This window comes from Salvelinus alpinus, chromosome 5 (assembly GCF_045679555.1).
Source record: "Salvelinus alpinus chromosome 5, SLU_Salpinus.1, whole genome shotgun sequence".
Taxonomy (NCBI): Eukaryota; Metazoa; Chordata; class Actinopteri; order Salmoniformes; family Salmonidae; genus Salvelinus; species Salvelinus alpinus.
In genome coordinates this window covers 21,079,141-21,222,128 of record NC_092090.1, presented here as the reverse complement: position 1 = coordinate 21,222,128, position 142,988 = coordinate 21,079,141, and the positions used below count along the sequence as shown (strand labels likewise).

The 142,988-nt window shown below is 41.8% G+C and overlaps 10 protein-coding genes across 13 annotated transcripts; 4 read left to right on the top strand and 6 right to left on the bottom strand.

Moving 5' to 3' along the window:
- Positions 1 to 1,788: 1,788 nt before the first annotated feature.
- Positions 1,789 to 16,055, top strand: LOC139575693 (uncharacterized). Its single transcript, XM_071400899.1, has 12 exons — positions 1,789 to 2,053; positions 2,201 to 2,289; positions 2,498 to 2,616; positions 3,056 to 3,155; positions 3,411 to 3,508; positions 3,800 to 3,949; positions 11,887 to 12,054; positions 12,381 to 12,450; positions 12,747 to 12,825; positions 13,097 to 13,250; positions 13,517 to 13,621; positions 13,970 to 16,055. The coding sequence occupies exons 1-12, from the start codon at positions 1,947 to 1,949 to the stop codon at positions 14,000 to 14,002; spliced, it is 1,272 nt and encodes a 423-aa protein (XP_071257000.1). The 5' UTR covers positions 1,789 to 1,946; the 3' UTR covers positions 14,003 to 16,055.
- mtfmt (mitochondrial methionyl-tRNA formyltransferase) lies at positions 14,387 to 18,572 on the bottom strand. Of its 2 annotated transcripts, XM_071400900.1 has the most exons (9): positions 18,074 to 18,572; positions 17,680 to 17,877; positions 17,180 to 17,302; positions 16,362 to 16,464; positions 16,048 to 16,123; positions 15,794 to 15,885; positions 15,498 to 15,576; positions 15,214 to 15,287; positions 14,387 to 15,011 (listed from the first exon to the last, which is right to left on the bottom strand). In XM_071400900.1, exons 1-9 carry the CDS (start codon positions 18,331 to 18,333, stop codon positions 14,808 to 14,810), a joined length of 1,209 nt encoding a protein of 402 aa, XP_071257001.1. In that variant the 5' UTR covers positions 18,334 to 18,572; the 3' UTR covers positions 14,387 to 14,807. The 2 variants fall into 2 exon arrangements, with proteins under 2 accessions (XP_071257001.1, XP_071257002.1); XM_071400901.1 differs by lacking the exon at positions 17,180 to 17,302 and having other exon boundaries at positions 18,074 to 18,508.
- A 1,130-nt stretch (positions 18,573 to 19,702) lies between these two features.
- LOC139575695 (uncharacterized) lies at positions 19,703 to 24,853 on the top strand. Of its 2 annotated transcripts, none has more exons than XM_071400903.1 (6): positions 19,703 to 19,849; positions 20,680 to 20,746; positions 20,903 to 21,298; positions 21,723 to 21,851; positions 23,023 to 23,113; positions 23,513 to 24,853. In XM_071400903.1, exons 2-6 carry the CDS (start codon positions 20,707 to 20,709, stop codon positions 23,913 to 23,915), a joined length of 1,059 nt encoding a protein of 352 aa, XP_071257004.1. In that variant the 5' UTR covers positions 19,703 to 19,849; positions 20,680 to 20,706; the 3' UTR covers positions 23,916 to 24,853. The 2 variants fall into 2 exon arrangements, with proteins under 2 accessions (XP_071257004.1, XP_071257005.1); XM_071400904.1 differs by having other exon boundaries at positions 19,725 to 19,853.
- Positions 24,854 to 25,989: 1,136 nt separating this feature from the next.
- On the bottom strand, positions 25,990 to 30,508 carry rasl12 (RAS-like, family 12). Its single transcript, XM_071400905.1, has 6 exons — positions 30,384 to 30,508; positions 30,023 to 30,141; positions 29,566 to 29,622; positions 29,172 to 29,245; positions 28,720 to 28,910; positions 25,990 to 26,466 (listed from the first exon to the last, which is right to left on the bottom strand). Exons 2-6 carry the CDS (start codon positions 30,132 to 30,134, stop codon positions 26,118 to 26,120), a joined length of 783 nt encoding a protein of 260 aa, XP_071257006.1. The 5' UTR covers positions 30,135 to 30,141; positions 30,384 to 30,508; the 3' UTR covers positions 25,990 to 26,117.
- Positions 30,509 to 31,399: 891 nt separating this feature from the next.
- kbtbd13a (kelch repeat and BTB domain containing 13a) lies at positions 31,400 to 34,218 on the top strand. The gene has a single exon (XM_071400896.1). The coding sequence runs from the start codon at positions 31,868 to 31,870 to the stop codon at positions 33,764 to 33,766; it is 1,899 nt and encodes a 632-aa protein (XP_071256997.1). The 5' UTR covers positions 31,400 to 31,867; the 3' UTR covers positions 33,767 to 34,218.
- A 1,270-nt stretch (positions 34,219 to 35,488) lies between these two features.
- Positions 35,489 to 51,124, bottom strand: ubap1lb (ubiquitin associated protein 1-like b). Its single transcript, XM_071400898.1, has 7 exons — positions 50,233 to 51,124; positions 50,024 to 50,127; positions 47,198 to 47,351; positions 44,090 to 44,698; positions 41,246 to 41,461; positions 36,831 to 36,932; positions 35,489 to 36,485 (listed from the first exon to the last, which is right to left on the bottom strand). The coding sequence occupies exons 3-7, from the start codon at positions 47,327 to 47,329 to the stop codon at positions 36,351 to 36,353; spliced, it is 1,194 nt and encodes a 397-aa protein (XP_071256999.1). The 5' UTR covers positions 47,330 to 47,351; positions 50,024 to 50,127; positions 50,233 to 51,124; the 3' UTR covers positions 35,489 to 36,350.
- Positions 51,125 to 51,175: 51 nt separating this feature from the next.
- pdcd7 (programmed cell death 7) lies at positions 51,176 to 54,932 on the bottom strand. The gene is made up of 5 exons (XM_071400895.1): positions 53,490 to 54,932; positions 52,810 to 52,948; positions 52,377 to 52,607; positions 52,007 to 52,094; positions 51,176 to 51,717 (listed from the first exon to the last, which is right to left on the bottom strand). Exons 1-5 carry the CDS (start codon positions 54,792 to 54,794, stop codon positions 51,579 to 51,581), a joined length of 1,902 nt encoding a protein of 633 aa, XP_071256996.1. The 5' UTR covers positions 54,795 to 54,932; the 3' UTR covers positions 51,176 to 51,578.
- Positions 54,933 to 57,213: 2,281 nt separating this feature from the next.
- Positions 57,214 to 78,168, bottom strand: clpxa (caseinolytic mitochondrial matrix peptidase chaperone subunit Xa). Its single transcript, XM_071400897.1, has 14 exons — positions 77,884 to 78,168; positions 77,441 to 77,699; positions 76,762 to 76,916; positions 76,169 to 76,289; positions 75,320 to 75,474; positions 74,100 to 74,262; positions 72,242 to 72,415; positions 70,918 to 71,082; positions 70,003 to 70,091; positions 69,179 to 69,343; positions 65,283 to 65,585; positions 63,095 to 63,187; positions 62,813 to 62,919; positions 57,214 to 59,396 (listed from the first exon to the last, which is right to left on the bottom strand). Exons 2-14 carry the CDS (start codon positions 77,490 to 77,492, stop codon positions 59,309 to 59,311), a joined length of 1,830 nt encoding a protein of 609 aa, XP_071256998.1. The 5' UTR covers positions 77,493 to 77,699; positions 77,884 to 78,168; the 3' UTR covers positions 57,214 to 59,308.
- Positions 78,169 to 81,526: 3,358 nt separating this feature from the next.
- spg21 (SPG21 abhydrolase domain containing, maspardin) lies at positions 81,527 to 88,735 on the top strand. Its single transcript, XM_071400894.1, has 9 exons — positions 81,527 to 81,699; positions 82,105 to 82,169; positions 82,483 to 82,644; positions 83,646 to 83,726; positions 84,215 to 84,360; positions 84,879 to 84,987; positions 85,197 to 85,304; positions 85,527 to 85,667; positions 87,951 to 88,735. The coding sequence occupies exons 2-9, from the start codon at positions 82,107 to 82,109 to the stop codon at positions 88,065 to 88,067; spliced, it is 927 nt and encodes a 308-aa protein (XP_071256995.1). The 5' UTR covers positions 81,527 to 81,699; positions 82,105 to 82,106; the 3' UTR covers positions 88,068 to 88,735.
- Positions 88,736 to 90,450: 1,715 nt separating this feature from the next.
- ankdd1a (ankyrin repeat and death domain containing 1A) lies at positions 90,451 to 141,777 on the bottom strand. 2 transcript variants are annotated; one of them, XM_071400892.1, is made up of 15 exons: positions 141,568 to 141,776; positions 138,033 to 138,136; positions 110,290 to 110,388; positions 104,027 to 104,125; positions 102,855 to 102,962; positions 102,192 to 102,290; positions 101,819 to 101,917; positions 101,401 to 101,499; positions 100,845 to 100,943; positions 98,850 to 98,948; positions 98,367 to 98,465; positions 96,136 to 96,231; positions 95,697 to 95,898; positions 95,149 to 95,280; positions 90,451 to 94,165 (listed from the first exon to the last, which is right to left on the bottom strand). In XM_071400892.1, the coding sequence occupies exons 1-15, from the start codon at positions 141,599 to 141,601 to the stop codon at positions 94,104 to 94,106; spliced, it is 1,530 nt and encodes a 509-aa protein (XP_071256993.1). In that variant the 5' UTR covers positions 141,602 to 141,776; the 3' UTR covers positions 90,451 to 94,103. The 2 variants fall into 2 exon arrangements, with proteins under 2 accessions (XP_071256993.1, XP_071256994.1); XM_071400893.1 differs by lacking the exon at positions 110,290 to 110,388 and having other exon boundaries at positions 141,568 to 141,777.
- Positions 141,778 to 142,988: the final 1,211 nt, after the last annotated feature.

Genomic DNA, 142,988 nt, shown 5'->3' with positions numbered 1-142,988 from the left:
AGCTGTTCTTGCCATAATATGGACTTGGTCTTTTACCAAATAGGGCTATTTTCTGTATACCAACCCTACCTTGCCACAACACACCTGATTGGCTCAAACGCATTAAGAAGGAAAGAAATTCCACAAACTTTTAACAAGGCACACCTGTTAATTGAAATGAAATTAAGCTGTTGTTATGTTGTGTTGCTACCATGCTGTGTTTTCATGTGTTGCTGCCATGCTATGTTGTCGTCTTTGGTCTCGCTTCATGTAGTGTTGTGTTGTCTCTCTTGTCGTGATGTGTGTTTTGTCCAATATTTAATTATATTTTTAATCCCATCCCCACAGGAGGCCTTTTTCCTTTAACAGGCCGTCATTGTAAATAAGATTTTTTTCTTAACTGACTTGCCTAATTAAATAAAGTTTTAAAAGAAGAAGAAAAAAAGCTGAATGAGAGAATGCCAATATTGTGCAAAGCAGTCATAAAGGCAAAGGGTGGCTACTTTGAAAAATCTAAAATATATTTTGATTTGTTTAACACCTTTTTGGTTACTACATGATTCTATAGAAAACCCCTTGAATGAGTAGGTGTGTCCAAACTTTTTACTGGTACTGTAGGTCACTATGTAGATGTACTTACAATTCACTTCAGTTTCAAACATTCACTGACTTGAATGCCTGCAGTCTGTATGTTCCTCCTGGCAATTTTGAGATACAATGTCGTACAGTAGATCATATCAATCATATTGTTTTCTAGCCCAATGGCCGGCAGATGGCGATATTGAGTTGTTTCATGTTAAAAAAAAAAGTTTTCTTCTTTAATGTCCAAAGGCATTGTTTGCAGCTGGCTATAAACCTGTGGCCGGTTCGTACATAAAACATTCTACATTCAGGCTGAAAGGGCGTCGAGTTCCTCCTTAATTTGATTTAATGGTGAGAAAGTTAGAGTTTTTAAATATTGTAATGAAACAGCAAGGAGCAGGTCTCGAACCCTCGACCTTCTAGCCCGAGATCCGGCGCGCTATCGACTGTGCCACAAAAACTCAGGGTCATTACAATATATATATATATAATGCTACTTCCTGACACTGCATCCCCTTTTTCAGCCAGCGGTTAAACAACAGACTGCTGCAGCCTAAATGGCTAAAGGCGATATGCACATCTGGGACTAACGTTCCTAGGTATTATGCTGCGTTCATGTCATGTCGGAAACTCGGGACCTGTGACTTAAAATGAACTAAAGTTATTTGCGTAAAGCTTCCTATTGGTTGATTCTGGTACAAACTGAAGTGGGAAACTCAGTATCCGATTCTTCCGCCTAGGTTAGCAAGTAAAACATTTCAGAGTTTCCAACATGAGTGAACACGCATTAGCCACCCTAGCACGGTGTTTTAAAATTGGGTTTCATAAAGTACACATACTTTCAGTTTTTTTCCCTGCGGCATTATCGCCAATAAATCAAGTTAACGAGGAAATTGACACCCTTGCAGCGTGAATGGAGAATGTTTTATGTACAAACCTGACCATGGGGGATACAAGTGTATAGCTGGCTGCATCGTCATCTGCTGGCCTTGAGGTTAATTGTTCTCATTGTAATTTCGTTAAAATATATATATATATATATTTAATGTAATCAACCATATCAAAATGAGAAAATGACTGTTAATTGTAATTCTAAATCTCGTCTAATCAACAAATACATTTCTATGCATTCATTCTTTGTCTCAAGTGTTATCTTTTTGCATAGCCTGTCAAAGGTTTGTCTCGGTTATGTTTTAGGTTCTTGTTCTACCTTAGTGGTTTTATGTCGGGCAGAATTCGTGGAGTACCAACATCCGGTTGAAACAATTTGATTTTGTAGTTCAGAAGAAAACAATTGTGCCACACATCGGCAGGGACGGCAGCAGTAGCAAGCTAGTTATGCACAACATTACTCTTACTACTAATTTCTGCATCGTATATTTTAAATGGATCACTTCGAGGAAGATTTAGTCGCTGCATTAAGAGAAATTGTCAGAGACGGAAACTGGCAATGTGTAGGAAAGAAGTGTGATTTTGATTCACCATGCACAAAGTAAGCAGTCCAATTAGCTAGAATAGCAGCAGCTAGCTAGCTAACTGTTGATCCCCCCAATGTATATGATTTATACACATTAGCTGCCCTTGCCTATTCTGAAAAGATGGTCTAACTTGGTGCATGACTTCTCTACGTTTCCCCAAGGCTGTACTCTGAGGATGGTGAACACATTGTCCTGGTTCACACAGAAGATGACAGATTCTGGGCTATGGATTCATCCTGTCCCCATGAAGGTATAAGTTAGCCTAATTGATGGCATGCAATTAATCACTCAGCACTATGCTATGGTAGCTTGCTGTTATGATGATTAATTCATAAACAACTATGTGCCAATGTGGCTATAGGATAAACCAGAAGGATGAGAGTATGCTATAAGAAAGAAATGATCATGTTCACCATACTATGATGTCTTTCATCATTACAACCACCATCTTGGCGCAGGAGGCCCTCTTGACCTCGGTGACATTGAGGACCTGGGAGATGGGAAGAGGGTGCTGGTCTGTCCCTGGCATCACTTTGACTTCTGCCTGGAGACAGGTGCCTCTTCCATGGGACTACAGGTAGAGAGAGATTGTCTCCAACAGAGCCTATTTATTCGAAGTATTCTAAATATAGGTTTCCTGAAACAGTGTGATAAAGGGAAGGTTGATATGTATTACCACCATCGGCTTCATACGCGTGTGCTTGGGGGCGAGAGACAGGCATTTGGAGTTGCTTAGAGAAAGTACTCACACCCCTGAGACAATCAAGACGTCTTGAATTCTTCTTTCACTTTGAGAATGTGTAGTCGGCTGTGTAGATCACAAGCGGATAAAACAATCTAATTGAATCCCTTTTTATATTTACATAAGGCATCTACATGTGACAACTTTGCAAGAGGTGTGAAGACATTCACTAGGCAATGTACTGTATGTGTTATTAGAATTTGGTCATTGAATAACAGCTTATTAATCAATAATACCATGAGACTAAAATGAAAGTTTGTTTTTCTGTCTACAGAACCAGGTGTATGAGGTCAGAGTTGTCCAAGACATGATTTATATCAACACACAGAATGAGCTATGTCTAAGTCCCATCCCAGAGACAGACACATCTAATGGTAAGGCGATAGTATACCTAATGAACAATGTACACCAATCAAAGTTTTGTTTGACAACTACATAAAGGAAAGTAGTGTAGCCTGGGTGACAGTCTGTTTCTGCACTCTTTGCCATCTCCTTATGGAATGTTCATGCCAAACTTGTTGGCTTGATGATGAGCAGGCAAGAACACAGGCTAGTAGCTAAGATATTTTGTTCTGGCAAAGCTTTGAATGATGTTAAGTACATTAATAAGAGATCTCTTTTTGTCTCAGGCAAGTTGTCAGTAGATGATGTTGAGCCATCACCCTCTGAGGACACACTGTGCTTCTGGGCTACAAAGATCCTCTGCACACCGGACCCCAAAGAGAAGGCAAGCCCCATTCACACTAACCACCACATGAAGTGTTAAACTGGGAGGGAATGGAGTGTTGGTTTGTGTTCATTAGGCACCAAATGAAGGAAAAACATGTCTGAAACAGGCAGAGACTCCCTGGACTTTCCATGGCAAAACATACAAAAATAGTTTTTGGTGGCATACACAGATTTGCAGATGTTATTTCGCTGCACCTGCGATGCTTGTATTTGACTATAGTGTAACGTTGATGATTTGTTCAACCCTGCATATCTCACTGGCTCACTGACTTTGATCCAATCACTGTAGGTAGCCATGACGCTGGAGGTCCAGGAGAGGTGGAACAGTGGGGAGATAACAGAGGTGGGTCAGGCTACACCACCTGTCCAGCCAAGCAGGAAGGAGAACCTGACCGTACTGCAGCCGGGCAAAATCAAGCGTGGCAAAGGTGGCACACAGGTCAGTGTTAAGAACACCCTCTAATCACTCAGACCAGACAGGTTGACAGCATGAACTAACAAGTTTGGAATCTCTGAAATCCCCAAAACCGAGCCTAAAATCCCATTGAACTATAGAGGGATTATTCTCATTAGCACTGTATGTAAATTGTAGTCCTGCATCCTAAATAACAGGCTCTCTCTTCTCACTATCTAGAACTGTCTGGTCAGCTTGCTGATGAACAGAATGGCTTTAGGAAAGCCAGAGCATGTATAGACCAGATCTATACTGTCTCTACAGTGGTCCGGGCTAGAATTCAAGAACCAACTTTTGCCTGTTTTATTGATTTTATGAAGGCTTTCGATTAGGTAAATAGAGACCTAATTGCTTTTAGACTGGGGTAAATCCATTTCAATTCAATCACTTTTTGACAACACCCTTTATTCAGGAGCATGTTGTGTCTCAACCGCGGACACAACACAAATTCCCTCAGATGATGTAAAGTAGGGTATAAGCTACAACATATGCGAATATGAAAAAAATCGGAGTTTATGCGTTTTTACATAATTGACATTAAAGGTAATTGTTTTTATATATTTTTTTTAACATTTAGTTTGACAACCCTATTTGTTGTAAGCTTTTGAATTATATCAAACTCAACCGTTTATCTTTTCCAGTGATGATGACATGGATGTCTCATGGTATGGTGGGGTTTGCAAAATGGGTCAACTTTGAGCACATCTTATCTCCTGAATGTTTTGCATTCAGGTCCAAAAAGTAACTTTCTGACCACTTCTTCCATGAGCAAACATGTATGGAAAGTTGTGTTTAAATCAAAAGGGAAGCTGTCAAAAAGTGAACGAATTCATATGGATTTAACCACTAATTAAAATGGGAATTGATGGAAGATTCTCTGATGTTATCAAACCTCTTTATCTGGCTCCAGTTGCCTGTGTTCAGGTTAATGACCTGGTTCCCAACCCCTTACTGTGTATAGCAGGGAGACGTACTCTCACCCACTTTATTTACTCTATATGTTAATGATTTAGACGAAATGAAAAGGACCTTGGTTACTGTGCTTATTCTCAACTGTATCAATCCTGTGTGTGTCCAGTGATGACTATGCTGCTGGGGTATGGGGATCCAAAGTACATACTAATTGTAACAATGTTCAAAACAGAGCAATCCGCTGCTTTCTTGGTGTGCATAAACTGACTCGAAACCTGGCCATCGGTGGAGATATGGGTTGCGAAGTTAGTTAAAAAGGTGACATGGTACGTCTATGGATCAGACTGATGAATATGCCAGAACACAGAATCACAAAAAAAAGGTTTGACTGGGACCTAGATAATTACCTATTTTTTGTGAAACTGATTTGCAGTATATATTCAGGAACAAATTACCATGTGGTGTTAACCAAATCAAGGACAAGCTTTTTCTGATCCACAAGGAAAAATGGGCAGCTGATATATGGTTTAAACCTAAAAACTTAGAACATACTGTCATCAAAGAGAACTATATGCCTGAACCATAAGTCCTCCTGAACCTAACAAAAAGCATAAGGTCAGTGTGTGCTCAACTCCCATCCGGCCCTCTCCCTCTGGCTTAGAGAAGGGGAGATTTAACACAGTGCCTGAAGAGGAGATCATTTGCCTACTGTGTTGGGAAATCAAAAACGAAATCCATTTAGTGTTTTATAGCCCTTTGTATGACGATCTGAGACATGTTATTTTCTGTGAAAATGTTTGGTGCTAACCCTGAAATATTCTGGTTACGGGACAAGCAGGGACTTGAATTTTGTTTCAGGCAGAGTGTTTGAGATTGCTCAGTTTGTTTACACTGCCTGGAGAAGGAGAAATGTACTCTTTGTGTAGCTGTACTGTTTGTGTAGTGTTTGTGTAGTGGGGCTAGATGGTAGCTGTACTGTTTGTGTAGTGTGGCTAGATGGTAGCTGTACTATTTGTGTAGTGTGGCTAGATGGTAGTTGTACTGTTTGTGTAGTGGGGCTAGATGGTAGCTGTACTGTTTGTGTAGTGGGGCTAGATGGTAGCTGTACTGTTTGTGTAGTGGGGCTAGATGGTAGTTGTACTGTTTGTGTAGTGGGGCTAGATGGTAGCTGTACTGTTTGTGTAGTGGGGCTAGATGGTAGCTGTACTGTTTGTGTAGTGGGGCTAGATGGTAGCTGTACTGTTTGTGTAGTGGGGCTAGATGGTAGCTGTACTGTTTGTGTAGTGGGGCTAGATGGTAGCTGTACTGTTTGTGTAGTGGGGCTAGATGGTAGTTGTACTGTTTGTGTAGTGGGGCTAGATGGTAGCTGTACTGTTTGTGTAGTGGGGCTAGATGGTAGCTGTACTGTTTGTGTAGTGGGGCTAGATGGTAGCTGTACTGTTTGTGTAGTGGGGCTAGATGGTAGCTGTACTGTTTGTGTGGTGGGGCTAGATGGTAGCTGTACTGTTTGTGTAGTGGGGCTAGATGGTAGCTGTACTGTTTGTGTAGTGGGGCTAGATGGTAGCAGTACTGTTTGTGTAGTGGGGCTAGATGGTAGCTGTACTGTTTGTGTGGTGGGGCTAGATGGTAGCTGTACTGTTTGTGTGGTGGGGCTAGATGGTAGCTGTACTGTTTGTGTGGTGGGGCTAGATGGTAGCTGTACTGTTTGTGTAGTGGGGCTAGATGGTAGCAGTACTGTTTGTGTAGTGTGGCTAGATGGTAGCTGTACTGTTTGTGTAGTGGGGCTAGATGGTAGTTGTACTGTTTGTGTAGTGGGGCTAGATGGTAGCAGTACTGTTTGTGTACTGTTTGTGTAGTGGGGCTAGATGGTAGCTGTACTGTTTGTGTAGTGGGGCTAGATGGTAGCTGTACTGTTTGTGTAGTGGGGCTAGATGGTAGCTGTACTGTTTGTGTAGTGGGGCTAGATGGTAGCTGTACTGTTTGTGTAGTGGGGCTAGATGGTAGCTGTACTGTTTGTGTAGTGGGGCTAGATGGTAGTTGTACTGTTTGTGTAGTGGGGCTAGATGGTAGCAGTACTGTTTGTGTACTGTTTGTGTGGTGGGGCTAGATGGTAGCTGTACTGTTTTTGTAGTGGGGCTAGATGGTAGCTGTACTGTTTGTGTAGTGGGGCTAGATGGTAGCTGTACTGTTTGTGTAGTGGGGCTAGATGGTAGCTGTACTGTTTGTGTAATGGGGCTAGATGGTAGCTGTACTGTTTGTGTAGTGTACTGTTTGTGTAGTGGGGCTAGATGGTAGCTGTACTGTTTGTGTAGTGGGGCTAGATGGTAGCTGTACTGTTTGTGTGGTGGGGCTAGATGGTAGCTGTACTGTTTGTGTAGTGGGGCTAGATGGTAGCTGTACTGTTTGTGTAGTGGGGCTAGATGGTAGCTGTACTGTTTGTGTAGTGTGGCTAGATGGTAGCTGTACTGTTTGTGTAGTGGGGCTAGATGGTAGCTGTACTGTTTGTGTAATGGGGCTAGATGGTAGCTGTACTGTTTGTGTAGTGTACTGTTTGTGTAGTGGGGCTAGATGGTAGCTGTACTGTTTGTGTAGTGGGGCTAGATGGTAGCTGTACTGTTTGTGTGGTGGGGCTAGATGGTAGCTGTACTGTTTGTGTAGTGGGGCTAGATGGTAGCTGTACTGTTTGTGTAGTGGGGCTAGATGGTAGCTGTACTGTTTGTGTAGTGGGGCTAGATGGTAGCTGTACTGTTTGTGTAGTGGGGCTAGATGGTAGCTGTACTGTTTGTGTAGTGGGGCTAGATGGTAGCTGTACTGTTTGTGTAGTGGGGCTAGATGGTAGTTGTACTGTTTGTGTAGTGGGGCTAGATGGTAGCAGTACTGTTTGTGTACTGTTTGTGTAGTGGGGCTAGATGGTAGCTGTACTGTTTGTGTAGTGGGGCTAGATGGTAGCTGTACTGTTTGTGTAGTGGGGCTAGATGGTAGCTGTACTGTTTGTGTAGTGGGGCTAGATGGTAGCTGTACTGTTTGTGTAATGGGGCTAGATGGTAGCTGTACTGTTTGTGTAGTGTACTGTTTGTGTAGTGGGGCTAGATGGTAGCTGTACTGTTTGTGTAGTGGGGCTAGATGGTAGCTGTACTGTTTGTGTGGTGGGGCTAGATGGTAGCTGTACTGTTTGTGTAGTGGGGCTAGATGGTAGTTGTACTGTTTGTGTAGTGGGGCTAGATGGTAGCTGTACTGTTTGTGTAGTGGGGCTAGATGGTAGCTGTACTGTTTGTGTAGTGGGGCTAGATGGTAGCTGTACTGTTTGTGTAGTGGGGCTAGATGGTAGCTGTACTGTTTGTGTAGTGGGGCTAGATGGTAGTTGTACTGTTTGTGTAGTGGGGCTAGATGGTAGCAGTACTGTTTGTGTACTGTTTGTGTAGTGGGGCTAGATGGTAGCTGTACTGTTTGTGTAGTGGGGCTAGATGGTAGCTGTACTGTTTGTGTAGTGGGGCTAGATGGTAGCTGTACTGTTTGTGTAGTGGGGCTAGATGGTAGCTGTACTGTTTGTGTAATGGGGCTAGATGGTAGCTGTACTGTTTGTGTAGTGTACTGTTTGTGTAGTGGGGCTAGATGGTAGCTGTACTGTTTGTGTAGTGGGGCTAGATGGTAGCTGTACTGTTTGTGTGGTGGGGCTAGATGGTAGCTGTACTGTTTGTGTAGTGGGGCTAGATGGTAGTTGTACTGTTTGTGTAGTGGGGCTAGATGGTAGCTGTACTGTTTGTGTAGTGGGGCTAGATGGTAGCTGTACTGTTTGTGTGGTGGGGCTAGATGGTAGCTGTACTGTTTGTGTAGTGGGGCTAGATGGTAGCTGTACTATTTGTGTAGTGTACTGTTTGTGTAGTGGGGCTAGATGGTAGCTGTACTGTTTGTGTAGTGTGGCTAGATGGTAGCAGTACTGTTTGTGTAGTGGGGCTAGATGGTAGCTGTACTGTTTGTGTGGTGGGGCTAGATGGTAGTTGTACTGTTTGTGTAGTGGGGCTAGATGGTAGCTGTACTGTTTGTGTAGTGGGGCTAGATGGTAGCTGTACTGTTTGTGTAGTGTACTGTGTGTAGTGGGGCTAGATGGTAGCTGTACTGTTTGTGTAGTGGGGCTAGATGGTAGCTGTACTGTTTGTGTGGTGGGGCTAGATGGTAGCTGTACTGTTTGTGTAGTGGGGCTAGATGGTAGCTGTACTGTTTGTGTAGTGTGGCTAGATGGTAGCTGTACTCTTTGTGTAGTGGGGCTAGATGGTAGCTGTACTGTTTGTGTAGTGGGGCTAGATGGTAGCTGTACTGTTTGTGTAGTGGGGCTAGATGGTAGTTGTACTGTTTGTGTAGTGGGGCTAGATGGTAGCTGTACTGTTTGTAATTTACTGTTTGTGTAGTGGGGCTAGATGGTAGCTGTACTGTTTGTGTAGTGGGGCTAGATGGTAGTTGTACTGTTTGTGTAGTGGGGCTAGATGGTAGCTGTACTGTTTGTGTAGTGGGGCTAGATGGTAGCTGTACTGTTTGTGTAGTGGGGCTAGATGGTAGTTGTACTGTTTGTGTAGTGGGGCTAGATGGTAGCTGTACTGTTTGTAATTTACTGTTTGTGTAGTGGGGCTAGATGGTAGCTGTACTGTTTGTGTAGTGGGGCTAGATGGTAGCTGTACTGTTTGTAATTTACTGTTTGTGTAGTGGGGCTAGATGGTAGCTGTACTGTTTGTGTAGTGGGGCTAGATGGTAGCTGTACTGTTTGTAATTTACTGTTTGTGTAGTGGGGCTAGATGGTAGCTGTACTGTTTGTGTAGTGGGGCTAGATGGTAGCTGTACTGTTTGTAATTTACTGTTTGTGTAGTGGGGCTAGATGGTAGCTGTACTGTTTGTGTAGTGGGGCTAGATGGTAGTTGTACTGTTTGTGTAGTGGGGCTAGATGGTAGCTGTACTGTTTGTGTAGTGGGGCTAGATGGTAGCTGTACTGTTTGTGTGGTGGGGCTAGATGGTAGCTGTACTGTTTGTGTAGTGGGGCTAGATGGTAGCTGTACTGTTTGTGTAGTGGGGCTAGATGGTAGTTGTACTGTTTGTGTAGTGGGGCTAGATGGTAGCTGTACTGTTTGTGTAGTGGGGCTAGATGGTAGTTGTACTGTTTGTGTAGTGGGGCTAGATGGTAGCTGTACTGTTTGTAATTTACTGTTTGTGTAGTGGGGCTAGATGGTAGCTGTACTGTTTGTGTAGTGGGGCTAGATGGTAGCTGTACTATTTGTGTAGTGGGGCTAGATGGTAGCTGTACTGTTTGTGTAGTGGGGCTAGATGGTAGCTGTACTGTTTGTGTAGTGGGGCTAGATGGTAGCTGTACTGTTTGTGTGGTGGGGCTAGATGGTAGCTGTACTGTTTGTGTAGTGGGGCTAGATGGTAGCTGTACTGTTTGTGTAGTGGGGCTAGATGGTAGCTGTACTGTTTGTGTGGTGGGGCTAGATGGTAGCTGTACTGTTTGTGTAGTGGGGCTAGATGGTAGCTGTACTGTTTGTGTAGTGGGGCTAGATGGTAGCTGTACTGTTTGTGTAGTGGGGCTAGATGGTAGCTGTACTGTTTGTGTAGTGGGGCTAGATGGTAGCTGTACTGTTTGTGTGGTGGGGCTAGATGGTAGCTGTACTGTTTGTGTAGTGGGGCTAGATGGTAGCTGTACTGTTTGTGTAGTGGGGCTAGATGGTAGCTGTAATGTTTGTAATTTACTGTTTGTGTAGCGGGGCTAGATGGTAGCTGTACTGTTTGTGTAGTGGGGCTAGATGGTAGCTGTACTGTTTGTGTAGTGGGGCTAGATGGTAGCTGTACTGTTTGTGTAGTGGGGCTAGATGGTAGTTGTACTGTTTGTGTGGTGGGGCTAGATGGTAGCTGTACTGTTTGTGTAGTGGGGCTAGATGGTAGCTGTACTGTTTGTGTAGTGGGGCTAGATGGTAGCTGTACTGTTTGTGTAGTGGGGCTAGATGGTAGCTGTACTGTTTGTGTAGTGGGGCTAGATGGTAGCTGTACTGTTTGTGTAGTGGGGCTAGATGGTAGCTGTACTGTTTGTGTAGTGGGGCTAGATGGTAGCTGTACTGTTTGTGTAGTGGGGCTAGATGGTAGCTGTACTGTTTGTGTGGTGGGGCTAGATGGTAGTTGTACTGTTTGTGTAGTGGGGCTAGATGGTAGCTGTACTGTTTGTGTAGTGGGGCTAGATGGTAGCTGTACTTGCCATGATTATTGTACAGTATATACATATAATTTGTACAATCATATTTTGTTTCGAGTACAAGGAAAATGGTACTGTGTTTAGTAGTGTCTTGTAAGCCCATGTGGGCTGGGCGCCAGTAAATACTTAAATAAATCACAATCAATCATGTAGCCTAACAAATAGAAGACCAAACATGACTGAATGACAATAGACACAGGTAATGGTACTGTTGAGAAAAAGGAGGGAACATATGCCATGCCAGTATTGAACTCCACAACCCCTAGATTACCAAAATGGGCATGCTAACTACCCACTGTCGCAATAAAATCATCTTTTCGGAAGTCAAATCAAAGTTTATTTGTCACTTGCACAGGATACAACAGGTGTGAAACAGTACAGTGACATACTTACTTGCAAGCTCTTTCCCAACAATGCAGTATTCAATATAAAAGGTAAGAGAAATAATACGAAGGAAAAACAGAAGGAAAATAACTAGATTGTAAGCTCTATAGAGGATCAGTACCATCATTTCAATGTGCAGGGATACTGGAGGAGTTGAGCTAGATGTGTAAGCAGGGGTAAAAGTGACTGTCAGCAGTATAAATAATATAATACAGCAGCGTAAATGGTGTGTGTGCATGTGTGATGTGTGTGGCATTAGCATTCGTTGTCATGGTATTAGCATTCGTTGTCATGCCATTAGTATATACAGTACGGACGAGGCTATAGAACTGCAACATTCCATGCTTCATCAATGATGATTGATATGAGCGTGTGTGTTTACTATGTGTCTGACCAGGCTAGCAGGATAGCCCTCCTCCACTCCCTGGCTAACATAGAGCAGTGGGCTATAGACCTGTCCTGGGACGTCATCGCTCGCTTCTCATCGGTCAGACTGGACACTGGAGAGCCCATGCCCCGCCAGTTCTTCAGCGACTTTGTCAAAGTGGCCGGAGACGAGGCCAAGGTCAGTGTCCTAACATATATTTAATTAATGTGGTCTGTTACGTGTTGTTTTAAGTATAGTTCACTTTCTGAAGTTTCAGATTCTTTTTTTTTAAACAAGCTGAAACAAAAAAGTGGAATAATCCACATTATTGTTATGTATGTCTGTTGTTCAAACGTCTGTACTTCAGATATTGGTAGTCCAAGTATATTTAGTATGTTTATATTTGTATAATACTGCCAGACAGTGTTCCTCAAGGAGGATAAAAAGTGGTAGTACTGTATCAGTTGTGAGTAGTGGATGGACTGTTACCCTGGGAATACAATGAATTTCTACTGTTCCAACAGCATTACCACTTACTAGAGACGAGGATCACAGAACTCGACAGCTTCTTTGGCGCGTTACCTGTTCATAATGGTGGGTGGTTCGCTGGCTTCTCCAGACTAAGGCCGGGGTTCAATCCGATCTCTTCTGTAGACAATGCGTCTTTGGAAAGGCAATGTTCCCCGTGTTCGTGGAGATCGAATTCACAGTAAACACTGCATATGTCGGCTCAATCGGAAATTATCTTTTAAGTATCAAGCGTGCTATAATGCAGATTGTATTGAATCCTGGCCTAACTATTAATATCATCACAGTTGGTTTTCTGAAAAAATACGTGACATTTTCAGTGCAGCCAGCGTAAGTGTAGCTTCCTCCGCTCATCTCCACAGGACTGTGGCAGTCAGCAACGGATACGTCCCACGACCTTCTGGCGAGGCTAGCCATTGTGCATATGGTACATGAAGCCAGGTACAGCATTCACCTGAATTACAGCACCAACAGAATGTGTTATCAGTGCAGTGGAAACATTATGGTCCCTATTACCTTGACACATCTTCTAATAGACCCACGGGGTTTACATTATCTGAAAGGTTTGGATATTAGTGAGAAATGTCACTCCTCCTTGGCCACAAATAACCACAGGGTGGCTAAAACAAAAACTTGGTGAAATTCTTTGCTTTTCTATCCGACTGGGCTCGTGGAAAGTACATCTACCTAACTCCCTCTCTCCTCCTGCAAGGGGCCTGGATGTGCACCCCCAGACCCTCTCCCGCTTCGCTGCCCAGGGGGACTGCAGCTCTGTGGAGGTGCTGGAGGTTATCTACCGGGATGAGATCACTCACGTGGCCGCCGGGCTCCGCTGGTTCACCTACATCTGTTCACAGGAAGAACGGGTATGGCTATAAGGAGGCCATTATTTAACTTCAGTTTAGTAGACTGAACAGTATATAAATAGTTGCCTCTTTATAATGCACATTGTTGAAGAAATGTTTCAAATAAAATCACTGCCACATTACAATTGGGTTTAAGGTAAATGTAGTAAATCACTGGCCTGGTAACATCCACCATAGTTGCTGCAGCTGTGCCTCGTCTAAAATTACATCCAAAAGTATAATACATTTTGGTAGCTAATATTCAGCTTTCCTGATGCTCTTTTTAGGATTGCTTATCTACTTTCCATGACATGGTGAAGCAGCACTTCAAAGGTTACCTGAAGCCTCCTTTTAACACAGAGGGTAGGAAGACAGCAGGGATGACAGAGGAGGTATGATGACACCCTAAACACATTCACACTCGCTAACGGCAGCTTTATGACTAAAAGGAAACATGCAGTGTCAGTGTCTCCCAACCCTCTCCTGACCACCAGACATGTTGTTCTACCACTTCACTGATACATCCTTATCACTCACTAACTAGCCTGCCAAGCACTTAACTAGTTGAATCAACAGGGCCAAAATAAACATGTAGTCCTCCTCGAGGGGGTTGAACAACACTGGTCTAATTCACACCCGCTTTATCAAGTTAAGTGAATAAATACATTTCCTTCAACGTTTTGTTTAAAACTTAGTCAGTGAAATGCTACAATTCTGAACTTTCTTTCTCTCTTCCATAGTGGTACGTGCCTCTTGTAAAGCCTCCCAGTTAACAGACAATGTCCCCCGAGACCAGCATGCTGTGACAAACACAATTGCTGCATCCCAGCGGATGAGGGAAGCAGTTTCACACCAAATCTCATAACACCTGGATAAAGGTCAAACTGTTACTATTATAAAGGTTTAAACTCAAACATGTCAGTAGCCGTATCAATGTGGTATTGCAATCTAATATCTGAGCCCAATGTAGATGACGTGGCATTCGATCATTGGTTAATTTGTGCAGCGCGACTGCAATGTAGTCGGCCTGGAACGGCACCATTTAGTCCCCTGGGAAGAGTACATCTCTAAAACAGACCCCACCATCTCTACATTACTACAAAGTCCAATGCATAATATGGTAATATATAATGTCAGAGCAAATTACAAAGGCAACAGAAACTTGTAAATGTTTATTTATGTAAATACAAGTTATTTTGGTAGTCTAACGGGTTTGAGGGTTTTGCATTCGACAACAAACTACTCACACAACAGCCTCTCCATGATTTTACTATTATTACATTCATGTGTTCCATAGGCTATCAGGAAATAGTTTCCAGTAGGCGTTAAACAAGAGAAAATGTTTTTGAAACAGAGGGTACTACCTGGACTTGAACAATAAGAAATGCTCATTTTTAGTTTGTTTCAAAATATTTTGCCACGGTGTTCCCTGCTGAACACTACTCTTGTCTGTACTCTTAAATATGTTGTCTTAAAACAGACATAGTATAGATCCTTCATGTTTTACAGGAAATGTATCTAATCAAATAACATTAAAGTAGGTTGTTGTTTTGTGTTTAATTACCACATCATGGTGTTTTAGTGCACAGCGTGTAGCTGTGTCAATGAGTTCTTCTCTCCAGCTGAATGCAATTCAGATCTGTCTCTGTTACTGTGGAACAGACACTCCTGCTTGGGAGGGCCAGATCTGTTCTGGAAGCTCTGATGGAGATATCCGTTGTAGAAGTCTGCTGCCGACAGTCTCTTCTTCAGCATCACCGCCTTGAATCCCACCCAGCCATCCTTGACCACCGAACACACAAAAATGCTTGTCATCATTTTTCTATGGGATCCATCAAGTTATTTGTATTATGCCATGATACATCAGGAAGTGAATTATTTATTATAAAATATTAGACATATTTCAATAAGACAAAAATGGAAGTGTTTTGATATAATAGTAAACCATGGAAAGTGTCAAGGATGAAAAGCCTGGCTCACGCACCTTACAACAGACAGCCAAGGTGTTGGATTCTTTCTGATAACTCATAGATCCTGGCACAGGTCTCCTCCCTCGACCTGTCATTAAAACAATCACAACCTTTCTCAACCTAAACGGATGTTACCAGACATTGATTGTCTTCGCAGCGTGTGGACTCAAGCACTACTGCTGCCGATCCACACAGCTACTTACCGCATGCTGATTGAACTAGCTGACTGAGTCAACCACCATCTACCACCAAGCAGTGTTGGAAACAATGAAGAGTCCTGATTAAAAGAGGAAATTACCTGATAGTGAAATGTTGCATTTGCCAGAAAACTCCAGCAGCTTTATGGTCTTGCCCATCCAAATTGTTCTCAATGGGATCTAATGAGAGAGAAGAGGGCATTATTTGAACACTCCTGGACAATGTGTGTTTAAAGACCGGTCACAGTAAATCAAGGTCATGTTCAGTATGCACAAAATTAGAAAATCATCTTGAAACAGGTGAGGAACGGCCTGAAATCGCCCAATAAGACTGCTCATTTTAGTTTTACGTTTTCTAGTTTCGTGCCAACTGAACATGACTGGTCTGTCTTATTACCCGGGATGCGATGGCACGAAACAGGCGGTCGATCTGGACACAGGTCTGCTCCTCCCATACGATCCAGCTCATCGATGTGCTGATTTTAGGGGCTGTTGAGAAGAGTCAACTCTAAGCTGAGGCATGAATGGGTGCTTAGAAAGTACACGCATCTTTCACCCTCCTGTAAGTTGCAATTCTTGCTGATTGTTTATCATTCAAATTGTAATTACTACTAACATCAAATGTCTGGTTGAGTAAATAAATGTTCTTACCTAAAGTGGCACCGTCTTGAGCTTGCTCCCTTCGGTTTGTGATTCTCTCTGGAAGGGTCCTTAATGTGTCAATCAACTGTTCAAGCAAAATAATAAAGGTCCCATATAAGAGGGCTTACATTAACCATGACTGGTTTCTGACAAGCCTCTTCAAATGGATTGAGCTCTGTGGATGTACGTCCCAAATGAGTGAGCTCAAATCACACCAAATTCCCCATGTAGTGCGCTACATTTGACCAACAGAGTCACATAATACTCGAGCCACGTAGTGCACTGGATGGGAATAGGGTGCTATAACTATACAGTGCACTCACCAGCTGGGCTCCCTTGGTGGCCAGAGTAGCTCCTAGCTGGTCAGCTGTGAAGTTGTCTGGGACCTGGTAGATCTCCTGGTGAAGAATGGGACCCACATCAAACCTGTAACAGGGACACACCGAGGTTTACTGTAACACAGACACACACCGAGGTTTACTGTAACACAGAGACACACCGAGGTTTACTGTAACACAGAGACACACCGAGGTTTACTGTAACACAGAGACACACCGAGGTTTACTGTAACACAGAGACACACCGAGGTTTACTGTAACACAGAGACACACCGAGGTTTACTGTAACACAGAGACACAGGTTTACTGTAACAGACACACTGAGGTTTACTGTAACACAGACACAATGAGGTTTACTGTAACACAGATCAGAGACACTGAGGTGCAAAGGTTTAATGATCTTTGACTTGAGGAATAGCAGTATGCGCTTTGACTGAATACAGTAGTAGAGTACACTATTATATATAGGCCTATTGCAATCTGGTGGCCTCTGGAGACTATGGTCCAGTTTCCTGGACCCAGATAAAGCTGTCCTGTACAGGACTATAACACATGCTCAATGGGGAAAATCACCATTAAAAGGGCTTTTCAGTCCAGGATTAGGTTGGGAAACCATCCCTAAATATGCACTTGAACAAACAACCATCTGCTAATGTCATCCCTCTCTTTTGCTTGTCAATAGTAGGTCCATGTTACTGGCAGATGTCTGGTCCCTTTCATGACTTACCCTTCCTCCCTCAGCACCATGAGGAAAGGGAGAGAGGAAAGGGGACAGAAAGTAGATCTGGGTCACGTTAGACTACCTCTTTGGTCGTATCTGCATGACGCTGACCCCGGTGATAGTGTCTCCGTGTAGGATGGTGTGGAACACTGGGGCGGGGCCGCGCCATCTGGGGAGAAGGCTGGGGTGGACATTCAGGATCCCACTGGAATAGAGGCAACAGACACACATGCTGCAACTCTCACAATCAAACAGATTGGACACAGTCAGGGTTGGACACAGTCAGGATTGGACAGTCAGGGTTTGACTCCTGGGAGGTGTTCATAAGATTGACACTTCTTGGTGAGTCTGCTGCTTGTGTAGCTGATATGGAACATAGTAGCTACCATGGAGCAAGTGATGTCGCCCGCCCTGAGATCTACAAGTACATTCTGGGTCAGTGGTAATGACAATGCTTGTTTTGGGGGCGAGTCAGAGTGTTGTGTGATGGTCCCTGGTTTGCACCAAGCTCGGGGCACACAGGGACGGAAGCTATAATGTTACACTTGTATTGCATGAGTCACTTTCAGAGAAGTTACTCACCATGGAAACTGGTTGATAAGTCCTTCCCGAAGCAAGCAGCCAAACGACACCACCACCCCGACATCGAACCGCCCTTGAAGATCCCCGAGAGGCCAGATATGAACGGGCAGTTTGCTTTGATCAGCAAACTTCTTCACAGGGACGTCATTGGATAGTGTGACAACCTCAAGTGATTCCACAACTCGGTCATTGGAGTCCCTGCGACAAATAATGACAGCAAACAACTGCCATTAGGCGACGAGAAGTTACTCTAGCCTGGTACCAGATCTGTTCGGACTGTTGCTCCAACTCTTATGAGACAGCACAAACAGATATTGGACCAGGTTAAAGTTACTCACTGCAAAGACTCTCTCCTCTTTGCTCACTGGCATGTAAATTGTTGTGGGTGTCATACCTAGACGCAGAGAGCAGCTTGAGGGATTCTACAGCAAAATCATCTGTCCCAAAGAAAAGGACCCTCCAAGGTGGTTCTGTTGATAAGTAGTTCCTAGTGGCAAATAGGCGGGTCTTGCCAGGGACTTGTCCACAACGTCTATGTTTCTCCGGCGTTCTTTTGACCCACACGCCAACAGATGCATGCCTCTGGGTGCAATAATTGCAAAAGCCATGGAGTATTTTCAGACCCATTACTTTTGCCTTGACATTGTTCCACATTGTTCCACAGCTAGCAATGCTCGACTCCAATATGGCTAGTTTATTCGTCAAGACAAGCTCAACAAATTACACGAGGGCCCCTCTAGAATTAAGATTTATTCGTGTGACACGCTTACCTTTAGCGTTAATGAATATTGTCCAATATTTAGCTTGATTAATGTCAGCTATAACGTTAAGGTATTTATACATACGGGCGCCGCCATGTTATTTATTGACATACACCATGTTTCCGGTTCTATCGAAAATAGTTCTCCCTTCGTTTGATCAGACACTTTTAGTTCCGACTAGACAGTGACGCCTTGATCACACCGATAGTACACCTGCGCAAAATATAATATATATTAGGATATTATAGGATATTATAAATGTAAATAATTGACTTTATTCCAACCACAACCAATGGGACTCCCAAAAAACACACCACTTTGAAACAACTATGACCAGAAGTTACTTTTCGTTGCAGGTTATGATATGAGAGCATTTTCGCTAACCCTTTTCCTAACCTTAATCTAATTATCCTAACCTGCTATGTTGATTCTAATTACCTGCTGCGTAAATTCTCCTAACCTGCTACAAAAAAAGTCACTTCTGGTCGTAGCTGTATCGAAGTAGTGTGTTTTTAGGGTATCTTCACAACCAACCAACAAAATGATTTGTTATTTGAGTATCCTCATCCTGTTGATTTTTAAAGTGTTGGCAAATAATGTCTTTGTGTACACAAAACAGTTTAACTCACTCACTTAAAAGGCCAGCCTACTTCTTTCTCCTCTGCTAAGGTATGGTAGATGACCTGGAGGTCATTTACCTTTAACTGTACAACATACTTGCCATAAAGAAATAAAAATCATTTTAAGTCTCTTGTTTAACAGACATATATCACGACAGTTCCACATGTGCCAGATGTTTGACCAAACACAGACTGTTTTCCTCCCATGTCTACAAACTGCAATGGCAAGGTCCCAGCAAGGCTAACTAAACAGTAACCAAGCAACCCTGGCCACTGACCTTGTCGATGCAAGGATAATGCCCCCCCCCCAATGTAGAGTTTAAAAGCTTGAGCACAGGATCGATTCCATTCCATTGAGTTAGGAGAAGATTGTAATGAAGTAGGCCCAGTTATGGTGCAGCGCACTAGGCAGTAGTTTACAGTAGCCTAATGAAGCATTCACAACTTCTTATCATTGAGAAAGAAAAGACTGCCACCACTATAAGGAGGCTGTTTCACCTGTCTCAAAATGTCTCTCTAGCAATAACATTCCCAACTACTTCCAGACTATGCATTCTTTAATAAATGAAGAACACGTTGCACCACATAAAAAGTCCCCATATCCCCAGCTATAAAGGGAACATTTACAGACCCATATAACCATAATCAAGAGACTCAATGAACCAATCTCCTCCCACATGCACTTTGGAAAGCCTCTCCTCTGCGTTGTGTATGTTCAACAGGTAGAATCATGTTCCCTACTGCACTACCTCCCTTCTCCGAGTCAGGCTGTGAGAGAAACAGCCCCTGGTAAGTGAGTAAATTGTTTTCATTACTTTAAAGCTACTGTCTGCAATTGGTACATTAATTGTTTTACTTTTAAATGAATGATATATAGCCATTGGTTAGGAGGACTTGTAGTGTGTACTTTTTTATTTGGATTGTTAACGCTTATAGCAACTTTTATTGATAGGATGTTTGGATCATAATTAATAGGATAATTGGGGTAATAAGATTGATAACCATCAGCTTTTGATGTGTACTGTACACACAGAGAGTCAACCATTAGATTATCTACATTTACATTTGAATTTGTTTATGGGATAGGAGTATGTTTCGATTTAACCTCTAACATTTTATTGGCGCCTCGCTATCAGCCATAAAAGTGCAATGATGGACAACTTTTCTAAATAGTTTACTTGATGATGAGTATTTCTCTTCAGGACCAAATATTGTAGCTTAATACATACTAGTACAGTACATAATGGAATATACATGTACGTAATGGAATTAGCAAGGTGCAATGCCTCTACATACTTTCAACGTTGTTTTGAGTGTAGAGATGGAATTGCGGCACAAAGAAGGCAGTGCTTTGGATAAACTCTCCGTTTATAAGGTGGATGTGTATGTTTCCCTTTGGTCCACTAATTCAACGCAGACTAATGCTTTGTTTTTGACGGTTGAGAAGCCCAGGAAAAATGTGTGCTGGATACTACCATCCCAGGAATACTACCATACAACTTTCTAATGTGAACCAAGCCATAATAAAAGTTACATAACTATGATTATTATTATGTGTAAGTGTTGATCTTGTATTCTTGACTAAGGGAATACATTGTCATTCTGATTTATGTCAACAGTCATTGCAGATTTCATACACTTCAGACATGCTTCGTGTGTGGATCAAACTCTGTCTCCTCTTGCCAGGTAATGCTATCCCTTCACACGTACACCTTTCTCTGAAACATCAAAAATCCCCTGATTCATTTTGCCATAAAACCACAACAACAAGTGGAAGCATGTTTTTGATTTGTCATAACACTACGCTCACTACAATGCCTGTCCACTATACTGCACTTCCAGGGGTAAGTAGCTTCATGATCCACAACACCCTCCACAGCCTGTGCTTGGAGGACTTCCCCAAGACGGGCCTGGTTCAGCTGAAGAAATGCAACCTGGACTCAGTTCTCCAGCAGTGGATCTGGAGGGACCAGAGTCTCCTGGAGTGTGTGGGGACCTCCAGGTGCCTGTCGGCCCACCACTCTCACCCCGTCCAGACTGTACCCTGTGAGGGGGTAGAGGATGGGGGACACAGGGGTGATGGGGGGCTGCGGTGGGGGTGTGAGTTGAACAGGCTGATCAGTCAGAACAGTTCTCTGGAGCTCTCCACAGACGGGAAACGACTGATGCTGTCCCACAGGAGCAAGCAGACCAAGTGGAGGTCTCTGGATGAAGGGGATATATGCCAGGGGAGGCTCAGTAAGTGATTGTTGTTGCTTCAATAGTTTTTTAATCGCTTAATTTACATTTAAATTCACTGACTGTAACAAATCCTCATGGCATGAAATTGGATCTTTGTGTACATTGACTTACATGAGTGAAGCTCTAGAATGAGCCAAATAAGCACTCAAGATGTTGAAAATAATGTAACATTTTCATCTCCTTTTGAATGATTAACTTCATCACAATTTAGCAGTTGTTAGATTGGGGCTTTGCGTGAATTGATACAGTATGGGCCTCTCAAACCTAGGCTAGAAGATATTAACTCAATGTCCTTCCACAATAGTCCCTCAGTCCACCTTGGCCACATGGTGCCATTGTGGCCACCATTTTGTCCGCATAAAAACTAACACAGGGGATGGTGATGCAACATGTGTTTCTATATTTGTATTGGCACCTGCAGGATCCAAAAGGGCATCGCGCGATCCCGATGAGTTTGAGGTGAAACCTGCGGAAGAGCAGAAAGCGGGGCCTCCTGGTATGACCGATGAACAGAAAGAATTCCTCAGATGGTTCTATCGCACTGAGGACCGTAAGTGCTGCTCCTTATTGTACCTTTTTCCCACTACCGAGCTGAGCCAAACTGAGCTAAGCTGTTCTGTGCCTTGCTGGAAAGGACAATGAGGAAGGAAAATAGCCAAGCCAGCACAGTACAGATAAGGTTGGCATGATAGTGTGAAAAGGGTATTATTAGTGTTGTATTAGGTTAATGTTGTTTCAGGGTAGCGAACTGATCCATGGCCATTGTTTGGGAAATTACAAGTAAAATAGATATGATTGGATTGTTCTTAAGTAGGCTATTTGTTATGACAGCTCCATTATGTTATTCAGCTCCATTACGTTATTCAGCTCCATTAGGTTATCCAGCTCCATTATGTTATTCAGCTCCATTACGTTATCCAGCTCCGTTATGTTATTCAGCTCCATTATGTTATTCAGCTCCATTACTGTCACGATCATCGTAATAACATTCGGACCAAAGCGCAGCGTGATATGGGTTCCACATGTTTATTGGATGAAACGCACAAAAACAATAAAGAACGAACGAAACGTGAAGTAAACAAAGTGCTCACAGGCAACTACACATAAACAAGATCACATTAAACACAGTGGGGAAATGGCTGCCTAAATATGATCCCCAATCAGAGACAACGATAAACAGCTGCCTCTGATTGGGAACCATACCAGGCCAACATAGAAATAAACACCCTAGATTACCCACCCTTGTCACACCCAGACCTAACCAAAATAGAGAATAAAAAGGCTCTCTATGGTCAGGGCGTGACAATTACGTTATCCAGCTCCATTACGTTATCCAGCTCCATTATGTTATTCAGCTCCATTGCGTTATCTAGCTCCATTACGTTATCCTACTGAGCAGTTTGTTCTTACAATATATACTCAGTTAATCAGTTTTCTCTTTTCATGGCACTGTAGTGCTGGTGGTATCATTTATGTGATCTGATCCCAAAGCCTCCATAAAAGGATTGGTTATAGTGAAGTACTTTTTCTCTTAGTCAGATTTACATGGTAGTAAACTTTTATTCCCGCCAAGGCTCCAAGTCTGTAAAAAAAAAAGCTGTTAAGTGCACACTTGGTCCAAGTTCCAATGTTTTGTCTTTGATCACCTCTGAAATTTCCTGTGGGGTTATAACGGTGGGAAGATTTTCCGCAGTTACAACTGTGTGTTCTTGTCGTCACAGCAACTCCCTGGAAGTTTGCGATGCTGTCTCTGTCCTTCGCTGCCCTTCTGCTGGGCTGTCTGCTTCTGGGAATGGGCTCCATGGCGAACAAGTAAGCCCCTATCTGACACTTACTCAACTTAAGTAGACTAATGTCTACCTACTCAACTCAAAAATACTAATGTGACACACTGTAATTCTAAACAAGAAATATCCCATGTGTCTTCAATTATGAAACATGGTGTGGTGAAGATACTTCTGGTCAACAACAATAAATGATCCAAACAAAGTGTTCATCCCAAATAACACCCTAGCATTATGGCCCCTGGTCAAAAGTAGTGCACTATGTAGGGAATACGGTTCCATTTGGGATGCAACCAAAGGCTCTGTGGAACCTAAATACAGGACCTGTTATGGAAGAAAACAAAAGCAATCGCCATATTTGTGCATGCTGGTCTGGCCATCTTTATTTACACCACAGTGACTACATTTCCCATCATCCTCCACACAGAAACAGGAATAAGATAGCCAAGTACAAGGCGGCGGCTCTGGCCATGAAGCCGGAGGCGGAAGAACTACTGGTCATCGTCCCGGAAGTCAGAGGTCAAAGAACTAACTCAGAGGTCAAACCCGTCAACAGCGCCTCTGTCCAGGTCAGTATGAGCCAATCTGAGATCCCAGTGAGCCAGGCCAAGCCCCTCCAGGACAACGGGGAGGTAGAGGGTCTCAAACCAGGGGACATTGTGGTGACCTGGAATGACGGGAACGTGTCCAGCCTGTACCCCGAGCCTGAGGGGGAAGTGAAGGTGTTGGCGGAGGTAGAGAAAGAGGAGGTGGTTGAGGTAGAGAAAGAAGAGGTGGTGGAGGAGGTAGAGAAAGAGGAGACAGCGGAGGGAGTGGTGGTAGAGGGATGAATGAGAGAGATACAACAGCCACGTTTCTCAGTACTGCTCCTCTGCAGAGGCAGAACAGAAACTCCTATTTACTTAGGCATAACTGTCATTTTAAGTTGTTTTATTTTAACCTGTAACTTAAACAACCACTGTCTGTTTAATTACTGTAATGCCCTTTTTACACTACTTTGCTGAGCCAGACCGTACTGTGCTGGCTCAGATATTTTATTGGTGGATGCGTAACCATGCCAGCGCAGTACAGCTTGACTTGGCTCAGTAGTGTGAAAAGGGTATACAACTACTACAAATAATGCTGTGTACAAGATGTGCAGTATCACAGTCATCATTCACAAGTACTTTGGAATATACATCTACTGTAAACATTGCTGGCCGTCGAAACATCGCAACCAACTATTTGAGATACCAAATAGTTTGTAAATGTTGTTTTTTGGTCATGAAGAAGTGCAACGTGTTGTTTATAGTGCAGTGAAAAGTTTTCCTATGTCACTTGACAGTATGTAGGAACACGTATAAACCATGTGTCATAAGCTATTCAAATGTAGTCTACTTGGGAAACACTAAAAGGCAACTAAACATGGTCTGAGATAACATTAAGATTGGAAGATCAAACTTCTCTTTATACATCTCTTTTGTAATTCTATTTGTAAAGTCTTTTTAGTTATAATGCTGGACACCAGGAAGATTAGCCGACGTCATGGCATCAGCTAATGGGGATCCTAATATAATCCAAACTCGAATTATCTTGCTGTGAGTATAGTGGAAAGCTCTTGTGAGAGAGTATTCACATATAGATGTTTTGGACAGAAAACAGAATTCAGTGGGTTAACTTTTGTCATCATACCACCTCTCCATATGTAAGATAGATTTTCATTGTGTTATAAAAGCATTCCACCAATTGTAGTATTTACAATAAGGAAATAAAACTGTTCATATCAAAATAGTTGTGTTTTGTAATTTTGGTTGGGATGGCATTAGCATACAATAGTATAAAAATGTGTTTTAAGTTACAAAAAATGCAACAGTTGTTACACTGATGAGCCTGAGGAGGGCGCCCACAACTCGTGAAAACGATGTATATATGAAGTTAAAGCCCCAATGCAGTTGTTTTGATATCAATATCAAATCATTACTGGGGAGCAATTAAGTACCTTACTGTAATAGATTTCCATTAAAATTGGTGCATGTCACCATGGAAAGTCAAAACTCCCGGCCATGCAAACCTGCTGATTAGAAACCAGCAACTATCAGGAAATAACACTGATCACATTTTTTCACACTTTTAGAGTGTTAGTTCCATCAACTGTTATACAATATAATATAAAACACAGAAAAACTGAATTTTGACTGCACTGGGCCTTTAACTCAAAGATTGAATTGCTACTTTGTGTTACAACATCAAATAACTTAAAACATGTCTCTACATTAACAAAATATGTCTTCATTCGATCAAATTAGTTTTCCTTTAAAGCTTATTAAAATGTATATAAAAATACATGTGCATAGTGTTATCAATCTACACTACAGTGAACATACCATCACAAGCACTCCAATCACCACAATACATTTGGCAACTAACATAACTTTGTCCCAGTAACTGACTTCAAGACAAACTTTGAAAACTTTGGCAATATAAATTCAACATTCACAATGACAGTTTAAACACCAGTCCATTACTGTCCATCTCTCAAGGAGCTCTGATAATTACTGTTCCTTCTCTTCACTTGAAGGTGCAGTAAGTCATCATGACGTTTTGGTACACGCTCCAACTTAGTGATGGTGATATCCACCATGACAGCTTCTGCTGCATACAGTATGTTGATGGCTTGGTTGTATGTTATTCTGTCTCCATTTTGTTCTGCTTTTCACATTTGACACAGTCCATTGTCTCTCATAACCTATTTCACAGTTCTCTCACTTGTCCAAGTTGTAAGCCACTATGGCAGACTTGTCAATAAGTCACTTTAGGAAAGTCCAGGTTGAGTCTCAAGTCTTCGAGCATGAGACACTCAGAGTCAAGTCTCAAATCTCTGAGCACAAGTCCAAGTTAAGTCTGAGCACAAGTCCAAGTTAAGTCTCAAGTCTCTGGCACAAGTCCAAGTTAAGTCTCAAGGTTTGAGCATAAGTCTCAAGTCTTTGAGCACAAGTTTGAGACAAGTCTCAAATTTCCAGTCTTTAAGTCTGGTCTCATTCTCCATCGACTCATCAGAAGATCTTGAAGCCCTTGAGCAGCGTCAGCGTGGGTGCCCGCCGTTTGCTCTGTGCCCGCGACGACTTGACCGTCACCAGCTTGGCGGTGGTGGGCACTGGGAGCTCCTTGTAGCAGGGGGTGGTGAACGGGGGCACGGTGGCGAGGCTGAACAATGGCTTGTTATCCTCACTGATGTAAAGGGGGCGTAACGGGGGGCTCCTTTTGCCGCCCGCCTGCCTGGCCTCCCTCACGGCTTCATGGAAGACCCGCTGGACAGACAGGAAGTCCAGGCAAGCAGACACCTCGAAGAACAGGCAGCCGAAACGGGAGGCGAGGGCCGAGCCTTCCAACTTACTCACCTGCCTGAAAGACAGAGTGGGAGAGACAGGGTGATGGGGAGTGAGGAGAGAGAGAGAGAGATAAGGAGTGAGTGAGAGAGGTGATAACAGAGAGAATGAGAGAGAGGGGGAGAGAGAGAAAGACAAAACAGGAGAGAGAGAGGGAGAGAGAAAACAGAAGCCCTTTAGTTTAAACAGCTCCAAAACACACTGACCACTATAATCAGTACTATAATGTGCCAACTTTGCACATATCATTAGTCAATCACACACCCTACATCCTTAGCTAACAACAAACTTTCCCACAACTTTAGAGAGCGTTCCCTTAAAAGTCTCATTAGGTCATAAACTAACGTTTTCATAGGAATGTTCCAAGAGATTATTCCATTCAAATATAACTTACCCAAAACTCGGTGACCATGTTCTCACAACTTAAGATATACATTTTCTAGACATGTTTCATGGGAACGTTGCAAGAACATTTACATGTATGTGTCCAGTTTTCTGTGGGTTTGGAGAAAATTCCATCGATGTCCCACCAAACATACACAGAACATGGTTGCCATATTCTCCGAACATAATATATTGATGTTCTAGACACGTTTCATGGGAACATTGCAAGAACATTCATGTGTCCAGTTTTCTGAGCGTTAAGAGAATATTCCATCAACGTCCCATCAAACATACACAGAACATGGTTGTCATATTCTCCAAACATAATATATTGATGTTTTCGCCTCCCAAGTGGTGCAGTGGTCTAAGGCATCACTACAGATCCGGGTTCGTTCCCGGGCTGTGTCACAACAGGCCGTGATCGGGAGTCCCATAGGGCGGTGCACAATTGGCACGGCGTCGTCCGGGTTAGGGGAGGGTTTGGCCGGGGGGGCTTTATTTGGCTCATTGTGCTCTAGCGACTCCTTGTGGCAGGCCGGGTGCCTGTAAGCTGACAATGGTTGTCAGTTGAACAGTGTTTCCTCCGACACATTGGTGCAGCTGGCTTCCAGGTTAAGTGGGCGGGTGTTAAGAAGCGCGGTTTGGCGAGTCATGTTTCGGAGGACACATGACTCGACCTTCGCCCCCTTAGCCGGTTGGGGACAAGTTTCATGGGCAACGTTGCAAGAACATTTCTGTCTATCTGTTGTCAGGACATCACCTGATGGAACCAAAGAAATGTTGTTCCACAAAAAAGGTTAATTACACATCATGCCTTGTTACTAGCAACATGACAACGTCTTACACCTAGAAGAAAAGAAGGTGTGTTGGAGTGGCTATAAGTCTGCTGGACATTATTGCTTCATACATTTATGTACGTTATATGTTTTGGTTAAATATAGCAAGATGAAGACTTCTTACACTGGGAGACAAATATAAGTGGTTGGAGTCTTGCCATGAATCAACTTTACTGGAAGTGCTTCAATAAACATGAGTCTTTCCATAAACACCAGCTAAGAGGGCTTGGGTTGCCACACATGCAGCCAAATAAAGCCCCTCCGGCCAAACCCTCCCCTAACCCGGACAACCCTGGGCCAATTGTGCACCGCCCTATGGGACTCCCGATCACGGCCAGTTGTGACACAGCCCGGGAACGAACCCGGATCTGTAGTGATGCCTCTAGCACTGCGATGCAGTGCTTTAGACCACTGCACCACTTGGGAGGCCCAAACGCATTAACATTGAGGAGGACTGACATGATGTTTCATTTCAGGCTTTCAGATGATTACCAGAAGTAGGCCTAGAGCTGCAAAACACTTTGCTGTTACTTGAGAGGTTATGGGCCAAAACAGAACTTTGCGAATGGCATCACTCCTCCTGGAAGCACTGTCGGCCCGGACCAAGACATGCCTTGGCTTTTGGAGTATGTTATGTCGTTGTGGTGTGGGTTTGAATCGCAGGTCCACCTTGGTGGGGATGAACCGGGTTATATTGAGAAGTGTGCATGTACAGAAAGCCTATTTCTAATTAAATGCACCTGTCTCTTAAATGTCCACCAGCTGTGTCTCTAACAGTCTTAAACAGACATCTTGGCATGCAAGACTTCTGCACCGGTATCTCTCCATGTGTAACTACTGTGGTATGTATTGCTGCTACTGGCTATGCTGATATGAGCCAGTAGTGAGCTCTGAGCGCCTGCAGCAATACTTGGTAGCTATAACACCGGAATCTCATCAAGACGTTTGGACCTCTTGGTATAATGTCTCAGGCATTACACTAACAGAAGAGTAGTTGCAGGTTTGAGTCCCACTCGGACTTCCATCCACCCCACCAATTCGCTACACACCTGTATCTCTCCATGTCCAGCTTGTTGCCCAGCAGTATAATGGGGGTCTTGGGCTGCAGGGCCTTGGTGTGGACGGTGACGGCCTCCAGGTACTGTTGGCAGCCCTCAAAGCTCCGTCTATTGTCTATGCTGTAGACCACAAGGAAGGCACTGGCCCACGAGAGGTAGCGCTCACAGTTCACTGGGCCATCCTGACGGTAGAGACAGACAAGGGGAAAAGGTCATCACTTCAAAACAATTTGTGGCAAAGGCTTTAGAAGAAGTATCAATTTATTTCGAATAGATCTTCAAATGGTATCCATTTGCACAGAGAATCTGTCATTGTGGCCCGGCTCTTGTAATGGTAATGCCCCACACGTCTTCAGGTTTGAATCCGACCTACTGCCCTTTGACACAAACTCTATCTTTCCTCACTATCATCCTCTGTCTCTTTCAAAAAAGACTATTCCCACCTGGTCAGCTGTGTCCATAACTTTCACAACGACAGGCTGTTGGTCCACCATGTCCTCAGAAGAGTAAGTATCCTCTAGATGGCAGTGAACACAACATGGAGGTCACAACATGGACCCAACATCACAATACAGTCATTCATGTGTCAATATGAACAAGTTTATTGTACATTTCTCTGAAAGTGCATCTGCCGATTCTTGTATAGTTAGTGTACACAAACTATTACAGAGGTGTTCTAATGTCCATACTAGCCTACCATAAAAGGCATTCCCAATGCACAGCGTGATTCTAAATGGTACTAGAGGGGATGGTAGGACAGACCCTAAATTATTTATTTAACAAGGACATTTCTTGACAATTGCATTTTATTTCAGAAGGTAACAAATGGAAACTTACCTAGATTGGGGTCATATTCACTGATGAAGCGCTTGGTGAGAAATTTGACAGTCAACGCTGAAAAGAGAGAAGGGACTCATTCACTTCCTGTTTAGATTCAGCTCTTTGTTGTCAGTCTGTCACAATCTAGTGTCCCAAATGGGGCATGGGAACCCTGTTTTTATATAAACACTCCCATGAAATATCAGATAGGAGTAGATTGCTTTTCATGAATAACAAACTATCAAAACTGGGACTATCGAAACTGGAATAAAATGTAAACAAAACTGGGATCTACTCCACTACAAATACTAGGGATGACAAATCAAGGCAAGTTCCTAATGTTGGGTTTACTCAGTGTATATTAAGTGGCAGAACACAATATGAAACCAACCTAAACATCACTAATGTTTTAACAATAAGCACTAAATCAATCCAATAGCATATGAAGGAGAAAGGGGAAAAAGATGGGGGGCACCTGATTTTCCTGAGCCCCTCACTCCAAGGACGACCACATTGACCTCAGGTTGTCCCCCCTCAGGGATAGCAGAGAAGTTACAACTCCTTGCTTTCCCAAACATCAGTGACATCTTTAGACTAAAACCCAGGAACACAAGTTATCAAAACAGATCCAAGTAACAGGATCTTTATTCAGTGCCTACATGCATTATTCAGAATATTATTAACAATAAAAAAAACATAACATAACCAAATAATATAAATGTTTATAACGGTATCATAAACACTAATATTAATGCATATGGATGATAGGCTACTATGCAGGAAACACAAATAACGCCCACGTTGAACGTTTCCATAACGTTTCAATATAACCTTACCTTAAAAGGTTTTCTCAGAGTTAAAGACTGGGGTAGAAGTGAATCGGCTAGTTGGTTTGATGTGGTTAAAAAAAATCTGTATTTCATTTAAAATCATATGTATCCAAATGCAATAAAAACATCCCAACGAGTTTTAGAACGCGCTCTTAAATCCTGTCTGATGATGAGGATGCTCATATCATACTCGATGGTGAAAGAATCCCGAGCTGCTCCGTGCGTGCGCAGCTGGTAGGACCTTGCGTCAAGTAGACGAATCGGTTAACATTTGCTGAAGAATGTTGCTGCTTACGCACATGATTTACTGCCAAACCCCATTTAAGGGAACTGAGGTGAGGTCTCATAGTTATTCTACATGCAGTCAGATATGATTTGGTAAGGTAGGCCTTTCTCATCTCCAACTAACTTCATTGACAAGAAACAAGGACATCAATAAAATGGTTATGTCAGTTGAGATGGTTGGATTGCATCCAGTGAGTGAATGATTCTGTTGTCTTCATGCAGCATATTTTCCTTCACAGATAATCACATAACTTCACAGTTAATACTTTGCACATGTTAAAGTAATTGCTTGTGTAATAGATTCAAATCTGACATATTTGAACAGAAAGAACAAAGAAAAGGTACCTTTTGACATACTGGACTTGGTTTCCCCCTTTACCCTTTAATGAATGAGAACTCCACTTCCTCCTCATTCTCTACATTGGTGGCAAAGGTGGTCTCTGGCCTCTGTTGGAAGAGCGCCCCTGTTTGTATTGGGGTTTGCGTGGAGGACAGAGAGAGGAGTAATTATGTAGCCTTGTGTGTAAACATTTACATGATTTTTATGGGGGGTGAATGATTTATACTACAGTAGGTGAATCCGTCTATGTGCATGTAAGTATTTGCACAGGTGCCACGACTGTATTGGAACAAGGACTGGTAGCATGCTGTTGTCATGTGCAACAGATCCCTAACAGACAAGGTTACTAAGAATTTAACTGTTTGGAATAATAGTCTCGTATAACAAATGTGACCTCGGGGAACAATCTATTGTTGTCTCTCACCTTTGCCCAACCGCTCCAAGGCCAAGAGTTCTGACATTTTCCGCTGGCACAAACTGTCAGCCTCACAGACAAAGACCAATAAATCATCAGCATAACTGTACTGCTGTGCCCATCCATTCGCCCACCCGCTCCCATCCGACCCATCTCCCCTTTCCAGCAGGTCAACACTAGATTCCCCTCCGGCTGCATGTCACCATAATGTATTATAACTGTGCCACACGTTGCCTAACTGCTATCTATAGCCTCTGCTATTCTCGTAGCTGTGAAGAGCAATACAAACAGTGGATACCCTGTCAAGTGCATCTGCTCTGCACAGAGGAGAGGAAAGGGGGGATTCGGTCTAGCTGCTACTGTACCTAAAGGAAATATCATCATGGATAAAATGTCATGCTAGGACATGAGATATTTTGATCTGACTCAGCACTTCGTCACTCTTGACAAATGCAAATGTGCTGTTTGAACACTTCAGTTGAGGCGATGGAGCCAAGCAGCTGCCCTGGTTCAGGGACCGACAGTGACAAGCCTGCCCTCGGCAAGCCTTTGGACTCAGGGACCGACAGTGACAAGCCTGCCCTCGGCAAGCCTTTGGACTCAGGGACAGACAGTGACAAGCCTTTCCTCGGCAAGCCTTTGGACTCAGGGATGAACAGTGACAAGCCTGCCCTCGGCAAGCCTTTGGACTCAGGGATGGACAGTGACAATCCTGCCCTCGGCAAGCCTTTGGACTCAGGGATGGACAGTGACAAGCCTGCCCTCGGCAAGCCTTTGGACCCAGGGATGGACAGTGACAAGCCTGCCCTCGGCAAGCCTTTGGACTCAGGGATGGACAGTGACAAGCCTGCCCTCGGCAAGCCTTTGGACTCAGGGATGGACAGTGACAAGCCTGCCCTCGGCAAGCCTTTGGACTCAGGGATGGACAGCCTGAAAGTGAGAGTTGACGGGAGCGTTTTTGTGGTGAACAAAGCCCTACTCGAGCAGCACTGTGAGTACTTCCGAGCCCTCTTCCAGTCGGGAATGCGGGAATGCCAACAGGATGAGGTCCATCTGCAAGGGCTGAGCGCTCGGGGATTTGTGTTGGCGCTCCGAGTCCTGGACGGGGATCGCCCCATCCTGGGTGGTGACGAAATCGTGGAAGCCATAGAGTGTGCCACCTTTCTACAGGTGGAGTCTGTGACAAAGCACTTGACCAATATCATCAACTCAGAGAACTGCTTGTTGATGTACCACACGGCCGCGACCTACGGTTTATGGGATCTGTCCCATCAAACTGCTTTATTCATTAAAGACATGTACTCGGACCTGAAGGAGGATGTTGTGCGCACCTTACCAGAAGACCTAGTGGAGTACGTTGAGTCTCTCATCCCCAGTCGGTACGTCACAGTCTGCAGCCACTCTCCTTCCGTCGAGCAGCTCCAGGACTGTCAGAGGACGGTCTGCTACCTGGATGACGAAGATAGAGAATGGAAGGTGCTGAGTCACCTACCCTTAAACACAAGCACCACTATGGCAGGTGTGACCGTGCTAGACAACAAGCTGTACATTATAGGAGGCGTCCACGACGTCAGCAAGAAAGTTGTGGACTCTGGCTTCTGCTACGACCCAGAGAGTGACTCCTGGTCCACTATTTCGAGTCCCCAGCAGCCACGCTACAACTTTACGTTAGTGGGCCACGAAGGCTGCCTCTACGCCATCGGTGGGGAGTTCGACCGGAAGTCCATGGCGTTGGTGGAGAAGTACAGTGTCTCCACGGCCACCTGGCGCTTCGCCGCTAATCTCCCCTGCAGAGCCGCCAACGTGGCCTCCACCAAAGCCATGAGCCGCATCTTCATCTGCCTCTGGAAACCCAAAGGCGTTACGGAGATCCACGAGTACGTCCCTGAGAGGGACCAATGGGTCCTGGTCACCACGCTAGTCCGTGACCAGAGCTATGGCCACTGCATGGTGGGCCACAGGGACAATTTGTATGTCATGCGCAACGGGCCCTGCGAAGACTTCCTGATGTGCGTGATGGACTGTTACAACCTGACTACGGGTCAGTGGACAGCCTTGCCGGGGCAATACGCAAACAGTAAAGGAGCCCTGTTCACATCGGTAATAAGAGGAGACTCAGTGTTCACCCTCAACCGCATGAGGACGACGGAGTTCGCCGTGGAGGAGTACAGATGGAAAATCAAGAGAGAGACCAAGGGCTTCGGGCGAATCGGCTCCATGTACACGTTTCTCATGAGACTGCCCAAGACCAAGACTGTGGGAAACACTGAGGTGTTGACAGACGGGCTGGAGTTTGGGAATCGGATCGACTACAGACGCAGAGACTCTCTGCTACAATGCTTTGACTGACTTCCTGTGAATAAGTTTAGTCTTTTAATATCTCCTGACAAACCAACAACAGGACAATGAACTAGAATGCTTTGACTGACTTCTTGTGAATAGGTTTAGTATGCTACTTGGGCCACTTTTAGTAGGCAAACTTGGAATGTTGCAGAAAGAAATGTCATGAATATAGCTGACGATTCCTTTTTCTACATGTCAGAGAGGCATGTTTGTTCTTCATAGCATATTTCTATCTGAATATTACACAGCGTTGTGCCGTTCTGAATATACTCTTGCGGTGTCTCTCTACAAATCAACAAATGAGCTAAAGAAGTTGGAAACTCGGAACCTCTGAGTTAAAATTAATTAACATATTGGTTGATTTGGATACTTTCCAAGTGGGAAATATCAGTTTCCTAGTTTCCACATGTCATGAATGCAGCATATCTTCCAAGAATAATTAAATAGCATTTAAGAAACTCTATAGTAATATTGTCTTCTATAGTTCTTGAGAAATGTGTTGCCTCAAGTAGACTTCTGGCTAATTTGACTCTGTATCCAAGTGTAGTGTACTATAAAGTGTACTATAATCAAGTGATTCATTACATTGAGTTGACACAGCCCTTTCAGAGAGCTCTTTCCATGAAAGCCAAACACATGTTCAGTAATGTACGTAAAGACTGAAATCCTTTCCTGTTTTTACAACAAACAAACCATTTATAACCCAGGCTCAGGTCCCCAAGGCATTCGTTGCTAGTGAACAGGGTAAGATAAGGCTGGCAGTGTTCACGCTGTACAATAAAACATTTCTGTAACGAGTGCATGTTTGCTGCTGTCTCGGGACAGGTATCCCTTGAAGGAGAGATTTGTATTCTCCATGGTCTATTTACCTGTGTAAATACAGGATGATTGAGGAATTCAAATGAATAGATTGTCTTTGGCAGAAGATATATGAAATAATTGTCGTTTTAATTAAATATAAAACACTGTTCAAATAATGTGTTAATGGGTGAGGAATGTTGCTAATGATGTGCAGATTTTCCCACTTATATAACCATTCATTTCCCCTACAGTTAACAGGCAAAAATCTCCCCTAATGATATAAGAATGGTTCTTTCCCTCATTCTTTAGCCTACAGCAGTGGAGACTGGTGAGGGAGGACGGCTCATAATAATGAATGGAATCAAACAAATGGAAACCAGGTGTTTGATGTGTTTAAGACCATTCCATATATTCAGTTCCAGCCATTACTATCAGACTGTCCTCCCCATTTAAAGTGCCACCAGCCACCACTCGTCTAGTCTGTTAACAGTCTATGAGTGAAGTTCATTAATAGCAAAGTGATAAAAGAAATGCTCTCTTGACCAAACATAGAGGACCTCTAAAGCTCTCCCGGTCCATCAACAGAAGATACACATCTTTAATAGATGCCGACTCTTCCCTTTGCTTCGCTGCTCCCATCTAAGTTCTGCCGTGGCTTTGATAGTCAAATAACAAACCTGTATTGTGGTAACCCCGTCCGTCCGTCGTCAGCGGGGAAAGCATGGCAAAAATGTGGAAGTGTATCCCACACATATCAAGACCTAATATGATGTGGGTGACATGAGTATGATATTACAAGTATATTGAATTTTGATTCATCAGAAATGTGTTTTTTTAAACATCTGAAAACAGAAATCTCAATTCTCATACGCATGTGATCTGTACACAATAGTTTTGTATCGTAGGCAAAAACGAATCAAATGAATACAAAATCTTAATTTAATTTTAAAGTGCAAGTTACAGTATGTACAACTTCAAGTGGGTCATTTCAGACAACCTGCCATATAGAAAAAGATTTACAAGCTTCTTTCAGGTTTCGATCTTTTACCCCGTACACACACCCTACAAATACAGATAATGACTTACCAGTAACACAGGTTGCATCCCAATTGGCAACCTATTCCCTATATAGTGCACTACGTTTAAACAGAGCCTATGGGCCCTGGTGAAGAGTAGTGCACTATAAAGGGAATAGGATGCCATTTGGCATGTAACTATAGTCTACTGAATTTTATACAATTTTATTACAGATCGAACTTAAGTTAAAAATACTACATGACAAATGCTGTGACACTTGAAATTGACAAAGAAAATTGACAATGGGCAAATCACATCAAACATTGTCAAAACCTGAAATGTAATAAATCGATTGTCTGTAAATTGTATTGTTTAAGTTGTACTTTTCCTAGAAGGCCACTGTTAATTTCCTGATTTGCTAGAATGTATAGTTTTAGTGTGCTCCAGTCAATCAACATTGTTTCAACATGCAAATTGCAATTTACAAATGACATATCATTAAAAGGGATAGTTCACTGAAAACTCATCATCGTTTTTGCTCTGGACTGAAAGTGCTCAATCTTGAAGACTTGACTGGTGACATACACATTTTTTGGGGATTGTATTAACAGTGGACTAATGAACCAAATAGTAAAATATAGTTTGAGTGAACTATCCCTTTAATATGATACATTAGCTAACATAATTGTTTGTAGTAAACAGGAACTGTGTTTGTGTTGGTGCATGTATGTCTCCTACAATGTATTTTTCGTGGGAGCAGACATTGACCCTGTCATGCCACACGCATCATCAGCTCTTCCAGGGCCCTCTCGCGGTGGTTCTCGTGGACTAACAGAACCTCTTTGATAGCGTTCTGCTGGAAGCCCATCTCATTGAACTGAGCCAGCAGGTGAAGAAACTCCTCAGCCTGAGGGGAGAGAGAGAGGAGAAACCATCAGATGATAGAGCAGCTTTTACAGTTAAAGGGATAGTTCACCCAAATGGCATGTTGATTTTCTTACCCTTTTAGCAGTTTATGGACAAGGTAAGACAACACTCCATGCTTTGGTTTTGTTTACCTGGCCACGGTCTCCAATTGCTTACTATTTAGCATTCGGAAGGTAAAGAAGCCAATATGTCATTTTGTATTTTGGGTGAACTATTCCTTTAAATCCAGCAGTACAATTCAAATGGATTAGTTGTTCGTTAGAGGAAAGCTGTGAGGTAAACAGAGAATAGCAAGATAAATAAATTAATAATCTATGATGTTTACCTTAGTCTCACAGTTGTGGAACATCTCCAGAGCCTCCTCCACCTGAGCCTCGTCGTAGCCCCGCTCACACAGTCTGTCACAGGCCACCAGATAGCGCAGGATCTGCACACAGCAACCACAACACCACAGATTACTACGACTAATAGCATTACTGTCAGTTAGCAGGTAAACAGTTGCCTGGGTAACTGTCTGTCTCTGCACTCAACAGCAGTCTGAAAACCAAATATATTCAAGAGACGAGCATTAGAGACAAAGCAGCCACAAATATGGTTGACAAGGTGATTTGAAGAATATTGATTTTCATATGGTCCTTTCCAGCACGGCTTCAGTAACTATGGTGGATGTGTAACCATGTCAGTGCAGTACAGATTGGTAGTGTGAAAAGGGTAAATGTTTCAGTGTAACTGAGTATTAACTGATGTAGTTATTGTGAATCTGCCACTGTGCTCTGTGGTGTTCAATATCAATATGTGTGTTATTATGGCAAGAGTCCAATTACGCCTAACACAGCAGTATATAACAGATTATTATAAAATCAGATCATATTTCTGCAGTGACAACCTGTTCTCGTGCTCTGTCTCTCTGTCTCTGTCTCTCTCTCTCTCTCTCTCTCTGTCGCTGTGTCTCTCTCTCTCTCTCTGTCGCTGTGTCTCTCTCTCTCTCTCTGTCGCTGTGTCTCTCTCTCTCTCTGTCGCTGTCTCTCTCTCTCTCTCTCTCTCTCTCTCTCTCTCTCTCTCTCTCTCTCTCTCTCTCTCTCTCTCTCTCTCTCTCTCTCTCTCTCTCTCTCTCTCTCTCTCTCTCTCTCTCTCTCTCTCTCTCTCTCTCTCTCTCTCTCTCTCTCTCTCGCTCGCTCGCACGCACGCACGCACGCACGCACGCACGCACAAAAGGATGAGGAAGACACATTAGGTGATTCCATTGACATATTATATAAAACAATAATCTGATAGGCCAATCTTGTGCTAATGACATCACACTGAAAAGGAGAAGAACTGATCTGAGATCAGCGGAGTGAAAGGTAATATGTGTGAGAGCAGCGTGACCCATGGCCCTGTTTTAACATGTTGAGCTGGGAGGGAGAGAGAGAGGGCAGGGGATTACACTGATTAAATAGGTCATTGATTAAAGAGTTGATCCCTGTTAATGTAACTCTCCAGCTGCCTTCTCTCTTCACTGGGAGAGAGAGAAGGAGATGGAGGAAGAGAGATAGAGAGACGGAAGGAGGAAGGGAAAGAGAGAGGGAGAAATGCGAGAGAGATGGGAGGAAAGAGAGATGGAAGGAGAGAGAGATACACAGAAAAGGGAAGAGAGAGGGTTGGGTAAGGATGGAGAGAGAAATAGATAGGAGCAAAAGGGGTGGGCGGTGTAGAGAGAGAGAGAGAAAGAGAGAGAGGGGCGGGGGGACATAAGAAAAGAGCTGAACCCTGGCTGCAACCTCCACACTGCAGGCTAGGAAACTTTCTAAACCATTTAGCCGAGCTAACTTTAATGTGTCACTTGATTCATGGTCAAGGACACTGATAAGGCCTTGACCAGAGGCAGCCCCTGTGAGAGAGAGAGAGAGAGAGAGAGAGAGAGAGAGAGAGAGAGAGAGAGAGAGAGAGAGAGAGAGAGAGAGAGAGAGAGAGAGAGAGAGAGAGAGAGAGAGGAGCCAGAGGCAGCCCCTGAGAGAGAGAGAGAGAGAGAGAGAGAGAGAGAGAGAGAGAGAGAGAGAGAGAGAGAGAGAAGCCAGAAGCAGCCCCTGAGAGAGAGAGAGAGAGAGAGAGAGAGAGGAGCCAGAGGCAGCCCCTGAGAGAGAGAGGAGCTAGAGGCAGCCCCTGAGAGAGAGAGGAGCCAAAGGCAGCCCCTGAGAGAGGAGCCAGAGGCAGCCCCTGAGAGAGAGGAGCCAGAGGCAGCCCCTGAGAGAGAGGAGCCAGAGGCGGCCCCTGAGAGAGAGGAGCCAGAGGCGGCCCCTGAGAGAGAGGAGCCAGAGGCGGCCCCTGAGAGAGAGGAGCCAGAGGCAGCCCCTGAGAGAGAGGAGCCAGAGGCAGCCCCTGAGAGAGAGGAGACAGAGGCAGCCCCTGAGAGAGAGGAGCCAGAGGCAGCCCCTGAAACTATATATGACTCTGCTGAGAACACACATAATACTGAGCAGGTTGTGGAAACTTTGGAGTATCTGGTATCTATTTTTACAATGTTGTTTTTTACCCTCCTCCTCTCTCCCTCTTCATAGGCAAATGGCATCAAATATGAGCCGGGCTGCGGGGAGCTAAAACCATATGTTCTGCTCTGTCGTTAAACACCAAAGCCAACTGAGGTAGATGCACACTGTCAGATGGGGAAAAGTTGAGAGTGCTGGCAGCATGTCTGGCTACGTGGACTCAATGCTCAGAAATGTGGCACTGTAGCAAATTACACAAACGTGGGGCTTTTGGTTGTATGTATTTGTATTTATTAAGGATCCCCATTAGTTCCTTCCAAGGCAGCAGCTACTTTTCCTGGGGTCCAGCAACATTAAGGCAGTTACAGTGTATACACAATTAAAAATATTACATGACATTACATTTCATAACACGGGTCGTGAGCAATACATTTCTTGCGATTTAACATTTGGGAACTTATTGTACCGTTACAATATGAAGCACAGAGCTAGGTTGACATACTATTCCAAATACTTTAGCTGGACTTGATGGAGTTTTCTTGGTGCAATGGAACCAATAGAATAGTCACAAAAGTACAATCCCCGCCCATCTGGCATTCCAGGTAGGCTAAAGCAAACGCTATTACTATTTGAAAGATTTCAAATGGTATGTGAACCCAGGTGTGATGCAGCATTAGGGATATCAGACTTGGCTGGCTTTGAACAGAATAACACAGAGACATCCAGGGGATAAAGGGATATGGTGGAGTCTTTGAAGCACGTCTGCAGTCTGTTGAAGCAGCAGAGGATTAGGGATGTTCAGTGATCTGCTCTCTTTACTTAGAGACAGGACCACTAAGCCTGAGCTAAGGGCCTCTTTACACTAGTCTGACTACACATACTAGTTCCAGGACACATACTGCTGTTGTGTATTAGAGACGGATCTAGATCCAAATCTCTTTCCCAAGCCAAGTCCGATGGTAATATGGGAAACATCTACAACACATACCCCTCTTTACATGTTCTGTGTAAAGCATAGAATGTATGGTGGAAATACAATGGCTCTGATGCCACATGTCCCAGCAAAAATGACCTTAATTACCTTTTTATTCTGTAAGCCAAATAAAACATGAAAGGCTTTTAAAATGTCCACTCATTTGTGAATCGTTGCATTAATCAAGTGTGCAACATTACGTGCAATATGGTTCAGATGAGAAGCGCCTGTATAGTTTGAATTGCTATACTTATTTTGTTTGTCTATATACTATGGTATTTATAGTACGCTAATAGCTGCACAAAAACTTGAAGCAGGAATGTGGCTTTGGCCACACCACATCCAAGGCAAGTGTAAGGATAGTGTAAACATAAAAGTTGCAAATCGGATGTTGAAGAGAGATAAATCTTTATACACATATTTTAGTCATGTAAAAGAAAAACAGCCTAAGAGAGGACACGACGGAGAGAGAGACTCCAGAGACCAAAGAGATCAAATTAGCACTTTAAATAACTTTTCCTGAGTATAACTGAAAACATATTTTTAAAAGGGTAATAAGACAAAGATATACAACTATTGTCCATTGGCAATATTTCCTTATGCATTTCATGATGATAAATCTTATTGAATTGAATGGCGAAGGTGCATAAAGATGGCAGAATTCAGATATGACGTTTTAGCACGATCCACAGATTATTTTTTTAAACTATGGCGCACGACATGGTTCAATGTGCCAATAAATCAGCACAATCTACTTTTCCGTTTTTTTTAATTGCTTTTTTTTGTTTTTTTTTGTTTAAAAAACAATTGGGATCATGTAGACTCTACTGACGAACATTAAAAAAAGAGTAATGGAGCGCAATGTACAATACGGCGAACTTAGCAAAGCAAGGATTTGTGGCAAGTACATGGGGGTCGCCATCTTTATGCATCTCTGCTATTGAAAAAGAGAACAGAGAGAGAGACTAGAAGATGTGGCTGGCAGGATCGGAGAGAGCTCTGTTTCAACTACATTTTATGACAGTCTTATTAGGCTACAACACAATTGGCTGCTACATCATCATATCACTCTGTCTGGTGTATCAATGATGTCATGTAAAAACACACATTGCTGTGGATAAAAGCCTCTGCTAAATGTCCATAGTGTTGTGCTGACAACAGAATTAAACAGACCACTAGAACGGACATTGGCATTCCGGTGACACAACTACAGGACGGCCATCTTGGTCAGAGAAACTTTCATTCTAGAAACTGGTCAAATTCATGTCTATGAAATGTTTGTGACTGTGTTTTGAGACGGACCTGTTCTGGGCTCTGCTGTCCGGTCTTCTGCAGGGCCATGATGGCGGTGCGGAGTGGATAGCCCCTTTCAGTGATGGCTTGCAGCAGCTCTCTCTCCTCGGGGCTCAGCGCAGACAGCAGCTCCACCGAGGAGTCCAGCACTGACGCGACGTGGGAACCCAGGGGTCGTGAGGTTACCGAGGGAAGGGCCGGCAGGCAGAAGTATGGACTCGGGGACTGCACACACAGGGGGGAAGAGCAGAAGAGAGAGTGTGAGAGAGAGTGAGGGGGAGGGGAGGTGGGGAGTTTGTGAAAGAAAGAAAACTAATCCCATAAAGGGAGAGGGTTAGCCTGAAACCCCAGCCTGACTGATGCCTCTCTATTTGCCTGTAGATTGACAACCTGACTGACAGCCTGTGTGTGGAACTGGCAACATTCACGCAACATGAGTGCAACATTTATAGCGCATGACAGCACCGAAACGTACACGGCTGGCTAACCTTGAAACACTGGTTTGCTGAGAAATACATTTCCCTGAGTAATTCCACTCGCTAATCCTGATGAACTAATAATAACTTGAGACGATTCCAAGGACAGACTTTACGCTAGCTATATTTAGAGAACACATCCCTCAAAACATTTGAGAAATGTGAATAGGGGAAAAAACTTAATATACTCAGGAGGATCTGTTTTCTCTTTCAACTAACATCCTATACACAATTTTCTTTACAAAAATATGAATTTAATTTGTTTTTTGTAAAAATGTATTGTACAAATATATCTAAAAGTTTCAAGTTCATCTGAAATACAATCTAGCATATTTCCATTCAACATATCTACTGTATCTGGAGTCCAAGTTGAGCAAATCCCACATGAGCTTGTTGAGCTGTGGTTGGCATTAGAATACGTCTGATACTTAGTGTGGGGGTTTAAATACCTCCCTCATCTTTTTCCAGGCCCATGTTGCTCCGAGGCAGAGCCAGTTATAGAACCGTCACACTGCCCCACTGAGGACATCTGGTTTGGTGCTTTACTTTTTAAAAACAGCACATGGGAACTAGGAAGTGGGGCCTTGAACTACACAGCCTAGAGAAAACGTTTTTTAAGAAGTGGGAAAACATTCCTACTTATTGATAGAGGCATACCCGGGTGTACCTGAACCCATTCCTACTTATTGATAGAGGCATACCCGGGTGTACCTGAACCCATTCCTACTTATTGATAGAGGCATACCCGGGTGTACCTGAACCCATTCCTACTTATTGATAGAGGCATACCCGGGTGTACCTGAACCCATTCCTACTTATTGATAGAGGCATACCCGGGTGTACCTGAACCCATTCCTACTTATTGATAGAGGCATACCCGGGTGTACCTGAACCCATTCCTACTTATTGATAGAGGCATACCCGGGTGTACCTGAACCCATTCCTACTTATTGATAGAGGCATACCCGGGTGTACCTGAACCCATTCCTACTTATTGATAGAGGCATACCCGGGTGTACCTGAACCCATTCCTACTTATTGATAGAGGCATACCCGGGTGTACCTGAACCCATTCCTACTTATTGATAGAGGCATACCCGGGTGTACCTGAACCCATTCCTACTTATTGATAGAGGCATACCCGGGTGTACCTGAACCCATTCCTACTTATTGATAGAGGCATACCCGGGTGTACCTGAACCCATTCCTACTTATTGATAGAGGCATACCCGGGTGTACCTGAACCCATTCCTACTTATTGATAGAGGCATACCCGGGTGTACCTGAACCCATTCCTACTTATTGATAGAGGCATACCCGGGTGTACCTGAACCCATTCCTACTTATTGATAGAGGCATACCCGGGTGTACCTGAACCCATTCCTACTTATTGATAGAGGCATACCCGGGTGTACCTGAACCCATTCCTACTTATTGATAGAGGCATACCCGGGTATACCTGAACCCATTCCTACTTATTGATAGAGGCATACCCGGGTGTACCTGAACCCATTCCTACTTATTGATAGAGGCATACCCGGGTGTACCTGAACCCATTCCTACTTATTGATAGATGCATACCCGGGTGTACCTGAACCCATTCCTACTTATTGATAGAGGCATACCCGGGTGTACCTGAACCCATTCCTACTTATTGATAGAGGCATACCCGGGTGTACCTGAGCCCATTCCTACTTATTGATAGAGGCATACCCGGGTGTACCTGAACCCATTCCTACTAATATAAAATAAGGGGATTGATGAATAGAATAGTATACTATGCTAGATAATACTGAGCTTCTCAGTTGGACAATAACTAGGCAACAATAACGTAAAACTGACACTTTTATCCAAAAAGATGTGTCAATATTCGTGTGTCGATATTCATGATGGTGTACAGCTACAGAAGTTAACTAACGTTGGTGACAGTGGCTAGGTAAACCAATTCAAAGTATGGATTGTAGACCGCTTTCAGGGCAAGGAAACTTAATTTTGTCATTTCGGAGAACTATCCCTTTAACTATCTAACAATACTAATTGATCTATGCAAAGTCACTACCTCTACCTACATGTACATATGACCTCAATTACCTCGACTAACCGGTGCCCCCGCACATTGACTCTGTACCGGTACCCCCTGTATATAGCCTCGCTACTGTTATTTTACTGCTGCTCTTTAATTCTTTTTTACTTTTTTTATTTTTTACTTCACACTTTTTTCTTAAAACTGCATTGTTGGTTAAGGGCTTATAAGTAAGCATTTCACTGTAAGGTTTACACCTGTTGTATTCGGCGCATGTGACAAATAAAATTTGATTTGATTTTGAGCCTTCCATTTCTCTACTATATTTCTCCTAATAGGAGGTCATGTCCGTACCGGATGTGTTGGCTTGTGGTGTCTGATGGAGGGGACATTCTCTGTGTTGGCCCTGGTCAATGGGTGTCTGGGTAGGGATGAGGGGGACGGTGGCTTGGGTCCTCCTGGGGGGCAGGGGGTCCCCTGGATACACTCTCTGGAGGTCTCCAGAACGGACAGCGAGTACTGGCGGAGGTTCTTCCTCCGCTGGTAGGTCACCAGACCACTCTGAGAGACAGGTAGGTTCAGGACGTTAGAGGTGCAGGTCTGCCGTGGGTTCCTCATCCCAGGAACACGCTGATCCGACCTGTACCCTGAACCAGACTCCGAGGAACCCTCTCCCGACGAAGAGCACTCCTCTTCCTCCTCGGAGTCGGAGATGACGAACTTGACCCGGGTGCGCATGTCAACCGGGTTCAGGCTGTGGGAGCGCTGGCGGGGGTTGGGCTCCCAGAAGTCAGAGCTGTGTCGGCTGGCCAGGCGGCTCTCCTGGGGGCTGCTGAAGAGGTGCCAGTAGGGTGGGCTGGAGGGGAGCACCTCGGATGGGGATCTGGGGCCGGGGGGTTGGGGCTGGCTGGGGTAACCTCCTTGGAGGCCCTGAAGCACCCAGTTCTCCAAGCTGAACATGTACTGTTGACAGAGGTGAAGAGGGGTTGGTAAATGGTTATTGGTTGGTGGGTGGGTGGGTGGATGAATGGAGTGTACTTTAAGAGAACCATTTAATCACGTTATGTCACTAACATATTTTCGAATACCAACCAATCAAATGGCGAACCAATCAAACAATGAATCAGGTAATCAGTCATTCTAGCAGATGCTTCCTTCTTCCCTCAAATCGCTTCACATTGTTAAAGTGTCACAACTCATCCACTCACCCACCGCCAATGTCTAACACCCACTCGGCTTTCCCTTAGCGATTTGGTCTTTCACTTGGCTCACACTTATCCAATATCATGTGATTAAGAGAAGGAAGCGAGGAAGGAAGGATCCAATAAGGCCAAGGACGCAACACAGCAAATGTTTCACTATCAATTTTCCACCTTCATTTTGTCTACATTTATGGCTTTGTTTGCCTTCCCATCAATTTCCCAGACTGTAGGAAATACTCTTGCATGTGATGCCCAAAAACCACAAAACCACGACACCACACATCAGATTGAAGCTGTTCTCTCTGTTAACAAGATGAATGAATTGATCCCAATAGAGGTGTGTGTGTGTGTGTGCTTGTGCGTGTGTTTTCAGAATTATACAAAGGTGCCTTCTTCAGCCCAGACTAGATGTTCTTTCCAAATAGCACTCCTGTTCCCTTTATATTCCCTGCACTACATATGAAATAGGGTCCCATTTGAGACACAACCTATGTTCTGTTGGCTTTAGATGGATGAGGCTGTCAAACTCAACTCTCTCCAGATCAGAGGAGGTGAAAATAAAATCTCGACATCAGGCTCCTGTAATAATCACACTGGGTTTATCAGATTCTAAACCGCTGACTATGGCTTCAGAGTAATACTAACAATGAGGAGATTATGTATGAGTTGCAGGTGGCTGTCTGTTCCCTATATAGTGTAATACTCTTCACCAGGGCCAATAGGGCTCCCATCCAAAGTAGTGCACTATACAGGGAATAGGGTGCCATTTGGGATGGATAGTCTGTCTGGAAGAAAAAAGAGACTTGCAGTATTGGGGCTTCGAGAGAAGTCGGAGAGATGTTAAGGTCTACAATGCCTTCTAATGTACGTACTATATGCATTGCAAAGGCAGAAGTTAATAGATTTTTTTTGTGTGGAAAATACCTATGAAATTAATTCAAATCCAACCAAATACTTCCACAAACAAGCCTGTTCCCAGATCTGTTTGTGCTGACTTGCCAATGGCCATATAAGTAGGTGAGTATAGCACAAACAGAACTGGGACCAGGAAACCACAATTTTTGTTGATGTTTTATTAATTATATAAAGGCCATGCCGTAAAGGTATTGATAAAAACAATCCCAGCAGAGTTTCTCTGGCCCCAGTATTTAGTTATGTTATAGCTTCAAACTGCAAAGCTATGTAGGGAGAACATCGTACACACTCTGTGTGTTGAGGCCACTGTAAATGTGGAAACAAACCTTACTCGAACCCTAACACGATTAAGGAGAAAGAAAACTTGGCCGAGGTTTTGACAACTAAACTGAAGCGAGATATTTTCCCTTCTCCGTTAAATACACAAACATTTGACTGTATGGACAATGTTGGTGGTCACTGTGGGATTTAGGTTTGGCGGTGTAGTAGTGGACGGGGTCAAAGGCCACCCAGTATCATAATAGTCCTAATTACACTAAGACAAGAGCAGGAGACGTCAGCCATTTTCCAATGACTTCTACCTCTACTTCTTCTACTCAGTAAAAGTCGATGACAACATTGGAAAACAGCGTGATTAAAACACCCGTTGTATATCTGTGTTGTATTTTGAGTGTTATGTTCTATCTGTGTTGTATTTTGAGTGTTAGGTTCTGTCTGTGTTGTATTTTGAGTGTTAGGTTCTGTCTGTGTTGTATTTTGAGTGTTATGTTCTATCTGTGATGTATTTTGAGTGTTATGTTCTATCTGTGTTGTATTTTGAGTGTTATGTTCTGTCTGTGTTGTATTTTGAGTGTTAGGTTCTGTCTGTGTTGTATTTTGAGTGTTATGTTCTATCTGTGTTGTATTTTGAGTGTTAGGTTCTGTCTGTGTTGTATTTTGAGTGTTAGGTTCTGTCTGTGTTGTATTTTGAGTGTTATTTTTTGTCTGTGTTGTATTTTGAGTGTTATGTTCTATCTGTGTTGATGTTCCAACCATGTGTAGAATGGCATTAAAGCTTTCTAGTGTCATCAACAAATAAATGATAGCCACAAAGCCTTTGTCCAATTAGAGAATTTATTTTTATACATCTCTCCTCATCCTGTCATAATCACTGAACTGACAGAATTGGCTGGCAGGGAGATATTTTAAGTAGGTGTTAAGGATAGAGTGTTAAAGTGAAACACAGAGGGTGTGGGTTGTTAATTTCATACTAAACTGCTCCTTGCAATGATCAGTGATAATGTGGAGTGATACAAGTGAATGGTACTGATGTGTATTCTACCCTCAATCTCTTACACACACCAACCTCTGTCTCCTGCAGTATGGTGAGATAGTCTGGGGCAGTGATGTCTGGGGCTGTGATCAGCTCCACCTCTTCCCTGGGCCCCTCCAGAGATCCCAGAAGGGTCTTAAAAGGAACCTCATCCAGACAGGACATCCTCCTGCTGCTCTTCTGGTCACTGGGGGAGAAGAAGAGATGAGGAGTAGGGAGAGGAGGAGGGAGAGAGGAGGAAGAGGAGGAGAAGTAAGAGCAGGAGAGTGGAGGATTGGAGGAAGAGGAGGAGGGAGAGAGAAATCAGTTTTCAACAGTCTACTATTGTCAATCATTGTAACCTGGACTCCAGCTGTTCCAGTAACTAGCATACGGTGGTGAGGTCTGGTACTGAGAGACAAGTGAGCTATATTGCCTCTCCTGAAATAAATTACCTGGTATCTCTGTCACATTTAGACAGGATTGGATAGGAGACCAAAACAGATGCACCTCTTGGTTCCCAGAAATCCCAGACTCTTACACTTTTTCCTTTCTATATCGGTAGATTCTGTTACACAATCTAGGAGAGGGAAGTCTGGGGGTAGAGGATTAAGGATTATAACGTACCACGTCTGACTCTTTCAGTCGTCAACACCTGATGCTCCTCTCCTATTGGCCGAAGGGGACGGAAAACACACGCACGCAAGGCAGAAAGCCAGCATGCACGCATGCATGCACACACACTGCCGTACGAAAGAAAGAATGCAAACACACACTCCAGTAAACCCTCCTTACGCAGACAGGTGTTGTGAGGCTAAAGCATCATCACAACTAAGCCCCTTCACCACCACAGCTGATCATCAACCCCAGTATGGCTGCTACTGTAGAATTAGGAAAAGAATACCCTTTTTTATATAGTGCACTACTTATCTCTGGTCAAAAGTTGAGCACTATATAGGGCATATATAAAAGACTGTGATTTGAGGCGTGGCCAAACAGCTGAAAACAGTCATTGTTGCAAATAATGCATTTTTATGTGGCGCAGAATTCTGGGCCCGTATTCATAAAACGTCTCAGGATAGAGTACTGATCTAAGATCAGTTTTGCCTTTAAGATCATAATGAATAAGATTAGGCCTATGTGAACAGGCAGGACCTGATCCTAAATTGCTTATGAATATTGGCCCGGATGTGAGAAGCCTTGATTGATCCAACATTCCTAATGGTACACCAATATGGCCACCAATGTACCCACCACGAGATGTTCATTTGAACAGGAATGTCTGCTCCACAGAACCATAATGAGTAGAATGAATGTCCTCATTCAAGTCAATGATGTCACAATGGGTGAAAGTGTATCAATGATGATGCAGCCAAACTCTGGTTTGAGGGGCTGTACCCATTATAGCACTACTTGTTTTGATTCTATGGCTGCCCTTCTAGCTTCAGATGGCGCTGGACTAATGACCAGGCTGGAGACCTAAACAGACAGATGCCGGTTAAGCTTATTAACTTGTTTTTAAAACGCACGAAGAGCGAGACAATGGAAAGTTCAATGACAGTAGACCTACATTGTACAATAAAGTCGTCTGTTTCCATAGTTGAACTGCGTCACTGGAAATGTTTAGTTTTTCAAAATATGTTTTTTTTAAGTAGGACTATCTATCCTTTTTTAAATTAATAACCTATTCAGCAAATATTGTTGTATGATTCCAGAGTGGGGAAACACCTTCCATATTGTTTAACACTTGTAGGCCTATTATGGCCATCATGCAAAGGTGAGGGAAAAATATGAGAAACACATGAGTAGAACCACTAAACCCATAACGCTATGACAGGTATTATGTCCCCAGAAGACAATAGTGCCATACACAGGACATTGACTGATGCACAAGGGTTCAATAAGTCACAGTTGCCCAAAAGAAGCAAGATGAAAACTAGTGGTTACTTCTACTATATACTATCCTAACCTTGAAGGGTAATATGAAGTAGGCTAGTAAAAAAAATTTAAAAGACGAATATCACCCAACAGCACCCCTGCCACATGGTAACTATTCCTATCTCCAGAGGAACTATCATCTCCAGAGGAACTATCATCTCCAGAGGAACTATCATCACCTGAGGAACTATCATCTCCAGAGGAACTATCATCTCCAGAGGAACTATCATCTCCAGAGGAACTATCATCTCCAGAGGAACTATCATCACCAGAGGAACTATCGTCTCCAGAGGAACTATCGTCACCAGAGGAACTATGGTCACCAGAGGAACTATCATCTCCAGAGGAACTATCATCTCCAGAGGAACTATCATCACCAGAGGAACTATCATCTCCAGAGGAACTATCGTCACCAGAGGAACTATCATCTCCAGAGGAACTATCATCTCCAGAGGAACTATCGTCACCAGAGGAACTATGGTCACCAGAGGAACTATCGTCTCCAGAGGAACTATCGTCACCAGAGGAACTAGCATTACCAGAGGAACTAGCATCACCAGAGGAACTATCGTCACCAGAGGAACTATCATCACCTCTAGAAAAGCATTTGCTACTCAAACGATAGCACAAGCATTTCAAAACATCCTTATGTGAAAAAACCAGTTGGCGTGACATGAGGCCTTAACCTCATATTGTGTTACTGACTGTACGTTTGTTTATTCCATGTGTAACTCTGTTGTTTTTGTCGCACTGCTTTGCTTTATCTTGGCCAGGTCACAGTTGTAAATGAGAACTTGTTCTCAACTGGCCTACCTGGTTAAATAAAGGTGAAATAAAATAAAAAAATAAAAAAAATAATCAAGTAAATACTCAGACTCAACCAAATCCATATCATCACAAAACATTTGCTACTCAAATAATCTGTCAATTTTTTTTATGTACCTGTACTTGTTTCTGTGAGCAGTCCCTCTCTTCTCTGTAGTGCGTTCTTCCTCTCTCAGGCGTGGGTTACTGATGTTGTGTGTGTTGTTGCTGCCTCTCCCAACCTGTTGGTAATTAAGAGCAGTGGGCGTGAGGTCTGAGGATACAGGAGGATTAGCCCTCCTGAACCACTATGCTACTGACATAACTCACTGACTTCAGCTGCTTACCTGCTGCTGCCCAGGCACATGTCGACTGGAAAGACCCAAGGAAAACCGCTCCCATTACACCATCACCACATCCCAAATGGCACCCTATTCTGGTATTCCCTATATAGTGCATTATATAGGGAATAGGTATGGGCCCTGGTCAACAGTAGTGCACTACATTGGGAATAGGCTGCCATTTGGGACCACCCCCAGGGTCTGTTAAGGGGGTGAAGCATTGCAGAGCGTTCAGATATACATGTATTTTGTAGAACAGATATAACCCCCAAGCCATAACAGATCTACCTAAAATACCTCTGCACATTGATCTGGTACTCCCTGCATTCACCTCCATTCTTGTGTATTATATTTCTCATGTTACTATTACATGTTTTATTCTGCATCTTTGGGATGCAGTAAAGTCTAGACCAGTTGTATTCGGTGCATGTGTCAAATAACATTGTATTCGACTATATCTGTCATGTAGAACAGGGAGTTAAGTCAGCTCTATATGGAACATATGTCTCTCTGTATAGAAGAGCGAGGAGCAGGTGTTTCCCTGTGAGCTTGTAACTCGTGACTCCAAAAAGATGTCTGATGTTACAAACTATGAGGAGACAGTGTCAAATGTTTGTACGAGACATTCAACTGGGTATTCAATTGGTTTGATTAATGAGAAGGCCAACAAGGAGAAGAGTAATCCTTCCATTCCTTGGCAGGCCAGGGTGTTAAGAGATTCTCGGTACACCCATGCTGTGTAAAGGTGGTAAACAGAAGGTAGACAGAGGGAAACAGAGATCCAAGAGCCAGACAGTGTGACGTCACTAAGAACCCTCCTCTGTAAGACACGTTTAGCTCAACTGTAGCCGTGACACCAACTGACCATGGTCAATAATCTGGTTAATTGGAACACAGCAATTCAAAAGGTATTAGGTTGGTCGTCTAGTAGCACACAGTTTCCAGCAGGCAGGAATAAAAAATATTTATTGACTTCAGAAAATACAGAATTCCTGATAAATAGGGTTTCAATTCAGTCAAATATCAGTTGGAGAGAGTAACTACCAAATAGCTGTTTGTAAAATTAAGAACTGATTTAGAAATCCTTAAAGAAAACCATAAAAATATACAGAAAAAAGTATTGGCTGGAATCTTTTTAAGAACAATGTTTTTTTTTTTTTGTCAGGGTAGAAATACCCTAACGAAAGCCAATATGTCACTTGTGGACATTTTGTGAATGGCAATCAGAAATGATCAAACAAAAGTCAATTTCACTCTTCTGTTTCACTTCTCCAGCAGGTCTTGTTGCAGTAACTTGCTGAATACACTGCTAACGAATGACCAGTCCTTTCCAGAGCCAATATGGGTGTCAGTCAGGGTCCGAGGCAGTCCCCTCGGTCCAGGGCTGTGGCCCAAATCTCATCTGTGGGGCATTGTGGTAAGACCCAGTCCTGGGGGACCGTGGTGCCGTCTGGGTGGTCCACTGAGACCAGACAGAGGTCCCACTCTCTCCTAGAGGAGAAAGACAGCAGGTGAGCCAAAACATAGGATACTGAAGCACTTTAAAAGTGCATGCATCCTTCATTCCTTGATTTAATGACTGGTTAAATATCAATAGTTAGATATGCTTTAACAGTAAAAGCATTGGTGGAGCCCTTTCATACACTTGATATATACATACAATGAAGGAAGGAAACAAGGAAGGAAGAAAAGGAAGGAAGGGTGCAGTCTTAAAGTATTTGAACAGGGCCTTAGTGGAGGTAAATCTCTAAGTCTAGTAAAATGCTTGTGTGACACAAACCGTATCTGTATTAAGGCTGGTAGTGAGCGCTCTGCCTGTGTGTAGTACTGTCTGAAGGGCTGTAGGGGGTGGTCAGGAGGCATCTCATCTGGAGGAGGGGAGAACAGTCACATTAAGATAAATGGTTATTCAGATATTAACTTATAAAATCAGAATCTCTAAATAATGTGTCTTTTTTTTATTATTTACCAGTGGTTCAGAAACTGTGTGCTACTAGATGACCAACCTAATACCTTTTGAATTGCTGTGTTCCAATTAACTAAATAATGTGTTTATTTCCATGACCCGAAATAAACAGGCTACAACCTGAAAGTGGGTCCCGACTCTCCTTTTGGGAAAAACCACCAGCCTTTATAGGGTTTCTAATTACCTCCAAAGAGCATGCTATCCATCTCTCGTTTCCTCAGCAGTAGCCTCTCCCTCTCCTTCTTCTGTCGTTTCTCCAGGTCCCTCCTGCGCTCCTCCTCCTGCTCGCTCTCCAGCATCACCCGCAGGGCGTTCTCCTCTGCCCCATACACCCCTGTCCTCTTCCTGATCAGTGCACGCAGGCGCTCCACCAGCCCATCAAATGCTTGGTCGGCTTCTTTCTCTGGGAAGATCCCTGGTAGGGGACACAAACAGAGAAAAGTTTATGTTCAGTTGTCAGAAAACGTTTTAAAATGGAGTGAAACAGAGAGGTACTGCATGAATTTGTTCAATGAGAACAGAGATTTTTGACTATTGTTGTTGTGAAGTTGAACAGCAGTTGGCTAGACAAAAGATCTGAAGAGAAACTGGTGCACAATTATGGTGCTTCTCCTTACCTTTCCTGGAGGCTGCCTCCTTCCTGAGTTTGCGTAGCTTCTCCAGTGACCTGAGGATGTCCAGCATCCTCTTGGCATCTGCCTGCTTCTTCCTCACTTCACAGAGCACCGTGTCAGCAGCCAGCTTCAGCTCTTGCTCCTGATGGGGGAGGGGAGCACAAAAAAAGACATAGATAACAGAAGCCGTGTTCATAGTCTGTGTCAAATCAATACAGAAAACACACACACATATATATATATATCTGCAAAAAGCAGTTTCCATCAAAGCATATTCAGATGTGTCCATGATTTGTGTATCAATCAACAGCTGTCCAATGAGCGAGTTAAATCAAAATGAAAGCAGTTAGACTGTCTTGAAATTCACTGTCACCAAACTAAGCACACGTGGCCACCTGCTGCTGACGTGTGTAACGCACATTACTTAGAGCAGGAGTGTGTCTCATCTCCAGTCCCTGGGAGCCCCACAGTTGCACAGTTTATTTCTAGCCCAACACACACACTTCAAATTGTCATCTAAACATCAAACCCTTCCTTAGTTGAATCAGATGTGCTGGGCTAGAACAAAAAAATGCAACCTTTATGTTTAAAGCTGGAGGGCTCCGGTCTGAAGGTGGAAAGGGGGAGCTATTGATCAGAGATGAGACACTGAGTTTGACAGTGCTCCCTTTCATTTCTCTCACCCTCTTCTTCTCCTCTACTTCATGGATACGCTTCATCCTCCACTTGTCGATTACCGCTTCACGCTCAGCCACTCGTTCCTCCTCCTTCTGTTTGTCCTCGTCCTGTTCCACTTGTCGACGTCGTAGCCTGGCCCTTCTCTTACTGATGGAACTCAGTTTCTTTTTAAGACTTTCAACAAACTCAGAGTCACCGAGGACCTTCAGTTTCTCTTGCAGATCTGTTTTCACACCCACTGCCTCAGCGTAAGAATCCGCCCAGACGCTCTCATTCTCCAAGTTGTGCTTCAGCGTTTCACAAGCCATGGACAGCTTTGAAACGAGCTGTATGGCACCGTACAGGGTGTCTCGTATGTGAGCCACTGAGACCTTTGGGTGTTTTTGCCTTGAATGAGGATGCGCCGGTTTGGAGGTCTTGGCTGTTGTCCTCTCTCGGTTCCTCAAGAAATCTTTCAGCCACTGTTCGTCTTGCATCCTCTGAATGGAGTCTTCGTCTGGCGGCTGTGGAGCCATAGGCCTGCTAAAACCTTGGTCACGCTGCAAAGCGTTTCCCATCGGAATCAAAGACGGGGAGGCTAGGAGAGGTCTGCTACGATGTTCAGTGTAACCACTGTCCGCATGCTTTGGTCTAAAACTTGCATCAGGGTTTCCATACTGACTGTGTTGTGGACCGGGGATAGGGTATGCTGGATTGTGATCAAATGATCTTTGGAAATCGGAAGTTCCCATGTTCGATTGAGCATCACCCACATTGTAGCCCTGAGCCCATGCGTTTGGTGGTCTCCCCTCATGTGTGTTGGGTTCCAGCTTTGGATGACTGTGGAAGGGAACTGGTTGTGAAGACATGGGAGGGAACTGACTGAGTGCCGGGTTGTTGAGGGGCGGCGGGGGTATCGACGGATCAAAACCATATCCAGGGGACGACATATGAGGTGGTCCGTAGCCTTCAAATCTAGGCGGTGGTTGTGGAAAGGGGGGTCTGAAGCCATATGGTTGACTGCCATATCCTGACACGGGTGGAGGTGGAGTCCACTCTTGACTTTGAGGGAATCTCTGGTCGCTAACTGGGGCTTGTTGTGGTGGAGGAAGATATTGGGAAGCGTTTTGACCGGGCCAAAACGCTCCAGCAACGTTACTTGAACTCGGCATGTTACTTTGAAACGATGTTTCACATACTGGTGGTGGTTGTATCGGCGGCGGTCCGAGATATGGAGGTCCCCCTCTAAGGTAAAACGTATCGGGACCTCCAGTGTTAGAAACGGGGTGCTGCCGTCCTCCCGACGTAGACTGGAACGTTGGTTTATCCATTTTCAAGAGGCGTGATTAAGTGGAAAATAATAAACTCGGATGTTTTCAAACGTATTTAGCTAGCTAACGACACTGTTGAACGCTGGGGGCGACCATGTTTACAGGGTGACGTCACACACCGGATAAAAGTACACGTATATCCGTTTTATTTTTACGAAGCGAAAGACCGGGGGCATCCCAATTGGCTAAAATTGGTTCCTCTCCTCAAATCAAATTATATTGGTCACATGCGCTTAATACAACGGGTGTAGACTACCGTGAAATAATGTTTTAGGAGTCTATCCCAATAATGCAGAGTAAAAAAAAACGTCCTAGAATACGTTTTCTGTCATTGGCATCAGTACTTCTGCACGATTGTCTTTGTCTCCTCTACTAATTTGGAGAACAGACTTCTATGATCTAAAGAAACGAGACCGTTTAACCATTGAGCTATATAATGACCACCCCATTCTGTCAGGTCGGTGCAGAGGAAAGAAAAGAGAAAGAAAGGTGACGAGGAAAGGAAGACACTTAAACCTTAAGATGCAGTTTCAAAAAGCAGAAGAGGTCCCATTACGCTTAGCTGCTTCCTTGTCTTCCTGGGAGAGAGGGAGACAATTCTACAACCACCTACATTAAAGTGATTCCCAAACCTTCCATAACAAAGCCGTCACCTACAGAGAGATGAACCAAAACAAGCTGGTCCTGGGGCTCTGTTCACAAACACAAACAGACCCCACAGAGCCCCAGGACAGCAACACAATTAGACCCAATGAAATCATGAGAAAACAAAAAGATAATTACTTGACACATTGGAAAGAATTTACAAAAAAACAGAGCAAACTAGAATGCTATTTGGCCCTAAACAGAGATTACACAATGGCAGAATACCTGACAACTGTGACTGACCCAATTTTTTTATTTTTTTTATTTCACCTTTATTTAACCAGGTAGGCCAGTTGAGAACAAGTTCTCATTTACAACTGCAACCTGGCCAAGATAAAGCAAAGCAGTGCGACAAAAACAAACAACACAGAGTTACACAAACAATAGTACAGTCAATAACACAATAGAAAAAATCTATATACAGTGTGTGCAAATGTAGAAGAGTAGGGAGGTCGGCAATAAATAGGCCATAGAGGCGAAATAATTACAATTTAGCATTAACACTGGAGTGATGGATGTGCAGATGATGATGTGCAAGTAGAGATATTGTGGTGCAAAAGAGCAAGAGGGTAAGCAATAATATGGGGGTGAGGTAGTCGGGTGTGCTATTTACAGATTGGCTGTGTACAGGTACAGTGATCGGTAAGCTGCTCTGACAGCTGATGCTTTAAGTTAGAGAGGGAGATATAAGACTCCAGCTTCAGTGATTTTTGCAATTCGTTCCATTCATTGGCAGCAGAGAACTGGAAGGAAAGGCTGCCAAAGGAAGTGTTGGCTTTGGGGATGACCAATGAAATATACCTGCTGGAGCGTGTGCTACGAATGGGTGTTGCTATGGTGACCAGTGAGCTGAGATAAGGCGGAAAGCTTTGAGGAAAATTAAGGAAAGCTTTGACTATGTACAGACTCAGTGAGCATAGCCTTGCTATTGAGCAAAGGCCGCCGTAGGCAGACAGGCAATGTGCACACTGCCCACAAAATGAGGTGGAAACTGAGCTGCAGTTCCTAACCTCCTGCCAAATGTATGTCCATATTAGAAACATATTTCCCTCAGACTACACAGACCCACAAAGAATTCAAAACTCCCATATCTATTGGGTGAAATACCACAGTGTGCAATCACAGCAGCAAGACTTGTGACCTTTTGCCACAAGAAAAGGGCAACCAGTGAAGAACAAACACCATTGTAAATACAACCCATATTTATGTGTATTTATTTTCCCTTTTGTACTTTAACTATTTGAATATTGTTACAACACTGTATATAGACATAATATAACATTTGAAATCGCTTTACTCTTTTGAAACTTTTGTGAGTGTAATGTTTACTGTTCATTATTCCTAGTTTTTTTTCACTTTTGTTTATCATCTATTTCACTTGCTTTGGAAATGTAAACATGTGGTTCCCATGCCAATAAAGCCCCTTAAACTGAATTAAATTGAGAAAGAGCGAGAGAGAAGTTCCTCTACTGCTCATAGATCATTGTTGTGACATTATTTAAATAACTAATATAAATATATATCTAATAATATAAATATCATATAAATATATAATAATATCAATATATATCTAATAATATAAATATTTACTCAGACAGCCCAATTCGGATCTTTTTCCACTAATTTGCAAAATATCAAGATTGGGCTGCCTGTGTAACGGCAGCCTATAAAAACTGATGAGGGTGCATGTTTTTGGGTGGCTAGGACTAAATAAACCCACCAGGACTGAAGAACACTGGACAACTGTAGTTCATCAAACAACCTCTGAACACTCTTAAGTGATTCATATATTTATTAAAGTCTCACATTTACATAGGTTCACAACTATTCAGAGCAAAATAGGGTTGCTGCCACACAGATGGCATCAGTTCTGATAGACTGTACATCACACAATTGCCCAATTCTAAATCAAGACCTTATGCTGTGTTCATAACCAAGTGGGAAGGTGTTATTTACCACATACAAAACCTACTTGATCGCCCCTCCAACTGGTAATTACTAGTGGGAAACTCATATATCATCCCTGAGCGCCAACTTCTCCCACATGTTGACCTCTGACGTCACCCACTAAGGAAATGACCTCGATAACAGCATTTTAGGCAGTTACATGCAGTAAAACATTATTTATAAAAAGCTATCTATTAATGTTTTTGAACACATAATATGTTTACAAACATGATAGCTGTACTTTTAGTTTATGATTGACACAGCTTGTTTGCCATTAGCCAATCAGCGTTTCTCAACGAGTTCAAAGCATGTGAATGCATCCAACTGATTTTTACGATTTCACAGCTGGTAATTACCACCTTCCCACTTGGTTATGAATGCAACATAAGGCCCAAGACAAAGTCTATGTACTTGTGTAGATTTGAAAGGTTTGGATGGGTGTAACCAACATCACAGAAACCCATAAGAGAAAGACTAAACTGTTACCATATTGCTAACACCTATCAAATCTTCTGAGATCTACACAGGTGCGTAGGGGTTAGGGTCTAGGGGTCAAAGTGGAATTGGGCAAATTATCTAGATTCTAGGCCCTTACTGTCTGAGATTTCAAAACGTTATATCTGTATATAAAGTGTACAAAAAAGCCCAGCTTCTTTTAAAGAAACTGCATTGAATGAACAGTTTCTCAGTGTATGGTGTTGAGCAAATCAGACAATGCATTTCTAAAGACTGGTATGTTTTCATTTAAAAATACCAGTGATGTCATGGCTTCATTAAACGTGTAGGTAGTTCTAAACGATTCCATAAAGAAACGTCAAAAACAACCACAATGGGAAAATGTGTTGAAAATGTGACATTATCAAAGCTGATTGGGATCAATTCAAGTCACCCCCCCTATATCGACCCCAGATATCTTACACGTTTCATCTCATACATGGCATACTAACTGTACATACAGTATACTAGTAATTCCAGTGTTGGATATTTGAAATCCACAACAGAGCAGCCAAACTGATCTTTTTTGAAAAAGTGAACAATTTGACTATAAATACTTGTTTTGTAAAGAACGCTGGTTTCTATGACCTGGCTGACCTCGTCATCAGAGAGCTGTGAAGAAACAAAATGGCTTCCTAAATTACATCAGAAAGACATGGTGGTTAAAACAAAAACAAAAAAAGTATCCTATCTTTACCTTAATCCTTGACTGTCAAAAATAAAATGGTGTCAAAACGAAATAAGAGAAAATAGATTTTGGACTTGATACAATCCATTCTTGCACATGATCATCTGATGATTTATCACTCCAGTGTTAATCTGCTAAATTGTAATTATTCGATTTATTGCCTACCTCATGCCTTTTGCACACATTGTATATAGATTCTCTTTTTTTCTACCATGTTATTGACTTGTTTATTGTTTACTCCATGTGTAACTCTGTGTTGTCTGTTCACACTGCTATGCTTTATCTTGGCCAGGTCGCAGTTGCAAATGAGAACTTGTTCTCAACTAGCCTACCTGGTTAAATAAAGGTGAAATAAAAAAATAAAAAAAATAAAAAAAATTCCGTTAAGGTTTCCCAAACAAGTACTTATCACAAAGAGACACTAGCTACTTTATGAGAAAAAAAGTTAAAGTATCTTTACATTTAAACAGGATAATGTTCTCTCTCCTTTTCTCTCTCGCTGGGAAAGATGGGTAGAGAATACTTGGTTAATGTTAATTCTTAAACCTTTGCAACAATATGGGAACAAACTTTTTCCGATGTATGAAATCGCATAACCTACATCATCATGATCAACACTGATGTAATTCAGATTACATAGTTACATTTGAAGTTACAATAATGGTATTTGTAAAATGCCATAGCTTATTAAATCGAAATGATGGCAATTTCTGAAGTTCCATTTTGGACTGTTAGTTAGTTAGTTGTTGGCTGCATCCGCCTGCCTTGGCCAGCTCTCCTCCTCTATCCCAGAGTCATACTCCTCCTCAGACTCTTTAGCAGGTGCTCTGGAGACACACAAAAAAATATTCAATTCTGCTGCAAATAAATGAAAAGTCATGGTAAAATACTGTATTTTCAATTAAATTGCTGTGAAACCACACCATATAAGACTTGCATGGGTCCTCAGATCCTCAAAAGGTTCTACAGCTGCACCACTGAGAGCATCCTGACTGGTTGCATCACTGCCTGGTATGGCAACTGCTCGGCCTCTGACCGTAAAGGCACTACAAAGGCTAGTGCGTATGGCCCAGTACATCACTGGGGCCAAGCTTCCTGCCATCCAGGACCTCTATACCAGGCGGTGTCAGAGGAAGGCCCTAAAAATTGTCAAAGACTCCAGCCACGCTAGTCATAGACTGTTCTCTCTGCTACCGCACGGCAAGCGGTACCGGAGCGCCAAGTCTAGGTCCAAGAGGCTTCTAAACAGCCTCTACCTCCAAGCCATAAGAGTCCTAAACATCTAATCAAATGGCTACCCAGACTATTTGCATTGTCCCCCCACCCCCCCTCTTTTATGCCGCTGCTACTCTCTGTTATTATCTATGCATCGTCACTTTAATAACTCTCCCTACATGTACATATTACCTCAATTACCTCGACTAACCGGTGCCCCTGCACATTGAGTCTGTACCGGTACCCCCTGTATATACAGTTGCAAGAAAAAGTATGTGAGCCCTTTGGAATTACCTGGATTTCTGCATAAATTAGTCATAAAATTCGATCTGATCTTCATCTTAGTCACAACAATAGACAAACACAGTGTTAAACCAATAACACACAAATTATTGTATTTTTCTTGTCTATATTGAATACATAATTTAAACATTCACAGTGTAGGTTGGAAAAAGTATGTGAACCCCTGGGCTAATGACTTTTCAAAAAGCTAATTGGAGTCAGGAGTCAGCTAACCTGGAGTCCAATCAATGAGACAAGATTAGAGATGTTATAAAAAAACTATAAAAAAACACTCACAAAATTTGAGTTTGCTATTCACAAGGAGCATTGCCTGATGTGAACCATGCCTCGGACAAAAGAGATCTCAGAAAACATAAGATTAAGAATTGTTGACTTGTTGACTTGCACAAAGCTAGAAAGGGTTACAAAAGTATCTCTAAAAGCCTTGATGTTCATCAGTCCACGATAAGACAAATTGTCTATAAATGGAGAAAGTTCAGCACTCTCCCTAAGAATGGCCGTCCTGCAAAGATGACTGCAAGAGCACCGTGCAGAATGCTCAATGAGGTTTAGAAGAATCCTAGTGTCAGCTAAAGACTTACAGAAATCTCTGGAACATGCTAACATCTCTGTTGACGAGTCTACGATACGTAAAACACTAAACAAGAATGGTGTTCATGGGAGGACACCATGGAAGAAGCCACTGCTGTCCAAAAAAACATTGCTGCACGTCTGAAGTTTGTAAAAGAGCACCTGGATGTTCCACAACGCTTCTGGCAAAATATTCAGTGGACAGATTCAACTAAATTTGAGTTGTTTGGAAGGAACACACAATATTATGTGTGGAGAAAAAAAGGCACACCAACATCAAAATCTCATCCCAACTGTAAAGTATGGTGGAGGGAGCATCAGGGCTGCTTTGCTGCCTCAGGGCCTGGACAGCTTGCTATCATTGACGGAAAAATGAATTCCCAAGTTTATCAAGACCTTTTGCAGGAGAATGTAAGGCTATCTGTCTGCCAATTGAAGCTCAACAGAAGTTGGGTGATGCAACAGGACAATGACCCAAAAGACAGAAGTAAATCAACAACAGAATGGCTTCAACAGAAGAAAATATGCCTTCTGGAGTGGCCCAGTCAGAGTCCTGACCTCAACCCAATTTAAAATGCTGTGTCATGATCTCGAGAGCGGTTCACATCAGACATCCCAAGAATATTGCTGAACTGAAACCGTTTTGTAAAGAGGAATGGTCCAAAATTCCTCCTGATCGTTGTGCAGGTCTGATCTACAGAAAACGTTTGGTTGAGGTTATTACTGCCAAAAGGAGGGTCAACCAGTTATTAAATCCAAGGGTTCACATACTTTTTCCACCCTACACTGTGCTGGGAATGTTTATACGGTGTGTTCACTAAAGATATGAAAACGTATAATTGTTTGTGTGTTATTAGTTTAAGCAGTTATTGTCTATTGTTGTGACTTAGATGAAGATTAGATCAAATTTTATGACCAATTTATGCAGAAATCCAGGTAATTCCAAAGGGTTCACATACTTTTTCTTGCCACTGTAGTCTCCCTATTGTTATTTTACTGCTGCTCTTTAATTACTTGTTCCTTTTATTTCTTATTCGTATTTTTTAAACTGCATTGTTGGTTAGGGGCTTGTAAGTAAGCATTTCACTGTAAGGTCTACACCTGTTGTATTCGCCACATGTCACTAATACAATTTGATTTGATATATAATTTTGCAATACGCTATTCAAGTGGATGTGTCACATGTCCAAATGTATTATTATTATTGGAGAATTGTCATGGCCGTTTTGGAGGCCTTAAGCAGCAATCCGGATTCTAGCAAAGATAGTAAATACAGTAGCTAACAAGTTGGCTAACTACCGCTCCTGCTGTCCTTTGCTAGCTACTTCTGCTTCATGCCTCCAAAGATGACTAGGTCTCCAGTATGGTTTCCATTTTGCCCACTGTTACTTACGCCATACCCAAACCGGCCGCGCGCTTGCGCCATCGTGTGCAAATTGATTTTGTCCCCCTACATCAAACGAGATCACGACACGCAGGTTGAAATATTAAAACAAACTCTGAACCAATTATATTATTTTGGGGACAGGTCAAAAAGCATTAAACATTTATGGCAATTTTGCTAGCTAGCTTGCAGTTGCTAGCTAATTTGTCATATTTAGCTAGCTTGCTGTTTCTAGCTAATTTGTCCTGGGATATAAACGTTGACGTTTTATAAACGTTTTACCTGAAATGCACAAGGTCCTCTACTCCGACAATTAATCCACACATAAACCGGTCAACCGAATCGTTTCTAGTCATCTCTCCTCCTTCCAGGCTTTTTCTTCTTTGGACTTTATATGGCGATTGGCATCTAACTTCCATAGTTACCATGACGACCAACCTAACTCAGTTCATCTTTCAATCACCCACGTGGGTATAACCAATGAGGAGACGTGGGTATCTGCTTCTATAAACCAATGAGGAGATGGGAGAGGCAGGACTTGCACCGCGTTCAGCGTCACAAATAGAACTTCTATTTTAGCGCTTGGTAATGCAGACGCTCGTTGGCGCCCGTGAGCTGTGTGGATGCAATAATTGAATAACATGTATGTTTAAATTTATTTTGCAACGCTCACGCACGCGACGTGAGCGGAGTGGTCAGCATGTTACTTATCCACTTTAATACTGTATTGTCCCCAACCGAGTTGAGTCTCAGGTAATTATGAATACTTACTTTACATACACAGGCACTGATTTCCCTTGGACTACGTCTTTGTTCAGCTCAACAGCCATGATGTCTGAGTGTGGCACTTCGAACATGGGTTCAAGAAGCAATTTTTCCTTAAAAAGACAAGAGAAGGAATATTACTCGCCACCCTCAAAGGTTTAAGACGTACATTTCAAAATGCATGTAAAACAACTACCTTTCATATTCTGAAATATACATTTAAAAATGCAAATCACAATATATACATTACATTACTGTACACGTCAAAATATATATTGAGGTACTTACCATAATGGACCTTAGCCCACGAGCACCGGTCTTCCTTTCCAAAGCCAACCTGGCGATGGCTCTCAAGGCATCTGGAGTTACATTCAGTTCACACTGGAATGAGGTAATACAAGTGTTAATGAAATCATCACAACTTTTTTGGAGGGCACACGCAAAGACATCAGAACCCACAGATGTATATACACAGACACTAGTGTGTGCACATCCAAACACAGATAAATACAGGAAAGTACGCACACCCCTCCTCCCCCCCACACCCCCTCCCCTCCTGAAACACCTTGCTGAACAGGGTCTGGTACTGGGGGATGACGGTGTTACTACTGCTACTGCTACTGCTGCTACTACTACTACTGCTGCTACTTCTATCACTACTCCTACTATTATCACTACTGCTACTACTACTTCTATTGCTGCTACTACTACTTCTATTGCTGCTACTACTATCACTGCAACTACTGCTACTTCTATCACTACTACTGCTAATACTACTGCTGCTACTACTATCACTGCTACTTATATTACTACTACTACTACCATCACTACTACTGCTGCTACTACTACTACTACTACTATTACTGCTACTACTACTATTACTATTACTACTGCTGCTACTACTACTACTGCTGCTGCTACTACCACTACGACTGCTGCTACTACTGCTACTACTACTACTGCTGCTACTACTACTACTGCTGCTACTACCACTACGACTGCTGCTACTACTGCTAATACTACTACTACTACTACTACTACCACTACTATTGTTACTATTACTATTCCTGCTACTACTACTACTGCTGCTACTACGACTACAACTGGTGGTACGACTGCTACTACTGCTGCTACTACTAGTACTACTGATCCTACTACTACTACTATTACTATTGCTGCTACTACTACTACTACTACTACTACTGATACTGCTGCTACCACTGCTACTACTACTGCTACTACTACAACTGCTGCTACTACTGCTGGTACTACTACTACAACTGCTGCTACTACTACTACTACTGATCCTCCTACTATTGCTGCTACTACGACTACTACTATTACTACTGATAATGCTGCTGCTACTACTACTGCTGCTGCTACTACTACTACAACTGCTGCTACTACTACTGCTGGTAATACTGCTGCTACTACTACTACTACTATTATTACTACTGATACTGCTGCTACTACTACTGCTACTACTGCTATTACTACAACTGCTGCTACTACTATCACTGCTACTACTGCTACTACTATTGCAGCTACTACTGCTACTTATATCACTATTACTACCACTACTACTACTATCACTGCTACTGCTGCTACTACTACTACTATCCCCACTGCTACTACTACTATTGCTACTACTGCTGCTACTACTACTACTATTGTTGCTACTACTACTACAACTGCTACTACTACTGCTGGTACTACTGCTACTACTACTACTGATCCTACTACTATTGCTGCTAATACTACTACTACTACTATTACTACTGATACTGCTGCTGCTACTACTACTACTACTGCTACTGCTACCATTACTACATCTGCTGCTACTACTATCACAGCTACTACTGCTACTACTACTACTATTGCTGCTACTATTACTACTACAACTGCTGCTACTACTGCTACAGTACTACTGATGCTACTACTACTACTACTACTGCTACTATTACTACTACTTATATCACTATTACTACTACTACTACTACTCCTACTACTACTACTACTACTACTATTACTATCACTACTACTGCTACAGCTACTACTACTGCTGCTACTACTACTACCACTCAGTCCTTCCAGGATTTGGCAGAGATTTGTTGTGATATTTGCAGGCATAAATGCTTTATTTTGCTGCGGCAATTCTGACATTTTGCATGGCAATATGCGATGAGGGAAAACGTTTGTTTGCGTCTGGATCGACTGAACCACATTATGCTGTAAATGTGGGGTGATCGTCAGTTTTATGCAATAATATTGCAATGACTGTTTTATGTTCAGAATGGCAAAATCCTGAAGGGACCGATTATTACTACTACTACGACTATTACTACCACCACCACCACTAACCCCACTACTACTTCTACCACTACTACTACCACCACCACCACTTGTAACACTAATACTTCTACTACCACTACTACTACTACAACCACCACTAATAATAACAATAATGAGTCTCCACCTTGTCCATGCTGAACAGGGCCTGGTACTGTGGTATGACAGCATTGCGTGGCTCCGTCAGGATCCTAACCAGGGTCTCCTCATCCAGGCTGTGCAGGGGAACCACCACAGGCAGGCGCCCCACGAACTCGGGGATCATCCCAAACTCAATGAGGTCCCGGGCCTCCACGTGCTTCAGGAGCCGGTCCTTCTCCTTGATCTCCAGCACGGCGTCCATCTCCGCTCCGCTGCTGTTGGCCAGGTCTGCGGCCGCAGCCGCCCGACGCCCCTGTCCCATATTGGACGGCGTGCCGAAGCCCAGATACTGCAGAGAGGAGGAGGGATTCAGTTAAAGAGGGACAGTTCTGCTACTATAGGCTGATGTTGGCTGAGTTTGTACTTATGTTGCATTGTCAATTTTTTTCTTATTTTTTTTTCTTTCTTCTCCATAATAACAAAACATATATACAGTGCATTCGGAAAGTATTCAGACCCCTTGACATTTTCCACATTTTGTTACGTTACAACCTTATTCTAAAATGGATTAAATAACAAATCCTCAGCAATCTTAACACAATACCCCATAATGAGAAAGTGAAAACAGGTTGTTAGAAATTTTAGCAAATATAAGTATTCAGACCCTTTGCTATGAGACTCGAAGTTGAGCTCAGGTTTATCCTGTTTCCATTGATCATCCTTGATATGTTTCTACAACTTGATTGGAGTCCACCTGTGATAAATGTAATTGATTGGACATGATTTGGAAAGCCAGACACCTGTCTATATAAGGTCCCACAGTTGACAGCGTATGCAAAAACCAAGCCATGAGGTCAAAAGAATTGTCCATAAAGCTCCGAGACAGGATTGTGTCGAGGCACAGATCTGAGGAAGGGTACCAAAACATTTCTTCAGCATTGAAGGTCCCCAAGAACACAGTGGCCTCCATCAATCTTAAATGGAAGAAGTTTGGAACCACCAAGGTACTTCCTAGAACTGGCCGCCAAGCCAAACTGAAAAATCGGGGGAGAAGGGCCTTGGTCAGGGAGGTGACCAAGAACCTGATGGTCACTCTGACAGAGCTCTAGAGTTTCTCTGTGGAGATGGGAGAAACTTCCAGAAGGACAACCATCTCTGCAGCACTCCACCAATCAGGCCTTTATGGTAGAGTGGCCAGACCGAAGCCACTCCTCAGTAAAAGGCATAAGACAGCCCTAAAGACTCTCAGACCATCAGAAACAAGATGCTGTGCTCTGATGAAACCAAGATTGAACTCTTTGGCCTGAATGCCAAGTGTCACGTCTGGAGGAAACCTGGCACCATCCCTAAGGTGAAGCATGGTGTTGTGTGGATGTTTTTCAGGGACTGGGAGACTAGTCAGGATCGAGGCAAAGATGAACAGAGCAAAGTACAGAGAGGTCCTTGATAAAAACCTGCTCCAGAGCGCTCAGGATCTCAGACTGGGGCGAAGGTTCACCTTCCAACAGGACAACGAACCTAAGCACACAGCCAAGACAATGCAGGAGTGGCTTCGGGGCATGTCTCTGAATGTTCCTGAGTGGAACCCGATCAAACATCTCTGGAGAAGCCTGAAAATAGCTGTGTAGCATCGCTCCCCATCTAATCTGACAGAGGTTGAGAGGATCTGCAGAGAAGAAAGGGAGAAACTCCCCAAATACAGGTGTGCCAAGCTTGTAACGTCATACCAAAGAAGTATCGATGCTGAAATCGCTGCCAAAGGTGCTCCAACAAAGTACTGAGTAAAGGGTCTGAATACTTATGTAAATGTGATATTTTAGTTTTTTTATTTGTAATAAATTTGCAAATATTTCTAAAAAAACATTTTTCTTTGTCATTATGGGGTATTGTGTGTAGATTTATAAGGGGAAAAAACAATGTAATCAATTTTAGAATAAGGCTGTAACGAAACAAAATGTGGAAAAAGTCAAGGGGTCTGAATACTTTCCGAAGGCACTGTATATACATACACACAGGTGAATCTGCTATGAATACCCAAATCCTCTTGACCGCCCCTTGAACCTTCCTAATCCCACCCACATTTGCAGTCTTTTCCGACCCAAGGCCGAATCCTAACTTGAGATAGGCCTACGCACAAATAACTTGGATTGTCACGCAAATCGTGTTAAAGTCAATTTTTACACACACCAATTTCAAGTTATGATTTGGTTCACAGTGACTGGACTCTATCAGGTTGAGAGCATTGTAAACACAACTACAGCTCTTCTCATTTACCTTGTAATGTCATGACGATACAGTGCCTTCAGAAAGTATTCACACCTCTTCACTTTTTCCACATTTCATTGTGTTACTGCCTGAATTTAAATGGATTAAATATACGATTTGGGGTCACTGGCCTAAACACAATACCCCATAATGTCAAAGAGGAATTATGTTTTTAGAAATGTTTACAAATTACAAAAAAATGTAAAGCTGAAATGTCTTGAGTCAAAAAGTATTCAACCGCTTTGTTATAGCAAGCCTTAATACGTTTAGGAGTAAAAGTTTGCTTAGGAAGTCACATAATAATTTTCATAGACTCACTGTGTGCAATAATAGTGTTTTGAATGACTACCTCATCTCTGTAACCCACACATACAATTAACTGTAAGGTGCCAAGAAGTGAATTTTAAACACAGATTCAATCACAAAGACCAGGTTTACAAATGCCTTGCAAAGAAGGGCACCTATTGATAGATGGGTGAAAAAAAGCAGACATTGAATGGCCCTTTGAGCATGGTGAAGTTATTAGTTACACGTTGGATGGTGTATTAATACACCCAGTCCATACAAAGATACAGGCGTCCTTCCTAACTCAGTTGCCATAGAGGAAGGAAACCTCCCAGGGATTTCACCATGAGGCCAATGGTGACTTTAAAACAGTTACAGAGTTTAATGGCTGTGATAGGAGAAAACTGAGGATGGATCAACATTCATTATAGTGACTCCACAACACTAACCTAATTGCTTGTAATCGTTAAGGACTGGGGAGTTTTTCGGGATAAAAAATTTACGGAATGGAGCTAAGCACATGCAAAATCTTAGAGGAAAACCTGGTTCAGTCTGCTTTCCACCAGACACTCTGAGATTAATTCACCTTTCAGCAGGACAATAACCTAAAACACATGGCTAAATCTGGAGTTGCTTACCAAGATGACAGTGAATGTTCTTGAGTGGCCGAGTTGTAGTTTTGACTTAAATGTACTTAAAAAATGAGAAAGCGAAGAACTGAAAATAGTTTCTAGAAATGATCAACAACCATTTGACAGAGCTTGAAGAATTTTTAAAATAATAATGGGAAAATGTTGCATAATCCAAGTGTGGAAGGTGCTTCTACAAAGTATTGACTCAGGGGTGTGAATACTTATGTAAATTAGATATTTCTGTATTTAATTTTAAATAAAATTTGCTAACATTTCTAATAAACACTTTTTCACTTTGTCATTATGGGGCATTGTGTGCAGATGGGTGAGAGAAAAAAAAGATATTTAATCCATTTTGAATTCAGGCTATAACAACAAAATGTGGAATAAATCAAGAGGTATGAAGACTTTCTGAAGGCACTTGATCAAAGAGCTTCAGAGTCCAGGATACATTGATTCAGTGCAATATCACTTATAGTAACACCAAAACCCCTGCACTTACAAATGCAACCCTGCCACAAAATGAAGAGTCTGTCTGAAATATCAGCCTCCCTATCTAGTCTAATATAGTACATTTGGCCAGAGCCACACAGGGACGGCAGCCTAGTTTCATTCTGTATTGACTGTTTGTTATTTGTGTACAGTTTTTTTATTGTATGAACCACTCCACAAGAAATTCCTTTACAGAAAAAGTAGTTATTAAAAATTTGAAATTCAATTGAAATAAAATTTGGAATTAAATTGACATTGAAATGTTTACCTTCTCACACTTCCTCATGCTGATGATCCGGTCCAGGCCGTTGAAGGCACCGGAGGCCACAAACAGGATGTTGGTGGTGTCCACCTGGACCGTCTCACCTCTCAGCTTCCTGGAGTTCTTCTCTGGGACGTTGATGACAGTACCCTCCAGAAGTTTGAGTAGACCCTACCAAACGACCACCAAACAGAGGAAATTATAAGACACACACAATGTACCAGTGTTTCCTAAACCTCTTCTCAACCTCTTCCAAACCTATAAATGTTTTTGCACCAGGAGAAATTCTCTCATTACCTCTCCTCATCCTCGAACATCTTTGCCCTAGTCATTTCTGGGCGATCAAACATGCGTCTAGAGCAAATATTGCGAAGAGAGGCAACAGCCAAGATGGTGGAAGGGTAATGAGGGAATTTATCACATGGTGCTAAACATGTTTTATTTATTTTTTACTTTTGATTTAACTCAGAGCATTTTTTGATTGTCTGAGTTTCAAGTGCAACTAGGCACTGAAAGTTATAAGACACAGGAGCTTTCCAAATAGACAATTAAGGAAGTATCGCCAAGTAAAGTTTGGATGGGAAACCACTGTAACAGGTATGTATGATCCCATGTTGGAATCCTTGTGGAAGATCAACAAGTCAACAAGTGTGTTTTTTACAGACAATGCGGTGAAAGGTCAAGGAAATCTGTTATGAAGCCAGAATCTACAGGCTTTATAACCGACAGGGCAAACAGTGTTCATGGCAGGACTGTACCGCCTGACAGATCTACATATCTATAAATAATCTAACCACTATCATATCTATCTATACACAGTATACACTGACCTGCTGTACTCCCTCACCCCCCACGTCTCGTAACTGGTGGATTCCGGGCACACTGCCAATCTTATCCACCTCATCCAGGAACACGATGCCTGCAAGGACCAATCAGTGAAGAGACCGAGAACCAATCCCCGTTCAGAGCGAGTTAGCATACAGTATATCAACATTTTTACCACACAAGAATATTTGGCTTCACCTTGGTTCGTCACTCATGCAATATCTATGTTGCACAGCAGTCATGAAAAATGAGGGCCTACATTGTCCCTCTTTTCTATTTTTAAAGGTACAATAGGAAGAAATCATTGCGCCATTTTCTGGTTATTAAAATTCTAATGGTTCGCTTAATTTCAGTGTATGCGACAAAATAAGTATTGAATAGTGTAGAGCATCATTGTACCATCTAAACCACTAAGAAATATATTTTCAATAACTAAAAACATATTTTTTCCAGATGTTTGAAGATGGTATACAAAACTCAAAGTAAAACGAGCAAAAATGGGAAGCACAGAAAAGTAGCACACATAGAATGGATCTACTGCTTCTCAGACATACTTTCAATGAGAATGACAGATCTATAACATTTCTATGTGCATTTGGTCGGGCCATCAAAAAAGCTGCCTACTGTGCCTTTAATTCAGTTATTTACTTTCAAAAACATCCACTCTTGGGGCATTTAGAGAAGTTGATCTGCTACAAGTACAGTAACTGATTAGCTAGTCGGACAGATGGCATGTTTCATAAACTTATCTTTATCCAATGAAATCACTCACCATCAAAACTCTACCAACTCTTAGGACAAGGACTGAAGTTGATGTGCTTCAAGTACAGTACTTGATAAGATAGTCATACTGATGTCACATTTCACACACAACCACAGACATTCACATACACAAGTAAGTAACACATTATAGCATGTACCTTGTTGTGCTTTCTCAACAGAGTTGTTGGCGTCTTGGAGGAGCTTGGCCACCACAGACTCAATGTCTTCGCCCACATAGCCTGCCTGGGTTAGCGTGGTGCAGTCACAGATGGCGAAGGGCACATCCAGGCACCTAGCCAGTGTCTGGGCCAAGAGGGTTTTACCTGCAATATGGATGTCAATCAATGTCAGGCAATAGGAAATACCAACGCATTCATTTTACAACTTTTGTTTAAAGGAATACTACACTAAAAAACCTTTGTGTTAAAGGAATACTACACTAAAAAACCTTTGTGTTAAAGGAATACTACACTAAAAAACCTTTGTGTTAAAGGGATACTACACTAAAAAACCTTTGTGTTAAAGGAATACTACACTAAAAAACCTTTGTGTTAAAGGGATACTACACTAAAAAACCTTTGTGTTAAAGGGATACTACACTAAAAAACCTTTGTGTTAAAGGAATACTACACTAAAAAACCTTTGTGTTAAAGGGATACTACACTAAAAAACCTTTGTGTTAAAGGGATACTACACTAAAAACCTTTGTGTTAAAGGGATACTACACTAAAAAACCTTTGTGTTAAAGGGATACTTCAGGATCTTGGCCTTTTATCTACTTCCCCAGAGTCAGATGAACTCATGGATACCATTTTTATGTCTCTGCGTGCAGTTTGAAGGAAACTAACTAGCACAATCACAACAAACTGCATGTCAGCAGTCAGCTATTCTAGAGCCCTTTCAGTACAGAGCAAAAACTGTCATGATGGTGACTTTGAATGTACTATTGCTTTAACGCAATTTGTGTTTCCTGTAATATAGATATCAAAGCCAAGAGTCCTATTACAACTTATTTTGTATGTGTTTTGTTTGACCCCTCTTGGGAACTCGTAAAAGACTACATACGACTACGCAACAGATGACATTCCTGGTTGTAAAAGTTGATGTTAGCGTATAGCAATTGACTTTAGAGTCATGTCAGAAAGCGTGACAGTAATGCCATCTGTAATGCCATAACTGTGTCACCTTATGCAGAGCAGTACAGGGTGAATTCAGGCCCTAGGCGCAACTCTTACTGTCAGTGTCATAACTGTGTAAAGTCAGTTTCCATCCATCCTTATGAGCATTTATGACAACTACTACTGTATGTCATTACTACCCTACGCAGGCCTTATGACAGTGTAGGGCCAATTAAAGAGCTGACTCAATGACAAACTGTTTAATCACAGAGGGACTCAGGAGACTCTGCTCAAAGTAGTACACTATAGTAGAAAAATATATCCCTTATAGATTGGCACCTTCTCCAATTCTTCCAAAGCTCACCTGATCCGGTGGGTCCCAGCAGCACGATGTTGCTCTTCTCCAGTTTGATGTTGGCGTGGTGAGAGTCGAGCACCTCGCCCCCCCTCTTCTCCTGGGCAGGCTGCTGGCTCTGCTGCTGCACTGACGCACCCAGCGCATTGCCGTGGGGATTGATCCCAGCGATCTGCAGCAACTCTGAAAGAACAGACAGACAGGAGGTAAAGAAAGGGAGGGAATGGAGAGGCAAGGGGGGGAGAGAGAGAGAGGTCAGCTAGAAACGTAGTGCGCTATATAGGGAATAAGGGTGTTGTGTAGAGATACTGTGAGAGTGAATAAATATTGGACTAAGGCACAGTGTATTGTTACTGTGTGGAGAGATATACTGTATATACCATGTGCATGATTAACAACAAGGTTACTAGGCCACTATTTGTCTGTCTGAATTTCTGTCTGATTGTCTTTGTCTGTCTGTATTTGACCACCATATCCTCTGTCTGTCTGTCTGTCTGTCTGACTTACTGTAGATGTCTGAGAGAGCGAACATTGGAAAGAGACTATTAGCGAGCTAGAGACCATTTTGGTGAGAGAAGTGCTGAAAGCCCCTGGCTGCATGTAACTGATATTCTGTATGAGTTACTGTACCACTTACTTGTCAATCTGTGTTCATCCTTTTTGTCTTCTCTAGCTCCACAGAATGAGAGTGAAAGTTGTCATCTGACATTATCACTAGTAGTGTTATCTGACATTGTCATTAGTCCAAAGTCCTGTTCAAACAGGACTTTGGGCTAATGGGGCGGCAGGAAGCCTAGTGGTTAGAGCATTGGACTAATAACCGAAAGGTTGCAAGATCAAATCCCTGAGCTGACAAGGTACAAATCTGTCGTTCTGGCCCTGAACAAGGCAGTTAACCCACTGTTCCTAGGCCGTCATTGAAAATAAGAATTTGTTAACTGACTTGCCTAGTTAAATAAAGGTTAAAAAAAACTGGGAAAACCTTAAAGTAACTGTCCAGTGAAAAGCTCCCTTTTAAAAGTTCATATTCTGTTAACTTATAACCAAATAATGTTGTTGACTCATCATATACTCGTATTTGTGGCCAAAGCATAAATTGGAGAAAAAACACTTAAAAACACCTCAAACTTTTATCTCAAACAAACCATTTTAAAAATGCTGCTATTTCCTTATAGAGGAGGATTTCATCAAGCTGGCCAATCAGCGGTCTACCCATTTTTTGAAACATTTCTCATGAACATGAACATTTTTTATGACCGGTATACGCCATTCTGTTGTTTGGGTACGCCCACACCCCAAAAATACATTTTAACATACCATTTTTGGGAAGGAAAACTATTTCACTTATATTGTAATTAATCATTTGTCATATTTTATAGAAATCTGGAAACCCTTGTTACTTTAAATCCATGGATGAGGAAGGACTGCAAGAGATGGCGTTTTATTTTTGCCTTTAAAAGCCATTGTACACACGCCAAACCATTGCAGAGGAGCCTGCAAGAGAACACTTTATCCTACCATTCATTCCATTCAGCTGTGATTCTGTTTTACATTACACATGGGCTAATGCAATTTGTTAACCTGAGTGAATGGCATGCTGTTACATTTCAAGGTGCACAGTAGAAAAAAACTGCCACTGCACTTAGTATGCATCTCGATAGTATAAAGTCGCTTCCTCTAATCTCCTCTTCTTCTTCTGCACTAATTTGAAGACATAGGATAGCTACTCAATAGTTCCTTTCACCTGTCACAAGTTCATTCACAGATGGAGGAAATAAGTTGCGAGGAAGGGAGAAGGCCATTTCAGACAAATGAAATACAGAGTCAAACTGGAGATAGATAGCTCAGGGATTGGGACGGTACCAACCTCGTGGAGTAAGGGAGGCCTGCTTCTCCACCTCCGCCTGTGGCTTGGTGCCCGCTCCCGGAAGGTTATTGTAGATGCGCTTGTAGTGGTTGTAAACAGCCACCGCCAGCACTTTCTTTGCATAGGACTGTCCAACAACGTACTTATCCAGGTAGGCATAGATCTGAAAGACAATTTGGTAACACTTTACATAAAGCATAATGCATGATGCAGTTATAATGCATTACAAGACTTATCATAAGCATCAAAGACCCTCCTTACAATGTCACATTATCATAATCTTATAATGATCCTAAAAGAACAGCCATTTTGAGTCAGTTGAAAATGTCCCACATAGTGAAAAAACATATTATATGCCTTATAATAAGACATTCATTATAAAGGCTCATACAAGCCAATAACAAGTTATAAAGCATTATATCTACAGGCTTTAAAGGGGCTATCGTTGATTTGTACATACGTTTTTGGATTTTGAATTTGAGAGTGTCTACATTTCTCCAGCCCCATGCCCCAACCATAGCTGTTTACACAAAAAAGTGGCGGGGTGGCCGCATTGTTGTTGTTTGAATCCCAGATTGCCACTGTAAGTAAAGTGTTATGTAAAATGTTACCAATAAGTTCTGCAGACAGTTTATAGACACATGTCCCTCTTTGGTGCTTTTGTCGTACAATCTCTACTTGTTCTTCTTTCAGTGGTATGGCGGATGTTACCAAGCCCGGTAAGCTATAACTTACCACGGATGACTGAACCACCCGTTGTCTGACAGACACAACAAGTGGATGTGTTGGGATATTGCAAGAGGACAGACAGTAGCTAGAAGGGTTGAATTCAGTTTGAATGAGATGTATCAGTCTGATTTCACATTATTGTGATTATTTTGGTAACACTACTTAAAGCCTGCGAGTATAATGCAGTTATAATGCATCAAGACTTGTCATAAGCTTATATGACCCCCTTATAATGTCTAATAATCATCCTGATTACCATATACTTTTTAAAAGTCTGTATGTTTATTGGATAGAGAGAGATACAGGTGAAAGATAGAGGAGTGTGCTGAAATAGCAGTGGGCCGGATTAGAACCCATGCTGCAGCAGTATGTGTGCACCCAGAGGCAGCGGCTTAGACCACCAGACCATCCTACTTTTCTTCTTGTCCCACTTGTTAACACTTTACTTAAAGCCTGCAGGTATAACGCATTGTAAGACTTGTCCACTGTACCTTTTTAGGAGGAGGGGGAGGTTTCTGCTGGAAGGCCAGTTTGACGGCCTCGTTGGCTGCTTCCTGCTCCTTATTGAGACTCTTGCTGGAGTCGGTCTCTGACAGCACCACAAAGAAGTGATGACATTTCTCACATTTCACAAAGCGGGTTGAAGCTAGGAAGAGGGAGGGGGGAAGGATGTTATGGCACCAACTAAGCCGGATCATGATATTGCTAGTGGGGGGCATAAGCACACAAACTAGACCTGTGTTACACTTAGCTGCTCTGTGACTGTGACCCATTTGTTACATAAGGACTTTATTTGTTAGTAACACGCAATATGTCTGACAGCTGTTGCCCAGTAGTCTGGCATTCCCTATAGATGTGTGAGCTGCACTGAGCCAGTAGATACTAGGTAAAGGAGATCAGATGAAAGCTAGGGTAACACCATATTCTCTTAAATGCTGTCCCTTCCACATGATGTGCATGTCACTCAGACTGGTACTGGTACTTGTACATGTTATAAACCATATGTTCAATTAATTCAAATAAATTAAAAGAAAGTAAGTGTCAGGTTCACCGCACAGTTTGCTAGCCTGGGTTCCCAATCTGTTTGTGCTGTCTTGCCTACTCATGTGGTCAATTGGCATATCTTTGGCATAACAACGACCATATAGGAGTTGTCCATACAGCACAAACAGATCTGGGACCAGGCTAACAGTTTGCTGCTTGTTTCAAAGCACTTTTCAAAGCACTCAATTTCTCATAATTGAGATTTGTTCCTGTGCCAAGCTTGACCGTACACAATTCCTCTCCTCTCTTTTCAATTCCTCTATTTTCAAATATGCAAAGAAAAGTAAAACACTTACACACAAAGGTTTCTACATGAGTGCAGGCATCTCCACACTTGGGACAGCGTAGCTGGCTGCCTCCTTTTCCGGAGCCACCGGAACCTCCTCTTTTCCCACTTCCTGCATCCCCAACTGATTTCTGTCAAGAGTGGAAGAGCAGAGGATGTAGATTAGATTAGACTGTAGCTCCTGCTGGGACTAGATCATTCACCATGAAGGAAGTCATGAAGATATTATAACATTCAATGAACTTTACTTATAGCCAACAGGTATTTTTTTATTTATTTTTTATTATTTTACCTTTATTTAACTAGGCAAGTCAGTTAAAAACAAACTCTAATTTTCAATGACAGCCTAGTGGGATAACTGCCTTGTTCAGGGGAAGAACGACAGATGTTTACCTTGTCAGCTCGGTTACTAGTCCAACGCTCTAACCACTAGGCTACCTGCCTAGGCTACCACTAGGCTACCTGCCTAGGCTACTTGCTGCCCCAATGCATTATGATGTGATTGCAATTAATTGTAAGAATTGTCATCATAAGCATGTGTGACCTCCTTATAATGTCTTATTAATAGTAACAACATGTTAATAAGGCCTGATTTTGACATACCTTTCCTCCATCACCGGAGCCATCTTTGACATCTTTTGATGAAAAACATACAGATGATTCGGAGAATGATCTCACAGGAACTCTTCTGGTTAATCGGACTTCAGGTGTTCCTGGTCTGCTAATAGAAAATAACTGGACTCTGGTGGAAGAGATACCTGTGAACGTACAAGCAGATTCAATCAACTGACCTACTGTTAATGTACATTTTCTAAATCAGCAAAGCAAACGTTGAGCATATTACTAATCAATAGATAAAAACACCTATATTTCCTCATACATGTCAAATATGAATGCATAAGGGGGCATGTCCCTGAAAGCTTCCCTAAACATACATTTATTCATAACATGAAAATGTTGACAAAATCTTTGGATAAATAACTAAGTGTAATGCATGCACCACCACTGTATGGTTCTTCTTGCGTAACAACACTGTAAATCAAGTTCACATCAGCTTAGCTAGCTTTAGCTACAAGGCTAGCAGGTAGATGTTACAGGTTCCAACTTTGCAAAACAACCATGTTACCCCATTTCACATTAGTTTGCTTTTCTCAACACCTCATATTCATTGTTTGTGCTGTATTTGAACATTATATGCTTGTGCAACTTGCAAGCTGGCTGGCTAGAAGACTAACGTTAGCTAGCTAGCCAGCAAGTTAGCTAGCTAGCAGAATATGCTTACCTTTTTGAGAAGTTATGAACAATCTCGCCGCTGATCTGCATGTGCATGACATTATTTTATTTAAGTCGACAGAAAAGATAGAAATAGGAATGTGGGGAATATCACAGAGTAATAAAAAAAACTAGTCAAAGTATATGTTGACTGGCAGGCTAGCTAGCTAGCTTAGCTGGCTAACGAACCAGCAGTAGCGTTGGTAAATAGAGCACACTGTTTAGTTTAGCCAGCATTAACGTATCCAGTCTGTGGCTCTGCTCCGAAACTGTAGAAAAGGAGTTGAAAACAGGATGTAATTATAATGCAGAACAATATCCATAATTTGAATGTGTTATTATACCTGGAGACTACATCTAACTAGAGAGCGGAGACTAATGTGGCAGAACAAGTATCAAGTAACTTAACGTTCTAGCTAGCTTGCCAATAAAGTAGTCTAAACATATACTTACGATTATGCTGGCTTGAAAGCCAAACAAATACAATCATCGATGAAATGTAAATCAAATGACACTGTCATGCTGTCAATACCACAGAAGGTGCGAGTTACACAACCCTCATGTATTTGCTTATGTGACAGTGTATTCTTGAGTGATGTAACCAATGAATGGTGTTATGATGGGCCATTCAGAAGAGAGCAGAAAAAAACGTATACACTTTGTACAGTAGGTTGTAGATTGTAGATCTAGAACAACCAGAATAAGATTCGAACAGAGCAGATATGACTCTGGATTCGAGTAATATGGACAACCAATAATTATACTTCAAGAGAGGATGAACAAAATACACTTCCCCGTACACCTATTATTATTGGCTTGAGCTCAAGGGCGATTCCACGCCAGGACATCCCAAATATATTTAGGGTATCTCAGATTGTTCTGGCAATTCTCACATAGAAACTTCATTGGGAGGAAGTAAGTTTGACTTGCTTTTTAAATTTGTATCACAATTTATTTAATAAAAACATATGTATCTTGATGAAAGTGGCTATTTTAGGCCTCTTTTAGACCTACAGTATATGATCTGTGAATGGTACATGATACAGTCTGACAACATCTTGGTGTCATTATACTCCTTATAGTGTGCTCTAATCTGATTCTAGACCAAATTTCACACATAACAAGAAGTTTTTTTGTATTTTTTTTTTTTTACCTTTATTTAACTAGGCAAGTCAGTTACAATGACGGCCTACACCGGCCAAACCCGGACGACGCTGGGCCAATTGTGCGCCGCCCTATTGGAATGCAGTACATTAATCAATAATAACCCTGAAAAGAGTCGAGTCAAAAATAACAAGTAGTAGAAGTAATAGAAGAGGTAGTGTGCATCGTAATAATGGACTGGATTTACAAGTATAAAGCGGGTAGTGGAATCAATAGTATATATTAGAACAACAGGGTTGACTGTGTGTGTGTGTGTGTGTGTGTGTGTGTGTGTGTGTGTGTGTGTGTGTGTGTGTGTGTGTGTGTGTGTGTGTGTGTGTGTGTTTGTGTGTGTGTGTGTTTGTGTGTGTGTGTGTGCGTGCGTGTGTAAGTTTGTGTATAAGGGTTGTATGTGTGGGTAGTCAGTGCAAACAATTTCTAAGATACATATAGTCTCTCCGGTGCAAATAGTCTCTAAGCTGCAGGTCTGTGCAGGGAGACAGCTAAGTTTAGCTTTTCAGAAATCTGATGGCCTGGTAGTAGAATCTGTCTCAGATCCTGTTGGTCCGAGACCCGATACTCTGATACCATTTCCCAGATGGTAACAGAGCGAACAGTCTGTGGCTCGGGTGACTGAAGTCCTTGACGATCTTTCGGTCCTTCCTCAGACATGCCTGGTGTAGATGTCCTGGAGGGCAGGGAGCTCTCCCCCAGTTATGCAGTGGGCCAGCCGCACCACTCTCTGTGGGGCCTTTCGGTTGAGGGCGGTGCAGTTGCCGTTCCAGGCGGTGATGCAGCCAGTCAAGATGCTCTCGATTGTGCAGCTGTAGAACTTATTTAGGATTCAACGGCCCATGCCACATTTCTTCAGGCACCTAGGGTTGAAGAGGCTCTGCTGCACCTTTTTCACGACGATGGTGGTGTGATTGGTCCATGTCTGGATCTCTGTGATGTGCACACAGAGGAACTGTAAGGTTTTTACCCTCTCCCAGCAGCCCTGTCAATGACAATAGGAGCATGCTCCTCCCCCTGTTTCCTGTAGTCTTGTAGTCCTTGGTTTTGCTGACGTGGAGTGAGAGGCTGTTTCTAACCTCCTCCCTGTATTCTGTCTCGTCGCCGTCGACGATCAGGCTCACCACTTTCGTGTTGTCAGCAAACTTAATGATGTTGTTGCAAACGTAATGTGTGGCCACGCAGTTGTGGGTGTACATGTTTATGTGTAACTCTGTGTTGTTGTTTTTGTCGCACTACTTTGCTTTATCTTGGCCAGGTCACAGTTGTAAATGAGAACTTGTTCTCAACTGGCCTGCCTGGTTAAATAAAGGGGAAATAAAATAAATCCAATAAACATGGAGTTTACCCTGTAGAACCACGACTGCGTGACCTCACACAGTTCCAACTCCATCATCAAGTTTGCTGACGACACAACAGTAGTAGGCGTGATTACCAACAATGACGAGATGGCCTACAGGGAGGAGGTAGGCACTCTGACGGTGTGGTGCCAGGTAAACAACCTCTCCCTCAACGTCAGCAAAACAAAGGAATTGATCGTGGACTTCAGTAGGAACCAGGCTGGGCATGCCCCCATCCTCATCAACGGGGCCGCCATTAAGACAGTTCCTCTGCGTACACATCTCCGAGGAGCTAAAATGGTCAAACCACACGGACACTATGGTGAAGAAGGAACGACAGTGACTCTTCAACTTCAGGAGGCTGAAGAAATGTGGCCTGTCCCCGAGGGCCCTCACAGTGTTCTACAGGAGCACCATCGAGAGCATGCTGTCAGGCTTTATCCCAGCCTGGTCCGACAACTCCACCTCAACTCCACCTCTATACACTGAGCGTACAAAACATTAGGAACACCTGCTCTTTTCATGACATACACTGACTAGGTGAATCCAGGTGAAAGTTATGATCCCTTATTAATTTCACCTAAATCCACTTCAATCAGTGTAGATGAAGGGGACTTAGAGTAGGATTTTTAAGCCTTGAGACAATTGAGACATGGATTGTGTATGCGTGCCATTCAGAGGGTGAATGGGCAAGACAAAACATGTAAGTGCCTTTGAACAGGGTATGGTAGTAGGTGCCAGGCGTACCAGTTTGAATGTGTAAAGAACTGCACAGCTGCTGGGTTTTTCATGCTCACCAGTTTCCCGTGTGTATCAAGAATGTTCCACCAACCAAAGGACATCCAGCCAACTTGACACAACTGTGGGAAGCATTCCCTGTGGAATGCTTTTGTCACCTCGTAGAGTCCATGCCCCGACAAATTGAGGCTGTTCTGTGGGCAAAAGGGGGTGCAACTCAATATTAGGAAGGTGTTCCTAATGTTTTGTACACTCAGTGTACAACAGACTATTACAGGTGGCTATATAAAAGTATAAACAAATACGCTACCAGCTTAGGATCTCTTGGACTTGAATAATTTCCCATTATAACCAATTTCCCTAAAACAAATATGTAGTTTGTTACATCGTTGTTTCAATGATGAGTCAGTCTAAGTAAATCATTAGATCTGAAGGCAAAAATTTACCAAATCCCATGGTTTTTAAGAGATCCTTTAGAATGTTGTTTGTTTGATACAGTCATTTTCAATGAACATGTGAACATTCCAACTTGTCTCAACATTCCTTTATCAGCCTGCGAACATTCTATTGCATAGACTCCCATACCACAACATATATAAAGATGTGAAAAACATAGAACAATTGAATGCCATCAAACCTTTGACACCCGAAAGTGGACACATTGTTGGTCTGGCCCATTGACTATTCGCTGTAGATATATGAGCCTAAAAGGGAACACACCATGTCCTATTGTAAAATCTTGGTGAACAAAATGTATACATTGGTCTCATATGTCCATCTTTTCTGTAATGTATAGACAAAGGTTTTAGGCTTTAGGTTTTTAATAGAAGTCTGTGGTTTTAGGAGATCAATAATCATGAAGTAAAGGAGACGAGGAGAGGAAGGAAGTCATTTAAGAATGTTGAAACACGCCCCTAAGCATCACGGAAGTGCGTGCAAGTAATGTCATATGACTTGTTCAGAACGAGAAATAAAATGTTGCTAATCCGTGAATAAAAGTGGACCTAAACGGTGAATGATATCCAAAGCGAACACGGTAATATTGACGCTATGTATTTTTTTAAACATATTTTAGTTTTTGTCATTGATCATCGGTTTGCAGGTAATAACTTTGTGAGAGAGCATATCGTACCGTCGTTAGCTAACGTTACAGCTTAAGTATTCGTCACGAGTGGTGACTAACGTTAGCTAGGATGTTTAACGTGAACTAGACATAGACATTCGACAAAGTAGCCAAATAAAATTAATGCAAACTGGTGTTAGCTGACGGTTCTCATCAACCCCACCTCACCTCTTTAGTTACTAAAGAGATAAACAAGCACACGCTGAAGGATGGCTAATCAGTTTCAGAATCATCTTACTTCCTTCCTTCCTTTAACAGGAGGATATTTAATACCAGCCTATTAGCTGCATACTAGCCTTCGTCTTCTTGTTTCCACAGAAATGGATGAGATAAGAATATCTCCTGATTACAACTGGTTCAGAAGCACAGTGCCACTGAAAAAAGTAAGCAAAAACACCATATCGCACTCCACAATAGCCTAGCTAGCTTTATCACTACAGTTGATTCAGTTGCTGGCCATTCGCATAGCCCGTATGAACTCAATACAGTAATATTTAATTGAACAGTTATACTATATATCTTCAGTTTGTTGACATTTACGAGTCCAACACCACAGTCTTCTTAAATATCCCTTTCATTGACGTGATCCCATCTAGAAACACAGTTCTTTGTTATAGAATTTGCTATAATATTACATGGAATGTTTTGCATTTATGGGTTGTACGTTCATGTTTCACCTCTGTATCATCTCTCTAGATTATAGTGGACGACGATGACAGCAAGGTGTGGTCCTTGTATGACGCAGGCCCAAAGAGCATCAGGTGTCCCATCATATTCCTTCCCCCTGTGAGTGGGACAGCAGAGGTGTTCTTCCAGCAGGTCTTAGCCCTGACAGGCTGGGGCTACAGAGTCATCTCAGTGAGTCACTGTGAAAGAACACCTTTATGGCTTGTAATATCTTCAATTCATTAAGATATTCATCATCCACAGTCAAATGACCAAGGCACTTCTTTTGGAATATTAGATACACTAGACTGAGTCCACTCTACAGGTTATGTGATGCTTATTTATTCAGTGTAGAGGCAACCAGTGCAAAGCAAACATTTTGGCTGTTAGGCCATCCTCCATGTTTGGAATTTAAAATAAAAAGCCTTTTATATGAAGAACTTTGGACAAACTGTATTGGGACTGTATGGTGAGAATTTAGAATTGATCAGTGATGGATGAAAGACCACGTCTAACGAATGCTGGTATTTTGATATTTGACCTACACTGGTAATATAACTAATATAACAGTAAGACAAGCAAAACTGAGGAGTGTAATTAAGTCTAATGCTTTTATAAGCATCTTTATGAGGCTGGTATATAGTTTTAATTGCTCTATAGGTTCATAAAGGTGTTTTCAGATTTTTTTTTACCAAATAGTAAGAGAGAATGACAGTGGGGAAAGATAGAGGGAGGTTGTGTGAAAGAGCAGTAGGCTGGATTTGATCCCATGCCGATACTAAAGACGCGTGCCAGAGGCTTTACTAATAGACCAGCCAGGGTACAATACAAGTCTATTCTGATGTAGGAGTAGAAATCTTTCACTAGGCTATATTCCAAGTGATTTTTATTTGACCCAGGCACCATTGAATGTCATGACAGTAACATCACACTGAGTGGCATAGAGTTGATTCTGGTTGCTTGTCTGTAGCTGCTAGGTTCATCTAGTGCTTTTAGCTGTTAGAGATTTGGTTTTGTTTTGTTTTAGAACTGTATGCAAAAACAAGGATCAAACACATCCGAAGCGAAGAAGTTTACCCAACACAGGAGCATTTTGATCTGGATTAAATGTTTTAAAACTAGCCCCAGGGGTTCTGGATATATTCTACAAGTTAAGGTTTATGAAAATGACTTGTTTTTTCTCTCTCGCTCAGCTGCAGTATCCTGTGTATTGGGATCTCTTGGAGTTCTGTGATGGATTTCGGAAGCTTCTCGATCACTTGCAATTGGACAAGGTTTGTATTACCATGGAAAACTTGTAACGCTAGTCTTTTATGGTTTTACAATGGTATGACCTGGAATTATGCAAAACCGACAGCTATAATGCGTTTTTAATATAATAATATATGCCATTTAGCAGATGCTTTTCTCCAAAGTGACTTAGTCATGCGTGCATACTGCATACATTTTACGTATGGTTGGCACCGAGAATCAAACCCACAACCCTGGTGGTGCAAGCACCATGATCTACCAACTGAGCCATACAGGACCATATTATTACTATATTAATGTTATTATTACACAATACAGTGTTACTTGTTATAAACATGGATGAGCCTTTATAATTGTCTTATTATAATTTATGTAGTAAATGTTCAATATAGTCATGATCATTGTGAGACATAAGGGACTTCCATTATACGGCGTGTCATAAGCATGTATTCTAAGTGCAGCGTAATGCATTAAGGCTAAGTAAAGTGTCAGACTATTTCTATTGTTATAGGTCCATCTATTTGGTGCTTCTCTGGGCGGCTTCCTGGCCCAGAAGTTTGCCGAGCACACACACAAGTCTCCCAGAGTCCACTCTCTGATCCTGTGCAACTCCTTCAGTGACACCTCCATCTTCAACCAGACATTGACAGCCAACAGGTACAGTCCTGGGTTGTATTCCTTAAGGAACACTATAGCAAAATGAAAACAAGCATTTCTTATTGGACAAGTCCAAGTAGTCCTGCCCTGTTTGTCTGTTTTGTCCGATTTGGTGCCTAATGAATAAGACCCTGTTTTACCCTTACCGTGCTGTGGAGGAAGAACAGGGTCGTGTTCAGTGGACTAACGTTGTGGAGCGGTGCAGATAGAAATGAATAGAGCTGACACGATTCCTTTCTCTACATGTCAGAAAGGCAACATTTTACCCTGCTGAACGCGACCCAGGTGTTTGTCAAAACGCAAAACATAGCCTTTGTTTATGGTCTGTCATTACAAATGTAATATGTGTGATGTGTAGGCCTCCGTAGTTCATTAAAGTTACATGTTTGCCAGTCTTGTCTTTTTTGGTTTAGCCTTACCATTTAGCTTTGAGCCGCAGAAGTTTTGCTATTCTCTATCTGTTGATCCCTGTTCTGAGTCATTCATACAGGGACGCCATGTTATTTCTTGCCTTCCAGTTTTTGGTTGATGCCCGCCTTCATGTTGAAGAAGATTGTCCTGGGGAACTTCGCTAAAGGACCTGTCGACCCCAAGATGGCCGACGCAATCGACTTTATGGTCGACAGAGTAAGTTCCAGACCTCCACTAAAGGGGTAATCTGAAATTGTTTTGGTAAACAGCTGAGGGATTGTCTAGAGAAATGTAACCACTCAAATTCACAGCAGAGATGCATATTTTGGGTTTTGATGAGGTGTGACAGTTACCACCTCTCTCTCTCTCTCACCCACCCTTCTTTCTCTCTCTCTTTCGCTCTCTCTCTCTCTCCCCCTCCCTAGCTGGAGAGCCTGAACCAGGGTGACCTAGCCTCCAGACTAACGCTCAACTGTCAGAACTCCTACGTGGAGCCTCACAAGATAAAGGACCTGGCCGTCACCATTATGGATGTAGGAGGAATTGCTCTTCATTTGCAGCATTTTATTTCCATTCTTGTTTACTGTACATCTCACTTTACATATCAGTAGGGATTGGCTGTTTTGTGGCTTGTGGGTGGGTCATTGGAGCTGTAACCTGGATGTGTTCTGTGCTTATGCATATGTATGCGACTGTGTATGTGTGTAACTGTGTGTGTGTTACTTGTTTGTGTGCGTGTTTCATTTGGGTTAAAGGTGTTCGACCAGAGTGCCCTGTCACACGAGGCGAAAGAGGAAATGTATAAGCTGTATCCAAATGCCAGACGGGCTCACCTCAAAACGGGTGGAAACTTCCCCTACCTGTGTAGGAGTGCTGAGGTCAACCTATACATACAGGTGAGCACATCAGAGTTGGTAGAAAAGACACACTAACTGTACCATTTAAACCACAAGACTGATATGATAAATATTACACAATATATGTCATGTCAGGGGCTATATATGTGATGTGACTTTCCCCTTACATTGTATTGGGAACAGAAATTCATAAGAAAGTGTCTGTCATCAAAACCTCTTTTGTAGCACAGATGCGGCTGGTTGGGTTAGCCTGGAGAGGAAGCCGTGGTATTATCTCACCACTTTAGTATGTTTATCTTGTATATTTCAGACTCAGCTGGTGAAGATAGTGTCAACTGTTCTACTCTCATACCGCTCTCACTTCAACCTGTTTGGATAATGTGCTATTTTATTTTTTGCCAATATTTGCTGCTGCGCATGTTGTGTATTTTGTGGAATTGCTTTAGTGCGACATTGTTGTAATTTCTCAGCTCTTGTCATTTTATTTTCTCTGGAAATGTGAAGAGTTGATCCCTACAGTAGTACTATGTACCAACAATGGATACTTGACTTACATCAAAGAAGTCAGCACAATTGGTAACTATCTGTTACCAAATGGTACATAGTGATGCTTGTGGCCTATGACCATTTATTGTGGCCTATGACCATTTAACTTCTCTAGGGTAGGGGGCAGCATTGGGAATTTTGGATGAAAAGCTGCCCAAATTAAACTGCCTGCTACTCAGCCATAAAAGCTAGAATATGCATATAATTAATAGATTTGGATAGAAAACACTCTGAGATTTCTAAAACTGTTTGAATGATGTCTGTGAGTATAACAGAACTCATATGGCAGGCAAAAACCTGAGAAAAAATCCAACCAGGAAGTGGGAAATCTGAGGTTTGTAGTTTTTCAACTCATGGCCTATCGAATATACAGTGTCTATGGGGTCATATTGCACTCCCTAGGGCTTCCACTAGATGTCAAGAGTCTTTAGAACCTTGTTTGAGGCTTCTACTGTGAAGTGGGGGCGAATGAAAGGGGATTGAGTAAGGTCTCTACCAGAGTGCCATGAGCTGACCACGCGCGAGTTAGCTTGCGTTCCATTGCAATTCTAAAGACAAAGGAATTCTCCGGTTGGAACATTATTGAAGATTTATGTTAAAAACATCCTAAAGATTGATTCTATACATCGTTTGACATGTTTCTACAGACTGTAACGGAACTTTTTGACTTTTTGTCTGCACCTAGTGATCGCGCCTCATGAATTTTGATTACTGGGCTAAACGCGTGAACAAAAAGGAGATATTTGGACATAAATGATGGACTATCGAACAAATCAAACATTTATTGTGGAACTGGGATTCCTGGGAGTGCATTCTGTACTCAGATTATAGCATGGTGTGCTTTTTCCGTAAAGTTTTTTTGAAATCTGACAGAGCTGTTGCATTAAGGGGAAGTGGATCTAAAATTCCATGCATAACAGTTGTATCTTTTAGCATTGTTTATTATGAGTATTTCTGTAAATTGATGTGGCTCTGCAAAATCACTGGATGTTTTGCAACTACTGAACATAACACGCCAATGTAAACTCAGATTTTTTTTATATAAATATGAACTTTACCGAACAAAACATACATGTATTGTGTAACATGAAGTCCTATGAGTGTCATCTGATGATCATCAAAGGTTAGTGATTCATTTTCATCTCTTTCTGCTTTTTGTGACTCCTCTCTTTGGCTGGAAAAATGGCTGTGTTTTTCTGTGACTTGGCTCTGACCTAACATAATCGTTTGGTGTACTTTCGTCGTAAAGCCTTTTTAAAATCGGACACTGTGGCTGGATTTACAACAAGTGTATCTTTAAAATGGTGTAAAATACTTGTATGTTTGAGGAATTTTAATTACGTGATTTCTGTTGTTTTGAATTTGGCGCCCTGCAGTTTTACTGGCTGTTGACGAGGTGGGACGCTAGCGTCCCACATACCCTAGTGATTAAGGTTGTTTCCATAGAAATAGCACCATAGTAGTAACACAATGAAATGGCAATAAGAAATGTGCAGGAGCCTGCACTGCTGGATTCATCACAAACTCACATGTTTAATACATTAACGAGGCTACACTACTAGATGTAAGTGTCTGAGAATTGTTAGAACATTCAACAGTGTGGGGTTACCTCTCCTTCTGTCATGACTTTACTTATTGTACCTGCAAGTTAGCCTTGTACCAACATCCTGATCTCAAGCGTACATTCTGTAAGGGTGGTCATATGAGGCTTCCTGCAAGTAACTTCATATGGACTATTTCTGAACATGTTCTCTCTGTCTCGATCCCTCTCCTCAGATTCATCTGCGGCAGTTCCACGGGACGCGGTACGCCGCCATCAACTCGGACATGGTGAGCGCCGAGGAGCTGGAGGTACAGAAGAGCCACCTGGTGAATAGCGCCAACGACCAATGACGAGACTGTTACCCAGCACCTTCTCCTCTCTCCCAGCTCTGACCGACAGGCCAGAACCATAGAATTGGATTTTCTGATTCTGTGGGGCAGAACTATGGGAACTACGTTTCCCTGACCAGCAAAACAGCCAAGAAAATGTCAACCATAGAAATTAGAATGACTCAATTCTATTTCTGTATTTCTATGATCTCAACCATCATCACCACCCAGTCGCCACGACTGGTCACACACGGATCTATGGATCCACTTGTTAAGAAAGGTCATCTCTTCACCTGATCTCCTTTCTGTTTTTTCTACGATATTGAATACAATCAATCCACAAATTGAACTGATACTATTTTTACTTTACAGTTAAAAATATATTTTAATTATCACTGTTACTGTAAATAGAGCGTAATTGGCTACGTTGCTTTGAGAGAAGAAACGCCATACGATGCCATGTTATGAACCTTTTGCCTTATGTGATATAAATCTCATGCATTTAATTGATGTTGCACTTTTGAATTCCATGTTTTTCCTTCTATGTTTATGGTTAACTGCCAACCGTGGCGATACTCAGTAAGCTAGAAAACCTGCACTGATTAGATGTACAGCTGAGGATGTTAGTCGGAAGAAATGATGTATAATGTTATATTTCATTTGTAATTGAATAAAGCCTTGAAAACATGCCCTGCCATGTGGGTTTTTGTGTCATTTCAACCAACTTTCTATGCATTTATATAGGTTGTTATATGCTGTTATGAATGCCTACATCATATTTGTCCTGGAATGATGTAAAGCACAATAAATGCATTATGCACAAGATGTCATGTTGATAGAACATTTTCCATAATGCTGGGGGTTGGTCTATTGCAGGGATCATCAAGTGCATCCAGCCACGGGATGATTTTTCTTTTCTTGAGCGGATGGTCATGGGGGCTGGAACATACACTACCGTTCAAGAGTTTGGGGTTACTTAGAAATGTCCATGTTTTTGAAAAAAGCACTTTTTTTGTGTCCATTTAAAATAACATCAAATGGATCAGAAATTCGGTGTAGACATTGTTACAGTTATAAATGACTTTTGTAGCTGGAAACTTCTGATTTTTGTAATCTACATAGGTGTACAGAGGCCCATTATCAGCAACCATCACTCCTGTGTTCCAATGGCACGTTGTGTTAGCTAATCCAAGTTTATAATTTTAAAAGGCTAATTGATCATTAGAAAACCCTTTTGCAATTATGTTAGCACAGCTGGAAACTGTCCTTTAGACTAGTTGAGTATCTGGAGCATCAGCATTTGTGGGTTTGATTACAGGCTCAAAATGGCCAGAAACAAAGAACTTTCTTCTGAAACTCGTCAGTCTATTTTTCTTCTGAGAAATGTCTATTCCATGTGAGAAATTGCCAAGAAACTGAAGATCTGGTACAACGCTGTGTACTACTCCCTTCACAGAACAGTGTGAACTGGCTCTAACAAGAATAGAAAGAGGAGCAGGAGGCCTCGGTGTACAACTCAGCAAGAGGACAAGTACATTAGAGTGTATAGTTTGAGAAACAGACGCCTCACAAGTCCTCAACTGGCAGCTTTATTAAATAGTACCCTCAAAACACCAGTCTCAACGTTAACAGTGAAGAGGCGACTCCGGGATGCTGGCCTTCTAGGCAGAGTTCCTCTGTCCAGTGTCTGTGTTCTTTTGCCCATCTTAATATATATATATTTTTTATTGGCCAGTCTGAGATATGGCTTTTTCTTTGCAACTCTGCTTAGCTGGCCAGCATCCCGGAGTCGCCTCATTAACAATGTCTACACTGTATTTCTGATCAATTTGATGCTATTTTAATGGACAAAAAAGTATATTTTCTTTCAAAAACAAGGACATTTCTAAGCGACCCGAAACCTTTGAACGGTAGTGTAATTACAAATAATTTGTAAACTGCAAATGAACTGCAAGAAGCCCAAACAGATATAATATTGGAATATAACGTACTTTCAAACCTTGCTTATCACGTGTCTATTATTCGTGGAAATAATTGGGAACAGATTTACCAAATTAAAATCAATTGAAGCTGATTTCTTGGTGTTTTTACAGTTATATTCAACAACAAAAAAACATTGTTCAGAAAACTTGGGAGGCCAAAGAAAACCACAGAATTTGGCCCGCAGGCTGCCAGGTGGGGAACCCTGGTCTAGTGGTAGTGCTGCTGCCACCTGGACCACATGACAGTGAAGGCAGCAGTTTGATCCCCTGTTCCACCACTCACTCTCCACTATATCCCTGTCATCTGTTTTAATACGTCAATAAATCTTCAAAAAGACACTTCAAATATATATTTTTAAAGAAAGTTTCAGTAAAATATTTCTGTATAGAAAGTCAATTAACAAATTCATACCTCATCACAGTTGTTGATCATCAATTGTTTAATTGACTTAAAAGTACAAGCCAAACAGTGATCAACTAAATAACAGTCCATTCCAGTGCATTGTCCATCAATACAAGAAAATAGAAAACAGTTAAGAATTTGTTAAAAATAGATCTTTACACAATATGTATGGCATTTTATGGTAAAAATCTACCATGTGGTAGAACCACCCCCTATTTTAGTTATTGAGCTGCATAGTCATGAACAGTTGTAATTCAGTAGACTGAGTTGGCATTGCAGTCCGGTACAGAAGAGAGCAATGTGGAATACTTCACAACACAGCTGAAAGCAGTATAAAACAAGTGGTCTATCGCTAGTAAAACATTGAAAAAAGCATTAAATTACTATGGCAGATGTAGAGAGAAAACATTTTCTACTTCTCAGGTATGAAAAAATTTAAAAAGTTAAATGGTAGAATATTTGTTTTCTTTTCAGGCATGAAAAAGCTAGTGATTGTTAATTTATTATGCCCTCTTTGCCTTTTCGGCTAAACAACAAGTGGTTAAATGCATGGTGCCTAGATAGTTAGACCTTGCCTTGAATATGGAAATATAATGGCTCAGTAGAACATTTATTTTCATTGCACCTGCACCAGTAGAGCAACAATTGTTCACATTTACAGTGCACCCCCCCACACACAAAAAAACTCTTAACATTTAATTCAGTTGAACTCAGAGAAAAACACTGACTGCTAGAGTTCTCTGTATGACAGACAAACATGGATCCTTGACTGATCCAGGGTTCGAATTACAGGTTGCTGGGCACCATAACATATTAGATATACACTGCTCAAAAAAATAAAGGGAACACTTAAACAACACAATGTAACTCCAAGTCAATCACACTTCTGTGAAATCAAACTGTCCACTTAGGAAGCAACACTGATTGACAATAAATTTCACATGCTGTTGTGCAAATGGAATAGACAAAAGGTGGAAATTATGGGCAATTAGCAAGACACCCCCAATAAAGGAGTGGTTTTGCAGGTGGTGACCACAGACCACTTCTCAGTTCCTATGCTTCCTGGCTGATGTTTTGGTCACTTTTGAATGCTGGCGGTGCTTTCACTCTAGTGGTAGCATGAGACGGAGTCTACAACCCACACAAGTGGCTCAGGTAGTGCAGCTCATCCAGGATGGCACATCAATGCGAGCTGTGGCAAGAAGGTTTGCTGTGTCTGTCAGCGTAGTGTCCAGAGCATGGAGGCGCTACCAGGAGACAGGCCAGTACATCAGGAGACGTGGAGGAGGCCGTAGGAGGGCAACAACCCAGCAGCAGGACTGCTACCTCCGCCTTTGTGCAAGGAGGAGCAGGTGGAGCACTGCCAGAGCCCTGCAAAATGACCTCCAGCAGGCCACAAATGTGCATGTGTCTGCTCAAACAGTCAGAAACAGACTCCATGAGGGTGGTATGAGGGCCCGACGTCCACAGGTGGGGGTTGTGCTTACAGCCCAACACCGTGCAGGACGTTTGGCATTTGCCAGAGAACACCAAGATTGGCAAATTCGCCACTGGCGCCCTGTGCTCTTCACAGATGAAAGCAGGTTCACACTGAGCACATGAGCACATGTGACAGACGTGAAAGAGTCTGGAGACGCCGTGGAGAACGTTCTGCTGCCTGCAACATCCTCCAGCATGACCGGTTTGGCGGTGGGTCAGTCATGGTGTGGGGTGGCATTTCTTTGGGGGGCCGCACAGCCCTCCATGTGCTCGCCAGAGGTAGCCTGACTGCCATTAGGTACCGAGATGAGATCCTCAGACCCCTTGTAAGACCATATGCTGGTGCGGTTGGCCCTGGGTTCCTCCTAATGCAAGACAATGCTAGACCTCATGTGGCTGGAGTGTGTCAGCAGTTCCTGCAAGAGGAAGGCATTGATGCTATGGACTGGCCCGCCCGTTCCCCAGACCTGAATCCAATTGAGCACATCTGGGACATCATGTCTCGCTCCATCCACCAACGCCACGTTGCACCACAGACTGTCCAGGAGTTGGCGGATGCTTTAGTCCAGGTCTGGGAGGAGATCCCTCAGGAGACCATCCGCCACCTCATCAGGAGCATGCCCAGGCGTTGTAGGGAGGTCATACAGGCACGTGGAGGCCACACACACTACTGAGCCTCATTTTGACTTGTTTTAAGGACATTACATCAAAGTTGGATCAGCCTGTAGTGTGGTTTTCCACTTTAATTTTGAGTGTGACTCCAAATCCAGACCTCCATGGGTTGATAAATTTGATTTCCATTGATCATTTTTGTGTGATTTTGTTGTCAGCACATTCAACTATGTAAAGAAAAAAGTATTTAATAAGAATATTTCATTCATTCAGATCTAGGATGTGTTATTTTAGTGTTCCCTTTATTTTTTTTGAGCAGTGTATTAACATGGGTGCCTCCATAAGCATTAAATATATACAGAACAAAAATATAAACGCAACATGCAACAATTTCAAAGATTTTACTGAGTTACAGTTTACATAAGGAAATAAGTCAATTGAAATGAATGAATTAGGTTCTAATCTATGGATTTCACATGACTGGGACTACAGATATGCAGATACCTTGGATCAGAAAAACAGTCAGTGTCTGGTTTCACCACCATTTGCCTCATGCAGCGCGACAAATCTCCTTCACATAGAATTGATAAGGCTGTGGAATGTTGTCCCACTCCTCTTTAATGGCTCTGTGCGAAGTTGCTGGATATTGGCGGGAACTGGAACACACTGTCATACACGTCGATCCAGAGCATCCCAAACATGCTCAATGGGTGACATGCCTGGAGAGTATTCAGGCCATGAAAGAACTGGGAAATGTTCAGCTTCCAGGAATTGTGTATAGATCCTTGCGACATGGAGCCGTGCATTATCATGATGAAACATGAGGTGATGGCGGCGGATGAATGGCATGACAATGGGCCTCAGGATCTTGTCACGGTATCTCTGTGCATTCAAATTGCCATCGATAAAATGCAATTGTGTTCGTTGTCTGTAGCTTATACCTGCCCATACCATAACCCCACCGCCACCATGGGGCTTTCTGTTCACAACGTTGACATCAGCAAACCGCTCGCTCACACAACGCCATACATGTGGTCTGTGGTTGTGAGGCCGGTTGGACGTACTGCCAAATTCTCTCAAATGACTTTGGAGGCTTATGGACATTAAATTCTCTGGCAACAGCTCTGGTGGACATTCATGCAGTCAGCATTCCAATTTCACGCTCCCTCAAAACATGAGACATCTGTGGCATTGTGTTGTGTGACAAATCTGCACATTTTGGAGTGGCCTTTTATCGTTCCCAGCACAAGGTACACCTGTGTAATGATCATGCTGTTTAATTAGCTTCTTGATATGCCACACCTGTCAGGCAGATGGATTATCTTGGCAAAGGAGAAATGCTCACTAACAGGGATGTAAACAAATTTGTGCACAAAATTTGAGAGAAATAAGCTTTTTGTGCGTATGGAACATTTCTGGGATAATTTATTTCAGGTCATTAAACATGGGACCAACACTTTACATGTTGCATTTATATTTCTGTTCAGTGTGTTAACTTTATTCAGACACTATTTTTAGTTTTGAACCCTGGAATGGGCATTTATTCCTGCAGTATATCAGTGTGTTTCAGGATGGACTTGTTCACATGGCAGTGCATTTCTTGGGAGAGCTTGTTTCTGCATTTGCCTTCTGTCTGATGCTTTCTGTTGAAAAAGAAAAAGGAAACTTCTTTGTTCATTCAAGTTGACCTACGGGCTACGGACCATTACTGGTAGAGATGATAAAAGATGGTCAAACCAGCATTTAATGTACTTATGTAATTAATAACCACAATATCAGTGGTGGAAAAAGTACTAAATTGTCATTCTTGAGTAAAAGTACAAGTAAATACTATAGATCAAATTCCTTATATTAAGCAAACCAGAAAATACAATTTTCTTGTTTTTTAAATTTACGGACAGCCAGGGGCACACTCCAAAACTCAGACATAATTTATAAACGCAGAATTTGTGTTTAGTGAGTCCGCCAGAAAAGTGGCAGTAGGGATGAAAACCCGTTATATTGGTGCGTGAATTGGATTATATTGCTGTCCTACCTGAGCACTCGAAATGTGACCAGTGCTTTTGGGTGACAGGGAAAATGTATGGGAGTAAAAAGTGCATATTTGCTTTAGGACTGTATTAGAATAAAAGTAAAAGTTGTCAGCAATATAAATAATAAAGTAAAGTACAGATACCCTTTCAAAGTACAGAAATACAGCCGGTATGATGCATTTTGCATCCTATGATGCAAAACGCAAAACACAGCATCATATGATGCAAAATGCATCTTACCGGCTGTATTTCTCTACTTACATATCATGAAAACTTCATTGCTGACATGCAAAACATTTTAGGACTATATCAACAATGGGCTAATGAAACAAATACCAAGATATAGTTTAAGTAGTACTTCAAAGTATTTTTACTTAGTTACTTTACACCACTGCATAATATGCTCATAAAGCTTTTGGACAACTACCTCCCCCAGGCTAGACAGCAGTGTGGTCTAGAGGGAAGAACATCCATTGTTGTTTTTTATTTAAAAAAATGCTTTTCGCCCATTGTGCCTATTAAAGACAACCCCTGGTGCTCCGGTTCGAATATCTGATGGGTGTTGACTCCCGTCCCCCGTTCCATTGACTCACCAGCTAGGTCGGTCCTGGAGATCCCCGCCAGTCCCTCATACAGGCCTTTGATTGGGTTCTCCCCTGCGATGACTACTCCATGCAGCCAGATCAGCAACATACGGTGCCCATGCTCCTTGAAGCTCTTTGTACCTAACATATGTGAATGTCATAAGAGAGTTGTCATATAAAATAGGTGGGCTACAATAAGGACAGTTCTGGGCTTAAGTGCCTTGCTCAAGGGCACAACGGCAGGAGATGGTACCTGAGATCTGTCAATTAACCCTCTAGGTTGAACCAGCAACCCTCTGGCTACTGGTCAGCCTCTCTAACCTGAAGGCTACCTGCCCGCCCAGGCTGCTAACTCCTTATTCCTTAGGCTCTTTGGTGTTTACAGATCTGAAGGAATCATATGAATGTAAGCAATATGGCGGATGCTCCCTTAAAATCAGATAGAAAGCTAGATGGAAAAATCTCATTTTCCCTTAGACCTATGTGATTGCTTCAGATCTGAAAATTACAACGAGTTAGGGGCTGGGGGTTATTTCTAGACCAAGCCATTGCTTCACCTGTCCACTGCTGCTCTATGGAGCGTATGTGGGCATCCGTGAAGCCCCAGTGCTGTGCGAGGCTCTTCCACTCCCCGCGGGATAGGTCTTTGGTGGCCAGCCTCCACGTGACAGAGCGCAGGTGCTGGGTCTCCACCTGGTGGTCCTGCTTAAAGCTCAGCTGCTTCCCCAGCCACGAATCACCATCGCTGATCACGTTGTCCTGGTACACAAAGAAAGGGTGTGTGTTTGAGATTGACTGCATTGCAGATGGGCTGCGAAGCAGACTGCTATTTGATTCTGAAATGCTAAAACACTCATCCCGGAATCGTGATGATCTGGTACAGCTGTGAAGCCCTAAAGTAGTCGATCTCAACATGCACCAAGTAGAGCTGCAGGCGCTACCTTGCAGTTCAATGATGGAAAGAGTTTTTACATTTGCGTTTAAATATGAACCTACCTTTTCCCACTTGTAAAACCGGTCTGCTTTGATGATCATGTCCACTAAGATGACATTGTTTCCTCTGGCTGCCACCTCCAGAGAAGTCTTCCCCTGCTGAGAGTACCAACACACAGCCACAACACTGGATTCAATCACACACAGTATATCACCTGGTCCTGGGTCCTGTTCTTTAGCACTAACTCACCTGGGTCCTGGGTCCCGTTCATTAGCACTAATTCACCTGGGTCCTGTTCTTTAGCACTAACTCACCTGGGTCCTGTTCTTTAGCACTAATTCACCTGGGTCCTGTTCATTAGCACTAATTCACCTGGGTCCTGTTCTTTAGCACTATTTCACCTGGGTCCTGTTCTTTAGCACTAATTCACCTGGGTCCTGTTCTTTAGCACTAATTCACCTGGGTCCTGTTCTTTAGTACTAATTCACCTGGGTCCAGTTCATTAGCACTAATTCACCTGGGTCCTGTTCTTTAGCACTAATTCACCTGGGTCCTGTTCTTTAGCACTAATTCACCTGGGTCCTGTTCTTTAGCACTAATTCACCTGGGTCCTGTTCTTTAGCACTAATTCACCTGGGTCCTGTTCTTTAGCACTAATTCACCTGGGTCCTGTTCTTTAGCACTAATTCACCTGGGTCCAGTTCTTTAGCACTAATTCACCTGGGTCCAGTTCTTTAGCACTAATTCACCTGGGTCCAGTTCTTTAGCACTAATTCACCTGGGTCCTGTTCTTTAGCACTAATTCACCTGGGTCCTGTTCTTTAGCACTAATTCACCTGGGTCCTGTTCTTTAGCACTAATTCACCTGGGTCCTGTTCTTTAGCACTAATTCACCTGGGTCCTGTTCTTTAGCAATAATTCACCTGGGTCCTGTTCTTTAGCACTAATTCACCTGGGTCCAGTTCTTTAGCACTAATTCACCTGGGTCCAGTTCTTTAGCACTAATTCACCTGGGTCCAGTTCTTTAGCACTAATTCACCTGGGTCCTGTTCTTTAGCACTAATTCACCTGGGTCCAGTTCATTAGCACTAATTCACCTGGGTCCTGTTCTTTAGCACTAATTCACCTGGGTCCTGTTCTTTAGCACTAATTCACCTGGGTCCTGTTCTTTAGCACTAATTCACCTGGGTCCTGTTCTTTAGCACTAATTCACCTGGGTCCTGTTCATTAGCACTAATTCACCTGGGTCCTGTTCTTTAGCACTAATTCACCTGGATCCTGTTCTTTAGCACTAATTCACCTGGGTCCTGTTCTTTAGCACTAATTCACCTGGGTCCTGTTCTTTAGCACTAATTCACCTGGGTCCTGTTCATTAGCACTAATTCACCTGGGTCCTGTTCTTTAGCACTAATTCACCTGGGTCCTGTTCTTTAGCACTAATTCACCTGGGTCCTGTTCATTAGCAGTAATTCACCTGGGTCGTGGGTCCTGTTCATTAGCAGTAATTCACCTGGGTCGTGGGTCCAGTTCATTAGCACTAATTGGGGGGGAAACAGTGAAATGAGAGGTACTACCTAAACTTGTCTAATAAAAAATACTTGTTATTGTTTTATGTTGCAAAATGTTTATCTCCGGTGTGCTCTGATTAACAGGATCCTGGCATAGTCTTCAGACTGGAATTCAATAATGCTTGAGCCCTTTAAACACACGCTAACGGGAATAGGGGAAATGATTTCATTAAACCAGTGAGACACTGGGTGGTCCCATACTACACAAAGAGCCCATGAGATGTTAACCTAGTCTCAGGGCTATTACGCACAGGAGGAAGCGTCTGCTGTGCCAGACTGATGAGATTTGAAAATAGAAGCTTTCTTAGAAATTGTGTTTAATTGTGTTGGGATGTCTGACGTTAAATGTTTGTATTATATGAGATTAGTTATTTTAAAAACACAGCATTGTTTCCAATGCAATTTTACCATCAAGGAAAATAAAGTTGACATTATTGAATCTTTATTGCAAGTGTGACTGTAAGTGAAACACGTTATCTGTATTGATACGATTTAGATACCATTTCTCCAGTGATTGATACCCTCAATGAGTTGTCCAACCACATTGGAAATTAGATAACACATTTGAAGAGGTTTTTATCCACACTTTATTAACAATCCATTACAACTCCCACATACAGGCGCTCTTGTTTGCTCCGCCATGTTTTAATGTATCACTTCACTTCTAAAGGTAAATAAAAAACAAGATAAAAAATGACCCTTTAAAATTAGATTCAATCAAATACCTTATCCAGTAGTTTGAGGTTAACCCCAGCTATGAGGATCATCTCAGCGATGTCCTGTCTTCCATGCTCTGCTGCGATGTGCAGGGCTGTCTGGAGCCTCTGTAAGGAAGGAGGGAGGGAGAGAGGGAAGGGGGGAGAAAAAGAAAGGGAGAAAGAACGAGAGAGTGAGACAGAAAAAGAGAGAGGAAAAGAAAGAGATAGACGAATTAGGTCATTAGTGTTACAAGTGTTATGGCAGTATACTGTACAGTAGCCTTCTGTTCTATGGTCTTTACCTCAATGCTAATGTAAAACAACGTCAAACACAGATCCCAGCCAACTCATGATGGGTTATCACGCAACACGATGACTCAGAATCGATACAGACACTTTAAGGTACACGATGCACCGTTGGCCTAACAAATCATCGAATGCATTGCATAGAATGTTTACATACAGTAAGGTGATTACGTAACACCCATAGAGAGTGGAAACATTACTCACATTGTCAGATATGTCCAGGTCACATTCAGCATCTATTAGCAGCCGTATCACCTCAGTGTGGTTGTGGAGCACGGCCATGTGAAGAGGGGATGTGTGTTGCTGTTCAAAACACAAGGTCAAATTAGATACACATTGATGGTTACCACATACAACAGATGCCACGTAAATAATAATAATTTGTTACATTTGTAAAGCGCTTTTCATTATGCAAGAATAATCTCAAAGTGCATAAAATGAAATATAAACTAGGAAATACAGTAAAATATATTTTTAATGACAATATAACGAAAAAGACATTTCAAAATATATAACAATATCATGAATACAACAATAGGAGTCTAGGATGAGGGTAGTCCAGCCGACAGAGATGAGTCTTAAGGCCTGCTTTAGGAACGAGGGTAGTCCAGCCGATAGAGATGAGTCTTAAGGCCTGCTTTAGGAACGAGGCTAGTCCAACCGATAGAGATGAGTCTTAAGGCCTGCTTTAGGAACGAGGCTAGTCCAACCGATAGAGATGAGTCTTAAGGCCTGCTTTAGGAACGAGGCTAGTCCAGCCGATAGAGATGAGTCTTAAGGCCTGCTTTAGGAACGAGGCTAGTCCAGCCGATAGAGATGAGTCTTAAGGCCTGCTTTAGGAACGAGGGTAGTCCAGCCGATAGAGATGAGTCTTAAGGCCTGCTTTAGGAACGAGGCTAGTCCAACCGATAGAGATGAGTCTTAAGGCCTGCTTTAGGAACGAGGCTAGTCCAACCGATAGAGATGAGTCTTAAGGCCTGCTTTAGGAACGAGGCTAGTCCAGCCGATAGAGATGAGTCTTAAGGCCTGCTTTAGGAACGAGGCTAGTCCAGCCGATAGAGATGAGTCTTAAGGCCTGCTTTAGGAACGAGGCTAGTCCAGCCGATAGAGATGAGTCTTAAGGCTTGCTTTAGGAACGAGGGTAGTCCAGCCGACAGAGATGAGTCTTAAGGCCTGCTTTAGGAACGAGGGTAGTCCAGCCGACTTAAGGCCTGCTTTAAATGCTTTAAACTTAAGGCCTGCTTTAAACTTAAGGCCTGCTTTAAACTTAAGGCCTGCTTTAAACTTAAGGCCTGCTTTAAATGCACCACCAGTCTGAGCAGCTTTGAGATTGTCATTGAGGGAGTTCCAGAGGTGTGGTACGTGGGAGGAACAAAGAGGTGTAATGAGTTTGCACTCAAAAAGACGTTGCATAATGCTTACTTCATTATTCAATGTGTTTTATAATGTTCACTGCATCAGGGACAGCTTACACAGACGGGTATTCAGTAAGAACCCATTACACCTCTCTGTTTGTCTGAATTGGCGGGTTTTACGCACCAGCCAAGCTTCTGGCAGAGTGCGATGGTTCTCTTTTGATTAGTGGTACGTGGGAGGAAAAGGCCTGTTGTACTGTAGCTTGTGGTCTTGTTTCAGACACAAACTAAAACAAAGATCTATAGAGAGAACCTATTCTGCACTGAGCCACTGAAAAAACACCTTTTGTGTCTTGGGCGGATCCAGCAGTCTAAGCTGCTGCCTCCAGGACCCTACTGCTGCAGCATGGGTTTAAAACGAGCAAACTAGCATGTCAGAACACCTGTTTACTGACTCTCTCTATCCAATACAACAAACATATGAGAGGAGTGGGACTGCCCTACTCCTTAAATTAAATAAATAAAACACTTTTACTGAAAACGGAAAACATCAATATAGGACATGCACTGAATTATACAAACAAATGTGGCACCAATTCTCTGAGTTGTAAAAAGTTAGGAAAAAGAGAAAGTGGAAGGGGGGCATGGTGCAGATGCTGAACCCTACTGGTGTATTCTGAGCTGTTGGGCTTAACTAAAAGACCTGCCTGTTCACTATTGTAGTTTGAAAGAGGAGCTAACCAAGTTGCAATAAGTGCTACCAACTATTCGTACAGAGGAGCTAACCGATGCACAAACTAGTGTAGTATGTACAGTATGGTTGAAGGTTGGCTTGTATACTCACGCCATCCACCGTGTCTGTGTTGACGCCCGCCTGCAGCAGCAGACTGGTCTCCCTCTCAAAGCCGTGCTGGGCCACGTAGTGGAGGGCATTCATATTCTTCTGCACAGACAACAACATAGTGGGACAGGTCACAGTTCAGACTCACTGACGTACCTCTCAGTCTCACACATTAGTTGGCACTTTGACATTATACCTGTAATGAAATGTGCTATAGAAATATGATCAATGATTATCTATCTATCCATCTCAGATTCAGTCTTAAATGTAAATGTGATAATCAGGTACCACTTTAAACTAATTACAATTTACTCAACAACGTCTTTAGAAACCCTTTCTAAGACATATTTAGATGCTTAAGAAATCATGTATTATCATCCGTGCCTGTCTCTGCAAGAGTTTTAACATCATTGTCTTGGAAGAGAATGTCCCAGTCAGAGCATAAGAAGCACCCACTTCTAGGTGTTCCTCTGTCCATACGTTTACAGCTATATGAATATATAGATGAACGCTCTATAAAGCCTTTATGAGTTATACTTCATTGAAAGTTGACCCTTACGTTTGTCAGCGCGTTGACATTACAGCAGGCCTCCAGCAGTAGTTTGACACATTCATAGTGACCTCCGTCAGAGGACAGGTGCAGAGGTGTCAGTCCGTCCTGGAGAACCAAATATCACGTCACAACAAGCCTCCATCAGCTTTACATTCTATCAACAGAATAGAGAATAATCAACCATATAAAATAGAACAAGTAGCAGTAACCCTAATTGTTATTATAGTAAAATAGAATTTGTTATTTCCTGGCAAAATAAAGGTTTAAAAGCAAAACATAAATGAATAGTAAACTTTCATCATTATCCCTATAAAGTGAAGCAGGAACCACGACAGCTAAAATGCATGGAATATAAAATATAGTTTCTGGGCTGCTTTTAACCCAACACCACACCTGACACAGTGACAATATGTTCTTTACTCACTATGTTTCTCTCGTCAATGTCCACTCCTGTCTCAACTAACTTATGCAGGACCTCTTTATGTCCATGCTTGGCTGCTAGATGGATGGCCATGTTTTCATCCTATACAATATATAAAAACACATCAAAGACATCATGTTATATTTACATGATACCATCTTAGTTACACACACACACATGAAAAGTAATGTAAACGCGTTTTCCAAAGGTGTTTAAAGTTCATGTTTACTCTCTCGCTACTGTAACACTAGCCTAATCATGCATTCACCTATGTGTGTGTGTGTGTGTGTGTGTGTGTGTGTGTGTGTGTGTGTGTGTGTGTGTGTGTGTGTGTGTGTGTGTGTGTGCGCACACATGTGTCAACGTCTGAACCTACCTTATCCTTGAGGCCGTGAGTACAGCCCATACCGATGAGGAACTCAACCACCTCTAGTTGTCCATGTTCTGCAGCCAGGTGAAACGCTGTCTTCCCAGACTGACAGTAAAACAGGGAGTGAGGGATTAACTATAAGAAGACAGTAACAGTAATGACAACATCACAGTATGACCAAATGACACTAATGACAATATGACCAAATTACAGTATGAAAGTAGTGACAGTATGGAATAACAGAGTGTCTTCTGTTCTGCCCCAAGCAGGACTCGAACTCATAACCTCCTGCACAAACACACAAGCCAACCGTTTAGCCAACAGAGCAAGGGACTAGTCTGTCACTCTGTAAGCGAGAGTTGGCTGTTGGGGGGGGGGGGTGGGGGGGGTTGACATACTAGTAAACACATCTAACATGGCACAGGATAAATAATAGGTAGCATAGTAAACCCTCAAGGTATCTGTTGTGCACAGATGGTGGTGATACTGCATTAATCAAATTCTTAAAGTAAACAAGATTTCTTTCATTGTGTCATCATCTGGGAAAGTCCTGGGTAAGGAAAGCACTCCCAGGAAAATACAACATTGCTAGGAAAGGTCTTTGAAAGAACTAGGAAAGTGCAGAAAGCGTGCTAGTAAAGAACCAGTAATGTGGTGTGGGGCAGTCACATTGTCCACCCGGTCCAGCAGTACGTCCTCTACCAGGTCCTCCATGATGAACTCCAGCACTCTGCTATGACCCCGCTGGGCGGCACAGTGCAGCAGACCCAGCCCATTCTGACAGAGACGGATACATAACATATTATAAGTCTTATTATAATACAAAAATGAATTATAAGACAGAAATGACTGAAAGCCGCCTCAAGTGGTGTGATCTGGAAAAACTTGCGCCGAACCGAGTGAGATGGAGTACATTTGTCAATGGCCTATGCTCCTCATAGGAGCCAAAGGCGTAAGTCAAGTAAGTCAGTCAATTATTAGGACATATAAATCAACTTATAGAGCATTATATTTGCAAGCTTTAAAGGCGCAATATGCAGAAACTGCTCCGCCATTGCCTGGATGCTAAAATTCTAAAATGTTGGTGAATGTTGTTTTTCAAATGAAACTCTTTATGACAATGTATCATTCTTTGAGGGTCTAATTACACCATAACACACTGGTCTGACACAACCCTGCAAAACACATTATGCTGGCTTGCAAAGTGATGTGTAAGTTTTTGAGGAATCCAGCCAGAGTAAGGATATCCAAAATTGACTGCTGGGGTAGAGAAGTTTGATTAATGAGACCTAAATCATCTAAACTGGAACAGCCATCTCAGTAACTGGTGCAATAAGTCCAACTACTAACAGATTGGGTTAGTTCAGAAAAATGTAGCATAAGATTCATCAACAAACAATTCTGAAAGGCAACCCGCAGGGAAATATGAAGATGATAGGTTTGGTTTTGAGCAAACATGAATTTAATTTTACTCAACAAGCTTGTTCAAATTCAGCCAACTTCGAGCAGTATTTGTTGAGTGATCAAACTTGAACACATGAGCTCAACTTCTTGTCCTTTTGAAGTCCACCCCTCACAGAGAACCCCTGATTAAGCAATTGGTTAAGTTGGGTTTTCTTTTGTGTGCATAGGCGTAAATACAAACAGCATATTGCTTGCCTGAATTCCACAAGCTATGACTAGTTACAATTAGACACAATTGTAACACAATAGACACAATTAAAACACTAAAAACACTAAGGAAATTGCATGATGCAGTCCTATCCACATTTCTACATCATTAAGGGTAGGATCCGTTCCATTGAATTTGGTCAATTCATGTAATTAATTGAATAACTTACTTTGTTTTCAGAGTTGAGCTTTGCTCCAGAGGCCACGAGGATCTGTAGGATGTTGAGGCGACCGAACCAGGCTGCTAGCAGCAGAGCATTCATACCAAACTGAGAAGGGACAGCATGTTGTACAAATATAATTAACACACACATCTTCTAAGTAGCTGCTGCTGTTCACTTTAACTCCCCCTGTTCTGGACCCGCAGCCAATTTGATCTCCAGGATTATGTAGCCTACATCTCTGCCTCATATATAATATATACAGGATTATGTAGCCTACATCTCTGCCTCATATATAATATATACAGGATTATGTAGCCTACATCCCTGCCTCATATATAATATATACAGGATTATGTAGCCTACATCTCTGCCTCATATATAATATATACAGGATTATGTAGCCTACATCCCTGCCTCATATATAATATATACAGGATTATGTAGCCTACATCTCTGCCTCATATATAATATATACAGGATTATGTAGCCTACATCCCTGCCTCATATATAATATATACAGGATTATGTAGCCTACATCTCTGCCTCATATATAATATATACAGGATTATGTAGCCTACATCTCTGCCTCATATATAATATATACAGGATTATGTAGCCTACATCCCTGCCTCATATATAATATATACAGCGCCTTCAGAAAGTATTTACCCCCTTGACTTATTACAAATGTTGTTGTTTTAAAGCCTGATATTCAACATGGATGAAATTGTTGCTTTTTTTCACCCATCTTAACACAATACCCCATAACGCCAAAGTGAAAACATGTTTTTAGAAAATGTTGCTAATTTATTGTTAATTAAATACAAAAAGATCAAATTAACATAAGTGTTCACACCCATGAGTCAATACATGTTAGAATCACACCTGAGCACACCTGGATTGTACAATATTTGCACATTATTATTTGAAAGATTCTTCAAGCTCTGTCAAGTTGGTTGTTGATCATTGCTACACAGCCAGTTTCAAGTCTTTCCATAGATTTTCAAGCTGATTTAAGTCAAAGCTGTAACTACAGTAGGCCACTCAGGAACATTCAATGTTGTCTTGGTAAGCAACTCCAGTGTATATTTGGCCTTGTGTTTTAGGTTATTGTCCTGCTGAAAGGGGAATTTGTCTCTCAGTGTCACGTGTGCTCCCTCTCCGGCCTCTAGGTCACCAGGCTGCTCGTTATGGCGCACACCTGTCACCATTTTATTAAAACACTCACTCCCTGAACTTGCTTCCCGACTCTCAGCGCACATCGTTACACCCAGTGACTTAGCCAGGTTTTCTTCTGGGATGTTGCCTGCGCTTAACTTCATTCTGTTTCTTTTTATTTAAAATAACTCCCCAGTCCTTGCCTATGACAAGCATACAGTGCCTTGCAAAAGTATTCATCCTCCTTGGCATTTTTCCTATTTTGTTGCATTACAACGTGTAATTTAAATAGATTTTTATTTGGATATCATGTAATGGACATTCACAAAATAGTCCAAATTGGGGAAGTGAAATTTAAAAAATAACCTGTTTCAAAAAAATACTAAAAAATTAAAAACTGAAAAGTGGTGCGTGCATATGTATTCACCCCCTTTTCTATGAAGCCCCTAAATATGATCTGGTGCAACCAATTACCTTCAGACGTCACATAATTAGTTAAATAAAGTCCACCTGTGTGCAATCTAAGTGTCACATGATCTGTCACATGATCTCAGTATATATACACCTGTTCTGAAAGGCCCCAGAGTCTGCAACACCACTAAGCAAGCGGCACCACCAAGCAAGCGGCACCATGAAGACCAAGGAGCTCTCCAAACAGGTCAGGGACAAAGTTGTGGAGAAGTATAGATCAGGGTTGGGTTATAAAAACTATCTGAAACTTTGAACATCCCACGGAGCACCATTAAATCCATTTTTTTTAAATGGAAAGAATATGGCACCACAACAAACCTGCCAAGAGAGGGCCGCCCACCAAAACTCACAGACCAGGCAAGGAGGGCATTAATCAGAGAGGCAACAAAGAGAACAAAGTTAACCCTGAAGGAGCTGCAAAGCTCCACAGCGGCGATTGGAGTATCTGTCCATAGGACCACCTTAAGCCGTGCACTCCACAGAGCTGGCTTTACGGAAGAGTGGCAAAAAAAGCCATTGCTTAAAGAAAATAAGTAAACACGTTTGGTGTTTGCCCGAAAGGCATGTGGGAGACTCCCCAAACATATGGAAGAAGGTACTCTGGTCGGATGAGACTAAAATTGAGCTTTTTGGCCATCAAGGAAAACGCTATATCTGGCGCAAACCCAACACCTCGCATCACTCTGAGATACAAAACGATATCATAACCGCCATCGATAAAAGACAGTACTGTGCAGCCATCTTCATCGACCTGGCCAAGGCTTTCGACTCTGTCACTCACTGTATTCTTATCGGTAGACTCAACAGCCTTGGTTTCTCTAATGATTGCCTCACCTGATTCACCAACTACTTCTCAGATAGAGTTCAGTGTGTCAAATCGGAGGGCCTGTTGTCCAGACCTCTGGCAGTCTCTATGGGGGTACCACCGGGTTAAATTCTCGGGCCGACTCTTTTCACTGTATATATCAATGATGTCGCTCTTGCTGCTGGTGTTTCCTTGATCCACCTCTACGCAGACGACACCATTCTGTATACATCTAGCCCTTCTTTGGACACTGTGTTAACTAACTAACCTCCAAACGAGCTTCAATGCCATACAACACTCCTTCTGTGGCCTCCAACTGCTCTTAAACGCTAGTAAAACTAAATGCATGCTCTTCAACCGATCCCTGCTCGCACCCGCCCGCCCGACTTGCGTCATTACTCTGGACGGTTCTGACTTAGAATATGTGGACAACTACAAATACCTAGGTGTCTGGCTAGACTGTAAACTCTCCTTCCAGACTCATATTAAGCATCTCCAATCCAAAATTAAATCTAGAATTGGCTTCCTTTTTCACAACAAAGCCTCTTTCACTCACACTGCCAAACATACCCTCGTAAAACTGACTATCCTACCGAACCTCGACTTCGGCGATGTAATTTACAAAATAGCCTCCAACACTCTACTCAGCAAATTGGATGCAGTGTATCACAGTGCCATCCGTTTTGTCACCAAAGCCCCATATACCACCCACCACTGCGACCTGTATGCTCTCATCGGCTGGCCATCGCTACATATTCGGCTGACCCACTGGCTCCAGGTCATCTATAAGTCTTTGCTAGGTAAAGCTCTGCCTTATCTCAGCTCACTGGTCACCATAACAACACCCACCCGTAGCACGCGCTCCAGCAGGTATATCTCATTGGTCATCCCCAAAGCCAACAACTCCTTTGGCCGCCTTTCCTTCCAGTTCTCTGCTGCCAATGACTGGAACGAATTGCAAAAATCGCTGAAGTTGGAGACTTAATAACTTCAATAACTTTAAGCATCAGCTATCTGAGCAGCTAACCGATCGCTGCAGCTGTACACAGCCCATCTGTAATAGCCCATCCAACTACCTACCTCATCCCCATATTGTTTTTATTTACTTTTTTTGCTCTTTTGCACACCAGTATTTCTACTTGCACAACATCATCTGCACATCTATCACTCCAGTGTTAATTTGCTAAATTGTAATTACTTCGATACTATGACCTATTTATTGCCTTACCTCGCACACACTGTATATAGATTTTTCTATTGTGTTATTGATTGTACTTTTGTTTATCCCATGTGTAACTCTGTGTTGTTTTTTGTCGTACTGCTTTGCTTTATCTTGGCCAGGTCGCAGTTGTAAATGAGAACTTGTTCTCAACTGGCCTACCTGGTTAAATAAAGGTTAAATAAAAAATGTTTAAATAACCATCCCCACAGTGAAGCGTAGTGTTGGCAGCATCATGCGTGGAGATGTTTTTCTATATAAGGTCCCACAGTTGACAGTGCATGTCAGAGCAAACATTTTCCATAGCGCTCCAAGACAGGATTGTGTCGAGGCACAGATCTGAGGAAGGGTACACCAAAACAATTCTGCAGCATTGAAGGTCCCCAACAACACAGTGGCCTCCATCAATCTTAAATGTAAGAAGTTTGGAACCACCAAGACTCTTCCTAGAGCTGGCCACCCAGCCAAACTGAGCAATCGGGGGAGAAGGGCCTTGGTCAGGGAGGTGACCAAGAACCCGATGGTCACTCTGACAGAGCTTCAGATTTCCTCTGTGGAGATGGGAGAACCTTCCAGAAGAGCAACTATCTCTGCAGCACTCCAACAATCTGGCCTTTACGGTAGAGTGGCCAGACGGAAGTCACTCCTCAATAGAAGGTACAAGACAGTTCGCTTAGAGTTTGCAAAAAGGCACCTAAAGGACTCTCAGACCATGAGAAACAAGATTCTCTGGTCTGATGAAAACAAGATTGAACTCTTTGACCTGAATGCCAAGCATCATGTCTGGAGGAATCATGGCACCATCCCTATGGTGAAGCATGGTGGTGGCAGCATCATGCTGTGGGGATGTTTTCAGCGGCAGGGACTGGGAGACTAGTCAGGATCAAGAGAAAGAATAACGGAGCAGAGTACAGAGAGATCCTTGATGAAAACCTGCTCTATAGCGCTCAGGACCTCAGACTGCTCAACGACCCCAAGCACATAGCCAAGACAACGCAGGAGTGGCTTCGGGCAAATCTCTGAATGTCCTTGGGTGGCCAAGCCAGAGCCCGGGCTTGAACCTAATCTAACATCTCTGGAGAGACCTGAAAATAGCTGTGTAGCGACGCTCCCCATCCAATCTGACAGATCTTGAGACGATATGCAGAGAAGAATGGGAGAAACTCCCCAAATACAGGTGAGCCAAGCTTGTAGCGTCCTACCCAGAAGTCTCGAGGCTGTAATCGCTGCCAAAGGTGCTTCAACAAAGTACTGAGTAAAGGGTCTGAATACTTATGTAAATGTGATATTTCAGTTTTTTATTTCAAAATGTATAGAAACCAGTTTTTTCTTTGTCATTACAGGCTATTTTGTGTAGATTGAAAAGTGATTAAAACAGTTGAATCCATTTTAGAATAAGGCAGTAACCTAAAAAAATGTTGAAAAAGTCAACGGGTCTGAATACTTTGTAGGTTAATTTAGAATGTAGGCTACAATCTTATCTGTCTGTTGTAATTAAGAATATTGTAATAGCACAAGCAGGACGCAGTCCACACATTGCAGTGGCAAAACACATTAAATCACCATTTAGACTGCCTGTCTGTGTCTTGCTTGTGTTTGATGAAATATTCATCATCACAGTCATTATAATGCCAGTGTCCTGAGACAAAGGGTGTTTACTGTGTGTGTGTGTGTGTGTGTGTGTGTGTGTGTGTGTGTGTGTGTGTGTGCGTGCGTGCATACGTGTGAGTGTGTGTGCATGTGCGAGCATGCACTTTTGTGTGTGTCTGTGCAGAGAACCAGACAAGAACAACTGAGTAAGGTCATTTCTAGGACCCCCCACATCTACGGTGATGAATATGAAGGTGTCTCTAACTGTTACCTCACTGTACACCCAAATGAACTGCATTACAGAGACAGACTTGTCTCATGGGCTTATAAACAAAGGTGGGATGTTATGAGCAATTTTACACACAGTTCATTAGAAAATGCAGATCATGGCTGAGTAACTGCAATAAACTTTGTCAGGCCATAGACCACAATAAAATACTGTCTGTATGAGTGTGAGTATGAGTGCGTGTTTGTGATTGTCAGTGTGTGTGTAAGCATGAGTGTGAGTGTGTATGTGAGTGTGTGTTTGTGAGTGTGAGTGTGTGTGTAAGCATGAGTGTGAGTGTGAGAGTGAGCGTCTGTGTGAGTGTGAGTGTGAGTGTGTATGTGAGTGTGTGTTTGTGAGTGTGTGTGTGAGTGTGCGTGTGTATGTGAGTGTGTGTTTGTGAGTGTGAGTGTGTATGTGAGTGTGAGTGTGTATGTGAGTGTGTTTGTGAGTGTGTGAGTGTGTTTGTGAGTGTGTTTGTGAGTGTGAGTGTGTATGTGAGTGTGTGAGTGTGAGTGTGAGCGTGTGTGTAAGTGTGAGTGTGTTTGTGAGTGTGAGTGTGTATGTGAGTGTGTGAGTGTGAGTGTGAGCGTGTGTGTAAGTGTGAGTGTGTTTGTGAGTGTAAGTGTGTATGTGAGTGTGTGAGTGTGAGTGTGTGTGTGAGCGTGTGTGTGTGTGTGAGTGTGAGTGTGAGTGTGTGTTTGTGTGTGTGTGTGTGAGTGTGAGTGTGAGTGTGTGTGTGAGCGTGTGTGTGTACCTACACTGTCCTCCACATCCACCTCATTATTATGGTCTAGTAACAGACGTAGAGCCTGCTCGTTCCCAGCCCCTGCCGCCCAGTGCAGCGCTGTACGGCCTGCCTGTGGAGAGCGAGAGAGATAGGAGGAAAAGAGAGAAAACATAATGAGAATGGTGAGAGAGGGAGAAACAACATGATAGATAGGAGAGAAACCACATGATAGAGAGAGAAACAACATGATAGAGGGAGAAACAACATGATAGAGGGAGAAACAACATGATAGAGGGAGAAACAACATGATAGAGGGAGAAACAACATGATAGAGGAGAGAAACCACATGATAGAGAGAGAAACAAGATGATAGAGAGGAGAGAAACCACATGATAGAGAGAGAAACAACATGATAGAGAGAGAAACAACATGATAGAGGGAGAAACAACATGATAGAGGGAGAAACAACATGAGAGAGGGAGAAACAACATGATAGAGGAGAGAGAGAAACCACATGATAGAGAGAGAAACAACATGATAGAGGAGAGAAACCACATGATAGAGAGAGAAACAAGATGATAGAGAGGAGAGAAACCACATGATAGAGAGAGAAACAACATGATAGAGGGAGAAACAACATGATAGAGGGAGAAACAACATGAGAGAGGGAGAAACAACATGATAGAGGAGAGAGAGAAACCACATGATAGAGAGAGAAACAACATGATAGAGGGAGAAACAACATGATAGAGGGAGAAACAACATGATAGAGGAGAGAAACAACATGATAGAGGAGAGAAACAACATGATAGAGGGAGAAACAACATGATAGAGGAGAGAAACCACATGATAGAGAGAGAAACAACATGATAGAGGAGAGAAACCACATGATAGAGAGAGAAACAAGATGATAGAGAGGAGAGAAACCACATGATAGAGAGAGAAACAACATGATAGAGGGAGAAACAACATGATAGAGGGAGAAACAACATGATAGAGGGAGAAACAACATGATAGAGGGAGAAACAACATGATAGAGGAGAGAAACAACATGATAGAGGAGAGAGAAACAACATGATAGAGAGAGAAACAACATGATAGAGGGAGAAACAACATGATAGAGGAGAGAGAGAAACAACATGATAGAGGAGAGAGAGAAACAACATGATAGAGAGAGAAACAACATGATAGAGAGAGAAACAAGATGATAGAGAGGAGAGAAACCACATGATAGAGAGAGAAACAACATGATAGAGAGAGAAACAAGATGATAGAGAGGAGAGAAACCACATGATAGAGAGAGAAACCACATGATAGAGAGAGAAACAACATGATAGAGGGAGAAACAACATGATAGAGGGAGAAACAACATGATAGAGGGAGAAACAACATGATAGAGGAGAGAAACAACATGATAGAGGAGAGAAACAACATGATAGAGGAGAGAAACAACATGATAGAGGAGAGAGAAACAACATGATAGAGGAGAGAGAGAAACAACATGATAGAGAGAGAAACAACATGATAGAGAGAGAAACAACATGATAGAGAGAGAGAGAAACAACATGATAGAGGAGAGAGAGAAACAACATGATAGAGGAGAGAAACAACATGATAGAGGAGAGAGAGAAACAACATGATAGAGAGAGAAACAACATGATAGAGAGAGAAACAACATGATAGAGGAGAGAAACAACATGATAGAGGAGAGAGAGAAACAACATGATAGAGAGGAGAGAGAAACAACATGATAGAGAGAGAAACAACATGATAGAGGAGAGAAACAACATGATAGAGGAGAGAGAGAAACAACATGATAGAGGAGAGAGAAACAACATGATAGAGGAGAGAGAGAAACAACATGATAGAGAGAGAAACAACATGATAGAGAGAGAAACAACATGATAGAGGAGAGAAACAACATGATAGAGGAGAGAGAAACAACATGATAGAGGAGAGAAACAACATGATAGAGGAGAGAGAAACAACATGATAGAGAGGAGAGAGAAACAACATGATAGAGAGAGAAACAACATGATAGAGAGGAGAGAAACAACATGATAGAGGGAGAAACAACATGATAGAGGAGAGAGAAACAACATGATAGAGGAGAGAGAGAAACAACATGATAGAGGAGAGAGAGAAACAACATGATAGAGAGGAGAGAGAAACAACATGATAGAGGAGAGAGAGAAACAACATGATAGAGAGAGAAACAACATGATAGAGAGAGAAACAACATGATAGAGAGAGAAACAACATGATAGAGGAGAGAGAGAAACAACATGATAGAGGAGAGAAACAACATGATAGAGAGAGAGAAACAACATGATAGAGAGAGAAACAACATGATAGAGAGGAGAGAAACAACATGATAGAGAGGAGAGAAACAACATGATAGAGAGGAGAGAAACAACATGATAGAGGAGAGAGAAACCACATGATAGAGAGAGAAACAAGATGATAGAGAGGAGAGAAACCACATGATAGAGAGAGAAACAACATGATAGAGAGAGAAACAACATGATAGAGAGAGAAACAACATGATAGAGAGAGAAACAACATGATAGAGAGAGAAACCACATGATAGAGAGAGAAACAACATGATAGAGGAGAGAAACAACATGATAGAGGAGAGAGAAACAACATGATAGAGGAGAAAGAGAAACAACATGATAGAGAGAGAAACAACATGATAGAGGAGAGAGAGAAACAACATGATAGAGAGAGAAACAACATGATAGAGGAGAGAGAAACAACATGATAGAGAGAGAAACAACATGATAGAGGAGAGAGAGAAACAACATGATAGAGAGGAGAGAGAAACAACATGATAGAGGAGAGAGAGAAACAACATGATAGAGGAGAGAGAGAAACAACATGATAGAGAGAGAAACAACATGATAGAGAGAGAAACAACATGATAGAGAGAGAAACAACATGATAGAGAGAGAAACAACATGATAGAGAGGAGAGAAACAACATGATAGAGAGGAGAGAAACAACATGATAGAGGAGAGAGAAACCACATGATAGAGAGAGAAACAAGATGATAGAGAGGAGAGAAACCACATGATAGAGAGAGAAACAACATGATAGAGAGAGAAACCACATGATAGAGAGAGAAACAACATGATAGAGGAGAGAAACAACATGATAGAGGAGAGAGAAACAACATGATAGAGGAGAAAGAGAAACAACATGATAGAGAGAGAAACAACATGATAGAGGAGAGAGAGAAACAACATGATAGAGAGAGAAACAACATGATAGAGGAGAGAGAAACAACATGATAGAGAGAGAAACAACATGATAGAGGAGAGAGAAACAACATGATAGAGAGAGAAACAACATGATAGAGGGAGAAACAACATGATAGAGGGAGAAACAACATGATAGAGGAGAGAGAAACAACATGATAGAGGGAGAAACAACATGATAGAGGAGAGAGAAACAACATGATAGAGAGAGAAACAACATGATAGAGAGAGAAACAACATGATAGAGGAGAGAGAAACAACATGATAGAGAGAGAAACAACATGATAGAGGGAGAAACAAGATGATAGAGGAGAGAAACAACATGATAGAGGAGAGAGAAACAACATGATAGAGGAGAGAGAGAAACAACATGATAGAGGAGAGAGAGAAACAACATGATAGAGAAACAACATGATAGAGAGAGAAACAACATGATAGAGGGAGAAACAACATGATAGAGGAGAGAAACAACATGATAGAGGAGAGAGAAACAACATGATAGAGGAGAGAAACAACATGATAGAGGAGAGAAACAACATGATAGACAGAGAGAAACAACATGATAGAGGGAGAAACAACATGATAGATGAGAGAGAAACAACATGATAGAGGAGAGAGAAACAACATGATAGAGAGAGAAACAACATGATAGAGGGAGAAACAACATGATAGAGGAGAGAAACAACATGATAGAGAGAGAAACAACATGATAGAGGAGAGAAACCACATGATAGAGGAGAGAGAAACAACATGATAGAGAGAGAAACAACATGATAGAGGAGAGAAACCACATGATAGAGGAGAGAGAAACAACATGATAGAGAGGAGAGAGAAACAACATGATAGAGGAGAGAGAAACAACATGATAGAGGAGAAAGAGAAACAACATGATAGAGAGAGAAACAACATGATAGAGGAGAGAGAAACAACATGATAGAGGAGAAAGAGAAACAACATGATAGAGAGAGAAACAACATGATAGAGGAGAGAGAGAAACAACATGATAGAGAGAGAAACAACATGATAGAGGAGAGAGAAACAACATGATAGAGAGAGAAACAACATGATAGAGGAGAGAGAAACAACATGATAGAGAGAGAAACAACATGATAGAGGGAGAAACAACATGATAGAGGGAGAAACAACATGATAGAGGAGAGAAACAACATGATAGAGGAGAGAGAAACAACATGATAGAGAAAGAGAAACAACATGATAGAGAGAGAAACAACATGATAGAGGAGAGAGAGAAACAACATGATAGAGAGAGAAACAACATGATAGAGGAGAGAGAAACAACATGATAGAGAGAGAAACAACATGATAGAGGAGAGAGAGAAACAACATGATAGAGAGGAGAGAGAAACAACATGATAGAGAGGAGAGAGAAACAACATGATAGAGGAGAGAGAGAAACAACATGATAGAGGAGAGAGAGAAACAACATGATAGAGAGAGAAACAACATGATAGAGAGAGAAACAACATGATAGAGAGAGAAACAACATGATAGAGAGAGAAACAACATGATAGAGAGAGAAACAACATGATAGAGAGGAGAGAAACAACATGATAGAGGAGAGAGAAACCACATGATAGAGAGAGAAACAAGATGATAGAGAGGAGAGAAACCACATGATAGAGAGAGAAACAACATGATAGAGAGAGAAACAACATGATAGAGAGAGAAACAACATGATAGAGAGAGAAACCACATGATAGAGAGAGAAACAACATGATAGAGGAGAGAAACAACATGATAGAGGAGAGAGAAACAACATGATAGAGGAGAAAGAGAAACAACATGATAGAGAGAGAAACAACATGATAGAGGAGAGAGAGAAACAACATGATAGAGAGAGAAACAACATGATAGAGGAGAGAGAAACAACATGATAGAGAGAGAAACAACATGATAGAGGAGAGAGAAACAACATGATAGAGAGAGAAACAACATGATAGAGGGAGAAACAACATGATAGAGGGAGAAACAACATGATAGAGGAGAGAGAAACAACATGATAGAGAGAGAAACAACATGATAGAGGGAGAAACAACATGATAGAGGAGAGAGAAACAACATGATAGAGAGAGAAACAACATGATAGAGGAGAGAGAAACAACATGATAGAGAGAGAAACAACATGATAGAGGGAGAAACAAGATGATAGAGGAGAGAAACAACATGATAGAGGAGAGAGAGAAACAACATGATAGAGAGAGAAACAACATGATAGAGGGAGAAACAACATGATAGAGGGAGAAACAACATGATAGAGGAGAGAGAAACAACATGATAGAGGAGAGAGAAACAACATGATAGAGGAGAGAGAGAAACAACATGATAGAGGAGAGAGAGAAACAACATGATAGAGAAACAACATGATAGAGAGAGAAACAACATGATAGAGGGAGAAACAACATGATAGAGGAGAGAAACAACATGATAGAGGAGAGAGAAACAACATGATAGAGGAGAGAAACAACATGATAGAGGAGAGAAACAACATGATAGAGAGAGAGAAACAACATGATAGAGGGAGAAACAACATGATAGATGAGAGAGAAACAACATGATAGAGGAGAGAGAAACAACATGATAGAGAGAGAAACAACATGATAGAGGGAGAAACAACATGATAGAGGAGAGAAACAACATGATAGAGAGAGAAACAACATGATAGAGGAGAGAAACCACATGATAGAGGAGAGAGAAACAACATGATAGAGAGAGAAACAACATGATAGAGGAGAGAAACCACATGATAGAGGAGAGAGAAACAACATGATAGAGAGGAGAGAGAAACAACATGATAGAGGAGAGAGAAACAACATGATAGAGGAGAAAGAGAAACAACATGATAGAGAGAGAAACAACATGATAGAGGAGAGAGAAACAACATGATAGAGGAGAAAGAGAAACAACATGATAGAGAGAGAAACAACATGATAGAGGAGAGAGAGAAACAACATGATAGAGAGAGAAACAACATGATAGAGGAGAGAGAAACAACATGATAGAGAGAGAAACAACATGATAGAGGAGAGAGAAACAACATGATAGAGAGAGAAACAACATGATAGAGGGAGAAACAACATGATAGAGGGAGAAACAACATGATAGAGGAGAGAGAAACAACATGATAGAGAGAGAAACAACATGATAGAGGGAGAAACAACATGATAGAGGAGAGAGAAACAACATGATAGAGGAGAGAGAAACAACATGATAGAGAGAGAAACAACATGATAGAGGGAGAAACAAGATGATAGAGGGAGAAACAAGATGATAGAGGAGAGAAACAACATGATAGAGGAGAGAGAGAAACAACATGATAGAGAGAGAAACAACATGATAGAGGGAGAAACAACATGATAGAGGGAGAAACAACATGATAGAGGAGAGAAACAACATGATAGAGGAGAGAGAAACAACATGATAGAGGAGAGAGAGAAACAACATGATAGAGGAGAGAGAGAAACAACATGATAGAGAAACAACATGATAGAGAGAGAAACAACATGATAGAGGGAGAAACAACATGATAGAGGAGAGAAACAACATGATAGAGGAGAGAGAAACAACATGATAGAGGAGAGAAACAACATGATAGAGGAGAGAAACAACATGATAGAGAGAGAGAAACAACATGATAGAGGGAGAAACAACATGATAGATGAGAGAGAAACAACATGATAGAGGAGAGAGAAACAACATGATAGAGAGAGAAACAACATGATAGAGGGAGAAACAACATGATAGAGGAGAGAAACAACATGATAGAGAGAGAAACAACATGATAGAGGAGAGAAACCACATGATAGAGGAGAGAGAAACAACATGATAGAGAGAGAAACAACATGATAGAGGAGAGAAACCACATGATAGAGGAGAGAGAAACAACATGATAGAGGAGAGAGAAACAACATGATAGAGAGAGAAACAACATGATAGAGGAGAGAAACAACATGATAGAGGAGAGAAACCACATGATAGAGGAGAGAGAAACAACATGATAGAGAGGAGAGAGAAACAACATGATAGAGAGAGAAACAACATGATAGAGGAGAGAAACCACATGATAGAGGAGAGAGAAACAACATGATAGAGAGAGAAACAACATGATAGAGAGAGAAACCACATGATAGAGGAGAGAGAAACAACATGATAGAGGGAGAAACAACATGATAGAGGAGAGAGAAACAACATGATAGAGAGAGAAACAACATGATAGAGAGAGAAACAACATGATAGAGGAGAGAGAGAAACAACATGATAGAGAAACAACATGATAGAGAGAGAAACAACATGATAGAGGGAGAAACAACATGATAGAGGAGAGAAACAACATGATAGAGTAGAGAGAAACAACATGATAGAGGAGAGAAACAACATGATAGAGGAGAGAAACAACATGATAGAGAGAGAGAAACAACATGATAGAGGGAGAAACAACATGATAGATGAGAGAGAAACAACATGATAGAGGAGAGAGAAACAACATGATAGAGAGAGAAACAACATGATAGAGGGAGAAACAACATGATAGAGGAGAGAAACAACATGATAGAGAGAGAAACAACATGATAGAGGAGAGAAACCACATGATAGAGGAGAGAGAAACAACATGATAGAGAGAGAAACAACATGATAGAGGAGAGAAACCACATGATAGAGGAGAGAGAAACAACATGATAGAGAGGAGAGAGAAACAACATGATAGAGGAGAGAGAAACAACATGATAGAGGAGAAAGAGAAACAACATGATAGAGAGAGAAACAACATGATAGAGGAGAGAGAAACAACATGATAGAGGAGAAAGAGAAACAACATGATAGAGAGAGAAACAACATGATAGAGGAGAGAGAGAAACAACATGATAGAGAGAGAAACAACATGATAGAGGAGAGAGAAACAACATGATAGAGAGAGAAACAACATGATAGAGGAGAGAGAAACAACATGATAGAGAGAGAAACAACATGATAGAGGGAGAAACAACATGATAGAGGGAGAAACAACATGATAGAGGAGAGAGAAACAACATGATAGAGAGAGAAACAACATGATAGAGGGAGAAACAACATGATAGAGGAGAGAGAAACAACATGATAGAGGAGAGAGAAACAACATGATAGAGAGAGAAACAACATGATAGAGGGAGAAACAAGATGATAGAGGGAGAAACAAGATGATAGAGGAGAGAAACAACATGATAGAGGAGAGAGAGAAACAACATGATAGAGAGAGAAACAACATGATAGAGGGAGAAACAACATGATAGAGGGAGAAACAACATGATAGAGGAGAGAAACAACATGATAGAGGAGAGAGAAACAACATGATAGAGGAGAGAGAGAAACAACATGATAGAGGAGAGAGAGAAACAACATGATAGAGAAACAACATGATAGAGAGAGAAACAACATGATAGAGGGAGAAACAACATGATAGAGGAGAGAAACAACATGATAGAGGAGAGAGAAACAACATGATAGAGGAGAGAAACAACATGATAGAGGAGAGAAACAACATGATAGAGAGAGAGAAACAACATGATAGAGGGAGAAACAACATGATAGATGAGAGAGAAACAACATGATAGAGGAGAGAGAAACAACATGATAGAGAGAGAAACAACATGATAGAGGGAGAAACAACATGATAGAGGAGAGAAACAACATGATAGAGAGAGAAACAACATGATAGAGGAGAGAAACCACATGATAGAGGAGAGAGAAACAACATGATAGAGAGAGAAACAACATGATAGAGGAGAGAAACCACATGATAGAGGAGAGAGAAACAACATGATAGAGGAGAGAGAAACAACATGATAGAGAGAGAAACAACATGATAGAGGAGAGAAACAACATGATAGAGGAGAGAAACCACATGATAGAGGAGAGAGAAACAACATGATAGAGAGGAGAGAGAAACAACATGATAGAGAGAGAAACAACATGATAGAGGAGAGAAACCACATGATAGAGGAGAGAGAAACAACATGATAGAGAGAGAAACAACATGATAGAGAGAGAAACCACATGATAGAGGAGAGAGAAACAACATGATAGAGGGAGAAACAACATGATAGAGGAGAGAGAAACAACATGATAGAGAGAGAAACAACATGATAGAGAGAGAAACAACATGATAGAGGAGAGAGAAACAACATGATAGAGAGAGAAACAACATGATAGAGGGAGAAACAACATGATAGAGGGAGAAACAAGATGATAGAGGAGAGAAACAACATGATAGAGGAGAGAGAGAAACAACATGATAGAGAGAGAAACAACATGATAGAGGGAGAAACAACATGATAGAGGGAGAAACAACATGATAGAGGAGAGAAACAACATGATAGAGGAGAGAGAAACAACATGATAGAGGAGAGAGAGAAACAACATGATAGAGGAGAGAGAGAAACAACATGATAGAGGGAGAAACAACATGATAGAGGGAGAAACAACATGATAGAGGGAGAAACAACATGATAGAGGAGAGAAACAACATGATAGAGGAGAGAGAAACAACATGATAGAGAGAGAAACAACATGATAGAGGGAGAAACAACATGATAGAGGAGAGAGAGAAACAACATGATAGAGGAGAGAGAGAAACAACATGATAGAGAGAGAAACAACATGATAGAGAGAGAAACAAGATGATAGAGAGGAGAGAAACCACATGATAGAGAGAGAAACAACATGATAGAGAGAGAAACAAGATGATAGAGAGGAGAGAAACCACATGATAGAGAGAGAAACCACATGATAGAGAGAGAAACAACATGATAGAGGGAGAAACAACATGATAGAGGGAGAAACAACATGATAGAGGGAGAAACAACATGATAGAGGAGAGAAACAACATGATAGAGGAGAGAAACAACATGATAGAGGAGAGAAACAACATGATAGAGGAGAGAGAAACAACATGATAGAGGAGAGAGAAACAACATGATAGAGGAGAGAGAGAAACAACATGATAGAGAGAGAAACAACATGATAGAGAGAGAGAGAAACAACATGATAGAGGAGAGAGAGAAACAACATGATAGAGGAGAGAAACAACATGATAGAGGAGAGAGAGAAACAACATGATAGAGAGAGAAACAACATGATAGAGAGAGAAACAACATGATAGAGGAGAGAAACAACATGATAGAGGAGAGAGAGAAACAACATGATAGAGAGGAGAGAGAAACAACATGATAGAGAGAGAAACAACATGATAGAGGAGAGAAACAACATGATAGAGGAGAGAGAGAAACAACATGATAGAGGAGAGAGAAACAACATGATAGAGGAGAGAGAGAAACAACATGATAGAGAGAGAAACAACATGATAGAGAGAGAAACAACATGATAGAGGAGAGAAACAACATGATAGAGGAGAGAGAAACAACATGATAGAGGAGAGAAACAACATGATAGAGGAGAGAGAAACAACATGATAGAGAGGAGAGAGAAACAACATGATAGAGAGAGAAACAACATGATAGAGAGGAGAGAAACAACATGATAGAGGGAGAAACAACATGATAGAGGAGAGAGAAACAACATGATAGAGGAGAGAGAAACAACATGATAGAGGAGAGAGAGAAACAACATGATAGAGAGGAGAGAGAAACAACATGATAGAGGAGAGAGAGAAACAACATGATAGAGAGAGAAACAACATGATAGAGAGAGAAACAACATGATATAGAGAGAAACAACATGATAGAGGAGAGAGAGAAACAACATGATAGAGGAGAGAAACAACATGATAGAGGAGAGAGAAACAACATGATAGAGGAGAGAAACAACATGATAGAGAGGAGAGAAACAACATGATAGAGAGGAGAGAAACAACATGATAGAGGAGAGAGAAACAACATGATAGAGAGAGAAACAAGATGATAGAGAGGAGAGAAACCACATGATAGAGAGAGAAACAACATGATAGAGAGAGAAACAACATGATAGAGAGAGAAACAACATGATAGAGAGAGAAACCACATGATAGAGAGAGAAACAACATGATAGAGGAGAGAAACAACATGATAGAGGAGAGAGAAACAACATGATAGAGGAGAAAGAGAAACAACATGATAGAGAGAGAAACAACATGATAGAGGAGAGAGAGAAACAACATGATAGAGAGAGAAACAACATGATAGAGGAGAGAGAAACAACATGATAGAGAGAGAAACAACATGATAGAGGAGAGAGAGAAACAACATGATAGAGAGGAGAGAGAAACAACATGATAGAGGAGAGAGAGAAACAACATGATAGAGGAGAGAGAGAAACAACATGATAGAGAGAGAAACAACATGATAGAGAGAGAAACAACATGATAGAGAGAGAAACAACATGATAGAGAGAGAAACAACATGATAGAGAGGAGAGAAACAACATGATAGAGAGGAGAGAAACAACATGATAGAGGAGAGAGAAACCACATGATAGAGAGAGAAACAAGATGATAGAGAGGAGAGAAACCACATGATAGAGAGAGAAACAACATGATAGAGAGAGAAACCACATGATAGAGAGAGAAACAACATGATAGAGGAGAGAAACAACATGATAGAGGAGAGAGAAACAACATGATAGAGGAGAAAGAGAAACAACATGATAGAGAGAGAAACAACATGATAGAGGAGAGAGAGAAACAACATGATAGAGAGAGAAACAACATGATAGAGGAGAGAGAAACAACATGATAGAGGGAGAAACAACATGATAGAGGAGAGAGAAACAACATGATAGAGAGAGAAACAACATGATAGAGAGAGAAACAACATGATAGAGGAGAGAGAAACAACATGATAGAGAGAGAAACAACATGATAGAGGGAGAAACAAGATGATAGAGGAGAGAAACAACATGATAGAGGAGAGAGAAACAACATGATAGAGGAGAGAGAGAAACAACATGATAGAGGAGAGAGAGAAACAACATGATAGAGAAACAACATGATAGAGAGAGAAACAACATGATAGAGGGAGAAACAACATGATAGAGGAGAGAAACAACATGATAGAGGAGAGAGAAACAACATGATAGAGGAGAGAAACAACATGATAGAGGAGAGAAACAACATGATAGACAGAGAGAAACAACATGATAGAGGGAGAAACAACATGATAGATGAGAGAGAAACAACATGATAGAGGAGAGAGAAACAACATGATAGAGAGAGAAACAACATGATAGAGGGAGAAACAACATGATAGAGGAGAGAAACAACATGATAGAGAGAGAAACAACATGATAGAGGAGAGAAACCACATGATAGAGGAGAGAGAAACAACATGATAGAGAGAGAAACAACATGATAGAGGAGAGAAACCACATGATAGAGGAGAGAGAAACAACATGATAGAGAGGAGAGAGAAACAACATGATAGAGGAGAGAGAAACAACATGATAGAGGAGAAAGAGAAACAACATGATAGAGAGAGAAACAACATGATAGAGGAGAGAGAAACAACATGATAGAGGAGAAAGAGAAACAACATGATAGAGAGAGAAACAACATGATAGAGGAGAGAGAGAAACAACATGATAGAGAGAGAAACAACATGATAGAGGAGAGAGAAACAACATGATAGAGAGAGAAACAACATGATAGAGGAGAGAGAAACAACATGATAGAGAGAGAAACAACATGATAGAGGGAGAAACAACATGATAGAGGGAGAAACAACATGATAGAGGAGAGAAACAACATGATAGAGGAGAGAGAAACAACATGATAGAGAAAGAGAAACAACATGATAGAGAGAGAAACAACATGATAGAGGAGAGAGAGAAACAACATGATAGAGAGAGAAACAACATGATAGAGGAGAGAGAAACAACATGATAGAGAGAGAAACAACATGATAGAGGAGAGAGAGAAACAACATGATAGAGAGGAGAGAGAAACAACATGATAGAGAGGAGAGAGAAACAACATGATAGAGGAGAGAGAGAAACAACATGATAGAGGAGAGAGAGAAACAACATGATAGAGAGAGAAACAACATGATAGAGAGAGAAACAACATGATAGAGAGAGAAACAACATGATAGAGAGAGAAACAACATGATAGAGAGAGAAACAACATGATAGAGAGGAGAGAAACAACATGATAGAGGAGAGAGAAACCACATGATAGAGAGAGAAACAAGATGATAGAGAGGAGAGAAACCACATGATAGAGAGAGAAACAACATGATAGAGAGAGAAACAACATGATAGAGGAGAGAAACAACATGATAGAGAGAGAAACCACATGATAGAGAGAGAAACAACATGATAGAGGAGAGAAACAACATGATAGAGGAGAGAGAAACAACATGATAGAGGAGAAAGAGAAACAACATGATAGAGAGAGAAACAACATGATAGAGGAGAGAGAGAAACAACATGATAGAGAGAGAAACAACATGATAGAGGAGAGAGAAACAACATGATAGAGAGAGAAACAACATGATAGAGGAGAGAGAAACAACATGATAGAGAGAGAAACAACATGATAGAGGGAGAAACAACATGATAGAGGGAGAAACAACATGATAGAGGAGAGAGAAACAACATGATAGAGAGAGAAACAACATGATAGAGGGAGAAACAACATGATAGAGGAGAGAGAAACAACATGATAGAGAGAGAAACAACATGATAGAGGAGAGAGAAACAACATGAGAGAGAGAAACAACATGATAGAGGGAGAAACAAGATGATAGAGGAGAGAAACAACATGATAGAGGAGAGAGAGAAACAACATGATAGAGAGAGAAACAACATGATAGAGGGAGAAACAACATGATAGAGGGAGAAACAACATGATAGAGGAGAGAGAAACAACATGATAGAGGAGAGAGAAACAACATGATAGAGGAGAGAGAGAAACAACATGATAGAGGAGAGAGAGAAACAACATGATAGAGAAACAACATGATAGAGAGAGAAACAACATGATAGAGGGAGAAACAACATGATAGAGGAGAGAAACAACATGATAGAGGAGAGAGAAACAACATGATAGAGGAGAGAAACAACATGATAGAGGAGAGAAACAACATGATAGAGAGAGAGAAACAACATGATAGAGGGAGAAACAACATGATAGATGAGAGAGAAACAACATGATAGAGGAGAGAGAAACAACATGATAGAGAGAGAAACAACATGATAGAGGGAGAAACAACATGATAGAGGAGAGAAACAACATGATAGAGAGAGAAACAACATGATAGAGGAGAGAAACCACATGATAGAGGAGAGAGAAACAACATGATAGAGAGAGAAACAACATGATAGAGGAGAGAAACCACATGATAGAGGAGAGAGAAACAACATGATAGAGAGGAGAGAGAAACAACATGATAGAGGAGAGAGAAACAACATGATAGAGGAGAAAGAGAAACAACATGATAGAGAGAGAAACAACATGATAGAGGAGAGAGAAACAACATGATAGAGGAGAAAGAGAAACAACATGATAGAGAGAGAAACAACATGATAGAGGAGAGAGAGAAACAACATGATAGAGAGAGAAACAACATGATAGAGGAGAGAGAAACAACATGATAGAGAGAGAAACAACATGATAGAGGAGAGAGAAACAACATGATAGAGAGAGAAACAACATGATAGAGGGAGAAACAACATGATAGAGGGAGAAACAACATGATAGAGGAGAGAGAAACAACATGATAGAGAGAGAAACAACATGATAGAGGGAGAAACAACATGATAGAGGAGAGAGAAACAACATGATAGAGGAGAGAGAAACAACATGATAGAGAGAGAAACAACATGATAGAGGGAGAAACAAGATGATAGAGGGAGAAACAAGATGATAGAGGAGAGAAACAACATGATAGAGGAGAGAGAGAAACAACATGATAGAGAGAGAAACAACATGATAGAGGGAGAAACAACATGATAGAGGGAGAAACAACATGATAGAGGAGAGAAACAACATGATAGAGGAGAGAGAAACAACATGATAGAGGAGAGAGAGAAACAACATGATAGAGGAGAGAGAGAAACAACATGATAGAGAAACAACATGATAGAGAGAGAAACAACATGATAGAGGGAGAAACAACATGATAGAGGAGAGAAACAACATGATAGAGGAGAGAGAAACAACATGATAGAGGAGAGAAACAACATGATAGAGGAGAGAAACAACATGATAGAGAGAGAGAAACAACATGATAGAGGGAGAAACAACATGATAGATGAGAGAGAAACAACATGATAGAGGAGAGAGAAACAACATGATAGAGAGAGAAACAACATGATAGAGGGAGAAACAACATGATAGAGGAGAGAAACAACATGATAGAGAGAGAAACAACATGATAGAGGAGAGAAACCACATGATAGAGGAGAGAGAAACAACATGATAGAGAGAGAAACAACATGATAGAGGAGAGAAACCACATGATAGAGGAGAGAGAAACAACATGATAGAGGAGAGAGAAACAACATGATAGAGAGAGAAACAACATGATAGAGGAGAGAAACAACATGATAGAGGAGAGAAACCACATGATAGAGGAGAGAGAAACAACATGATAGAGAGGAGAGAGAAACAACATGATAGAGAGAGAAACAACATGATAGAGGAGAGAAACCACATGATAGAGGAGAGAGAAACAACATGATAGAGAGAGAAACAACATGATAGAGAGAGAAACCACATGATAGAGGAGAGAGAAACAACATGATAGAGGGAGAAACAACATGATAGAGGAGAGAGAAACAACATGATAGAGAGAGAAACAACATGATAGAGAGAGAAACAACATGATAGAGGAGAGAGAAACAACATGATAGAGAGAGAAACAACATGATAGAGGGAGAAACAAGATGATAGAGGAGAGAAACAACATGATAGAGGAGAGAGAGAAACAACATGATAGAGAGAGAAACAACATGATAGAGGGAGAAACAACATGATAGAGGGAGAAACAACATGATAGAGGAGAGAAACAACATGATAGAGGAGAGAGAAACAACATGATAGAGGAGAGAGAGAAACAACATGATAGAGGAGAGAGAGAAACAACATGATAGAGAAACAACATGATAGAGAGAGAAACAACATGATAGAGGGAGAAACAACATGATAGAGGAGAGAAACAACATGATAGAGGAGAGAGAAACAACATGATAGAGGAGAGAAACAACATGATAGAGGAGAGAAACAACATGATAGACAGAGAGAAACAACATGATAGAGGGAGAAACAACATGATAGATGAGAGAGAAACAACATGATAGAGGAGAGAGAAACAACATGATAGAGAGAGAAACAACATGATAGAGGGAGAAACAACATGATAGAGGAGAGAAACAACATGATAGAGAGAGAAACAACATGATAGAGGAGAGAAACCACATGATAGAGGAGAGAGAAACAACATGATAGAGAGAGAAACAACATGATAGAGGAGAGAAACCACATGATAGAGGAGAGAGAAACAACATGATAGAGAGGAGAGAGAAACAACATGATAGAGGAGAGAGAAACAACATGATAGAGGAGAAAGAGAAACAACATGATAGAGGAGAGAGAAACAACATGATAGAGGAGAGAGAAACAACATGATAGAGGAGAAAGAGAAACAACATGATAGAGAGAGAAACAACATGATAGAGGAGAGAGAAACAACATGATAGAGAGAGAGAAACAACATGATAGAGGAGAGAAACAACATGATAGAGGAGAGAAACCACATGATAGAGGAGAGAGAAACAACATGATAGAGAGGAGAGAGAAACAACATGATAGAGAGAGAAACAACATGATAGAGGAGAGAAACCACATGATAGAGGAGAGAGAAACAACATGATAGAGAGAGAAACAACATGATAGAGAGAGAAACCACATGATAGAGGAGAGAGAAACAACATGATAGAGGGAGAAACAACATGATAGAGGAGAGAGAAACAACATGATAGAGAGAGAAACAACATGATAGAGAGAGAAACAACATGATAGAGGAGAGAGAAACAACATGATAGAGAGAGAAACAACATGATAGAGGGAGAAACAAGATGATAGAGGAGAGAAACAACATGATAGAGGAGAGAGAGAAACAACATGATAGAGAGAGAAACAACATGATAGAGGGAGAAACAACATGATAGAGGGAGAAACAACATGATAGAGGAGAGAAACAACATGATAGAGGAGAGAGAAACAACATGATAGAGGAGAGAGAGAAACAACATGATAGAGGAGAGAGAGAAACAACATGATAGAGAAACAACATGATAGAGAGAGAAACAACATGATAGAGGGAGAAACAACATGATAGAGGAGAGAAACAACATGATAGAGGAGAGAGAAACAACATGATAGAGGAGAGAAACAACATGATAGAGGAGAGAAACAACATGATAGACAGAGAGAAACAACATGATAGAGGGAGAAACAACATGATAGATGAGAGAGAAACAACATGATAGAGGAGAGAGAAACAACATGATAGAGAGAGAAACAACATGATAGAGGGAGAAACAACATGATAGAGGAGAGAAACAACATGATAGAGAGAGAAACAACATGATAGAGGAGAGAAACCACATGATAGAGGAGAGAGAAACAACATGATAGAGAGAGAAACAACATGATAGAGGAGAGAAACCACATGATAGAGGAGAGAGAAACAACATGATAGAGAGGAGAGAGAAACAACATGATAGAGGAGAGAGAAACAACATGATAGAGGAGAAAGAGAAACAACATGATAGAGGAGAGAGAAACAACATGATAGAGGAGAGAGAAACAACATGATAGAGGAGAAAGAGAAACAACATGATAGAGAGAGAAACAACATGATAGAGGAGAGAGAGAAACAACATGATAGAGAGAGAAACAACATGATAGAGGAGAGAGAAACAACATGATAGAGAGAGAAACAACATGATAGAGGAGAGAGAAACAACATGATAGAGAGAGAAACAACATGATAGAGGGAGAAACAACATGATAGAGGGAGAAACAACATGATAGAGGAGAGAAACAACATGATAGAGGAGAGAGAAACAACATGATAGAGAAAGAGAAACAACATGATAGAGAGAGAAACAACATGATAGAGGAGAGAGAGAAACAACATGATAGAGAGAGAAACAACATGATAGAGGAGAGAGAAACAACATGATAGAGAGAGAAACAACATGATAGAGGAGAGAGAGAAACAACATGATAGAGAGGAGAGAGAAACAACATGATAGAGGAGAGAGAGAAACAACATGATAGAGGAGAGAGAGAAACAACATGATAGAGAGAGAAACAACATGATAGAGAGAGAAACAACATGATAGAGAGAGAAACAACATGATAGAGAGAGAAACAACATGATAGAGAGGAGAGAAACAACATGATAGAGAGGAGAGAAACAACATGATAGAGGAGAGAGAAACCACATGATAGAGAGAGAAACAAGATGATAGAGAGGAGAGAAACCACATGATAGAGAGAGAAACAACATGATAGAGAGAGAAACAACATGATAGAGAGAGAAACAACATGATAGAGAGAGAAACCACATGATAGAGAGAGAAACAACATGATAGAGGAGAGAAACAACATGATAGAGGAGAGAGAAACAACATGATAGAGGAGAAAGAGAAACAACATGATAGAGAGAGAAACAACATGATAGAGGAGAGAGAGAAACAACATGATAGAGAGAGAAACAACATGATAGAGGAGAGAGAAACAACATGATAGAGAGAGAAACAACATGATAGAGGAGAGAGAAACAACATGATAGAGAGAGAAACAACATGATAGAGGGAGAAACAACATGATAGAGGGAGAAACAACATGATAGAGGAGAGAGAAACAACATGATAGAGAGAGAAACAACATGATAGAGGGAGAAACAACATGATAGAGGAGAGAGAAACAACATGATAGAGAGAGAAACAACATGATAGAGGAGAGAGAAACAACATGATAGAGAGAGAAACAACATGATAGAGGGAGAAACAAGATGATAGAGGAGAGAAACAACATGATAGAGGAGAGAGAGAAACAACATGATAGAGAGAGAAACAACATGATAGAGGGAGAAACAACATGATAGAGGGAGAAACAACATGATAGAGGAGAGAGAAACAACATGATAGAGGAGAGAGAAACAACATGATAGAGGAGAGAGAGAAACAACATGATAGAGGAGAGAGAGAAACAACATGATAGAGAAACAACATGATAGAGAGAGAAACAACATGATAGAGGGAGAAACAACATGATAGAGGAGAGAAACAACATGATAGAGGAGAGAGAAACAACATGATAGAGGAGAGAAACAACATGATAGAGGAGAGAAACAACATGATAGAGAGAGAGAAACAACATGATAGAGGGAGAAACAACATGATAGATGAGAGAGAAACAACATGATAGAGGAGAGAGAAACAACATGATAGAGAGAGAAACAACATGATAGAGGGAGAAACAACATGATAGAGGAGAGAAACAACATGATAGAGAGAGAAACAACATGATAGAGGAGAGAAACCACATGATAGAGGAGAGAGAAACAACATGATAGAGAGAGAAACAACATGATAGAGGAGAGAAACCACATGATAGAGGAGAGAGAAACAACATGATAGAGAGGAGAGAGAAACAACATGATAGAGGAGAGAGAAACAACATGATAGAGGAGAAAGAGAAACAACATGATAGAGAGAGAAACAACATGATAGAGGAGAGAGAAACAACATGATAGAGGAGAAAGAGAAACAACATGATAGAGAGAGAAACAACATGATAGAGGAGAGAGAGAAACAACATGATAGAGAGAGAAACAACATGATAGAGGAGAGAGAAACAACATGATAGAGAGAGAAACAACATGATAGAGGAGAGAGAAACAACATGATAGAGAGAGAAACAACATGATAGAGGGAGAAACAACATGATAGAGGGAGAAACAACATGATAGAGGAGAGAGAAACAACATGATAGAGAGAGAAACAACATGATAGAGGGAGAAACAACATGATAGAGGAGAGAGAAACAACATGATAGAGGAGAGAGAAACAACATGATAGAGAGAGAAACAACATGATAGAGGGAGAAACAAGATGATAGAGGGAGAAACAAGATGATAGAGGAGAGAAACAACATGATAGAGGAGAGAGAGAAACAACATGATAGAGAGAGAAACAACATGATAGAGGGAGAAACAACATGATAGAGGGAGAAACAACATGATAGAGGAGAGAAACAACATGATAGAGGAGAGAGAAACAACATGATAGAGGAGAGAGAGAAACAACATGATAGAGGAGAGAGAGAAACAACATGATAGAGAAACAACATGATAGAGAGAGAAACAACATGATAGAGGGAGAAACAACATGATAGAGGAGAGAGAAACAACATGATAGAGGAGAGAGAAACAACATGATAGAGGAGAGAGAGAAACAACATGATAGAGGAGAGAGAGAAACAACATGATAGAGAAACAACATGATAGAGAGAGAAACAACATGATAGAGGGAGAAACAACATGATAGAGGAGAGAAACAACATGATAGAGGAGAGAGAAACAACATGATAGAGGAGAGAAACAACATGATAGAGGAGAGAAACAACATGATAGAGAGAGAGAAACAACATGATAGAGGGAGAAACAACATGATAGATGAGAGAGAAACAACATGATAGAGGAGAGAGAAACAACATGATAGAGAGAGAAACAACATGATAGAGGGAGAAACAACATGATAGAGGAGAGAAACAACATGATAGAGAGAGAAACAACATGATAGAGGAGAGAAACCACATGATAGAGGAGAGAGAAACAACATGATAGAGAGAGAAACAACATGATAGAGGAGAGAAACCACATGATAGAGGAGAGAGAAACAACATGATAGAGAGGAGAGAGAAACAACATGATAGAGGAGAGAGAAACAACATGATAGAGGAGAAAGAGAAACAACATGATAGAGAGAGAAACAACATGATAGAGGAGAGAGAAACAACATGATAGAGGAGAAAGAGAAACAACATGATAGAGAGAGAAACAACATGATAGAGGAGAGAGAGAAACAACATGATAGAGAGAGAAACAACATGATAGAGGAGAGAGAAACAACATGATAGAGAGAGAAACAACATGATAGAGGAGAGAGAAACAACATGATAGAGAGAGAAACAACATGATAGAGGGAGAAACAACATGATAGAGGGAGAAACAACATGATAGAGGAGAGAGAAACAACATGATAGAGAGAGAAACAACATGATAGAGGGAGAAACAACATGATAGAGGAGAGAGAAACAACATGATAGAGGAGAGAGAAACAACATGATAGAGAGAGAAACAACATGATAGAGGGAGAAACAAGATGATAGAGGGAGAAACAAGATGATAGAGGAGAGAAACAACATGATAGAGGAGAGAGAGAAACAACATGATAGAGAGAGAAACAACATGATAGAGGGAGAAACAACATGATAGAGGGAGAAACAACATGATAGAGGAGAGAAACAACATGATAGAGGAGAGAGAAACAACATGATAGAGGAGAGAGAGAAACAACATGATAGAGGAGAGAGAGAAACAACATGATAGAGAAACAACATGATAGAGAGAGAAACAACATGATAGAGGGAGAAACAACATGATAGAGGAGAGAAACAACATGATAGAGGAGAGAGAAACAACATGATAGAGGAGAGAAACAACATGATAGAGGAGAGAAACAACATGATAGAGAGAGAGAAACAACATGATAGAGGGAGAAACAACATGATAGATGAGAGAGAAACAACATGATAGAGGAGAGAGAAACAACATGATAGAGAGAGAAACAACATGATAGAGGGAGAAACAACATGATAGAGGAGAGAAACAACATGATAGAGAGAGAAACAACATGATAGAGGAGAGAAACCACATGATAGAGGAGAGAGAAACAACATGATAGAGAGAGAAACAACATGATAGAGGAGAGAAACCACATGATAGAGGAGAGAGAAACAACATGATAGAGGAGAGAGAAACAACATGATGAGAGGAGTGAGAGAAACAACATGATAGAGGAGAGAAACAACATGATAGAGGAGAGAAACAACATGATAGAGGAGAGAGAAACAACATGATAGAGAGGAGAGAGAAACAACATGATAGAGGAGAGAAACCACATGATAGAGGAGAGAAACCACATGATAGAGGAGAGAGAAACAACATGATAGAGAGAGAAACAACATGATAGAGAGAGAAACCACATGATAGAGGAGAGAGAAACAACATGATAGAGAGGAGAGAGAAACAACATGATAGAGGGAGAAACAACATGATAGAGAGAGAAACAACATGATAGAGGAGAGAAACCACATGATAGAGGAGAGAGAAACAACATGATAGAGAGGAGAGAGAAACAACATGATAGAGGGAGAAACAACATGATAGAGAGAGAAACAACATGATAGAGGAGAGAGAAACAACATGATAGAGGAGAGAGAGAAACAACATGATAGAGAGAGAAACAACATGATAGAGGAGAGAGAGAAACAACATGATAGAGGAGAGAAACAACATGATAGAGAGGAGAGAGAAACAACATGATAGAGAGAGAAACAACATGATAGAGAGGAGAGAGAAACAACATGATAGAGGAGAGAGAAACAACATGATAGAGGAGAGAAACAACATGATAGAGAGAGAGAAACAACATGATAGAGGGAGAAACAACATGATAGAGAGAGAAACAACATGATAGAGAGAGAAACAACATGATAGAGAGAGAAACAACATGATAGAGAGAGAGAAACAACATGATAGAGGGAGAAACAACATGATAGAGGAGAGAGAGAAACAACATGATAGAGGAGAGAAACAACATGATAGAGAGAGAGAAACAACATGATAGAGGGAGAAACAACATGATAGAGGAGAGAGAGAAACAACATGATAGAGAGAGAGAAACAACATGATAGAGGAGAGAGAGAAACAACATGATAGAGAGAGAAACAACATGATAGAGAGAGAAACAACATGATAGAGGAGAGAGAGAAACAACATGATAGAGAGAGAAACAACATGATAGAGAGAGAAACAACATGATAGAGAGAAACAACATGATAGAGGAGAGAAACAACATGATAGAGAGAGAGAAACAACATGATAGAGGAGAGAAACAACATGATAGAGGAGAGAGAAACAACATGATAGAGGAGAGAGAAACAACATGATAGAGAGAGAGAGAAACAACATGATAGAGGAGAGAGAAACAACATGATAGAGGAGAGAGAGAAACAACATGATAGAGGAGAGAGAAACAACATGATAGAGGAGAGAGAGAAACAACATGATAGAGGAGAGAGAAACAACATGATAGAGGAGAGAAACAACATGATAGAGAGAGAGAAACAACATGATAGAGGAGAGAAACAACATGATAGAGGAGAGAGAGAAACAACATGATAGAGGAGAGAGAAACAACATGATAGAGGAGAGAGAGAAACAACATGATAGAGGAGAGAGAAACAACATGATAGAGGAGAGAAACAACATGATAGAGAGAGAGAAACAACATGATAGAGGAGAGAAACAACATGATAGAGGAGAGAGAGAAACAACATGATAGAGGAGAGAGAAACAACATGATAGAGGAGAGAAACAACATGATAGAGAGAGAGAAACAACATGATAGAGGAGAGAAACAACATGATAGAGGAGAGAGAAACAACATGATAGAGGAGAGAGAAACAACATGATAGAGAGAGAGAAACAACATGATAGAGGAGAGAGAGAAACAACATGATAGAGAGAGAGAAACAACATGATAGAGAGAGAAACAACATGATAGAGAGAAACAACATGATAGAGGAGAGAGAGAAACAACATGATAGAGAGAGAAACAACATGATAGAGGAGAGAAACAACATGATAGAGGAGAGAGAAACAACATGATAGAGGAGAGAGAAACAACATGATAGAGAGAGAAACAACATGATAGAGAGAGAAACAACATGATAGAGGAGAGAGAGAAACAACATGATAGAGGAGAGAGAAACAACATGATAGAGGAGAGAGAAACAACATGATAGAGGAGAGAGAAACAACATGATAGAGGAGAGAAACAACATGATAGAGGAGAGAAACAACATGATAGAGGAGAGAAACAACATGATAGAGAGAGAAACAACATGATAGAGAGAGAGAAACAACATGATAGAGGAGAGAAACAACATGATAGAGGAGAGAGAAACAACATGATAGAGAGAGAAACAACATGATAGAGGAGAGAGAGAAACAACATGATAGAGGAGAGAGAGAAACAACATGATAGAGAGAGAAACAACATGATAGAGGAGAGAAACAACATGATAGAGAGAGAAACAACATGATAGAGAGAGAGAAACAACATGATAGAGGAGAGAGAAACAACATGATAGAGGAGAGAAACAACATGATAGAGGAGGTAGAAACAACATGATAGAGAGAGAAACAACATGATAGAGGAGAGAGAAACAACATGATAGAGGAGAGAAACAACATGATAGAGGAGAGAGAAACAACATGATAGAGAGGAGAGAAACAACATGATAGAGAGAGAAACAACATGATAGAGAGGAGAGAAACAACATGATAGAGAGAGAAACAACATGATAGAGGGGAGAGAGAAACAACATGATAGAGAGGAGAGAAACAACATGATAGAGGAGAGAAACAACATGATAGAGGAGAGAGAGAAACAACATGATAGAGGGAGAGAGAAACAACATGATAGAGGAGAGAGAAACAACATGATAGAGAGAGAAACAACATGATAGAGAGGAGAGAAACAACATGATAGAGGAGAGAAACAACATGATAGAGGAGAGAAACAACATGATAGAGGGGAGAGAAACAACATGATAGAGGAGAGAGAAACAACATGATAGAGAGGAGAGAAACAACATGATAGAGGAGAGAAACAACATGATAGAGGAGAGAAACAACATGATAGAGGGAGAGAGAAACAACATGATAGAGGAGAGAGAAACAACATGATAGAGAGAGAAACAACATGATAGAGAGGAGAGAAACAACATGATAGAGAGGAGAGAAACAACATGATAGAGGAGAGAGAAACAACATGATAGAGAGAGAAACAACATGATAGAGAGGAGAGAAACAACATGATAGAGAGAGAAACAACATGATAGAGGAGAGAGAGAAACAACATGATAGAGAGGAGAGAAACAACATGATAGAGGAGAGAAACAACATGATAGAGGAGAGAGAGAAACAACATGATAGAGAGGAGAGAAACAACATGATAGAGGAGAGAAACAACATGATAGAGGAGAGAGAGAAACAACATGATAGAGGGAGAGAGAAACAACATGATAGAGGAGAGAGAAACAACATGATAGAGAGAGAAACAACATGATAGAGAGGAGAGAAACAACATGATAGAGGGAGAGAGAAACAACATGATAGAGAGGAGAGAAACAACATGATAGAGAGAGAAACAACATGATAGAGGAGAGAGAGAAACAACATGATAGAGAGGAGAGAAACAACATGATAGAGGAGAGAAACAACATGATAGAGGAGAGAGAGAAACAACATGATAGAGGGAGAGAGAAACAACATGATAGAGGAGAGAGAAACAACATGATAGAGAGAGAAACAACATGATAGAGAGGAGAGAAACAACATGATAGAGGAGAGAGAGAAACAACATGATAGAGGGAGAGAGAAACAACATGATAGAGGAGAGAGAAACAACATGATAGAGAGAGTAACAACATGATAGAGAGGAGAGAAACAACATGATAGAGGGAGAAACAACATGATAGAGGAGAGAGAGAAACAACATGATAGAGAGAGAAACAACATGATAGAGGAGAGAAACAACATGATAGAGAGAGAAACAACATGATAGAGAGAGAAACAACATGATAGAGGAGAGAGAGAAACAACATGATAGAGGAGAGAAACAACATGATAGAGGAGAGAGAGAAACAACATGATAGAGAGGAGAGAGAGAAACAACATGATAGAGGAGAGAAACAACATGATAGAGGAGAGAGAGAAACAACATGATAGAGAGGAGAGAAACAACATGATAGAGGAGAGAGAAACAACATGATAGAGGGAGAGAGAAACAACATGATAGAGGAGAGAGAAACAACATGATAGAGAGAGAAACAACATGATAGAGAGGAGAGAAACAACATGATAGAGAGGAGAGAGAGAAACAACATGATAGAGAGGAGAGAAACAACATGATAGAGAGGAGAGAGAGAAACAACATGATAGAGAGGAGAGAGAGTAACAACAGCAGAACAGACCGAGGGGACGGCGAAATACATTTGAATGTGAAATGCTTTTGATGTGTTTTTTGTGTAGCTGTTCTTTCATATTGTTGTGTTACAGCCGCAAACCAAATCGGCCAATGTAGGACAATAAAGTGCTCTGACTCAGAATCAGAATGAAATAAAACACAACAATAATGTAGGTATGACAGGTGGTTTATCTGCAGTGGACCTGAGCATGCAGATAAAGAAGAGGTAGACAACAGCTCTCTCCCTTTCCACTGGAGCAGATGCAGTAACAGCTTTGAAAGGTTATGTAAAGTCTAGGTTAAGATACTCCCACTCTATAACCACATAGACAGCTTCATACTGTAATGATCCCTGCAGGGTCATTCAGTTCATTAAGACACAGAGAAGAAAACACAAGTCGCATGCTATATTTTACTGCAAAAAAAACCTAAACACTTTTATTATGCAACTTATTTGCAAGAACATTGAGGGAGAAACAGTTAACGACCTGGCGGTGAAACCTTGGGCCATGCTAGCCAAGAGAAACAAGTCGGAGGGTGTTATTTCCCCACAGTGAGGTGAAATCCGGGTCATATCCTTTTCCTGGGACAACAAGATGCCGGTTTCCTTTTCTTAAAAGCAGAAACGGCAGGAACAAGGCTCCAGCTGCTAAAGCGTTGGCAGTGGCAGTGTGGCACTGACTGACTGGCACTGACTCTGTCAGATCCTTCCTGGGTATCTGCACTGTGCTTTACTAATGGGAATTAGTACAGCTTAGTATACGTTTTCTGTGGAATTAGTAGAAGTTCTTGTGAACTCACTTTCAGTCAGGTTTCAACACAACAATAGTCATTAGTCATTATCATGAAAAACATGCATAGCATCCCGTATTCAACTGACAGTGGTAAACTAGTGTGTGTAAGTGTGTATGTGTGTGTGCGTGCCAACGACTGTGACTGTGTGTGTATGTGTGTGTGTATCTGCCAACGACTGTGACTGTGTGTGTATGTGTGTGTATCTGCCAACGACTGGGACTGTGTGTGTGTATCTGCCAACGACTGTGACTGTGTGTGTGTCTGCCAACGACTGGGACTGTGTGTGTGTCTGCCAACGACTGGGACTGTGTGTGTGTATCTGCCAACGACTGGGACTGTGTGTGTGTCTGCCAACGACTGTGACTGTGTGTATGCTCTCCAATCCCGTACATGGACTCACTTTGTTTTTGGCCTTGATGTCCACTCCTTTCTTTATCAGCTCCCGCATTTTGTCCGTGTCGTTCCTCTTCGCTGCATCGTGGAATTCCTTCTCAGACCGGAGCACTGTGAACAGACATGGGCCATGGGAAGGAGGAAGGGAGAAACAGGAACAAGTATCAGGCTCTATCTCTGTTCACCAGGAGGGGGCAGGTAGCCTAGTGGTTAGAGCGTTGGGCCAGTAACCAGCAGGTAGCCTAGTGGTTAGAGCGTTGGGCCAGTAACCAGCAGGTAGCCTAGTGGTTAGAGTGTTGGGCCAGTAACCAGCAGGTAGCCTAGTGGTTAGAGCGTTGGGCCAGTAACCAGCAGGTAGCCTAGTGGTTAGAGCGTTGGGCCAGTAACCAGCAGGTAGCCTAGTGGTTAGAGCGTTGGGCCAGTAACCAGCAGGTAGCCTAGTGGTAAGAGTGTTGGACCAGTAACCAGCAGGTAGCCTAGTGGTTAGAGTGTTGGGCCAGTAACCAGCAGGTAGGCTAGTGGTTAGAGCGTTGGGCCAGTAACCAGCAGGTAGCCTAGTGGTTAGAGCGTTGGGCCAGTAACCAGAGGGTAGCCTAGTGGTTAGAGTGTTGGGCCAGTAACCAGCAGGTAGCCTAGTGGTTAGAGTGTTGGGCCAGTAACCAGCAGGTAGGCTAGTGGTTAGAGCGTTGGACCAGTAACCAGCAGGTAGCCTAGTGGTTAGAGCGTTGGGCCAGTAACCAGCAGGTAGCCTAGTGGTTAGAGCGTTGGGCCAGTAACCAGCAGGTAGCCTAGTGGTTAGAGCGTTGGGCCAGTAACCAGCAGGTAGCCTAGTGGTTAGAGCGTTGGGCCAGTTACCAGCAGGTAGCCTAGTGGTTAGAGTGTTGGGCCAGTAACCAGCAGGTAGCCTAGTGGTTAGAGCATTGGGCCAGTAACTAGCAGGTAGCCTAGTGGTTAGAGCATTGGGCCAGTTACCAGCAGGTAGCCTAGTGGTTAGAGCGTTGGGCCAGTAACCAGCAGGTAGCCTAGTGGTTAGAGCGTTGGGCCAGTAACCAGCAGGTAGCCTAGTGGTTAGAGTGAATATCTATCCAATGGATTTTGTGAGCCATGGATTGATCCGTCAAATGCATTTATTTGCCTTCATGTTGATGTCTGTCTTTCTTTTTTCTTTTCTTTTTACCCCCTTTTTCTTCCCCATGCGTCCTCCAAACCTCCGAGTCATGTGTCCTCCAAACCTCCGAGTCATGTGTCCTCCAAACCTCCGAGTCATGTGTCCTCCAAACCTCCGAGTCATGTGTCCTCCAAACCTCCGAGTCATGTGTCCTCCAAACCTCAGAGTCATGTGTCCTCCAAACCTCAGAGTCATGTGTCCTCCAAACCTCTGAGTCATGTGTCCTCCAAACCTCAGAGTCATGTGTCCTCCAAACCTCAGAGTCATGTGTCCTCCAAACCTCAGAGTCATGTGTCCTCCAAACCTCTGAGTCATGTGTCCTCCAAACCTCAGAGTCATGTGTCCTCCAAACCTCTGACTCATGTGTCCTCCAAACCTCAGAGTCATGTGTCCTCCAAACCTCCGAGTCACGCGTCCTCCAAATCAACCGCGCTTCTTAACACCCACACGCTTAACCCGGGAAGCCAGCCGCACCAATGTGTCAGAGGAAACACGTTCAACTGACGACCGAGGTCAGCCTGCAGGAGTCGCTAGAGCGCGATGAGCCATGTAAAGCACCCCCCAGCCAAACCCTCCCCTAACCCGGACGACGCTGGACCTGGGATCGAACCCAGGTCTGTAGTGACGCCTCTAGCACTGCACCACTCGGGAGGCCTGATGTCTGTCTTTCTATAGACTGTGGTAATGCTGTAGGGCCAGCAGATTGAATTCCAATCATAGGCTGCGTTCCAAATGGAACCCTATTCTCTACGTAGTGCACTACCTTTGACCAGGGCCTATAAGTAATGCACTATACGTGTCACGACTTCTGCCGAAGTCGATGCTTCTCCTTGTTCGGGCGGTGTTCGGCGGTCGACGTCGCCGGTCTTCTAGCCATCGCCGATCCATTTTTCATTTTCCATTTGTTTTGTCTCGTTTTCCCACACACCTGGTTCTCATTTCCCTCATTAAGTGTTGTGTATTTAACCCTCTGTTCCCCCCCATGTCTTTGTGTGGTATTGTTTATTGTAAGTGCTTGTGCACATTTTGTTTGTCTGGTGCGCGTCGGGTTATTTGTGGCCATACTTTGTATTTCTTATGCCGTTGGTTTTACTATTAAACTGCTCCGGCTATTATCAAGTTCTGCTCTCCTGCATCTGACTTTCCTGCCACCAGATACGCACCCCTTACAATACGGGTGACATTTGAGAAGCAGCCATAGTCTGGATGAATGAAGGGCCATCAGCAGGTCCGTAAGGCCCTGTTCTCACTCAGGTTGGCAAATGATGTAGCCTAAAACACACTTGACACAGTGGTTGTGATACAGATTATATTTATTCTGTGATACAACGGACAGTTTGTCTACACAAAAGCGTTCACACAACCATTGTGCCATATTTCTTTGGGGTGCAGAAAAGACTCTCTGTTGTTACATCAGCGTTGTGCCAGATGGGTTGTCCATCCCTGGTACAACTACAGTATGTATGTGCCTATAAGAGCCATAGCTGCCTGTCGTTTCACCTCCCAGGAACTTATGAACGGTTAAATCAACATTGGGGGAAACATCAATGTAGAAATCTCACACTACATTCCCACTCTGCGTACACAACATACTGGATATGGCAAACATGTGAGCGTGACCGAACTGTTTCTATATTGATAACTATGATTTGTTCTGCGTAGTCTTCCTACTGTATTCATGAAGCGTCTTAGTGCTGATCTAGGATCAGTTTCGTCCTTTAATCATAATTAATATGATTATATGGAAAGGGGGGTACTGGTCCTAGATCAGTACTCTTCCTCTGAGACTCTTTATGACGACAAACGCTGGTTTCTCTTAACAACGTTGACAGACTGGTTGAGACTGACCTAGATCTGTCTATCTCGGGGGTTATATGCTTGTAAAATGCACAACATTGCCAGGCCTACATCAAACGGTACATTGAGCATTTACAAGTCAGGAAACTAGTGCAACCAGTGGAGGCTGCTGAGGAGAGGACGGCTCATAAAAATGGCTGAAACGGAGTAAATGGAACGGCACTAAACACATGGAAACAATGTGTTGGATGTATTTGGTACCATTTCACCCACTCCGCTCCAGCCATTACCACGAGTCCGTCCTCCCCAATTAAGGTGTCACCAACCTCCTATAATCCTGTTGCAATATGATAACACAGCCTAGTATTTCAACTGGCTTCAGTTCATGTTAGCTCTTATCAATGAATCAATGATTCTGACTGTATCTGTTCTGGCACAGTGTCCGCGCGTGCAATAACCTGCTATAGGCAGGCTGCCTAGACTAGTACAGTATATAGGCCAGATGAGCAGAGTAGGCATCACAAAAACCAATACATACAGCTATTCCGTTAGTAATGAGAGAATTATAAATTCTTACAGATATCATCCTCTGAAACCAGATCGTCCTCCATTCTGTCAGTGATTCCAAAACGGCACTGATTCAGTTGATTTCATTTTTTGTCGTAATCCGCGATCTGATTCCCATCAAACAGTTTATTATCTGGATCCAGCTCTTCTACTATGCAGTCGAAGTGCCGCACACATCCGGGTGTTGAGCGTTGAGCGCAGAGGGACCAGCCCACATTCATTGCCTATCATTTAGATATGAGAGAGAATAACTGGAACGATCTATCATCTCACATCGCAATAATATTTAGCCTGTAATGCTGCGCATAGATGTAAACTAGGCTTTCTGCCTCACATAAAGCCTTATAATACTGTATTATGGCGCCTAATGTGTGTAGCCTAATAACTATATTGTTGGTGTTTTAAACCAGCTTGGCTGTTATTTATTACGCAGTATATATTCTTACAAGTCATTATAGTTCATGATCTATAAAACATCATACAGACTTTAATACGCTTATAGTCAGTGTCTTAACACATACAGTATGTTATGATAAAGCATTATAGGTAGGTACTTCGTAGAAAGTTTTACCGAATAGAATTTAATTGAGAAAAAATGTTGAAACCCCGGACTGTTTGCTCATAGCTGACACAATCACATTTCTTGGGAAATCTACTCTCTCATCTTATGGCAAACACATCTCCGCCTTCTGTATCCATGGGGCGAGAGAGAGAACAGTCAATAAAAAATCCCAGACTGTTTGCTCATAGCTGACAATAGTGAAACGAAAGAAAAATCTTTGCCAGTCATCATGTATTCCACAAGAGGGAGACCTCTCTAAGCAATTCCTTACGATTTAGGTATCTGCAGTTTGACGTAGCCAGTATGTATCTCTTATCACACTATACTTGCATTCTCATGTTTCTTTAACTCCCATCGTATTTATCTGTTGTTGATTATGGTGATATTATTTATCAAAGTGCAGCTGCTACTACTCTTAAACCTTTAGATACCATCTCCCATAATGCCCTTCGTTCTATTACAGGTGACAGTTTTGATACTCATGATACTCATTACTCAATCAGCTATCATCTCATCTAACGTTGGTGTTGAAGTATAGACACCTGAGTTGCCTAACCAGTTCACAGGATTGGTTAACTGTTGAGGTTCCTTGGGTCTACAAGAGCGAGGTAAATCTGCTTTTAGTTTTAATGCACCCTATCGCTGGAACATTTAATCTCGATGTTCTGGTGCTGTTAGGGCACATTTAAAGTATTGATTGGGGACTTATTTGTGGAAGAATGTAACTGTTTTCTGGGTGATTTGTGATGTTTTATTTGTGCTTCCCATGACTGTGTTTTTGTATTATAATGTTTATATACAGTACCAGTCAAAAGTTTGGACACAGCTACTCATTCCAGGGTTTTCTTAATTTTTTTTGTATTATCTAC

What these genes read in the sequence shown, in the direction of transcription:
- LOC139575693 (XM_071400899.1), top strand. Translation starts at nt 1,947, where the DNA reads ATGGATCACTTCGAGGAAGATTTAGTCGCTGCATTAAGAGAAATTGTC. An exon ending in AGAGACAGACACATCTAATG is followed by an intron (nt 3,156 to 3,410) that starts GTAAGGCGATAG and finishes TTTTTGTCTCAG; the next exon opens with GCAAGTTGTCAGTAGATGAT. An exon ending in TGGCCGGAGACGAGGCCAAG is followed by an intron (nt 12,055 to 12,380) that starts GTCAGTGTCCTA and finishes CTGTTCCAACAG; the next exon opens with CATTACCACTTACTAGAGAC.
- mtfmt (XM_071400900.1), bottom strand. Translation starts at nt 18,333, where the DNA reads ATGTGGAACAATGTCAAGGCAAAAGTAATGGGTCTGAAAATACTCCAT. An exon ending in CTTATCAACCAGTTTCCATG is followed by an intron (nt 17,303 to 17,679) that starts GTGAGTAACTTC and finishes CCTCTATTCCAG; the next exon opens with TGGGATCCTGAATGTCCACC. An exon ending in ATGCAACATTTCACTATCAG is followed by an intron (nt 15,288 to 15,497) that starts GTAATTTCCTCT and finishes TTTTAATGACAG; the next exon opens with GTCGAGGGAGGAGACCTGTG.
- LOC139575695 (XM_071400903.1), top strand. Translation starts at nt 20,707, where the DNA reads ATGCTTCGTGTGTGGATCAAACTCTGTCTCCTCTTGCCAG. An exon ending in TATATGCCAGGGGAGGCTCA is followed by an intron (nt 21,299 to 21,722) that starts GTAAGTGATTGT and finishes TGGCACCTGCAG; the next exon opens with GATCCAAAAGGGCATCGCGC. An exon ending in GTTCTATCGCACTGAGGACC is followed by an intron (nt 21,852 to 23,022) that starts GTAAGTGCTGCT and finishes TTGTCGTCACAG; the next exon opens with CAACTCCCTGGAAGTTTGCG.
- rasl12 (XM_071400905.1), bottom strand. Translation starts at nt 30,134, where the DNA reads ATGTCACTGATGTTTGGGAAAGCAAGGAGTTGTAACTTCTCTGCTATC. An exon ending in TTATGGACACAGCTGACCAG is followed by an intron (nt 28,911 to 29,171) that starts GTGGGAATAGTC and finishes CTCTACCGTCAG; the next exon opens with GATGGCCCAGTGAACTGTGA. An exon ending in CTGGACATGGAGAGATACAG is followed by an intron (nt 26,467 to 28,719) that starts GTGTGTAGCGAA and finishes TCTGTCTTTCAG; the next exon opens with GCAGGTGAGTAAGTTGGAAG.
- kbtbd13a (XM_071400896.1), top strand. Translation starts at nt 31,868, where the DNA reads ATGCAAATGTGCTGTTTGAACACTTCAGTTGAGGCGATGGAGCCAAGC.
- ubap1lb (XM_071400898.1), bottom strand. Translation starts at nt 47,329, where the DNA reads ATGTCCTGTCTGGATGAGGTTCCTTTTAAGACCCTTCTGGGATCTCTG. An exon ending in CCATACTGCAGGAGACAGAG is followed by an intron (nt 44,699 to 47,197) that starts GTTGGTGTGTGT and finishes CTCTGTCAACAG; the next exon opens with TACATGTTCAGCTTGGAGAA. An exon ending in GACAGCAGAGCCCAGAACAG is followed by an intron (nt 36,933 to 41,245) that starts GTCCGTCTCAAA and finishes TGCTGTGTGCAG; the next exon opens with ATCCTGCGCTATCTGGTGGC.
- pdcd7 (XM_071400895.1), bottom strand. Translation starts at nt 54,794, where the DNA reads ATGGATAAACCAACGTTCCAGTCTACGTCGGGAGGACGGCAGCACCCC. An exon ending in AAGTAGAGGAGAAGAAGAGG is followed by an intron (nt 52,949 to 53,489) that starts GTGAGAGAAATG and finishes CTCCCCCATCAG; the next exon opens with GAGCAAGAGCTGAAGCTGGC. An exon ending in GGAGGCAGCCTCCAGGAAAG is followed by an intron (nt 52,608 to 52,809) that starts GTAAGGAGAAGC and finishes GTCCCCTACCAG; the next exon opens with GGATCTTCCCAGAGAAAGAA.
- clpxa (XM_071400897.1), bottom strand. Translation starts at nt 77,492, where the DNA reads ATGTCATGCACATGCAGATCAGCGGCGAGATTGTTCATAACTTCTCAA. An exon ending in GGGGTGAGGGAGTACAGCAG is followed by an intron (nt 69,344 to 70,002) that starts GTCAGTGTATAC and finishes GTCGTTTGGTAG; the next exon opens with GGTCTACTCAAACTTCTGGA. An exon ending in TCAGTGCCTGTGTATGTAAA is followed by an intron (nt 59,397 to 62,812) that starts GTAAGTATTCAT and finishes GTGTGTCTCCAG; the next exon opens with AGCACCTGCTAAAGAGTCTG.
- spg21 (XM_071400894.1), top strand. Translation starts at nt 82,107, where the DNA reads ATGGATGAGATAAGAATATCTCCTGATTACAACTGGTTCAGAAGCACA. An exon ending in GCACAGTGCCACTGAAAAAA is followed by an intron (nt 82,170 to 82,482) that starts GTAAGCAAAAAC and finishes TCATCTCTCTAG; the next exon opens with ATTATAGTGGACGACGATGA. An exon ending in ATCACTTGCAATTGGACAAG is followed by an intron (nt 83,727 to 84,214) that starts GTTTGTATTACC and finishes CTATTGTTATAG; the next exon opens with GTCCATCTATTTGGTGCTTC.
- ankdd1a (XM_071400892.1), bottom strand. Translation starts at nt 141,601, where the DNA reads ATGGAGGACGATCTGGTTTCAGAGGATGATATCT. An exon ending in GGTTTCAGAGGATGATATCT is followed by an intron (nt 138,137 to 141,567) that starts GTAAGAATTTAT and finishes GTCTGTTCACAG; the next exon opens with TGCTCCGGTCTGAGAAGGAA. An exon ending in AGCTCAACTCTGAAAACAAA is followed by an intron (nt 102,963 to 104,026) that starts GTAAGTTATTCA and finishes CGTCTCTGTCAG; the next exon opens with AATGGGCTGGGTCTGCTGCA.